Source organism: Rhinolophus sinicus, chromosome 14 (assembly GCF_057876585.1).
Source record: "Rhinolophus sinicus isolate RSI-liver-muscle chromosome 14, RSI-T2T, whole genome shotgun sequence".
NCBI lineage: Eukaryota > Metazoa > Chordata > Mammalia > Chiroptera > Rhinolophidae > Rhinolophus > Rhinolophus sinicus.
This window is the reverse complement of record NC_142514.1, coordinates 124,217,493-124,339,388: the sequence shown is the minus strand read 5'-3', so window position 1 is coordinate 124,339,388 and position 121,896 is coordinate 124,217,493. Positions and strand designations below refer to the sequence as shown.

The following is a 121,896-nucleotide window of genomic DNA, read 5'->3' as shown; positions in this document are numbered from 1 at the left end:
ACTGAGCCAATAATACAGCTGTAGGTAGACGTATTTCAAGGCGGAGGGGCTTGCAAAAGGAGTTCGTAATGGACTTTGTTAACTTATTCCAATCCAAACAAGTTCATGCCTTGGGAGTTAGGCCTAATCCCAAAAGGCTTAATATGCTTTCTGAAAAAGCTGAGGTGATCAGCCTGTGTCCAGCTGTGCCTTATTTCAATTGGAAAAAGAATACTCACAGGTTGGAGACAAGTTTCCATCCTAGGAGGGTTCAAAGACAACCTTCACATGACGATGGGGAAGAATGACAAAGGAAGCACAGCGATCCTTCACCACAGTATTACTGAGCATCCAAATGCTGCTCTGGTCTACATTCCTTAAGTCATTACCCAATTGCTCAAGGGATTAAAAGCATTTTGTAAAGACCGGCTCCTTTCCACAGAACTGGCAGGCGGGCAGATAACACAGATGACCCAACAGAAATACACTCAAGTCAGAGACATATACCTTGTACAGTAATGAGAAAATACTGAAAATAGAGGACAAACTGGCTCCTGAACTACAAAAAGATCCATAACAAAAAATTAGGCCTGATAAAAGAGTGGGTGAGGCAAAACTCAAGTGCACAACTGTTCCTCCTTGGCCTTGGAAGCATGGGGGAGAGTAGGGCCGGAATGCAGAGGATGTGCAAACGCTTATCGATTCTAGTACAGATGTTCTGGAAGGATTATGAGGAAGCCACTCATATATTTCCCTGATTCAAAGATTCTGTACCTCATTTTTAATGCTTAAGCAAGTCTGTGGCAAATGGTATAGAGAACAGTATTAGACATGATCCCAGAAAAACAAATGTCATTCAATTGCAGACATCTTCAGGTGACAGATCATGTAGGACATTTTCAATACAGAGCTATAAAGGCTGGGTATATATGTGTACATACACATACAAATACATATGTATACATATGATGGTAGACTTTTACAAAGAAATCTAAGCCATAATTTCAAGAGATTTCCTTCTTTTTCTACCGGTAGCAAGTAAATAATGGTGTGAGATCCTTTGGGGGAAAAGGAAAGGACCATTAGCTCTTTAATCTTCCTAACAACCCTAAGGCAAGTGTTACCATCTCCAATTTATAGATGAGTCTGGCTGTAGGTTTCCTTCCCATCGCCTCATGAAAGATGCAGGAAGGATGGGAGTGTGTGACTCTGTTCTTGAACTGATTAGAAGGAATTAAAGCGCGTGGCTTAAGAACCAGCAGATATACAAACACATCTTGGCACCATACTTTTTTAAAACACATCAAAGGACACCTTTTAAATCAATGACAATGGCTCCTATTCCTGTTTCTAATGTGATGGATTCCACTTTTGGAATTTGCTCTTTACCAAATATCAGGCTTGGTAATGAGGACTCTGAAAGCCAAGAGCCCCAGATCCTACTGCAAAACCCCAGCATGACTTTCTGTGAACTGCCAATAAATTGTTCAGTTTTGCCTTGAAGCCACTGAATAACTGATAATTTAGAAGCTGGTGTCTCAAAAAAAAATTTACTTAGTGCGCCCACATGGGAATACTATTTACCCTGAGAATTGTTAAACTCCACCCAGCGAGTCCACAGGAAATTGGCATTTTGTCCCTCCCTGCCAGGAGGTAGCTCACATCAAAGTTGGGTTAACTTTTTCAAGTCCATTTTCAGCCTGCTTTCACCAAGCCCGTCTGGTAATTGCCTTCTCCTGAAAATCCAGTTCAAATCTACTAGGCCTCCTGACGGACAACAGAGAGGGAAACAGTAGGTGAAAATAAGAGCTAGAAGCACCTAACAGATCTGTTATATGGTATGTGGTGTTGTGTCAGCCTGGCAAGTAAGTCTTGGGAGGCAGGCCTTGATGTATGTCCTGTGGGTGAAGGAAGGGAACGGCCATTTATTGGGCACCTACAATGAACTAGGTATGATGTTATGTCCTTTTCTTTCACGTTATCCTCCCAGCATCCTCTACATAGTCAAATGAACCTTACTTGATAGATGTGGGGCAACTGCAGCTCACGTTATGGGACCTGACTGAGGTTGTTTGGCTAGAAAGAGTCCGAGTTAGAATTCACGTATGTCTTTGCTTCCCAAAGCTCACTCTCCTCACACCATCCCCAAAATGTCCTAAGAAAGAATACCAAACAGGTAGTTCTCCTTGATGGCCATGGGGTGTGGCTCCTCTCCCACCAAGAAACATGTGAGAGACTGAGTGGGGTGTTAAGATACCCAGTGGGTAAAGCTGATGTCACATCCTGTTTATCTAAAAATGGCATCTAAGGTTGTTCACGTGAATTCTCACCAGGTGAGGGCTGTTCACTCACACCTGGGCAGGAAAGGTTTTTTAAGACTGGGAGAGTGAAAAGGAGGAAATTCGTTTGAGGTAATAGATCTTAATGAGGAAGAGCATGAACTCTGGAGCCAGACTGTCTGGGTTTCAATCCCACCTCCCATTTTGCTGCCAAATAATCCAATGTGTGAGTGTGCATGTGAGGGGGTCTGGGTGTGGGGGGCGGGGCAGTAGAGATGACGAGCAGGAGTGGCCATGTTTGGGGTTTGCTGACACTGGCCAAAGGGTACATGACATATACTGTATTCTTCACCTTTCATGTTTGAAATTTCACAGGACAAAAGCAAAAAAAATAAACAAACATGAGCTCCTCCGCTTGTTAGTTGTATGACACTAACAAGCTTCTTGGCCTCAGTTTCTTCATCTGTAAAATTCAGTACTAACAGTACCTACCCTCATAGGATTATATGAGAAATAAATGAGCTAATACATGTAAAATGCTGAGCCATTACTATTTATAGAGTAACTACTAGGTCCCAGGTGCCAGACGTGGCTAAACAAATATATTATTTCAACTGACTCCTCCCAACAATCCTATGATGCAAGATAACCTCCATTTTCACATGATGATGTGGCCTCAGAGGGGTTCCAGGGCAAAATCCACATAAAAACTCACGTTTGCTTTAACAGCTTTGTTTTCTACTAGATATTCCACTTCCCTAAAAGTGACTTTACCAGTTATTTACAGATGGGGAAACTGAGGCTCGGTGGGTTTATGTAATCCAGTTCTGACTGGTAGGCTGCGAACTAAATACAGATCAGGCAATTACACAACATGCCGTCTGGGTTCTTTCTACTGAAGGAAGGACAAGCTGTCCCCTGCACCAGCCTGACGCATCCACTCTCCTGGGCCAGGAGGTGGGGAAAGCTCTGTATTTCAGCCACTGTGAAGAGCAGGGATGGACGCAGAACCTTCTTCCTCTCTCCGCCCTGAATGAGCCCAACAAGCACTGAGGCTCCTAAGAGAACCACATAAGGGGGAAGAAAATCCAAACCTGAGAGGAACGTTACATGAGCAGCCTCTGCATTTGATAAATTTTTTAGTAAATCTCTTTTCAGGGCCAGGGCCACTTGAGTGAGCACAAGATGCATGGTGTCTCCCGCTGAGACCCGCTCTCACGGAGCGGCCCACAGAGCCCTGTCAGCACTGCGAGTCCCAGGATCTCTGAGCATCAGCTGGAGTCTTTCCTCTCAGCAGCTGCTTGTCATCCTGAGAGACTCACTCCAAGAGCCCCCAAGTCCCCAGTCACCGCCTGGCCATCAGTAAGCGAATCATGCAGCCTCCTAGATTAGAAAACCTCTTCTCCCCCCACCAATTTCTCTGTAATCAGCAATGACAGAACAGTTACCACGCATCTGACTTCCAAAAAGGGGCCTCTTCATCAGGACCCAGGACAGGGCTAACAATGCCTTTAGAATACAATGAAGCAACCCTGCCGGCATGGCCAATTTGCATGAAAAACTCAGCTGGACTGCCAACAATTTGCATCCTTTCAGCAGGAACAGAACTGAAGCTGACCTTTACCGCCAGGACCACTTCTGTGTTGCTGTTTGCTAACTGGTTTAAAAAGCACTCACAGATATTCCAATTAAAACTCTTACTTTGCTAAGACAGACCAATGCACACACCCTTTCTTGCCCTCTCAACATTTTCTCAACCTTAAAATGAGCCAGTCAAAAAGCACCATTTTCCTGGAAGTGAGTCACACTAGGCAGTGACGGGGGGGCGGCGGAGAAAGCCTCAGGAAGGAGGGAGTGGAGAGGGAAAGAGGCCAGAGTCCTGAGAGGAAGCCCCAGAGACAGCCGGGGCCTCCCTGCACTTTACAAAGAGCAAAGCCACCTCCTGGCAAAAACAAGATAAACACCCAGTTTAAGGCTATTATCTCCTTTATTCAAAAAATAAATATTTCACTTTTGAGTCGACATATTTCAAATCACATTAAGCAACGAGAAGAAATACAGTCCCTTTGGAAATTGCGAACACATGTAGGAAAAGAGTCATGTTCGAATCAGTGGGGATGGGATGAGTGCGGATTCCAACTGAGTCACGATCCAGAGGTTCTTCCTCTCACCAGGTGGAGGTACAAATAGATTTTAGGAGAGAAAAAGAAACACAGACACACGGCTTGGAAGTCTGAAAGGCACATGAAGTGGCCCATAAGGTATATGGCACGTTCACTGATAAAATGTTCCCTATTCCCTCCCAAGAAAAGTGGAAAAACTTTAATCAAGTCAAAGACCAGAGAAGACAGGGCGCTCCTGCTCAGAGCTCAGCTTCGGGGAAATCTCTGACTAGGAAAGCCATTTTGCTTTGGCCTTCCCCGTCCCCTGGCGCTCATTCAGTGACAGTGGGGCGCGTGGCCACATACACAAACACGACGATCAGCAGCACGACCACGGCCAGCGTGGGCAGCACCACCGTGGTGATCTGCTGCCGGGCCTCCTGCATGGCCTGCTTCCGCTCCTTCTTGTCCCGGGACGTCTCCTTCTTGGGCTTCCCTTTGAGCTGCCGCATCTTCCCTCGGGGAGACTAGGAGGGCGTGTCCAGAGAGGGTTCTGAAGGAAGGGTCACACTCCTCCGGTTAGGGTGCAGAACGAGCTGTAGAGAGAACTGTGATCAGGAACCAACAGAGGGAAAGGAAAAACAAATCGTCAAGTGAAAGGCAAATGCTAAACCAGGAAAAGTATCTGCAGCTAATAAGACAAGGGGTTAAGCACAGCAGAGGTCATACAGCAGAGGTCAGCCCCTCTAAGTGGTGGGCAGTGGGGACCAGCTGGGTATCCACCCCAGGGTTCCACCGCCACCAGTGTGTCCCAGCTGGCAGGCATGGCTGTGTTGTGAACGGGTCACCGGCGTGCTGAGGTAGCACCTCAGCTACACGGGCAGCTGGACAAGGCCCTGGGTTGCATATAAACATAGTCACCTTCTGTGCACGCCATGACATCAATGGACTGGAAAGCGCTCACTTCACTGCCTCCACTAGGAGGAGAGGGGAGCACATTTCTCCCTTCCAAGGCTCCACCTACTCACTCGGCTGTTCTAAATTACACAATCTGCCGAGCCAATCTCCAGGGTCCGAACTATAGGCAACCTGCAGATTCCAGGCGCGGTGGCTCTCCTCCTTCCTGAGCCTGGGGGCGGCCTCACTGGGACTGAAGAGAGCCCAGACGGCACCAACTCCTCTCGTCCTCCATTGGTTTCTTTACCCATCCATCCCAACCTTTCTGAGCACCCACTGTGTGCCGGGCTCTACTCAAGGAGTTGAGGAAGAGATGGAAGACTTGGGTCTGTCTTCACAAGCCCAGGGGCACAATGGGTTGCAGGCAAAGTGGACTCTGGATCAGACAATGAATGGAGACAGGCTGAGCCTGCGATCCTGCCACCCACTCAACCTAGGAATCTCGTAAGTTCTGTGGCCCGTAGAGGGTGCTCAGTGGTGAAGCAGTGCTGTCAGGAGCCTGGGGCTAAATAAAACCTGTGGATAACTACAGTGCAACAGCTCCAAACACGTCTGACTCTTAGCTTCAAGCAACAGAAACAGACTTTGGTTATTTCAATTGAGAAGGAGTTTACTCAAAAGCCTCTGGCATCTCACGGGATCCCCAGAAAAGCCAGAGGACCAGACTCAGGAAATGAGCAGGACAGAGGAGCTGTGTAGCCATCACCGGAGCCCCAACTCATACCACAGGACACGAGGATGTCACAGGTTGTATCACCTGGACATTGCTACTGGAGCAGGAGACCCTGAGGCCACGGCCCCTAGAAACTAGACAAAGCTGCTGTCACTTCCTCCAGGATGAATTCTCCAGCATCCGCCCTGGCTTTTCTGTGTCACCAGCTCCCACACATGCATCTGACTAGCCACTCTGAGGCCCAGTGTGCCCGCAGCCCAGTCTTCCAAGACCCATAATAGGTGAAGTATTTTCTAAACTTAGGATTGGATATGGAGCAGGGAAATTAAAAAAAAAACAAACAAAAAAAAACGTCCATCATAATATCCTGGCAGACTAGCATGGATCCAGATGCTTTTGGAGGCAGAAGAGGCTTTTGTAATGATATTGTGTTTCCAGTTTTGTCCCAGGGCAGTGGGTGGTTTGTCACCAACTAATGAGGAAGAGGACATTTACACCTAAGTGACCATGTTAAGTGGCAGAATGTGAAATGTGAATTGCGCTGGGAAAGGTCTTGTATGGTATCCTCCTGTGGGCAGAAAGATTCTCATATCTTTCTACGCCTTTCATCCCATATGGGCTCCCAGAACTTTTTTTTGTATTAGCCACATCAGGCAAAGTTTCTTTTGAGGCAAGATGTCTAATATTATTGCACTGGGATGACATAATGCCAGCCAAAAGCAACTATTAAAATTCAGGGAAACCCCATTTGGGCAAATGTCCACTTGGCTTTTAAAAAATACCCACTGTCACTTTCTTAAGACCTGACAGGTATAGGAACACCTGGATTTACCAATTTTCCCTTTTCAAATCTTTCAAAGAACTTCAGACAGACCCGGGTTCAAACCGAATCCAAGAAATTTTCACTTACTGGCTGAATGGCTTGGGGCAAGTCACCTAACCTCACCAGGTCTCCACGTCATCATCAGAACAATGAGCACAACTTCTCTCTTCAAGGGTGACCGTGAGGATTCGAAAACACACAGGTATGTGGCGTTCCGCCCGCCCGCAGGGAAGCGGTCCACGTTGGCTGAGCCAGACAGAGGCCGCTTCCTCCCACCCCCTCTGCAACCCTGGGAAGAGCCGTGAGCTTCTCTAAGCCTCACCTACCACTGGGGAAGAGGTAACAATGGCAGCGGCCCCCCTTGCAGGACCGTGGTGAGGAGAGACAAGGATCTGGGGAGCAAAGGACTTGGTGTAGAGAAGGCACTCAATTCATGGTAGCTGCCACTACTGGAACTTACCCCCGCAGCCTGTGCGTCAGACAGAGCAGGCTAACTACCCCTACTTTAGAGATGAGGGAACTAAGGAGCAAGAGGAAAAATGTCACCAGTCACCCAGCCTGTAAATACTCTCAGTGGCTTCTAACAGAGCAACAGACAGCATCTCTCGTCCAAAGCTATGAGCCACGGTCCATTTTCTCTCTGACACATTCTCACAAAACGGTTTTAAAAGAGACAAGCCATTAGCAGCACTCTAATTTGCAGCCATTTTCCCGTGGAGTAAATGGCCTGTCGGACCTGTGGAAAAAAAGAGGGCCCCGCAGTGGCCCCTCGCAGGACTGGCCACAGGCAGGAAGCAGCAGGGACCCAGGGTTAAGAGGCGCCCCAGCCACTCTGGCTAACGGCACAGGCCCTGACTTTCATCCTGCTGCTTTAGCTGCTGTCTGCATCTTGTCACATATGTGCAGTTGACATTCAGAGGCACCAGCCTCCGTGATGGACCAGCTCTTGACATTTGTGAGATATACTCAGAAGTTCCTGGAGGCTCAGAAGAAAAGCTTCACATTGCGGGCAACAGTACAGGTTTGGTCAGGATTGAAGGGACAAACACACTGCTCTGAATTCTGGGTTCTCTGTTAGGCTAAGGGGCAGCCTCCCTGCTTTCACTTACCTGCAGCGCAGGCCTCAATCCACAGCCCAGCACTCTCCCTGGGCCCAAAGAGTCAGGGAAAGCTCTCTGAGATGACAACTGAGGAGAGGAAAAGGGACCAGCTGGGACAAAAGTGGGGCAGCCCAGCAGGCAGCGGGAGTGGAAGGAACCATGAGGAGAGCGACAGGATGAACCTGGCAGAGGTCAGGTCGTCCAGGGGTTCACAGACCATGATAAAAAGTCAGGTTTTATTCTAAGAGCATCATGAGGCACTGAAGGGCTTCACCATGGAGGCAAATGTTTTAAAAAGCTCCCTCAGGCTAGACAAGTCCAGTCCGTGGAGAGTGGGCCACAGGGAGTGAAAGGGAGGCTCTTAGAGCCGGCCAAGGAGGGAGGGGGTGGCTCAGAGGGGGAAGGTCAGTGTGGATGGAGAGGAGGATACGGTCGGGTTACATCTGGGGTACAACTGACAGGACCTACTGACAGATTAGACATGGCACATGAGGGAAAGGGCGGAATGACAGGTGGACCTGAGGTTCGCAGCTTGAGCAACTGGCTGGGGAGTGATTCTGCCTCATGAGATGTGGGAGAATGGGGTGTGGGGGGTGGGGAGGTGGATTTGAGAAAGAACATTCAGTGATCTGTTCACACCTATCCATGTGTGAGGATGCTTATTAGACATCGCCATGGAGATATCAAGGAGGCGGATGAAGAAATGAGTCAGGAGCTCCGTCTGGGCTGAAGATCTATATTATATTTGGAAGTCGTCAGCTACTGGATGAGGCGAGCTCACGAAGGGCCAGGTAGGTGGAGAAAAGGGTCCAGAGAGAGCCTGGCGGCACCTGACAGAGGACAGGTGGAGGAAAGCAAGCAAAGGAGCCTGGGGAGAAGAGGCAAGGGAAGAAGAGAATGTGAAGTCCTGGGGACCAAGAGAGTCAAGAAGGGCACTGCTTCGCAACGCCCTTGAGAGACAAAGTGAAGGTAAAGAAGCATTGACCGGATTTTGGCAATGTGGAGACGTGACCGAAGTAACTTCAGTGGAGTGAGAGTTCAGATCAGGGCGACTACAACTGTGACTAGTCTGAGAGAGAAGCTCGTGCCAGAATGTAAATGAACACACTGCTTTCTCCATTGAGAAACTTTTGCCATGAAAATAAAAAATGTCAACTGAACTAAATTATGCGTAGTACACAGCTGATTCACATTCTGGAGTAAACGCCTTATGACAACTTGTGATAAATGGTTCACACGCCAACACTTTGCCTAGCACTCGGAGAGACAACTGAAGTTCTCCTGGAAGAGCACGTGGGGCCGAGAGAGAAACTAGAGGATGTGTGAAACGTCCAGCAGAATGAGAGAAAACCCTAATGTTGAAAAAAAATAGGGGACAGCTGTAGGAGCAAGGTAAGGGCACAAAAGGACAGCTGCACCTTTCAGAGAAGCAAAGGCCCAACTCTGAATCCAACGGGAGGGGAAGCAAGGTGGGGAAGATGGGTGCAGGACGAGGCAGGTCTGCCCGGACTGTGCGGTGGGATCAAGGAGTTTGTTTTCTCAGCAAACAATAAAGGGCTTCTGCTTCAAGTCTGGGGAGTCGGGAAGCAGCCTTGAGTAAAAACGAAGGCCTGAAATAACCATCTCGGAGGCTGGCAAAGCAAGCTTAGCATGGAAACACCAGCCCGTATGGTTGAGGTTCTTAAATGCTTACCATCCAGGCCCCGCCTCCTCCTGGGCGGGCTGAGGACCACCTGCCACATGGTCTGGGCTCAGCCCAATGGACCAGGTGGCCTGCTGGGCCAGGGCTGGCTCATCCAGACTGCCAGAACCTTTAAAACAGGTGCTGTGCCTTGAAAAGATAAGCTGGGCCAATGAGCCTCTATTTCAGAAATCTAAACTAAGAAACACAAAGGGACACTAAAGTTGGACAATCACACAGATCTAGGCACCATGGAAGCCATCCGCAGAAGACAATAGAGGAAGCCAGCTGGGGGAGAAAAGATGGAAGCAGAGAGGATGACGGACCATTGAGACTCGGAGAGAGGGGACTCTGCTCCTGTCTTTCTAGTGTAGTCCTTGCGAGGCCCAGCTCTACAAGGGCTCCTGTGTTACGCTGCCGTGTTTCTGTATCTTATGACAGACACCTCTTTTAACTTGAACTGGCTCTAGTGAGTCTCTGTATCTTCCACCGAAAAGAGCCCCGGTTAAAGTGATTACTCCGGTTTTGCGAAGGGGATATCCAAAGCCTTGCCACTGTCACACAATTAGGGAGTGGCAGAGTCAAAGGTCAAACTCACATCTGCCTAACCCCAAAGACGAAACAGTCCCATCCTTCTGTGCCTGCCCCACATATCGTCCCAGCCCTGTACCCACTTTGGAGCCATCTCTTTGCTCAGGAGGCCCTGGCAGAGAGGAACTCAAAGACGAAGCTCACACGGCGGCCCCGGCGGGACGGAGAAGCCACTAGCCAAGCTCCAGCGCTACGACTGCAGCTGCCACCTGGGCACCCCACTGCCTCTAGCTCCCCTAACCAGGGCAACAGAAGACTTCACAAACACTTGAGTTCCATCTGCTCTGCCCCCTCCCCCACCAACACCGATGGCAACTGGTCAGCACTGGACAATCCAACTGGTCCCCAGTGTGTGGGGGCAGGGGGCAGAGGCAGAGAGAAAGAGGGGAACATTCTTTCTGACAGAATTGTTTTAAGTTGACAATTTTTCTCTGATTATATACCTTGCCCGTTTTTCTATATATGTGCACACATTAAATTGTTGATGTATATTTTGTTTTCCAATTTAGAGGTCATAATGTATATACAGTGTTGGACCCTATTAGGGCAACAGCAGGAACAGAGGTTAAGTACAAGGGTTTCAATGCAGGTTTGAGCATCAGCTCTGCCAGGTCTAGTTATATGACCTTGGGCAAGGTACTGAATCTCTTATGTCCTGACTTTCCTCCCCTGTGAAATGGGATAAGAAAACCTGCTTTGAGAGTTACTGAAAATTTGAGGGGGGAAAAATGCATGACCTGAAGTATCTAGTACATCTGTGGAACAGGCTGTACCAGATGCTCCATAAATGGCACACAGATGGCATCGGATGGGTGGGTACTGGACTTATCAGGGGGATCACTTCGTAAGGTATATAAATGTCTCATCGCTATGTTGTACACCTGAAACTAATAGCATATTGTTTGTCAACTCTAATTGAAAAATAAATAAACAAACAAACAGCACATAGTAACTTGCTATCCGGGGAGGTTTGTCCAGTGAAGATACACAATATAACCCATAAATGATAAAATCTTCCCAGGTTTTTCCCTTGTTCTTGCTAAAAACTACAGAGTTATCCATCTGCTGCTGGGCAGGTTTGTTCAGAGGTTTGATGGCAGAAGAAAGTTGGTTCAAGCTGTTGAGGGAAGGTTCAGGATTACACAGCTCAGTCCCAACTCCCACATCCCAAACCTGCTAAACCAGTGCTGCCCAATAGCGTAGCCACGAGCCATAAGCCACACGGGGCTACTCGCATTCAAAATGTGGCTATGGTCTAAGTGAGCTGTACAGCGGTAAAAATACACACCGGATTTTGAAGACTTACTCCCAAAAGAGAGAATGTCAAATACCTCCTTCATTTTTTTATACTGATTACATGTTGAAATCATATTTTGGATATACGAGTACTAGATAAAATATATTATCAAAATTAATCTCATCTATATTCTTTTTACTGTTTTCTTTTTTAAACTTTTCCCCACTTTATGCAGAGAGAAACTAAGCAACAATAAAGTCTAACTTTCCAAAGTCACCAGGCTAGCAAATAATGGAGCTGAGATGAAAATCTGAAAAAAAAAATCTCTTTCCAAACCTGGTCACTTTTTTTAATGGGTAAATAAATGTGTCGTGGAGGCTCTGCTTTCAACCAGAAGTAAAATTGCTGGATCACTAGGTAATTCTTTTTTTTAATTCCCATCCTCCCACCTCCTCCCCTCTGACAACCATCAGTTTGCGCTCTGTACCTATGGGTCTGTTTCTGTTTTGTTTTCTTTATACATTTATTTTGCTTTTTACATTCCACATATAAATGAGATCATACAGTATTTGTCTTTCTCTGTCTGACCTATTTCACTTAGCATAATATCCCCTAGGTCAATCTATATTGTCGCAAATGGCAAGACTTCATTCTTGTTTATTGCTGAATAATATTCCATTGTACTCGTATGCATGCATCACATCTCCTTTATTCATTCATCTATTGATGGACATCTAGGTTGCTACCATATCTTGGCTATTACTAGTAATGCTGCAATGAACGTAGGAGTGCATATATCTTTTCAAATTCGTGTTTTTGTTTTCTTCATCTACCCAGAAGTGGAATCGCTGGACTGTATATGGCAAAGCTATTTTTAATTTTTTGAAGCACTTCCACACTGTTTTCCATAGTGGCTGCACTAATTTACAATCCCACCAACAGTGTACGAAGGTTCCTTTTCTCCACATCCTCAGCAGCACTTGTTATTTGTTGACTTACTGATGACAGCCATTCTGACAGGTGTGTGGTGATATCTTTTTACTCTTCTAATGTGGCTACTAGAAAATTTTAAATTCCATGAGCAGCTCACATTACACTTTTACTGGACAGTGCTATGCTTGCCTCACGCAAGAAGAAGCAACGTGTTCTGCCCTCTTATAAGTTTTACACATCACAGCCTCAGTGCTCAATGGCAGGACTTCCGAGCCTTTACAACCCAGCTCGAGTAGATCTCTCCAGCCTCATCACACCCCACGTGACCCACAGCTACCAACACACCTGAGCTCCCACCCTGCTCGCTCATACCTCTGCTGAAATGCCCTTCTCCCCTTGTACCGTCATCATCCGGTTTCAGTCTCTCATCCTTGGTCAACCCCGGTGCATGGCCCTCAGCTTCAGCCTCCCCAGGCAGAAGCAATGGCTCCCTCCAAGATGCTGTCTCAGCGCTCAGTTTACACTTTTAATGCCACACTGACCCCTGGCTACTGCGTAGCTGGCTGGGTCTCTGATGTCTCCCACTGGATTATGTGCTTCTCGGGGATGGCAAATGTGTCTTGCTAGTAATAATAGTCTACTGGGCAGGCATGATGCCTCTCACGTAACAGGTGCTCAACTAATACCTGCTGGATTGAATGTCAAAGCTGGAAGAGTTTAAGACAAGCAACTCATCTTACATACCCACCATAGTTACAGTATAGCTATTCTAGAGTAGAAAAAGTTATAGCAGAAAATAATAAATGAGCTAGCTACCACTTATCAATGCTAATTTTACTGTCAACACAGTCCTGCAAGATAGGTAATTTTCCTCGTATTTTACAAAAGAAATTGAGAGTCAGAAAAGTATGGTGACTTGCCCAAGATCAAAGACTATTAAAAAACCAGTACAGTCTCAAGCCCAGTGTTAAAAGCCGTAATAAGCACTCATTAAGTACGTAATGAATGAACAGAGTGAGGATTTAAACTCAGAGCTGATTCCCAAGCCCAGTAGTCCTTTCTGAGTGACCCCACAGGGCCTCCCAGTCACCCCACAATTAAGAACAGTCGACATCCCTTCCTGAAGGTTCACTATCTAGCAGGCTACCGCACAAAAGCCCTCTACAAACACACAAACCTGACCGTGGCCTTGATCCCATTTTGCAGACAAGGGGACTGAGGCTTAGGGAAGGCCCCAGGGAGCAAGTCAGCAGTGCAGCTGGGATTCAAACCTAGCGCAGAAACTGTGCCCCTCCCACCCCACACAGCTGCCTCCAGGTGGCCAGGCTCATGGGATGATGGGATACAGAATCAAGGGTCCACGCCTGGTTCCTGACCATCAGCTCCGGAGGCTGAGGACACAGGAAGCGTGTGTGAGACGGAGTCCAGGCCCTCCTGTTCTCACTCGGCAGCCGATGAAGCCTGCTCCTTACAGCCAGCGCTGCCGGATTCCTGGAAGGTACCTCTGCCTGCCCTCCCCAGGCTGGACAGTCATCCTGGGTTTAAAGATGCCCACATCCTGCTTGAATTCACAGGTGGGCCAGGCTGCTCCAAAGGCCCCAGGATGTTCCAGGCTGTTGGAGCAGGGCGGCTGAGCACAGCGTGACCTGGCCTGGCAACAATATTAAGTGGCTGCAAACTGTGCCAACTGCATCCCCACCTCCCCGCACAATCAATGTGAACACAGATACCAGGCCCAGGCGGCAGCTCCTCCTGGAAGATCCCGCCCAGGCATGGAGGCCAAAGACCCCGCTGCCTCGCAACGCCATCCGCCTTTCCTCAAGTGCCACAACTCCAGTCTTCAGAACAAGCAGTTACGGTGCTCGCTAAGAAAATGGCTGTATTTTTCTCCTACTTCATAATCAGAAATGCAAATGAATGAACAACACACAAGAAAGGTGTATGTGGGGGGATCTCCACCATCTCTCCTCATAGCTGCGTTATTATCGTACCATGAGCATTAGAAGGGCTGACCTGCTCCTCGCTCTCTGCCATGACCCTGGGAAGCTGCCCTGGGTTCAGGGAAACATAAACTGAGAGAGAGCAGCAGCTCTGCGGTTCAGCAAGTAGGCTTGCTTCATTTTATGTCCCTGGTATTTAGCCATAATGGGCCTGTGATCACTTCACTCCAGTCTGTTGCAGAGTGGGGGCAGGGGCGGGCAGGCTGCCAGGAGAACTGTGCAAGATGGGACTCCTGACACCGCTAAGCACCTGCTGATCACATGAGCGCCTTCCCCGGGAACACAGACATGCACAAACAATGACAGCCCCACACGCACACGCACACACACACGCACACACACACACACATGCCAGCTCCAGCACCTCCCACTGCTGAACAGCCACAGAGGTCGGGGGAGCTCTCCACGTGACCACCTGGCGGCCAGTGGGGGAATCAGAGCTACAGACAGACAGACAAGCCGACAGACACAAACACATAAGCACTTACCTCTCTCATCAAACGCAGAAGGAAGAAGAAAACAGGTAATTTGGTGGCGGCGGTATCAGCTATTCCTAAGTAAAACCCTGAGAACATGAAAGAACCTTTGGGTGGGTCACTGAATAACACTGACATTAAAAGCTAGCGTTCTCAATAAATTAGATCAGTAACATTCCTTCGGCACAATACAGTTTACAAAGTGCTTTCCTGGGCATCACTCACTTTACCTGCAAAATAACTCTGAATGTTGTGTATTACTGTTCTTCTTTAACAGGAGAAAGGAGAATACAGAGCAATGAAGCTCATGTCAGGGTTTCAATCCCTCTCCTGGCACTTCCAGGGTGTGTGGTCCTGAGCAACTAACCTCTCAGACCTTCAATTACTCTGTACAACAGGGATAAAAATACCTGTGCTTCAAATACTTTTCGAGCATCTGCTATACGTCAGGGGACATTTTGGAGTTACAGCAGTAAGACAGGCAAAATGTTGCCACATGTAATTTACAGGGAATGTGCAGAGACAGCTAACAAACGAACAGAATATGTGTCAGATGATGCTATGTGTTGTAGAGAAAAATAAAGGGGGGGGGGGTGGCGTACAGAGGCTGCACATTTAGAGTAACCAATCCCAGAAGGCTTCATGAGAAAGTGACACTAGACCAGAGACTCAAAGGAAGTGAGAAGTGACCCATGCAGATTCCTGGGAAGACCTTCTGGGCAGGGCGGGGCACGTGCAAAGGCCCTGAGGTAGCCCCCCCACCCCCACTCCCAGCATGTCTGAGAAGCAGCACAGTGGCCAGCGTGGCCGAAGAGGGCAGCAGGGAGCACTGAGGGGTGAGGTCAGAGTGGGAGGGAGCAGGTAGAGGGCGGGAAGGTGGCCATCAGAGGGCTCTGCCTGTATTAGTTATTTATTTATTCCCTTTTTTATTATTATTATTATTAGTTTCATGTGTACAAAACAATGTAATAGACATTTACACCCAAGGGGGTTGTCACTTTGTGAGGGCTCTGCTTGTACTTAAAATGAGTACTGAGGGACAACTGACTGCAGAGGGTAAGGGCTGAGGCAGGACATCCCCAAAGATGCTACTGAATTATTCAGGTCAGCCACAGCGGCTGGGTCCCGGGCAGAGCAGATGTGGTAAAAAGCGGTCAGCTCCTGAGGGCACTGAGAAGGTAGAGTCAACATGATTTACCAGCAGACTAGAACTGGTGTGTGAAAAAAGAAAATGGACTAAGGCTGTGTGGCCTGAGCAAGTGGAAGCATGGAGGTGCCACTTAGGGAGGCAGGGAAGGTGCAGGGGGCCTGGGGTGGGTGTGTGGGAGGCTTGGACGGGTCAAACGTGAGATCCTAGCGGACGTTCCTAGTGGAGCAGCCTGCACGGAGCAGGGCGTTGGAGGCATGAGTCTGGTTTAGGGCGAGAGCTGGGCTGGAATAGGAAGGTCGGGGCCGTCGGCACAGAAAGCCTGGCGGCTGGTCACTGAGCACACACAGAGACGGCGCTGAGGACCGAGCCCCCCCTCTAATGTTTAGGTCTCGGGGAGCTGAAGAGCAGCTAGTAAAAGAGACTAAAAAGGTGTGAAAGGAAGACAAGCAGGAGGAGTGTGGTGTCTTGGAAGGCAAGTGCAGGAAGTGTCCTGAGGAAGAAGACCAGCGTCTTCATTTGATTTGGTCACGTTTAGGCAATCGGTGACTTGAGAGAACGGTTTTGGTGGAGAGGTGGGGAGGGGCAACGATCTGAGGAGGTCCCAGAGCGGAACGGAGCAGAGAGGCTGGAGGCCACAGGCAGGCAACGCCTCTGCAAACAGGACTGAGAGGCCAAGCGCCTGCGCTGAAACGCCCGTTCTGCCACCTATCAGCCCTGTGACCTCAGGCAAGTGACTTAATCTGTCTGTGCCTCAGATTTCTCAGCTGAAAAATGGGGGATAATAACCTGATGAATTCATGTATGAGAATAATGCTTGGAACATACTAAAAACTACGTAAGTATTAGGTAGCGTCATCATTCATCTTCATCATCATTAGTTATGCGTCAGTTAATGATGGGAATATGTTCTGAGAAACATGTCATTAGGCGATTTCGTTGTGCAAATAGCACAGAGTGCACTTACACAGCCCTAGATAGCATAGCCCACGACACACCTCGGCTGTATGACCGAGCCCACTGCTCCTAGGCTACAAGCCTGGACGCAGGTTACTGTACTGAATACTCTACAACATTACAATGCCTGACAACATCACTAGGCAACAGAAAATTGTCAGCTCCATTATCATCTTATGGGACCACCAAAGTATATGCAGTCCATTGTTGACGGAAATGCTATTAGGTCATACATGACTGTATTAGAAAAACAGGGTCAGAATTAGAAGAGTGCATGAGGATGTGTTTTGTTTTGTTTGTTTGTTGATGCAGTTACAGAACGTGTGCACTACGGGGGGGAAATGGACCAAGAGGAGGCAGGAAAAGGAACTGATGGAGCCAGTTCTGGAGTACCAGCTGGGGTTCACCCCAGACAGGGGCCCGATGTGGCAGTGGGAGTCTGTGCAAGTTCTCACCGGTTCTCCGTGAAGTGGAAAGAAGGTTATCAGCATAGGAGGCAGGAAGATGGAGACATTGGAAGTCTGAAAAGAGAGAAGCTCTACACTAGCCGTCCAGGAGGGGAGAACAAATGCATCAGAGGGCTGCCATGTACCCACCACCAGCACAGGGCCCTCCTGTGGTCAGAGGTCACAGATCTTACAGCAAGGAGAGTCAGGGTGGCACCAACTGCGCAGGTGCAGGTACAGGGGGGTGGGTGATGTCAGATTTAACCAGAGCAGGGGTTTTGTCAGGCCAGTGTTACCAAGGGAGAGAAAGACAATGTGAGGATTCTGTGAGATTACAAAAGCACTTGGCACAGGGCCTGGCATCTGAAGCGCTGCTGTTATTCAAAGAGCTTTAGTGGCCTGTCCGAGAAACACCCCTCTCCCATACCCCACACCCCACTCCCAACACACACACAGACTTCAGGATCTGAAAATTCAGCTGGAGTCTCAGTTGGGCTCTTTCCTCTAAGCCATGCCTCTCCCCTTTCAGTTCCAGTTGCTGTCACATTTCTCAGGCCAAGATGTGACAAGATGACACCTCTCCTGCTCATATCAGAGAACAAACAAGCCCATGTGAGTGCAAGCGGGTCCTCACATGCTCCTTCCAAGAATCAGAAGCAAAGGAGGCTCTTCCCATCTTGAGGAAATCCTGGCTTTCCAGGACCTGCCCCAGGATTACACAAAGTTCTGCAGGTTCTCAACTACCAACTACCAACGCTTCTCCCTGAAGACCTGTGAGGACACAGCTGGAAGCAGGGCCTTTGGTGGATCTTTGATTTGGTCTCGGAGTACCAGTTATTTAACCCTGGACCGCCCACGGACCTTCTTTACAGAGGAGCTTTAAAGTCAAATTAATAGTGATCCAGCCTCCAGCACCACACGTTTGCATTAACCAGCTGACCTGGAGCAAAGTGAACCGTGGAAAGGACAAAGACGACAGCTAAACAGAAAAGAAGGAACCTGAAATTCCTGTAAGAGGGCCCAAAACAATGGCGTATGAGAAGGTATAATGCACAGAACTAGAGTTAGGAGCAGTGCACACCACACAAACGGAAACCAAAGTTTTACAAGGTAATACATAAGCTTACTAGGTACAACACAAAATGATAATTTCTTTTTTTTTTATTTCATTAGAAAAAAAATGCCAGTTACAATCCACTAAGAAAGATTTCACAGTCAGTTAATGGGCTATGGTATGACCTGCAGTTGATAAACACTGGATTAAGAACATCTCCCACCAGTGAGGGCGACTCCATGGTGAAATCATGCTCCCGGGAGAACCTGTGGAAACACTAAGTCAAGAGGTCTGTACACCAAAAAGAGCATGAGCTCCGTGTTGGAGAAGTGCTAGGAATAGCTGTGCCCTTCAAGACAGAACCTGAACCAGTGGGTAGAAGTTACAGGGAGCGACTGGACTGCTCTGGGCGCAGGGAGCTCTCTATCTCTGGAGAAACCAAAAGGCTAACGGGATGCTGCAAACGGGATTCGGGAATTAGATGAAAGAGATGCACCCAAGAGTTACTGGAGCTTCTCTCCACCCCGCAGCCTTCTCTACCTTGATGAATAACAGGCGGCTGTTATGAGAATGCAATGGAAATAACGTGTGAAAGCCCTCAGAAAAGTTACAAGCTCTTCTAAGGACTCTCCGTCCTTAAATGGCAATTCTTAATCCAAACCGGTACATTTCCTCAACTTCATCTGCTATTCAATTAAGTACTTGAAGACAACAGATACTAAAAAAGTAAGCATCCTTAATTTATCACATTGTGAACGCCAGCTCAGCTCTGTGACAGCTCGAGATTAAGGCACGGTTGGGGAACTTTTTGTAGAAACATGCAGACCAGCCAACTGTACGCGATGGGTTTTTTACGGCAGTGCTTTGTTAACTTTTCCATTTCAAATTGGCAGAGGTGAGTGAACCCTCATCCCTGGAGGCCAGGTCTGGGGCAGATTCGCTGCAAGAATAAAATCTCATTTGTCTCCTCTTTTGTCTTAAAATGTCAGGCAATCATATATAACATTAGCCCTTGTTTACTTACGATGCAATTGGCATTGTGATGAAGCCTCTGTGACTCTCACTCACTGCTGACAACATCCGCTGCCGCAGGCTCTCCTGCGTCACATCTTAGGCATGAAATGAGGTTTGGAGAGGTTGTGTAAGTTGCCCAGGACCACACAGCAAGCCAGTGGTGAATAGACAGAAACCCCGACAGTCTGGTTCTGGAGCCTTGCTCTTCACCACTAAGCTATGTGGAGTTTTCCTCCAACCAACATCCGTATTTGCTTTAATATTCTTTAAGTGTTATTTCCTCCAAATCTTTGGGTAAAACATGACTGTAGAGGAAGCTGCAGACACTCAGCCCGAGCGCAGCCCTCACTCTGTGGTGCACCCTGAGAGGAGAGAACCACAGCTCTGCCAGGAGTCATCAGCCTGTCCTCGCGCGTCTGTGGCCCGGCAGGGGCTAACAGCCCCTTGTCTCCCTCGACGTGTGACAGTTCTCATGTTCTGTTAGGCCTGAACTTCATTAACAACCAAGATATCACAAGCGCCAGTTGTTTATGGCATGTTTAAAATGAAAAATTCATCTCTATGCTACATTGCAGCAAGTTAATGACAGAGCCCAGCTGATTGCAGACATACTGAGAAAGAGCGAGGTATTGACTGAATTAGCAAATACACACAAGCCACACGCGCACCCAACACCATGCATCTGGGCCTTCCCAAATCAGGAAGCTGGGGGCTCAGTCCATCCAGAGGGTCAGCCTCCGCTAGACGGGGACAAGCTCGCTCAACCATTCGTTTGTTCAGCAAACACTTGCTGAGCACCTCAGTGCTCAGGACTAGCCAATTGCACAGCCGTTCACTCGCCAATTCATTCGTTCAGTCACTCACTGGGTGCCTATTACATGCCAGGCCCAGTGAACTGTTGTGAATATGCCGGGTGATTAACTGACTGCTGCATCCGACCAGTCACTGATTCACCACACACAGGACAACCTGAGGTGCTGCTAGGCACTGTCCTGGCAGTGGGGATGGAATAATGAACAAGACAAAATTCTCCATCTGACGGAACACACACCCTAATAAAGCAGGAGACAGACAGAGATGAGTCAGTCCGTAATATGTCAAGGAGTGAAGCGCTACGAAGAAAGACAAAGCAGCATAAGGTGACAGGGAGGAGGGGGTGTGCTGTCATACAGAGAGTGTAACAAGGGACCACATCTCTGATTAGAGAGCAGAGGCCTGAAGGAAAAGCAAGAACAGGCCTAGAGCAGAATTAGGAGGAGAAGGGACCCCAGCAGGGAACGGGGAGGGCGGAGCCCCTGAGGAAGAGCCAGGCCTGAAAGGTTTTCAGGAACCACAGCCGACTAGGGCACGCAGCTAAGGTCCAGTGAGAGAGAAGAGCAGAAGCCAGAAGATCAACCAAAAAGGACTCTACAAACCCCCTGGCAAAGGTCTCTAAGCCTATCGTTTGTGCTGCACCGTAGGCTTTGATTGCTACCAAAATTCAAATATTCTCCGAAAGGCAGGCAGTAAACTGTGTTGCTATCAAATATTTACACAGCACTGTGTCAATATCCTCGGGAGTCTCCGCAGGGTGGGTTTTGGGGTGGGGGAAGGAGAATGACTCCATCAGACAATGAACGTGCCTGTTGAAATTGCATCTATCACTAAGTGATACACCTTTAATCTTTAACCTAAAGGCCACCTTTTTTGCTGAACTGTACACTGGTTTACCAAACAGACCAGTTGATGAGGATGGTTTGGGCAAAGCGCCCGAAACAAGGCTTTCAAGGTTTGCTGATTTTGCCAGTGGCCTCTCTGCAGAGTGCCCCAGGCCAGCAATGAGCTCAGTCCCCACAGACCATGGCGGGTCACTGTTAACTAAGGCAAACCCAGTCACCTAAGTGAGGGAGGGGTCTCCACACCACCTTCAAACGCCTTCCCTCACCAGCCCCACCCCCATCTTGTTTCACTGCTTACTTAGGAGCAGATTATTCTCCTTCTGCACTGACTTTCGATTCTATATCCATCCCATATCCAAATGAAATGAACACGGCACAGACACAGGTACACACCCCAAACTCTGAGCCTGCATGCTCTCCCTGGTGACACTGAGGTCCTCATGTCTCTCTCTCACGCACATGCCCTCCTGCCTCCAACCTTCTGATTCCTCAACCTCCAGACAGAATGATTTCACTTAAGCCAAGGTCTGATATTAGTTCCCTAACTAAAAAGCCTTCAGTGACCACCAGTGCCACCAAATGCAGTGCACACTTGGCCTGGCCTTCCAGGTCCTGGGTGCCAAGCCCAAGCCCGCCCCCTCCATCATGTCAAGCAGTCATACCTCTCTCTGTCCCTCTGCAGCAGCGGCAGGACAAGCCAGCATATGCCTACACCCAAGTCTCCTCATCTTGGCCAGCTTTACATACCCACCACGGAGACAACTTCCCTGATTCCCTTACTCAAAACTAATTACCTTTTTACCTACTCTTATGCCTTGAAAAGAGCCCTTCTTCTGTTCTGCCTTTTTAAAGAGCTAATCATTTTTGTATGCCTTGCCCACCAGGGGTTCAGTAAGTCTTTGCTGAATGATACAAGCCTGTTCTTCCTACTAATGTTGCCCAAGCCAGAAGTTTGGGGGTTTTACTGGATGCCTCCCTCTCCCCCATTCCCTACCTCACACTGTTTCCCAAGTCCTCCCAGTCCCTTATCCTAACCATCTCCGAAACATCTCCCCCCTTCCCCACCCCCACTACCGCTAGGTCAGACCCTCATCTTCGTTCACAGGATGCTGCACCAGCCTCCTAACCTGCGCTTCCCTGCCGTACCGTACCTTACCACTCTCTTGAGCCCCAAATAGTATAAACACTTCTAACTCCTTCTAAAATCAGTGCCCATAAATGCAGGGCAAAGGACGCTACAACTCACCCATCCCACACGTTCCCCTCACCAGCACAACATAACGTGGTAACGACTGCAAAGAATCACTATAGAAGCAGATGTGAGAGGCATACATACATCTTTAGCAAAGGGGTAGCAATGATTCATGTAAACCTCACATGTTGAAGGACTAGTTGTTGGACACTCTTAAGCCAAAACACATCCCTGATGTACACATGCATCACTTCACACTTCAAGGTTATTACCAACCAACCAATCACACTAAACTAGTCACGAGAAAGCCAAGCTAACAGTAACTGAGAATTAACATCTCCATTCCTAGCAATAAAAAATTGTCACAGATTCAAGATGGCACTGACACTGTGCTGTTAGAGGGTCATTTCCAAGATCTACAGGAAGTCCAATGGCCTGTGCAAGCCCACGCTCCACAGAAGCCTGAAACGCACCACTGCTGAGCCTGGCAAGGCAGCGGACTCCCAGTGAAATATGAAACAGTCATCCACAAACTCCAGCAAGGGCAGTGATTTAATACCAATCACATTTCAGGAACCTTCCATAATGTCTTTGTGATTACTGGTAGGTAGCCCGTAGTTGTACCTTAAAACTTGGAAGTCTGATAAAAGAACTTGTGTGTTAGACTCGAATCACCATTCTCTTGCCATTCGGAGACACATTAGAAGTAGAGACTGAGCCTACCGAATCCCTGCGTTAAAAGACAAAGCTGGGGGTGGCTGGATGGCTTAGTTGGTTAGAGTGTGAACTCTGAACAACAGGGTTGCTGGTTCAATTCCCACATGGGCCAGAGAGCTGAGCCCTCCACAACTAGACTGAAGGACAACAACTTGGAGCTGATGGGCCCTAGAGAAACACTCTGTCCCCCAATATTCCCCAATAAAATTAAAAAAAAAAAAAGACAAATCTGGGGCCGGCCCGGTGGCTCAGGCAGTTAGAGTTCCATGCTCCTAACTCCGAAGGCTGCCGGTTCGATTCCCACATGGGCCAGTGGGCTCTCAACCACAAGGTTGCCAGTTCAATTCCTCGAGTCCCGCAAGGGATGGTGGGCAGCGCCCCCTGCAACTATGATTGAACATGGCACCTTGAGCTGATCTGCTGCTGAGCTCCCGGATGGCTCAGTTGGTTGGAGCGCATCCTCTCAACCACAAGGTTGCCGGTTCAACTCCCACAAGGGATGGTGGGCTGTGCCCCCTGCAACTAGAAACGGCAACTGGACCTGGAGCTGAGCTGTACCCTCCACAACTAAGACTGAAAGGAGAACAACTTGAAGCTGAACGGCACCCTCCACAACTAAGATTGAAAGGACAACAACTTGACTTGGAAAAAAGGCCTGGAAGTACATACTGTTCCCCAATAAAGTCCTGTTGCCCTTCCCCAATAAAAAAAAAAATCTTAAAAAAAAAAAGACAAATCTGATCCAGTTACTCCCCAGTGTGAGGCTGCCCAGGAGTGTTCCACTGCCCGCCTTTCAGCCCCACTCTCCCGCCCGAGGCCTTCAGTCCTCGTGCAGACCCACGGGCACGCCATGGTCTTGCTGGCCTCCCAGACCTCCGTCCACATCTCAATTGCCGACTTCCACCTCTTTTCTCCCAGTCACTCCTTCCACTTGGCAAACTCCTCTTTCAAGACCCATCTCAAAGGTCACATACTGTTGAAAGCATTTCAGCCCCCAGAGTGAGTGAGAGCCCATCTCTGTGCCCCATGACTCCTGGTCATTGATTCCACCACAGTGTGCGTCACACTGTATGAAGGTCCCTCAGTTGTCTGGTGTTCCCATTACATCCTTTGCTTGGAACTCATCAGATTGACCCACCAAACTGGTACCATAAAAAAACCTCGAATTCAAGATCATAGAAAAGTTGTCTTCATTTGAGGTTAGAGTACACCGAAGATAAAGTTAGAATTCCGGAATTCCCATTCACTGCCTAGAATGGGAGGCCTGAGGAGAATGGAGAGGCTCACTCAACTAGGACAGAATTCCCATTTCAGGCGTGTGTTTGTATGTGTACATGGTTTCACAAACATACACACAAAAGTAAAGCTCAAGGGTAAGGGGAAAAAAGCACGTTCCTTGTGAACATATTTCCTTCTAAAATGTGTTTTAAAAGGAAAGCTGGGTACTAATACTCAGTGTGTTTCTTTTTTCCCCTGTAGAAAGTCAGTCTTTTCTTCTACAATCTGGAATCAAGTTTCATTTGTTATTTCCTGAGCTAAAATGTTGTATACATTTTTTTATATCAAAATATTTGGTGAGGGGGCTACTTGGAAAGGAGCCTGGGCATTCGAATTTTAGTTGATTACATATTGGTTATTTACTTATTAAGGTTTCAAATGAAATCGTGGTCCACCCCTGTGTTGTAAGAGTTGATATTCTGGAGTTTGGAGGAACAAATCACTCCCTGTACCATCTTCCAGAACACGACATCCATTTTAAGCACATCTTTGTGAGTCTGACAGTTATTTTACTGCCCTTGGAAAATCAAAGCCATTGCAATCTGCCAAGGAAGTCAACAGCGAAAGGGAGAAGTGTCTTACAAGCCGCTGCAATGTGATAACATTGCTGTGGGACCTTGAGCCAGGTTTGGGGCCCTGGTGACATAGCCTCTGCATGGACCACGCTGGGAGTATGGAATTCATTCAAGTGCGGGCGGAGGTCATTACAGGTTTAAGCAAGGGAGTGAACTGTATGACCAGTACTTACAAAGCTCACTCTGGGTCCAAAGTGATGAACAGAACGGAGGGGAAGTGGAAGCAGGGCAGCCAGTTCAAAGGCCTTTGCAGTAACAGAGGCAAATGACATTGTCATTGGACTTGGAGGTGGATGTGGTAGGTGGCAAGTGAATTCAAGATCTACTTTAGGAGAAGCATCGCTAGGACTTGGCGATTTGGAGGAAGAGAAAGGTGAGTGACTCCCCAGTTTCTGGCTTGAAAAAGCGAGTTAACAGCTGTGCACCTTAATGAGATGGGGGAAGGGAGGTCTGGAAAGGGGATGTGGTAGGAGACCAAGAGTGAATATTTGGACCCATTAAGATTGAGGTGCCCATGAGCTAATACCCAAGTTCACTAACTGCTATAAAAGGGATAAAAAGTGCTACAAAGTACAGAGTCATTCACACTGGTGACCCTTCATGCCCTCCTCTTAGGGTGTTCCGATGTCCACCTCTGTGCCAGCCAAGGTGAGTGCACCACGTGAGGAGCCTAGGGGGCCAAACTCAGCCAAGACACATACAGGCTGCCTCTGTGATGACCCTCAGTAGTAACATAGATACCACACTGGGGTTAAGAAAACAGTAACTTTTAACAGTAAAATGGTATTTGCATCACACCACCATGGCAAGTAAAGTATGTAGCCTATTTTCTTCGATTACAAGTGTCACATAATAGGTTTGCTGATTTCTTGATACTGGAGTTTTCCCGAAGTGCCAGTAGAAGGCTCTTCGTATCTAGTCTTGTGCCCTGATGGTATACCGTCAGTACCACCCTGTTTAGGGGGTTCCAAGTCAGAGTCTCCCCTAGGAAAATGTGGGTCTCAGGTGGCATCAGATGCAGAGGAAGGTCTCTCAACAAAAAGACCAGAGGAGATGGCCTATTTTAGAAAAACAATGACTCACTGAAATCACATCCTGTTCTTAAGTTAACATGTCTCCTGACCAAAACCTGGTTTCCTATCGCGATGAGTATATTTTCCAATTCCCCCATCAAAGGACAAATCAAAATGTCATCAACAATCTGCTTTCTAATTAAAAGTTGAGCCATTTAAAAAAAATCACATTTAACTAAACAATTCCACATGGTAATAAAGCACTGTGCTCTGCCTCCTTGATTGATAGAACCATTTGCAATTATTTAAAGGAGAAGGGAGGGAGAGAACATTATTAGATACAGCTAGATTAAGCTGAACAAACCCTTGTTAGTGTCCTCCAGTTTACTCACAGAGTAAGACAGTGCAGCATTAATGTAAACTAATTAAATTTCCTGCATTTAAATAAGCCCCCCCCACCAAAAAAAAAACAAACTTACAAGACTAACTGGAAGGTCTCAGGAAGATATCTACAGATCCCTATTTTTTCAAGAACTTGGCCTGGCAGTGGGTGGGGGGAAACACCAGGGTCAGAATGCGTCTCTCAACAGAAGGTCAAGGCTCCCCTCCCTGAAAGGAGCACTCGGGTGGGTAAGAGACAGGGGAGAGACAGAGCCCCCGGGTTTTTGTGATGGCAGCACTGGCTTCCAAGGGGAAGGACCGAGATGGTGCAGAGGAGAAAACGCCATTCACACTGGCAATGTGACGCCATGTGAAATATCTAACTGCTAAGTCTGTTTCCTGACTGAAAAGGAAATGTGACCATGGGCCCCTGCCTGTGTGCTAGAATTGGTGGGAGACGGAAATCTGGCGACATGTATAGAAGCACCGTGTAGAAGGGGAAGAAGTCTGCACCTGGAAGAGAAGGCTGCTGGTTACCGTTAGGGAGGAAAAGCTGGGGCAAGTCCTCTAAGAGGGAGGTGACCAACAAAACTGAATTAGTAAGGAACGTCTTGCACACTTAGCAGGTGCAACAAACAGTCTGAAACAAGGAACCTGCTGACTCACTCACTTAAAGCTAAAAGATCTGAAGTAGGGAGGTGGGTTAAGTTGCAACTGTCCTTTGACAAAGCAGCTTGGAAGATCACCCAGACGGATGCCACCTGGCGAAAAGGAGGGACCACAACCACGTCATGACCCAACCCCAACCTCATGCATCCCCTATTCAACACCAGCCACAGGGAGGCAGAGGCAGGCTGGGAGCTATGCTCCCATGTCACCAGTTTCCTGACCCACCTGTCACCTCCCTTCCCTTCCAGCTTCTGGATTACTGCTCTTTACATAGTCCCAAATTGCCCATGAAAAAGAAAAATCAGAAACAAAAGCTTTGCTATTAGCTTCATTTCACCGAAAGCCAAGATGCAAAGGAGAACCAGAGATGAGCGATTTCTGATGAATGCTCAAGGAACAGAATTGATTTGAGAATGATTTACGGTACAGGCCCTAGAAGGATGGAGTGGTGGAGGTAGAAACGGAACCAACACAGGAACTGACGGTCTAGTGGGGGAGGCTGACTCACTGTTTATTCAATAAACGTTGATGGAGCATCGACTGTGTCCCAGGCACAATTCAGATACACCCTTGAGGAGCTTACTGGGAAAACACACAATCAAGCAACGAGGATCAAGTGTGGAAATGCTCAGATGGGGAGACCCCGGAGAAGGAGCCCCCACACTCAGTACAGCCACGGGAGAGGATCAGTCAGAGGAGCACGAGATCAGTCAGTAAAGCCCATAGGACACAGGCCAGCAAGACGCAGACAGTATCGTAGGGGTTCAAAGGCAGGAGAAGTCACCGCCAGAGGGAGGGAATCCCAAAGGCTTCATTCCCAAGGAGGCAGCATTTGAGAAAGGCCTTGAAAGAGGAAGAGGAACATGGCCAGGCAGAGAGGAGGGGTAAAATAATACACGCAGACCCAGGCACGTCTGTGGCAACTCAGGGACGGTAATCCCTCCCCAAAAATGGGTTCCCTCATTAGACAACTTTAGTAGACACAAATTGACTCCTACTTACCTTTTCTTCAACTTCAGGAACTGCTGTTTCTATAGTTTCAAGCAAACGGATTTCCAGTAGAGGTGACTTGAGTTTTTTCTGTTGAGAAATCAGAAGAAGAGGTAAATAGGTTTGGGGGAGCTACTTCTCCACACACCCCTTTTTGGGACAAACCCCCCCACCAGTCCATGCTGAGAAGGCTGTCACATGGCTCTCCTCCCCCAACTGACTGACTGGCGATGGACATTTGTCACTGTCAGACACACTGTCTCCCTCCATCCCTGCTTCACTCATTTGAGAATAAAGACATGCAAACCGGGCAGGAAGTGGTGAGCCCCAAACCAGAAAACAGAGACACACACACACACAGATAGATAGGAGGTGAGCAGGGCCACGCAGCCCAAGTTAGAGGGGCCTTCCTGCTTCAGTTCCCAGCAGGCGGGTCAGGCTTTGCTCCCTGCGATTCCTGAGATTCCTACAACAAACCCCATACTAACGTACGATAGCTTGAGAGCATTTCTGTTCCTTGCAACCAAAAATCACTGATTTAAGAATAAGAGATCCAAAAAAATGAGAAGAAGAAGATGAGATCCAGGGTTGGGACGAAAAAAGGAAACAAAAGTAGAGGGTGAAGAAAGAGGCTTCGGAAACAAAGCCTTGGAAAAAAATAGAAGAAGATGAGAGAAAGTGATCTTGGCCTCTGCACTCCTGTCCCACATGTGAGAAGAAAGGAAGACAGAGATGTGTGTGAGGCCCAGAGAATAGATCCAATAAATAATTCATAAAACCCCAGCGCTATTAAATATTAAGATGGAAGCCCAGATACTGGACAAAAAGGACTCCTAATATGAGCATTATCCATAACAAAACAAAATAAATAAGAATTACACTGAAAATAGAAAGGTGAGAAGTACTGAAAAGTACCCACAGCAAGCAAGGAATAACTGAGTAACTATACAATGCCCATCGTTGCTAAAATAAGAAGTGTAATAACTCAAAGATAAGTCTTGATTTATCATGCTGCCTTTTTGTGTGTCTTAAACAATAAATATTTTATTTGCTCATGGTTTAGTGCATCAGCAATGAGTGCTGGGCTCAGCTGGGAGGTTTTTCTTCTGGTCTTGCCCGGTTTGCTTATGTGGCGGCTCAGCTGGGCTGGATGGTAGAGCAGATGACACAGCTCACAGGCCAGTGACTCGTACTAGCTGTGTGTACTGCCTTGATAGTCTATTTTAGTGAACATGAACGTCTCTTTCCTGAGATCTTCAAAGATGTGTGCCCTCTATCCCCTTGCCACATTTTTCCATTGGTTCTTGAGTTGATCCCCCATGAACTCACCTCCTGTAGGGCTTCAAGAGTCTAACCTCTTCAAAGTCCTCTCTACCAGGGAAGGATGACTTTGGTAAAGTTCCAAGGTTAAGGTGTGTGAAAGGGAGGGGTGGGAGGCAGGGCAGGAAAGGAGAACTTCTTCACGGGCCCCTGAACACCAAGGTAAGTGGGCTGGACATTGTCCAAGCAGCATAAGAGTCAAGATGACTGTAGTCTAATTCCATATTCTCTAAGCGATAATTATTCACCAAATGAAGAAAGGTAAAATTGGGCTACAGAGGGAAAATATGACCCAAACCACAAGGACTGAAGCACTGGGCTGGAAATTCAGTCGACAGCAATTAAGTTGACCTTTTCCCCTTGACAGGATCCTTTGCCTGCTGCTGTTGGCTCATTAGCTGCAGCAAAGGTTTTACAAGTTTCCTCTGGCTTCTGGGCCTTCTAGGCAGCTCCGTGCCCCAGGGGCTCACTGGAGCATCAGCTTTCACGCAGGGTACAGAATAGCAACAGGGACACCTGCTGGCCTGCAGAACAGGCTAGAAGGCAGTTCTCCTGTCTGCTCATCCCAGACCCAGCCCCCAGGAGGCTGGTGCCACAGCCATCTATTCATTCCAAGCAGCAGAGGCACCTATGCTCCAATACCAGCCCTACCATTTCCTCTCTGAGCCTCAGTGCCCTCATCTATAACACAAGGGAGGAAGACCACACCGATGGCATTCAAAGGGTGGTCTGCAAACTGGTGCCATCCACCAACTCTGCTTCTGTTCACAAGATAAGTGCAGAGATTAAGAGAACCTAAGACGCATTTGAACATATGCTATTGCTGCATAGCCAAGCACATGATCAGTGGAACTGACTTATTAAACAGAGCGCTGACAGGTACCTGAGTTCTCTGCAGCTGCCATAATAAATGACCACAAACTGGGTGGCATAAAACAACAGAAATGTATTCTTTCACATTCTGGGGGCCAGACGCCTGAAATCAAAGTGTGGGCAGCATCACACTCCCTCCAGAGGTTCTATGGGAGAATCTGTTCCTTGCCTTTTACGGTTTCTGGTGGCTGCTGGCATTCCTTGGTTTGTGGCCACATCACTCTTCTACTTCACGGCCGTGTGTGTGTGTGTGTGTGTGTGTGTGTGTGTGTGTAATCTCCCTCTTCGTCTCTCTCCTAAGGCCACTTGTGATGCCATTAGGGGTCCACCTCGATAATCCAAGTTGATCTCATCTCAAAATCCTTATCTTAATTACATCTAAAAAGACCCTTTTGCCAAATAAGGCAACAGTATTTGGACACATCTTTGGAGCTACCATTTAGTCCACTGCAACTGCTTTGGATATTGTTGAATTCATGTGTGACCAGTTGTACAGGGGGCACACACCGTACACTCAGATCAGTTCACCAGTGAGGAAAAAAAAAAATCACCACCACCCTGTTTCTCATTCAGCTAGGACCCTGATCTTCCTCCACAGCCCAGAGGCTGGGGCTGGGCAGGACCAGACTGCAATGGGCAGGAAAGGAGGCTCCCAGGCGGCAGGGGTGCAAACAGCAGGTACAGACGCTTCCCTCAGCCCTTCCCCAGGCTGGTATCCATCTGGCAGGCAGTGCAGGAGCTGCCTCCCCACCCCCAACCCCAGATTCCTGTCTCTCAGATGGCTTTAGTTGTAAAGTGATTAAATTGATCTGTTTTCTGTTCAAGTGTCCCTCCCTCGTCCCATAAAATGTTCAGAGTTTTCAACGTCCAAGTTTGAGAACAGACACAAAACTTTTTAATTAAAATCCTTGTGTACCTAGCACTGCCCTACTATTAACATATTCTCTCCCCCAACACCCCTCCCCGTACCCTCAAGAACAATCAGGAAGTTTCCTAGCTTCATAACAGAATGGACAAAACACTTGGAGACTTGACAAAGCAAGGATTTCATTTCTCGTTAGAAGTTTTCTCGCCTTGCACGAATACTCCGTGCTGAAGGAACCACTATGTTGAGTCCCTCTGCTGTGTTACATTTCAGCCTTAAAAGCAAACCATGTCAAAACGCCGGAGAATATTTAAAAAGATAACACGCAATGCAGGTATGGCCACTCTTATTGTTCAACTACTGGTAGGAGTATAAGAGGCACACTCTTTCTGGAAAGCAATGTGGCAACCTCTTATTAAGGGGTTTAAACTGTACACCCTCAATATAAATTGGTACAGACCCTGAAAATAGTATGGAGGGTCCTCAAAAAATTAAGCATAGAATGACCATACAACCCAGCAATCCCTCTTCTGGGTATCTTCCCAAAAAATCTAAAAACAGTTATCCATAAAGATATATGTATACTGATATCCATTGCAGCATTATTCACGGTGGCCAAGACATGGAAATAAGCAAAGTGTCCTTTGATAGACGAATGGATAAAGAAAATGTGATACATATACACAATGGAATACTACTCGGCTCTAAGAAAAGATGAAATACTGCCATTTGCCACAACATGGATGGATCTTGAGATTCTCATGCTAAGTGAAATAAATCAGAAAAAAATCAAGAAACATATGACTTCACTCATATGTGGGATATAAAGCTGCAAGCAACAAACAAGACAAACAAAACTTCAAAGACAAAGACAACAGTTTAGTGGTTACCAGAGGGTAACCGGGGGAGACGGGTGGTAGAGGAGGGTAAGTGATCAAATATACGGTAATGGAAGAACTGACTCTGGGTGGTGAACACACAGTGCAATATATAGCTGATGTATAATAGATTGTACACTTGAAACCTATGTAATTTTACTAACCAATGTCACCCCAATAAATTTAATTTAAAAATTTAATTAAATGAAAAAAATTGTACATCCCCTTTGATGTGTTTCCACCTTCAGAACTGTTCCCTAGGGAATAATCTGAAATGGGGACAAAACTGAATGCTCAAAGGCATCTATGGTAGTGTTACACGTAAGACAAAAAATTGGAAATAAACTTAACAGCCAAGAAAAGGAAATGATTAGATAAATTATGGTAGATTCATCAAGTTTTGTGCAGCCATTACAATGACATTTTACAAAGAATTTTTAATAAAAATAACAACTCCAATAATAACAGCCAATCCTTACATGGGCCAGGCATTATCCTAAGTTATTAGGTGCTTCACATCTATTAATCCTCCTGATCAGTATATCAACTCAGTGAGGTAGGTGTTGTTATTCTTCTCATGTTACAGATCACAAAACGGAGGCACCAAGAATTAAGACACTTGCCCAATGTCATTCTGCTGATAAGAGATAGCACCAGGGTTTGAGCCCACCCAGTCTGGCTCCAAAGTCCATGCACTTCAGACCTACAGCAGGCTGAATAATAGCCAGAGATACTAGGTGCTAACGCTAGAACTTGCAAATGTCACTTTATATAGAAAAGAGGTCTCTGCAGATGTGATTAAGATAAGAATCTTAAGTTTGAAGAGATAGCCTTGATTATCTGTGTAGGCCCTAGATGCCATCACCAGTGTTCTCAGAAGAGAAGCAGAGGAAGATTTCACACACACACACGCATGCACACGGACACAAAAGGTGTGTGAAAACAGAGGCAGATATTGGAGAGATGGGGTACATGCCAAGGAATGCCAGGAGCCACCAGAAATTGGGAGGGCAAAGAAAGTGATTCTCCCCTAGAGCCTCCAGGGGGCGCACAGTCCTGCCTCTCCCTTGATTCAGATTTCTGGCCTCCAGAACTGTTGGACAATACATTTCTGTTGTTTTAAGCCATCTACTTTGTGGAAATTTATTACAGCAGCCAGAGGAAACTAATACAAGTTCCTATGCTGTACTGCTCACAATGCAAGAGAAAATATTCATATTTGTTAAATGGGAAAAGTAGAAATCAAAATTTATAGGCAGTGATCTTAATTATGCATATAAAATGCATGCAAATACAACAAAATGTTTTGTAAGTGATTATCTCTGAAACTAGAATTATGGGTAATTTTCAGCATTATGCCTTTTGATATTTTTCCAAATTTCTACACTGTGAATTACTTTTACAAAGAAAAAAAATTTTTTTTAATTAGCAACTCGTGATATTTCTGCAACTCTAACTCAAACACAAAAATTGGAAATCAAGAGGACCAAAAAAGCTCCCTAAGAATCTTAATTCAGTCTCACAGCAACACCTGAAAAATCAGCAACCCAGATGCACGCTATTCTCTAAGTGACTCCACTCAACCCTCTCTAACGCCTGTCAGTATTTAGACTCTGGCAGGAACATGACGTGGCTGAAGATGTCTCAGGCTTTGAAACAAGAGGATAATCTGAGCTGGTAAATGTTTTCCTGTCCGTCCACCCACATGTAGTGATGGGAGATTTTTATGCATTCCCAGAGCTCACCCGGCCCAAAGTGAGAGCTGTGGGCCACGCGCCAAGAACCAAAAGCACTGGTTTATGTAAATGTTTGCTTTCTCTATAGGTGACTTCACAGAATGAAACATCAAATTAAACACTGGCTTAATCTTCTTACTGAAGTCCTGACTCCCAAACCCTCCTATTATCATCTGTCCAGTTTGTCAGAAGACTAAAGGCCAATGTTACTATATAACCACATCACATCCTTTGATTAAATATATTCACAAAAAGAGTATATTAACATTCCCCACCAGTGGATAGGCAGTACAGGATCAAAATAGAAATAGGGTGTGTTTTGTGTTTTGTTTTCCATGGAGGAGAAGGGAAGAGTCACTGGTTCCCTCCAAAACGGGCCAGGTCAGAGCAACGGAGCACGCCAAGCCCGTTATGTGGTGTTATTCAGCCCCCCTGGGCAGCACAGTGAGGATGGGTACTGGGGTGATGAGACCATGGTGTGGGGTTTGTCCTTTAGTCTAGTTTTCTGAGCATGTTTATTCATTCTTCGTTCAACCAATCAACATATACAAGCACCTACTATGTGCCAGGCACTAAGAGGAGGTTGGCTCACATTTTAAAGATCCTGTCTCTAACATGCGATCCTCTCGGATGATATGGTTGAGCCAATGGCCCACATCTTTATTATCTCCACTGACATAATACTTGTAATTTTGGGTGATGAGCTGATGAAAACTTCAATCTCTCTCCCACTTAACCACATACTCTATACAAATAGTACATTAACTCCAAGTCTTTTTTTTTGGGGGGGGAGGAAAGGGGGTGGTTTTGTTTTTTGCTTGCCATTGTATACTTAATTCTACCAAAGTCTAACCCTGAGAGGTACTCATTAAATATCTGAGGTATAAATTAATGCACAAATGAACACAGGTAATCAATTTCATCATCTGCTAAAATGGAAAAGCCAGGCCCCGTGACTATTTCCCAAAGAAAATTCCGAGGAACCTATGCGATATGCCAAAAAAAAAGAAGAAAAAAAAGGTTCACATGTTATTCAATTTGGGAAATACTACATTCTGTAGCCTCCCAACCTCCTTAAAAAGACTCACGGTGCATATTATACAATAAAGGATCAGGGAAATCCTTTGATTAAAAACCTGTCTGAACATTCTCAACTCTAGTTTACCAGGGATACACTTAATACTTACCGACATCACACAGAACCAATGTTCTAAGGAGACCCAGGGAAACACTAACCCAAACTCTTCATCAGTTCAAAGAACATTTATTAAGTCCTTGCAATAATGATACAATGGTGATAGGGACAGCCAACATTTAACAAGTTACCGTTGAACGGGCACAGTACTTGGTGCTACCTACTAACACCAAGACATGTGAAACCCGGCTCACAGTCTAGTCTTATGGGAAAGACCCAGGTGATTAACTAATGGGAGAGACCCATTAACTGCAGTGACAGACACAGAGGCACACAGATATATGCAGATGTGCACAGATACATACATATGTATCTATGTGTATATACTATGCACACTCACACACAAGAATGAGAGATGGTGAAGAGGAGTGTTCCAGGCAGATGGGAAGCAAGAGAGTCTAGTGCGTGCAGATGAATGAAGACAGTTTGCTCTTGTGCTGTGGTTTTCGAAGTATGGTCCAAGACCCTCTCCGGGGGTGCTACAAGGTCAACACTATCCTCAAGTGTGGGGAGGTTTGCACTGACGGTGCAATGGCAGTGGTGGTGCCTTAGCAAGAAGCAAGGCAGTGGCATCTGACGGTCACTGTATTCCCCACCGCCACACATTCACGGTTTAAAAAAAGGACCTAAGAATGTCCTTGAAGAGGCAGGAAAAATTATTAATTTTATTAAATATCGACCCTTGAGTACACATCTTTTTAATGTCCCATGTGACAGAATGGGAAGCACTCATAAAGCACTTCTGCTGCAAGCCCAAGTATGACAGTTGTCAGGAAGAAAAAGCACTCGTGTGACTGAGCTGCGAGCTGAATTAGCCACTCTGCTTCCTGGAACACCATTTTTACTTGAAAGATGACAGACCGAAAAACTATGGTTATTCAGATTGGGATATTCATAGACATGTTCTCAAAAATGAATAACATGAGCTTATTATTTCAAGGAAAATGGATGGCATTTGTTGCTCAGGAAAGAAATTGAGCTTGTAAGCAAAACTTAAAATTTTGAAAAACTTACATTGGCCACTGTGAGCTTTAGAGCATCCCAATACTTAAAGACTTCAGATGAGCTTGGTAATAACATTATCAAATGTGGTATTTTCCAAATGACTAATTCATGTTACTAAATGCACAAAAGAGCCTTTCAAAGTGCAAGATAGAACAACAGATTTTAATGTAAGACAGTATGAAAAGTTCATTGATATGATTTCAGATTCTATGCTACAACAAACCTTTAAGAAACCACCACTTGTCAAGTTTCAAAGACTATCTGCAATTAACTGAAAAGGTTATTAAAACACTCCCCCACCTTTTCCAATTACGTATCTGTGTAAGGCTGCATTTTCTTCCTATAGTTCAATCAACACAGCAAACTGCAACAGAATGAATGCAAAAGTATTTAGAAGAATCCAGGTGTCTTCCATTAAGGCAGACATTAAAGAGATCTGGAAAAAAGTAAAGCATTGTCACTCTTCTCATTAAATGTTTATGTTTTGGAAATAGTTCTTTTCATTAAAAATATTATTTATGTTATCATGTAATGGGTTTATGATGGCTGTATTCAGTATATCGTTTTAAAACTTTCAATCTCAACTTCTAACAGAATAAATCTTGTCAGATATCATCCACATAATAGAAAGTTCTTTGGGGATCTCACTAATTTTTAAGAATTTTTAAAGGGGTCTTGACATGACAAGTTTAAGGACTGCCTGTCTAGCGTAGGGGGAGCAGGGAGTCGTGGCAGGTGAGGTGAGGGTGATGAGGCGGCAGGGAAAGGGACCCCGCAGTCAACCCACACGGTGATGAGGGGTTCAGGACCGATCTTACAAGAGCGGACGGACGAAGGGTGTGGAACACCAAAGCGATACAGACTTGCCTTTTAGAAAGAGCAAGGACATAGAAAGGCACCCTGTGCTCCATAAACAAGTCAACCTGTAGGACACCGAAGGTCCATTATTACAATCCATAAAATAAAATATAAATTTATATGAAAGAGCAGGCACAGAAAAATGTTAAAATTTAATGATGGAAGGGAAAGAAGCAGGGTCTTGCAAATAGACTTGCCACCAAGTGGAATTCGGCGAAATGTGGGAAATCAACAGTAACAAAGTGCAGGGCTTTAAACATCTAAAGATGTCAAAATCAAGATGCATTTCAGGCCAAGTCCAGAAAATAAAAATAAAGGAGCCAGCAAAGACCAATAAGCTGCAGTAGTAAAGAGGGAAAACACATGCAGCCAGAGAAGACAAACAGGAGCATTTAGAAGTAAAAAGTAGTGAAGAGAGGAAATCAGCTCCTACTTCCAGTGTGTGTACTCCATCCAATCAGCATGCACCCCACCACTGTGGGAGGGAACAGATGGGGCAGGAAGCATTTCTAGAGACCCCAACAGAGTCCAGCATGGTATCTCTTGGCCTGGACAACCACATCTCCTGAGCAGGTATCTCACCCAGGAAAAGTTGGATTACCGCAATCAAGAACACAGACTGTACAGAATGCTTAGATTCTAAGTAAAAAAAAAAATTAGTCGGGTAGTTGTAACTAAAATGTTAAAAGTATCCTACAAAGAATGCCAACTGGTAGACATTGGCAAGTTTTACTGGGCCTCAGTTTCCTCTTCTGCAAAATGTGGAGTCCACCATCTACTTCAGAAAGTCGGTGGGAGGACAGGTAACGCATCACAGACACTCTGAGCACACCTCTGGCATATGGCAGATGCCCCAAAAACAAAAGCTATAATTATTATCACTGTAGTTATGATTTCAGGGCCAAAGTGGAACACTGAGTTGTCATTGTACTAACGTAGGCCAGAAAGTTCCCCAAGGCAAATATCAAGTTTTTAAAAACCAGCAATATGTGAACCTAGACAAGAATTTGCACGGCTTTGGCCCAGGGCTATACTCGTTCAACAGAGGCAAGAACCGCGCTTGACTTTGGTTGGCCTGATACCACTGGGCTTACAGGGCCTCTCTAATCACAACGGATCATTGTCAAGCTCAAGGAGACCCAAGCAAGAAGAGGGAAAAAACCAAACCACCACCTTCCTGAACAGCCCACACCACTATGGCATGCACCTTTCACATACAATTGATGTCCTCCGATTGTCACGATCAGCCCACAGGCATGTGGGTACACTACCATCACTACCATTTCATGGACCAGGAAGCTGTCTCACAGCTGAATTGTAAAGAAGTGGTGTAGGTAGAGCCTCTGTCTCTGGAGTCCAGGACTCTCACTAAACCACAGTGCCCACCCCCACAGGGATTTGAGGGCCCGCCAAGTAGGTGTGGGACAGCAGCTCTCCACCCAGTTAGAACCGTACACTGGGAATCCACTGGATTACACACACACACACACACACAGAGTCCCTCACACTCTGAGAGGCAGGCTACCAGCCTGGGCTGGCGGGCTGGAACCCTGGCATTCTGTGACCTTGGGCCAGTTTCCCAATTGCCCTGAACCTCAGTCTCCTCATCTGTAAAACAGGGATACTATTAATGACACCTACTGCATAGGTTGTTGTGGGGGCTAAATAAGTCAATATATGTAAAGACCTTAGTAACATTAACCTTTTTCTGTAAAATTATTATATACAAACACAAGTTTTACAAAATCAAACTTAACCTTACTACATGCACTTCACCCTAATGTCTTCCATTCTACTTCTTTTTCTTTTTTTTTTAAGGCTGGTAACGACCCTCTACATTACTTTCAGAACCCAGTAACCTGGGTCATGACCTACAGCTGGAGATGACAGCTTGAACTTGGGAGATGGTAATGAGAAGTACAAGGAGACAGAACTGACAGGACTTAGTGAATAATTAGACACAGGGTGAGAGGAGGGAGGTGTCCAAGGTACTCTCTGGTCTCTGGGCCTACGTTGGCGGGAGGAGAAGAACAGATCAAACTCCTAGATCTAGACTTTCCGTCTAGACTTTCTGCCTGGAGGATTTGGGTGGGGGTGACAAAAGGAACGTCAGCATTTTACCAAGCAGGGAACCATGTACAGAGATTTCACATCAGAACTGTATGTAGCTACTGATAAAGAACATATGTCTCCAGACTGTGCTCAAGGAGGTGGGCAGCCTTCGTGACCCGAGCCCGGCACAAGTGGCTGCCGGAGGACTCCTACCAAATGCCTTTCCTTATAGGACCAAAATAAAGCACTAATCACATTCAATTAGAGTCCGTCTGCCCATTTGTTTCCTCTACTAAGCGAGCAGCTTCAGGGCAGGGACCACCTCCCTCGCCAATCTTTCTGCTGCCCATGCCTCCTGCGCCCACTGCCCTGCCTGCTGCCTGTAGTAGGTTCTCAACAAACATCTGCTTAATTGACAGCCAAGATTCAACGTGATGCAACTCTGAAAAGTCCACTTACAGCACAGGAAACTAAAATAAGGCAGAGCAAAATGGAGGGGGAAGGCAAAATATGCTAGGAGTATTCTGATGATTTAAGGGTGTCAGCCAACAAAAAGCCAACTGTTCACACAGAAAACGAGTCTGAAAAAAAAAAGGTAAACTCTGGAATGTATAATGGTTATGGGTCTTCATCAGAATGATCAGAAACACTAAGCACATCTGGGATGGAATCCGGAAATCAAAGGAAAAACAAAACCGGAAAGTGAGGCGTAACGTGTACCTATCATTTAGACTGTTCCAAAAACCATCCTAAACGTGTCATTCTCTGCATCGCTTCCCTTGCTGCATTTTTCCATCAGGTGTAGACCTTCTCTGGGATGCCTCTCCCTTTCCAATACACTGCCGTCCCCCAAAGCCCAGCTCCTTGTATATTACCTGTTTTGTCTATATGCACATGACTTGTTCCCCCAGTAGGCAGGAATGATGTTACACAACGTCTTACCAACTCCACGCCATCTCTTACACAGACGAGATACCAAATAGTAGTTGATTAAGTGATTTTTATACTGATTGATTGATTTTGCCATAAAACACCAAATTCAGATTCATATTTTCTACTCTTACCTCCTTAGTTGCAACTGCTACTAAAGCTACCATTTTTAATAGTAACAGCTGTATTTATTTAGCACCTACCACATTCGAGACACAGCTAAGGACCTGAAATACCTCATCTCCTTAATCCTCAATCTGCAGGGTTGGAGCTATTGTTCCCATGTAACAGACACAAGATTGTGGCTCAAAGACAACAGAGTTTATTTAGTAAGTGACAACACCCGGCTACTCAAACACAAGGCTAGTTAACTCCAAAGCCAAATACATGTGCAATAACTCTAAAATTTTAGCATGATTTGCCGTGGCATGGAGGCATGGAGTACAGCCCTTCTGATATGAAATCTGTACTCAATGCTCACCAAAACATAATTAGAGCTCAACTCAGAGAAAGCCTTTTCTAGGCTTGAAAAGGCCACAATTTATCAAGACCCATTTATTCATTTCCTACAAATACATAGGTCAAGTCAGGCTTATTTTAATTCTTTTAAAAAAATGGGAAGTGCTAATAGCATCATTTGTTTCTGTAAGAATGTTTAACTTCAACTAAGAAACCAACAACGTCCAGAACAATCAAATCATTAGTGTCAGGTAGTTGGTAAAATAATTGCAGGATTATTTTACCGTCATCTCCTATGTTACAGTGCCCCAAAGCTTCCACACACATTATTTCATCTGGACATCTCAGTAACTATGAGGCAATTATTGTTACCCCATTGTACACGAGAAAAACAGAAAAAGACAAAGAAGTTCAGGGACAGCTGAAGGTCCCGACATCTATTACTTAGGACCCTTGGTTGTACAGAACACAGCCCTTCCAATTAGCCCAGGCAAAGAGAAACTTCACCACCAGGAAGGGAGCTGGGCAGCGGAGGATTCGTGATGCACAAATCCCCTCTCTGCTTCTCTCTGAGGAGCCTGAGGCCTCCTCCTACCCCACGGCAGCCCAGCTTTCTTTTCCAGACAGAAAACCAGGGCCACCGGAGTTCCAGGTCTCTATTAAGCCAGCTTTACTACCTCAGAGGAAAAGGCTCTTGGGCTTCAAGTTCAAAACTTCACGGAGATGGGCTTGAAATGATGCCTCTCTAATCTCTATGCCTCTCTAATCTCTCCCCAGCCCTGTGTTAAGTGATAGAATGGTCGGAGCAATGGGACAGGCAGAAGGCAGCTTCTCCAAAGACATCTCTCCAATAAATCCTCACCTCTCTCCACAGTGGCTGAGAGGTCCAAAAGTGGTAACAGCAGCTCTAGGCTTTTCCTTTGTAATTTCCACAAAGGCGGCTGACTCACCTTCACTTTGGTATATACAGGATATACCTATAATGGCAGCTCTGTAGAAACAGAAGCCGGAAAAAAGCCCGTTTAACATCCTATAACATGGCTGCAATTACTGCTTTGGAGTCGCTGAGACACCTGGGGCCTCATAATAAATTCTTCCCTTTCACACACACACACAAAAAAAAAAAAAAAAAAAAAAATTCAGGAAGAGCCCCAACTAGACCAGTCAGGTCACGGGTTCACCTTTGGCACAGAGGACCAATCAGGAACCACACCTGGGAGGCCCCAAGAGTGGACAGAGGAGAAGCAATTCCCCAGAAGAAGGGGATCCCAGTTTCAAAAGAAGGAAGAGGGCCAGACAGATTAAATAATAAAAATAAGTAGAAATTCTGTACGCACAACTGCTAACTCCCTGCTCTTCAGATGCCAAGCCCAATGATCTTTCTTCCTTCTACACCACAACTGACATTATTTGGGCACAAATTGTAAAGTATCAACAGTAAAAATAAACAAAAAACAGCCAGTACGTACATAATAAGGTGCTAATTGTGCAGTAAAGATATCTAGTGCAACCAGAATGAGAAGAGAGATCATTTTCCCCATTTACATATAAGTAATACCCTCAAATCAGAGCTCTCCACACCACCATTCTGCGCTAAGGAAAAATGCAAACTGTACTTCTTCATCAATGAAAGTCAGACTAGCCTTCCCAGCCTCTGGCCGCCCTCTGCCCCTTGCAGCTGAGTCACCTGAGTGACAGGAGTCTCCCATCTTCTTAGTCCTCTACTCTGCCAGAGGGGTCATCCAGACCCCAGCGATGACTAAAGACCCTTCTTCTGAAGAGGAAAACAGAAATCAGAAAACAAAAAACCAATCTACAAAAATAAAGCCAGTAGCTCAATTCCCTGCAAAGATTGGAGGACAAAAAATACAGACACAACTCAGGGTACCCTTGGTGGTCCGAGAGAGCCAGCCCACCCAAGTATGAGGAAGCAGAGGGCAAGGAAGGCAAGTGGACGGGGCGCCTACCCATCACTGCCTTGTTAAGACTGCTACAACTCACTTGGGTTGGTTTTCTTCACTCTTCTTTAATCAAACACTTCTACTGCCCTCATGACCTGCTGGGCACTGTTCTAAGTGCTTTACAAATACTGTTTGCTTTAGCTGGTAGAAGTTAGCTTTCACTAGCTTCACTGGCTGCATATGGTTATGGGGACTTCTAAATGGAATTCATGAAACAGGATTATTTTATCCTTTTCTCAAAGCTCTCACCTAAACCTAGATGGCTGAAATCAATCCCCATTTCTCTACTTCCAGGATTTTGCTTCTCTCCCTGAGTCCACTTCACTCTCTCCTTCCACAGACCAGAGATAAAGGTTAATAGTCATTAAGCACTTACAGTGTGTCAAGCACTTTTTATCTGTGATTTCACCTGTAAGGTAAGGCCTCTTCACAGAAGAGGGAACAGGCTAAGGGAGAAGAGGCAACTCTCCAGGCCAACTTTCCCGCTGTCAACTGGCAAGGACAGATCCCGGCCACAGGAAGGGAGACTGCACACCCGCCATTTGTAGCCACACTTAAGTACGTCTCTGGAGAACAACTCTTTTTTTTTTTTTAATAAATTTTATTGGGGAATATTGGGGGACAGTGTGTTTCTCCAGGGCTTGTCAGCTCCAAGTTGCTGCCCTTCAATCTAGTTGTGGAGGGCGCAGCTCAGCTCCAAGTCCAGTCACCATTTTCAATCTTTAGTTGTAGGGGGCAAAGCCCACCATCTCATGTGGGAATTGAACCGGCAACTTTGTTGTTGAGAGCTGGCGCTCTAACCACTGAGCCATCTGGTCACCCCTCTGGAGAACAACTCCTGTATGGTGTCACTGGAAGGGCCACCCTTGGCAAGACACATATGGGCTGGCCCTTCAAAAAATTTTCATAATTGCAGTGAAATTCCCTAACAAATATAACCAACGTAAAGTGCTCAATTCAGTGGCATTTCAGACAACCACCCATTTGCTTTCTGTCTCTATGGATTTACTTACTCTGGTTATTCCATATAAATGGAATCACACAATAGGTGGCCTCTGTGTTTGGCTTCTTTCACCTATAGTATAATGTTTTCTAGGTTTATGCAGGTTATAGCATACGAGGTGTGATCAAAACATATGGTGAATGCTGCTGCCGAGTGCCATCCAACGGAAAGGCAGGGATCTTCAATATGGGAAGCGGTGCATCAAACCTTAGTAACAGTGTGCGACAAGTTTCAACTTGTTCAGTGCAGTCAGTCAGGTGTGATCCATGGTTGAGAGAAGGTGTGTTTTAAAGTGTGCCGTAAATCATCCATCATGACAATGCTCTGTGTAACACATCACTTGGTACATGGCAATTTCTGTCAAATAAAAACATTACGGTGTGTCCTCATCCACCGTATTCACCGGATCTGGCACTGTGTGACTTCTGGCTCTTCCCCAAAGTCAAAATGATTCAGAACATCAAGGCAGCCACAACAGCGCAACTAAAGACACTCACAAAAGAGCACTTCCAGAACTGCTTCAGAAAGTGGCAAGAAGGATGGGATAAGTGTGTTCGAAGCGAGGAGGAGTATTTTGAGGGGGGTTAATGGCAAAGTGTGCTTTACTGTAATAATTTTTTTTTATTTAAATATTCACCATATTGTTTGATCACACCTCATATATCTGTACTTCATTCCTTTTTACAGCAGAATAGTATTCCATTGTATGGATACACCTTTTGTTTATCCATTCATCTACTGATGGACATGTGGGTTGTTTCAATTCGGGTACTGTGTACAGGGCCGCTACAAACATCTATATACAAAGATTTGTGTCCCTGTTTTAAATTCTTTCACGTATATACCTATATCTAGGGTGGAACTGCTAGGTCCTATGATAATTCTACATTTAATTTTTTGATGAACCCTTTAAAATATTTTAAAATATGAAACTCTACAAAGAAAATCCAAAAGGAAACTGAAAGCAAAATGCAAAACCAACGGTGAGCTCAAGGAAGTTAAAAAAATGTTTCTCTAATCTCAACCAATTTGGAATAAGTTCAAATCTGGGCAGAAGGAACCCAAACACTACAGTTTTGTTTTGTTTTTTTAAAGGCCAAGAACACTAAGAAGAGAAAATTAAGAGATGCAATTCTACCAAATAATTAACAAGAGTTGCTGTGTCTCCACAATGTTTTTAAAAACAAAATCACACCCAAGCCAAGTTCCCTAAAAACCATATGGTTGGCTGTGAGACTTTTGAACCAAAGAGAACAGCTGAGAAGGCCCCAACCAGGACAGCTTTCTGTCACCTGAGAAGACTGGATTCTCTGCTCTGGCCCTGATTTGTAGTAAAACCATTTTCCTCTTTGGAAAGACATAAGCTCCCCCTAGCATTATATGTCATCAGAAAAAAGTGAATTAAAACAACAATGAGATACTATTATACACCTATGAGAACGGCCAAAATCTGGAACACTGACAATAACAAATACTGGTGAGGGTATGGAACAACAGGTATTCTCATTCATTGCTGGTGGGAAAATAAAATAGTTTGGCATTGGAAGACAGAAGACAGGAGTTTCTTACAAAACTACTCTTAGGTGTTCAGTTAGGCAAGAAATGGGGCTCTTAGCATATGATCCAACAATTGTGCTCCTCGGTATTTATCCAGAAGATCTGAAAATGTATGTCCACACAAAAACCTGTACACGAATGTTTACAGCAGCTTTGTTCATAATTGCCACAGCTTGGATGCAACCAAGATGTCCTTCCGGAGGGGAATGGATTAATGCACTGTGCTCCATCCAGACAATGGAATATTATTTAGCACTAAAAGGAAATGAGCTATCGAGCCATGAAAAAATATGGAGGCACCTTAACTGTATATTACTAAGTGGAAGAAGCCAATCTAAGAAGGCCACATACTGTATGATTCCGACTCTGTGACATTCTGGACAAGTCAAAACTATGGAGACAGTAAAAATATCAGCAGCAGCCAGGGGTTGGGCGAGAGAAGAATGAATAGACAGAGCACAGAGGATTTTCAGGGCAGTGAAAATACTGATACCATAATGGTGGATACATGTCATCACACATTTGACCAAACCCATAGGATGGACAACCCCAAGAGTGAACCCTAATATAAACTATGAACTCTGGGGGACAATGATATGTCAGTGTAGGTTCATGAAATGTAACAACTGTACCCCTGGAATGGGGAACGTTGATAATGGGGGAGAGGCAGGGGGTATATGCAAAATCTCTGCACCTTCTCCTCAATATGACTGTGAACCTAAAACTGTTCTAAAAAAGTAAAATCTTAATTTAAAAAATCTTATGTCCCACCCCTTAAAATAATATTTCTGATCAGCTCTAAACGGTGAGCGCTACTTTAAGAACGACTTGCTAGAGAAACCTGGTCTGGGCCCAAGGGAGAGCGAGGAGAACAGGAGACCCAAGCCAGGGTGCACACATGCCCTCTCTCTGCATCTGGTTCCAGCAGCTTTTAGGAGACACAATCACCAACGCTGCTGTTCTCTGGGAGGACAGGGACGAGATGGGAATGCGGAGAGACTGTACTGAAAGAGGACACATCGGCACCTTGAAATGAAGTGAAGAACACAGTTCTCTGAAGGACATAGTAAGTTAACTGCAAATGACAAAACTGACTCTCCTGACATAAGCAAGGCAGTGACATGACAAGGACGGCTGGCAAATTAGGTCACACACAGGTGTGTTGGCAGGATTCACTGGGCAGGTGTTCAGTTAGGCAAGAAATGGGGCTGAAAACAATTCAATTCATTGTGTGTGCCTGTCCCAGAGAACAAGAAGATAACCCTGAAATACCGTCAGCAGGCCAGACATTAACTCACAGCTGACTTTTTGCAAAAGTGGTGACAAATAAAGATGCACATACAAAATATGAAATTACACCGAGATTAGCTCTGGTAAGCCCTTAAAGTTCAAACTAAAACCAAAACCAAAGGCCAGGAAGGAAACAAAATGAGACGGCAGCTTATTATAAATCACAAAAGTCATCGCCCTATGTGCAACGCTAGGCAAGCTGAGACTTAACTCCAGCCCACCAGGCTCCGAATACACTAAAAAAGAAAAAATAACACATAGAAGCACGAGGAACCATTTGGTAGAGGCTTGGGAAAGGAAGATACACTAAGAATATAAAATCAAGGAAAGAAAAACAAAGGTTATCAGGACCAACATCTGGTAGAAGGCTACAGGTTCTTGACAGAAAGTGGGATCTCACCCTTCTGGCAGCCAGCATCACGTCCCTTGGCCCTGAGAAGAAACAGAACACTTGGCACGCAAAGCAGAGCCTTTGAGCAAGGAGGAAGCTGAGCATCTGGGCCACTCTCTTTTTTAAAGGTAATAGTCCTAAGGTTCAGAGGTTCAGCGACATATCCAGGACCAATTGTTACCAAGGGCAAAACTAGGTCAATAATCCTAGTCTCTCGGGCCTTCCACTGACATGGACGATGATGATGATGACGGCTCCTATGTGCTGAAGAGCTTAGGAGCAGATATTACAATGAGGGTTTGACATATGTTATCCCATTTAATCCTCAACAAACTATAAGGTAGTAACTAGTACCCTTATGAGCCCATCTCACAGATGGGGTGCAGAGAGGTTAAGCTACTTGCCCAGAGTCACACAGCTTATTAGAAGCACAGGTAGATCTGCAACTACACGGAGGGCGTTATGCTAAGCGAAATAAGCCAGACACAGAAAAACAAATATGGTATAATCTCACTTATACGTGGAATCTAAAAAAGTCAAACTCATAGAAGCAGAGAATAGACAGAATGGTGGTTGCCAGGGGCTGGCGGTGGGTGGGTAGCTGGGGAGGATGGCAAGACGATGGTCAAGCAGCACAAACTTTTAGTTATACAATGAACAATTTCTGGGGACGTAATGCACAATGCGATGACTATAGTTAATAATACTGTGCTGTACACTTGGAATTTGCTAAGAGAGTAGATCTTAAGCGCTTTCACCACACACACAAAAAGTGGTGACTATGTGAGATGACGCACGTATTAATTAATTGATAGTGGTAATCACTTCACAATGTATACATATATCACATCAGCACACTGTATTCTTTAAATAAGTACCATTTTTATTTGATATTATACCTCAATAAATCTGGGGGGGAAAAAATAAAAGGGGAAAAAATGCAGTACAAGCAGGATGGAAACCAAGAGACAGCTAAAGTCTATGCTCTTAACCGTTATACTTGACGGCTTCCAAACAAGGGAGAAAGTCACAGTTTCAATAATGTATAAACCAGAAACTTTCTTTCATGGGATAATTTTCAGTGTCGACCACCTTCCCCTCCCAAGATACAAAAACAATCAGCACTAAAGGATATAAATAACAACAAAAAATTGTTAACTGGGGAGAAATAAGGCTCAAGACTCTCCAGCCCAGGCAACAGAACTGCACAGACTCAGACTTGAAAAATGAGATGCTAATGCCAAAACCAAGTCCCTCTGGGATTTTGTCCAGTGTCTAGTGTCCAGGGTCTTGCACCTCCAACACGTCACATACTTATTTTCATGTAGTTCATTTTGATTGGACAGCAGTGCTACTAGGCCCAGGTGGTGATTTCAGAAATCAGTATTTACCAGATATTGGAGCTTCCACTAAAAACATTACTGTGCTAGACCCAAAATCATCCGTTTCATCATACACATGGCTATGCTCAGTTTCAGGAAAGTGTGCTTTTCTTTTTCAATTGTGGTTAAAAAAAAAAAAAGCAAAAAACAAAAAACCACATTAAACTGAAACTGTTGCTTTTTGATTCAATAAAAAGCACCTGGCTTTTCTAAGCACTGCCATTCACATCCTCAGATTCCACAAGGATAGTCCTCTGTCGTTGGAAGCGGAAGATGCTTTGTTTTCTCTCACCTACGAAGCCAGAACATCTCTGCAGGCACAAACACCTGCTCCACTGCAACATCCACTTCCTCGCACCACAGAACCAAACCACAGGTTCGAGCTTCTGGTGCAGTTCAACATCTACAACCATCACAGAACAGGAGCTCTAGAAGGTGCCTCCCACAGTGGACCCCGCATGAGTCACTTAATCTCTCTTACTATTAACCATAAAAACAGCAGCGGCAGACAATGCTTCCTGACCCCTTATCAGATGCCAAGCACTGTGCTAAAGGCACTTAACTCGAGTTATCGCTTCTAATCCTCACAGCACCCTGAGGTAGGTGCCCTTTTTAACCCAGCTTAAAGATGCAGAAAGTGAAGCTTAGTAGGTAGGGCTAAGGAAGTTACCCAAAGCCCCACACGGATGCTGCACGCACGGAATTCAAACCCAGGTACCTCAGACTTCAGAGCTCAAGCTCACAACTATCACATCTGTTGTCTCTCTGCTGTCTCTGCTGTCCTCACATACAAAGCATGGGAAGGGCCACCACTGTCATGGCTTCGTGAGGACAGTGCAGGGTATGTTCTGACTTCTTCCAGTCTAAGGTTCTCCCAGACAGACCCACAGGCCCACTATGTACTCAGCACTAGGTTAAGGGCAGAGGGAACATAAAAAGGAAAACAGACCCCTGCCCCCCAAAGGACTTGACAATCTAGACCATTGATCTAAACCATAATCCCTATCTCTCTAGGACATCTGCGACCAAGACACAGGGTCAGAAATGTATTTCCATCATGATCTGGGACACACACACACACACTAAGCCTTACCACGTGTGATGCACTAATATTTTTTATTATGTTTTTTTCTTTTCTTTTTATAAATGTGTCAACCTACTAAATTGATTCTGTATGACTATGGGTTGTGGATGACAGCTTGAAGAGCCCTGCTCTAGAATACCCCATTTTAGCTCTAATTAAAACAAGAAATATACGTATGTCAGGAAGTTCATCCTTAGATCTAATTTAAGTGTCTTGGGCTGTCAGGTTAGTTAAATTTGTATAGCCAGATATGTCCTGAGGGCAGAGGTGGCAGTGTATCAGATTAGTTAAGGGCTTGGAACCTGGAATCGGCAGACGTGTGTTCAAATGTTGACTGACTAACCTGCATGTTAGGTGGGTGACTTCTCTAGATCTTGGCTTATAAAATAGGAGATAATACCATTCACCCCTTGAGCTTGTTACAAAGCACCTACCTGATACCTGGTTCTGTTTTCACCAAAAGAGGTGCTAGGGGCCTGGGATGGGTAAGGGAGACAAGCCTGGTTTGTGGGATAGGCCTGCAGCAGAGGACTTTCAGCCTCCCTAGCCCCATACAGCTCCCAACGCTCCCTGGTAGGTAAACACCTCCTCCAATGTTTTTTATGAAACTTTCAGAGGAAGCTATGAGGTACGCTACCTAAAAGTCTCAGGGATGTGACATCCCTTAAGAATCCCCACCTGCAAAATGGGGGTTACAATGGTTCACTGGGAGTACTGGGTGAGGCAATGTCTGTGCAAAGCACCTGAGAACTCTGACACACTAGCAAACAGAAAGTACTGTGAGCAGCAGCATTACGGCCAATACTCTGTAAAGAGCTTAGGGGGAGAAACTGCAGACAAAGCCAACGCCCACCCAAAAGCTTATGTTTACTCCTCAAAAATGTAGGGCAAGCACAGTGTACTGAATATGGAGGAATATTCAGGTCAACAGCCGGTGCACACAGAGGTGGTGGTTAAAATAATTCCATCGCCACCTACGTTATCTCACTGCACTGCACTCACCCAAGGTCTTAGGCAAGAACACCTACAGAAAAGAAGCGAAATGAGAAAATCCAACGAAGAGTGAAAAATGAGAATTCCGTGGTCCAATTACCTCAGAGTGAGAGCCTAAAACACAACTCCAATTCCACACAGACGCCAGCCCCTGTGAGTCGGGGGTCTGCACCCCCAACACCACAGCAGGCCTCCTCGGAGAGGAAGGTCACACCGCGCCTCAGAACGTACTCAGGAGCTGCCACCATGCTCCCCATTCCCAGTCGGGGACGTCTTCCATTCCAGGGCTCCAAAGACCAGTGTGATGTGGTACAAAAGGCAGAGTCCAGTCAGGAGGGCCTGAGTTCAAACTGCTGCCCCTGCTACTTACACACTCGCTCTATGGGCAAATTACTGCACCACTTTGACTGTTTCTTTACCTATAAAACGGACACAGTACCCATTTCCAAGGTTGTGAGGCTCAAATGAGAAATGTACAGAAAAGGCTCAACACACTGTAAATCAGCAACTGGCAGCTATCCCTTAACACAAGCAGAAGCCTACTGCCTCTGGGTAAAACTTAAATTTGATTCCTTAAAAAAGAAACAGGTTTCATGAAGTTAGTGAGGATCAACAATTTTCAGAAAATTCAAGGAAGCAGAGTGGAAAAACTACACTCCCGCGCTTCCCGGAGATTTCTGAAACCTCTCCACCACTGGCTGTCCTACAGGAATAGAGGAGTGTCTTGTTACCGCCACACTCTTCACACTTTATAAATATACCACACAACCAATCAGAGAGTGCTTGCTGCCAACCTCCTGGGCAAACAAGTCCAACAGGATTTGATCCGGAAATTAAATGGCCATGCAGCCCAGCCACACTCAGTTCAAAATAGATATCCATGACCTACTTAGTCTTCGAGTACCGTTCTCAAAGCCAAAAACAAGCGGATGGTGAGGCAGGGCCGCTGACTCCAGCAGGACCCTGCACAGACCCCCTGGCCTTCTTTGTCAGATGAAACGTGCCCTGAAACAGCGATGACTCAAAAATTATCTTAGGAGTAGCTAGACAGAAATCCTAGCTTTTAAACAGCTGGTTCCAACGGTTTTTAAAAAGCAAAGCGTCACAGAACTCACACTAACAATTCAATTACCTCTGACTAGCCCCCAATGATTCATTTTCATTCATTGAGACTAAAGGCTACACCTCTCATGACAGTCACTTTCCAGGTTACCTATCCTTGGCCCTCCAAATTGTTCCCGAGTACATGTATCTTCCCCACGTAACAGTGGGTTCTTTTGAGAGTGGAGACTCTGTCTTCTTAATCTCGACATTCCACACAGCGTCTAGCACAGCACAGAGTCTTGCACAGTGCTGCGTCTTGTGCAGTATACAGTGTCTTGCACACACAGCGTCTTGCACAGCAGTGTCTTGCATGCACATTGTCTTGCACAGCAGTGTCTTGCACAGCAGTGTCTTGCATGCACAGTGTCTTGCACGAAGTGTCTTGCACAGCAGTGTCTTGCACACAGTGTCTTGCACGCACATTGTCTTGCACGCAGTGTCTTGCACGCACATTGTCTTGCACGCAGTGTCTTGCATGCACATTGTCTTGCACAGCAGTGTCGTGCACGCACAGTCTTGCATAGCAGTGTCTTGCATGCACATTGTCTTGCACAGCAGTGTCTTGCACAGTGTCTTGCGCGCATTGTCTTGCACGCAGTGTCTTGCACGCACAGTGTCATGCACGCACATTGTCTTGCACAGCTGTATCTTGCACGCATTGTCTTGCACAGCAGTGTCTTGCATGCACAGTGTCTTGCACAGCAGTGTCTTGCACAGCACACAGTGTCTCGGTGCAAAGAGAAGCAAGCACTGTGTCTACCACTCAAGAAGGTGAGCTCCTGCCCTCACCAGCGAGTCCCCCAGGGCCCAGCCCACTCGCATACCTGGCTGCTCAAGATCGGACAATAGAAACAGATAGACTGATACTTGCTGTAAAGACAAGGAAGAGAGAGACAAGACCAGGGAAAGCCGCTGCACACTTTCACCTACCACCCTGCTACACAATGGTTTCCTACATTACAATTCATTTCCCCAGGGAGACAAGAGTCTCAGGGATGGTGAATCCAAAGACCGTGGCCGAGACACATTCCAGTAAATCCCAGAGCATCCCAACATACAGGACTAAGTGGGCAATGGAACGGAGTACTTCACCAGCTAGGAAGCAAGCCGAAGGCCAAAATGAAAGAAAACAAAGCAAATCTGCTCCTCTTCACATCCAAGTGCATTCTCCTCAAGTCTCTAAGGTCAGCCTCGGGCGCTCACCCCTCAACCCCTGCACCCCCCGTACACTCAACATTCCCATCACAGACATATACTTGACAGCCCTTTAGTTTACTTAGCACTTTTCTCCTACATCATGGCATGTAATCATCTACAACCGTTTGTATCACCCACTTAGAAATGAGGAAACTGAGGCCAAAGCACGTCTACCACATGGTACAATCAGGACTAAAGCACAACCTTCTCACTCCAAGCTCCTACATACCCTTCCTCCAAAATCACCCCGCAGGGCGGGCACACACAGATGCGACGAAGCCAAGTACCTGCTGAGTCCACTGCATCCCACTGCTGAGTCCCTTGAGAGAGAGTTCTAACACACAACGCTTCCCAACGCAGCAGCCCACACACTTCCACCCTCCTAATAAAGACAAACAAGAGCACACAAATCATCAACCCTGGTGCCCATCAACAGGCAGCACCCATTGTCAGCCACATGTGCCCTTAGCCAGGCCATTCCCCGCCCCCCTGACAAATACACAAAGCCCGAGCCTAGACTTTTCAAAGGACAGACAGACACTAGTGACCGCCCTTCTGCAATCAAGTGGTGAGCACAGGGCAGTGTGTACTCATGACTCCAACCACCACAAACCAGAGAACCCTGCTCTCTGAGCCTCCGTGTCCTGGGTTCAAATCCTGTCTCCGGAACTACTTCACTCTCTGTGGCCTCAGGCAAGCAACTTTGTTTTTCTAAGTCTCAACTTCCTCACTTATAGAACAAGGAGTTAAAAAAAACCAAAAAGCAATCTCACAGTGAATTTACTTAATGCACAGAACTATATAGAATGGTTAAAAAGGTGAATTTTGTTATACATATTTTACTATAATTATAAGTTAACATTCGTATTTTAAAAAAGGATCTCACAGATTCATAGCGAGGGTTAAATAAGATATCATAATGGCAAGTTCTCACAATATCTAGCACATGTTAAATTCTAATAAATATTTATTATTTATAGTACTTTTAATAATTTCTATTATAAAGACAATACGTGATCAATATAGAAAATGCTGAAAATATAAAGTTAAAACCTCCTGTGATATCGAAACCCAGAGATAATCACTGAAATTAAATGCTTTATAGTATTTTCCCCATGCATAGGCAGTGCTTACATTTGGAATGTAATAGACATACCATTTTGTAATCGTGATCCATTCCTTTCTGCCTTACCGGTAATTGCAAAAACAATTCTCACAGCAACATCCAGAAAGAAAAGGACTTGGTTCCAGGCAAGGATAAAAAGTTGCATGAAACTTGAAACAGGGACAAGAAGCTCCCGTTGAACAACTGGAGACACCTGCCTCCAGAGCCAGGGTGCAGATTTATGCCGAATGCCCACCACCTGCTGTTGCTCCTTTCCTCATCAAAGTTCACGCAGAAAGTAGGCATAGGCACTCTGCGGGGTGGGCTGGGGTGGGGGTGTCTGCCCACGGAGGACAAAGGCCACCGGGAAGCTCTGTGGAACCTCTGCATGTGTCAGGCTCCACAGCACAGAGACCTCATAGTCCCACTGCCCTCAAGGCGCTCCTGCTATGAGCAGGGGAGCGGGGGTGGGGTGGGGGGAACCAGCTCATCCAACCCCCAGGTGAAAGACGAGGCGAGGTCACCGAGGCCCACGGAGGCCAAGGACCTCCCCCAGGCCACAGCGGTGAGACTGGCCCCAACGTGGGGCCAGAAGACTGAGCTCTCATGGTTCTGAGCTAACACACAACACGCCGCCTGCTCCGGAGCCCAGCAAAAAGCTGCGGGGCCCTCATCCAGTAGATCCTGCCCATCAACAAGTATTTATTTACTAAGTGCTCGGGCATGTGAGCACAGAGCCCAGGGCCACCCTGAGCACAGGAGTGGAGGCCGTCGTATGGAACACTTGGCACCGTCTGGATCCCACCCTTGGGCAAGGCCTCTCTGCCTCTCCCAAGATCAGACTGCAGACTCCTGGGGGGGCTCCCCCAGTCAGAGCTTCCTTATCTGCGGGCAGAGAAGGCTGCGCAGTTTCAAAGGCAGCTCCTCTCAGGAAGCGCTTTTGATGTGCAGAGGGAAGCACCCCCACAAACACATTTCGGATGCTCACTTTCTAGCTAGGAATAGTCTTCACAACTTTCACTTTGCACGGGTGTGCGTTTTGTGTGGGGAGGGTGGGGGAATAAGCGAGTGGCATCCAACGCAACTCCTGAAATCCCACAGAAGAGCAGCTGCTCCTGGCGCTGGGGAATTTGATTGCCATCTCCACTTACACATAATTTATCTTCTGAAGCGGTGCTCCCCAGAGGATGACAGTGCCAGTGTCCTCCCAGATAACCGCCCTCAGTGGGCTGCTCCTGGCACTGCCATAGGAGGTGGAGGTAGGGAAGACGGCCTGAAAGCAAGCCCACCCACGGCCCACTTCTCTAGCGCTCTAATCACTAGCATGCCAGGCCCTTTCCTTTCCAGGCCCAAAGAGGAAATTAAATGTCAGCCGGATAAGGAGAGTTCCCTTCAGCCCCGACATGCCAAGGAATCTGAAGTTACAATTCCCACAGCAACCACGCCAACCAAAGCAGCACAGGCCTCTCAGACCATGAGCCCTGCCATGCTGAGGACAAGCCACCGTCTGGAGTCCCTTCTTTTCAATGACTGATACTCAGATCGCAGGCCGAAGTGTTTTTATGGCAAAAGAGGGCAACACTGCATAGAACTCTGCAGGCCAGTTACCAAATGGGCAGCAGAGAGGGTCCCGGGCCTGTGCACAGGGACCCCCACAATAGCTCAGTCTCTGCACAGGTACTTCTGGACAGCCCTCCCTGCCCTGGATTTTCAAGGCCAAATGGAGCCCGTGGCCCAAGGGAGCTGACTCGAATCTTCACGGCACAGTGACTTTATCCACAGAAGGACCCAGGGAGCTGAGCACACTGAGCTCCCACACTGACCTCAGCATTTTCTAAATCAGGCGGGGTGACAAACTCCTTAACCATAGGCGCAGCCTGCGTTCACCAGGCAGGCCCATGGCTAGAGGAGTATAGCTGAGTATCCGGGCAGTTCCAGCCACCCCGGCTTGTCTGTCTGCTTTCTCTTTTTCACACTTGCGGTTTAAGTGTGGCGAGGTGGATGGGTGAAAAGGCATCTAGAGGAGAGAACAGAGCAGAGGGCAGTGGATGGAGGGTCAACAAAGAACTGATGTTTGAAAAAGAAAATGCAGAGAAGCAGTTGCTACGAAGTATCTAGGCTCACAGCTCTGCAATGGCCATCCAAACTTGGATCAGAATCCTGAATGGGGTAGTCCATGCCAGTCCTGCTTTCATTCATGCTCACAGCCACACAGCGGCTCCCATCTCCCTGGAGCAAAAGGCCCAAGTCCGCATGGACTGGCAAGGACATAGTTGATGCTTGATCTCCTCACAGACTCGGGCCTCACGTCCTCCTAATCTCATTCTCGCTCTCTCGCGCTCTCTCTCTCTCTCTCTCTCTCTCACACACACACATACACACACACACACACACACAGTTTAACCACGATGCCCTGTCACTATTCCAGCACGTGCACATGCCAGCCTCAGGGCCTCTGCACTTGCGGTTCCCTCTGCCTCAAGTCCTCTCCCTCCCCACATTAGCTCCTTCACCACTCCCCTCCTCCAGATGGAAGCTCAAACACTAGTCCTCAGCAAGGCCTGCCCCGGTCACCTTGCAACACCTCCCAAATCCACCTCTGTCCCTGGCACTCCCCCTGCTTTGCAGCCGTCATCACCACCTCACATACTGTCCTGGGTTGAACAGTGTCCCCCAAAAATCTATGTCTACCTGGAACCTAAGAATGTGACCTCATTTGGAAACAGGGTCGTTAGAGATGTAATTAGTTAAGATGAGGACACACTGGAGTCAAGTGAGCCCTAATCCAAGGCCTCGTGTCCTTATAAGGGAGACAGACACAGGGAGAAGGCCGTGTGATGACAGGCAGAGGGCAGAGCTAGGCTGGCATAAGCTAAGAACCCCAGAAGCTAGGAAAGGAGCATGGAACAGATTCCCTCAGAACCTCCAGAACTGTGAGAATAAACTTCAGTTTATGGCCCTTGGAAACAAATACACATACCATGAATGATAGTCATTTATTGTCTGTCACCCCTCAGGAGAAAATAAACCCCAGAAGAAACAGGATTTTAGCTTCTTTTGCTCAGTGCGAAATGCCCACACACAGAAGTGTCTGGTACCAAGTAGGCACTCAATGAATAGATGCTGAATGAATTCTGAGTGAATGAAGATGAGCTGAGGACAGAGGCAGGGGTGCTACACCCATCCTACAGAGGGCAAAACTGAGATGTCCTAACTTTGCTCAGAGGCAAAAGAGCCAAGACCAGAACTGAACTGGGACTTTGTTCATTTGATAAACATTACAATATTGAGTTCCTCTAGGTGCAAAGTGCCACATCAGCCCTCAGGAAAAGCTGTTACTCACTAACCATAGGTGTACGGGGGAGGCACAGGAAGGGCAGTCTCTAGCCTCAGCTCTCCCTCAATGAGGGCCATGACCTTGAACAAGGGAGCTCACCTCTGGGTCTCAGGGTCCTCATCTGTGAAGTGAAGGCTGGATGAGAAGCCAAGTCTACCTGCTCTCGATTGTGTTAATGTGTGCTGCTTCTAAGCAGCCTGCTAAGACCTCTGGAGGCAAGGTGGAGTCTCCGTTCCACTGACTTACATTTAGGGCAGTGCAGTTGGCACTTTCCACACACGACTTTGCAATCTTTCTCATACCACAGGCCACTATTATCACATTTGCATGGCTAATTTTCACACACATTATCTGGACTCATGTTACAGGCCTCTGCAAGCCATACAGGCTGCCCAGGTCCCGCCTGCGTCCTCGCTGAGTGGCTCTGCTCCTCCCAGGCCTGCAGACAACAGGCTCACACACCAAGCTCAGCTCCCAAGAGCAAGGTTTCCTTCTCCCCATCTGGACCTCGGGGACCTGGGATGCTTTAGAGGTCGTGGGGACAGCCTTCCCCACACGCAACCTGCAGGTCTTAGCCCTCCAGTTTGGGTAAATCACCAGCAAATTAGGGACTTCAAATGAACTGGGTGTCATCCACGAACACGCAAGCACACGCACACATGTGTGGGCCTTGCTCTCTGAGCGGTGCAATTACAAATGAGCGGGTGTATGAAATCAGCACAGACATCAACCCCGGGGCCAGCACTGATAGGAACATAACCAGTTAGAAGGTACAAACGTGAGCTTTGGAGATGGGCAGGCCTGAGTCTGAATCCCAGCCCTTGGGCTACACCTGACTTACATCTCTGCACCTCTGTGACCTCATCTCACAAAGGCCTCAGGACAGACCTTAGCAAAATGCCTAACACCCTGCAGCCCTCTTGTCTAGTATCTGGAAGTGGGCAGCACACGGCAATGTGGAGAAGAGGGAAAGTAATCGCAGCCCCAGAATGAGGAGATCTGGACCTCATCTCTGCTCTGTGACAGCTGGTCATGTGGCAGTGGAAGCACTTCACCCTGTAGGGCCTCACTCAGCCTCCACAAAAACAAAAGGGAGAGGGTGTACTAAGGACCCCCAGCAGTCAGTCTATCTAAAAAGCAGGGAAAGTCCTCTGCATTTGGGGGGTGGGGGGGCGTTTCACAGCAGGAGGACTGGTGTGAGGAGAGCACATCACATCACACCTGCTCTCCTCCCTGCAGGAGGCTCCCCACCAGGTTCCCCGCCTTCACCCCTTCTTCACTCCCATAACCTCAGCAAATCCGAATCTGCCTCAAGACACCTCTTTATCTCCTGGCCTCCCCACTTAACTTTACTAGATTATGTGCATTTTTATATTTAGCAAATGTAATGTGCATTCATGCGTTTAAAAACATTTATTAAGGAAAAGGGGACACAAATGATAGTAGTTACTTACAATTACTGAGTCCTTACTAGGTAATGTGCTGAGAGCTTCACAAACATTACTCTCTGAGTCTTCACAACAGCCTGTGAGGTAGGTACTAATATGATTCCTGGTTTACAGATGAGGAAACAGGCCCAGGGAGATACCGTGTTTCCCCAAAAATAAGCCCCAGTTAAGATCGTCAGCCAGACGGATGCATTCAGTACGTTACGACGATGTTCCAGAAGATGACATGACTGTATTTGAATGAATGTAGATTGCTGTACATGAAAAAAATAAGACATCCCCTGAAAATAAGCCCTCATGGAGCAAAAATTAATATAAGACCCGATCTCATTTTCGGGGAAACACGGTAAAATAACTTTGCTTAAGTCCCAAGTCATAAGGGGCCGAGTGCGAGATGGAACCCTGCTTGACCTGACCCTAGAGTCTCTTCACCACCCAATGCTGCCGGCCTCCTGTCACTCTTCTCCCTGGTCTCCCCTGAACAGCGCATAAAGGACACTGTCATCCAATAAGCCAGAGCTTCCCCAAACCCACTGGGCAGCTCAGCCTGCAGGGCCGGCCCAGGTGAGCCGTTCTGTGAGGGCCTCCAGATGCCTCCTCTACCATGTCAGGCCCCTGTGATATCTTCTCAGAAACCGTGGCTTCTCGCCAAAGCACCCAGGCTAAGGGACAAACCATCACACCCTTCCCACAAGCCAGGTGAGAGGGGAAACCAAACACCACACCGCTACAGGAAAGGCCCGCCACACGCAGAATCTTGTTTCATTCACCACATTCCCAGTGGCTATTCCAGAAGCAGGAGTGTCTGACTTTCCGGCAGGAAATCTTTCACTGTTCTCCCAGCTCAGCTCTCCCCAGTCTTGAATCCCTGCCTCGGCAGAGCAGAGCAGCCTGGTGTCAATGTGCTGGTTACACACGCTTGCTTCCTCGGGGGAGATGTTGGCAGAAATACTCTGGCAGGTCACCCCAAAATTAAAGTGCTCTATTGCAGTACCTCGCCTTTGGGAGAAGTGGAGAGAATGAGAAAGCAGGACACTTGCTCCCAGTGCCATGGTGCCACCCCTGGCGACAGGACGCTCACAGCTTGGTCCTGGAGGGCTCGGCTCCCTCATCCTCCATGGTTACTGCGGACCCGCCCACTAAGACCCAGAAGTCAAACGAGGAGTTTCACAGCCTCACTAGTAATCGATGAAATGCCTACTAAACGCTCTCCATGTCTTTCACCTAGAAGAACGTCAGCCCATGGGGAAATGGGCAGCCTCATACAGTCCCGTTAGTTAAACCACCACAACCCTTGAGAGCAGTGTGGGTATTGCTGTAACAGCTTAGAACCTTTGACGCACCAAGTCCACTCCTGAGAAACACGTGCAGATGTGCAGAACAATATGTATGTAGGAAGATATAACAGTGAATCAGTTCACATGTCTATCAATGGGGGCAGCCTCATAAATCATGATCTATCTACACTATAAAATATTTTGTGGACAAATTAAGAGAAAAGAGGTACAGGCATGAAAAGATCTACAAGATACATTGTGTGCAAAGAGAAAACAAAATAACGAAACAATATACATGATGCGACCAGCTTGATGCTTACAAGGGAAACAAAACTGTATGTACCATGTTTCCCCGAAAATAAGACCTAACCGGAAAATAAGCCCTAGCATGATTTTTCAGGATGCCATCCCCTGAACATAAGCCCCAATGAATCTTTTGGAGCAAAAATTAATATAAGACCCGGTCTTATTTTTGGGGAAACACGGTATTTGTGTCAACACAGGCTGATGAACAATTTTAGGACAGGCATCCAACTGGTAAAACTGGTTACCTCTGAGGCCCCCGCAGGGAGGTGCTGCATGGGGCAGGGGTCCTGGGTAAAAGAGGACTTCACATTTTCTGCTATGTACTACGATGTACTATGTAAATGGAAGGGTGGGTGCAAGAACACGTATTACCTACGTCATTTAAGAAAAAAGCAATTGAACTGATTAAAAACTGCCACCACCATCACCAAAACAGGGTGCTTATTCTGGTGGGAAATCGCTGCACCAGTTTCGAACAAGTTTTGGTGCCACACTCGCAGGGCTTCCCAAGAGTGACTGATCAAGTGCAAGTCCAATTCCTAAGCCAATGATGACAGAAGGGGTTGGGATTAACGGGGATGAAGGCAAATGTGGGATGTGAGGAAAACTTCTGGAAAAAAACATCTGTGGAAGTTACAAACCTGTCCTACCCTGAACCTGCCCAGTTCTAAACCTATTCTGGGACTTTCTACCTTCTCACCCCCATAGGATGCGAAAAAAGCAAAAACCAGGATTAAGAGAGAATTCCCTTTCCCACAGCAGAGGGAAAGCCACCTGCTGTCACCAACAGAGCTGCTCCCAGGGGAAGCCAAGGAAAAGGCCTGGCCAAATTCCACCTTCCCGACAAAGGCGCATGTGCCAGGCTCCTCAGATTGTGGGGACAGCAAAGTCTGGCAGCCCCGAAGCCCACTCATTTGAGTCCCGCCACTTTGGCAAACAGCCCAGGCATCTTTTCACACTCACTACTGAAATCCAAACTGAACCAGTACACAAATCAGATGGTTCTGCCAACAAAACAGCAACATGTGGAAAAAGGAGAGATAAATTCATGGTTGAATATATATACATATATATACACACACACACACACACACACATACATATATATTCTTTCTGCTTGCCAGCAGTAACATTTCTGTAGACTTTTTTGCTTCCCAGTAATAATTAAAATACACACACATATGCGCACACACACGCAGCTAAACATGAGGCAAAAAGAAAAAAGGAAAAAAAAAGGGGGGGGCTTTGCTTAGGATGTAATGTTCAAGAGGTAGGCATGACAGCTAACATCCCCAGGCAAAAATTCTCTCCATTAAAACAGGTATCCTGTTAGTGCCAGACACACTCACTGGGCACTTGAACAGCCTGCAAGCTAGGGGGCTGCCAAGAAGTGCCCTTAGGTCAAGAAAAAGAGGTGACATCTTGCAGGGAAAGAGGTACCATCAAGCAGGAAGTAGGGGAGCTGAGTCTTCTGCAGTGACGCAGCGCGGAGATGGCTTTCGAGCAAGCCAGGGAGCAGGCATTCCAACAAAGGTAACCCTCATAGTAAAGGTAAACCCTCCTTGCAATGAGGACGCGGCCCAAATAAAGCCAGAACCTGATCATCTGGCCTGACCCACGCAAAAACACACTATCTGAAGGGCATGGGTATTATGCCATCTGGAAAACAAAAACCCTAGCAAGTTTATTACAGAGTCTGGCACTAACTAGGGGAGCGGGCATGAGACAAGCATATTATTGACATGGCAACAGTATATCCTATGACAGGGACACGCGGACACTAGCCACCAGGACCAGTCATCTCCCTTTGCTCTGAACGCAGTTCACCCAAGTACGAACTGGCTACCTACTGAGACTGTACCTTTCAGGGGAAGGTGGTCCCTCCTCCTGGAAGGCCTGGCCACTGCTGTGAAGGGCCACCACCCCTCCCACTTCCCAGCCAGACCCTCTGTTTGGTGAGTACAAGTCACCCACACCTAGAGGTGGATCAATTTTGGGGGAACAGTCAGAACGGAGGCCCATACCCCCTGGGTCCACCAGGAAACAGCGGGGTATAGACTACACCCAAGGGAAGCTTCCTTCTCTGGGGAAGGAAGTTTCCACTTTGAATGCTCAAACCAGCATTTCCCTAAATGGGGTCTGAGGAACCTGAATTCCATCCTCTTAGATGCTCCTGGAAAGATGGAAATGATGAGGCCACGGGGTGGGCAAAGTGAGGGGAAGGCACTTTCAGGTTTTACCTTCTCTACCTGTCAGAAGAGACCAAAGGAAACAATTTTGCTTTCTGCAAAGACTGCTTTCAATCTACAGTTTGCATCTGCAATACGGGGATGGGGGGGCAGACACTTACCATTACCTATCCTGACACATCTGCTTTCTCCGTCACCACTGCCACTATCTCAATGTCAAGTTCAAGCCTTCATCATCTCTCGTGTCAATTACTCTAATGGACTCATTTCTCTCCTCTTAATTTCACCCTCCACACAGCCCACGGAGCTAACTTTCTAAACCCTCTCTCCCTTAATGAAAACTCCCAGCCCAGAGGACAGAGTCCAACCCTGGCAGGGAGTGTGAGGCCTCTGCCTGCACAGGTTTTGGAGTCGCACAGATCTTGGCCGACACTCAGACTCACCACTTGCTGGCTATGTGGGCACACATGTTTCTGCGCCCACTTCCTCCTCTGTGCACTGGGAATCACACCATCAACCTCCAGAGCTGCTGTGAAGATTAAATCTAAGTTGTAGAGAGTCCAGCTCTCAGATCACCTCGCTACCTATCCCCATCCTGGCTCGGGCGGCTGTGCTGCACTACCACTTCATGTGGAATGAATGCAAAGTAACTCAAGAGAAAAGAAAGCACATTCAAGATCTAAAAATGAAGGGTCATAAACATAAAAATCAGGCTTCCAAAATGTGAAAGACACCAAAATCAATTCATTAGGAAAATAATACAAAAGGAGGGAGGGAAGGGAAGGAGAAGGAAAACATTACTTTGGGAGGAAATGCTTTTAAAATATATAGCTCCATGATTTTTTAGACTTCATTTGTTCCAAAGATTTAGAAAGATTACATTTCAAAAGCTCATAAAGGATACACTTCCATTTTTTAAATCTATTTAATTAATATCTTCAGAAAACTAAGTGGTACTTTTATAGACTGAATCTTAAAATTCTCAGAGAAATTCTGGCACCAGTCACAACAAACACCCTCTTGGAATTTAATTTCCTTTTCAGCATACTACTATGGAAACTCATTTATAATGCCACCACAACCAGTCAAAATCTGCCCGGAGCAAAGAAAGTTCAAAGCCCCACCAGAGAACCTTATAGGACTTGATGGAAATTGGCCCCATACTTAGCCAAATACTATATCTAACAGATTTCTCCCACACCAAATTTTCCAGCTTTTACTGTCAGATTCAACTCTTCCATCTTCTTCCCAAACCATGGCTGGCCTGTCCTCCCTCCTTGCATTATAACTTTTCCCAATTCCTCCTTCCAGCTAGAAACCCCCTAAATTCAGTATCTTTTCCTTGTCCACAAGATGAATAAAAAAAGGGCAAAAATGGGCAAAGGGAAACGAGCTACCTCCTCCATCTTCACCTTCCTATCAGAGACCTGTCCTTTCTAGCTTCTAGTTTCGTTCAATTCCAGACTTTTCATTAGGTTGGTGCAAAAGTAATTGCGGTTTTAAAGGGTAAAAAATAACTGCAAAAACTGCAACTAATTTTGCACCAACCTAATAGATGCTGGCAGGGCCTGGAATACTCACGCTGGGTGTTGGGAGCTGGAGTGGGAAGGCAAAAGCAGGAAGAATTATTCCTAAGTACAAAAGGGTATTTTAAAAACATTCTCCCCTTGAGGACAATTCCTATTGGAAAACTTAATCAATGCCATTATTCCAAGTGCCTGTGGGCAAAAGGAGAGAAAGGGGTGGATGCCAACCTTCACTGAGTACCCACTGCAATTCACAAATAATATAAGGCCGATAATATTCTGATCTTACATACGCAGAAGCCAGGCTCAGAGGGGTCAGGCAATGGGCTCAGGATGTCCACCCTGGCCCACTAGACACCAAGACCCATGGACTCATAAGCGTCAACTGCTTATGTTAAAACTGTCCTAGACTGGAGGGCACTTTACAGTGTACATGTTCCTTTCCATTACTTTACCTCATTTAACATCACAACCCTGTAGAATAGCTACGAATTCCTTTTTCACTATTATAGAAGGCTGTCTGCTTTCAGAAATCATCAGTAACTTGTGCAAGCCAGCTGTAACACAGAGTTGTGCCCTTTCTGAACTCTGTTTTCTCACCTCACAATGCCTGATAAATGGTAGGGGTTCAGATGATTAACTATTATTAGCATCATGACTTTTATTGAGTAGCCCTTAAAGTAAAATTTAAACACACACACACACACACACACACACACTACAGATATATTAAAGATTCAACCTAATTAGTCATGCTTTTACTTGTCAGAGAGGATATAATTTTACCACTACCTCAAACTCAGAGATAACCACTAACAGCAGCTTCCAAAAAACTGACCAAAAACAGATTACTGAAAATTATGTGGTTGAACCCAATATGGATTTTGAAAGCTACTAATGGAAGAAAACAGGACAGGAGCAGTTAAATACAAAAAAAATCGTCCTCTCCTTCCAGCATCATGGCTTGATCATTAATGTGCGATTTGACCTGACCGTGTCATCTCGACTCTGTGATAATCCTTAGTATCCAAAACGAGACAGCCATCAGGTGACCTGGAAGTTCAAGTAAGAGGCTGCCCAGGAGGTCAGGGGAAAAGGCGTGAGTGGACAGTTATTACCTTGAGCTATTTTTAATGTGCTGCGACTCATGCATTGTTTGTCTATTAATTACACTCACTGGAAAAAAAAACCTGGGAAGTTTAGAAATGTCATATGCAACAGGAATCAGTTCACCACTTAGGCCAGAATGAAACGATGACAGAAGTGTGGTGGTAGAAGGATCCCAACATCAGTCAGACAGAAGGAAATTACAATACTATGGCAATGAGAGATGCTGGGGATATTCTTCAAGCAAGGCCACACCAAGACCCATCCAACTGAGCATCCACTCCAAGCTTGAAGGTTAAAAGAAAAAAATTCAGGTCCACAGGTGAGATAAATGTAATTTTTTAAGCACAGTTAACTTTATAGTAAAACTAGCTGGATAGCCATGTACACTAATTGCCTGCATGAAAATAGTATTCATACTCTAAGTCTAGTACCAATTATTAGTTTTTGGTTTTCTGTTGCCTTTTGCAATCATTCTTGCTTCTCATGTTTTCCTTTAAGTCCATCCTAATTTCTTTATAAGAATAGGCTGAGGTTGATTTTGTGTGGCTGATCCAATCTCACAAGGAAAAAGATCTGTTTCTCTCAGAAACCTACTCCTGCCTCTATCAGATCGTCTAGCTCTCTCTTTGTATCCCATTTCACAGATAAGGAAACTGAGTCCAGAGAGGGCAAGTGATTCATCCACGGTCATACTCCTTGCTAATATATTTAAAACTAGAACTATGGCTCAAAGAGGCCCACAGTGTAGGTCTCCAGCTTAACACTGTTGCACATGACGTGACATACTTGTGTCTTGAATACAAAGTTTATTGGGGAGCGGGGGGGAGCCAATATGAGTCATCTCCATTGTCAAGTGGCACCCTACAGGTTGTTCGAATAATGCAGTCAGCATCTCCAGAACCACTTGTTTCAGAAATAACCAACCTCAGCCAGAGAATAAAAGGCCATGTTTTATACCCCCTTCAGGATAACCAAGATCCTATAAGCAAAGGTGCCGCTGAGCTTCAGGGACCGGCTAGTCCAACCCAGGGAAGCGGACACTGCCAGTACTGGAGAGGGAATGGCGTGGGTGTAGGTGGTCCGAGAGTTGTGTTTTCAGACATTTCCAGGCGACGGTTATGATTTCATGCAGCCCATTCCTACTCACCTTGGTACCCTTAAATATCTCATTCACTGAGGGGTCCCTCCTCAACTTCCGCAGGACAAAAGCATGCAGTCTGGGAGGTGAATGTGGTAGATGGGGGGGGGGGCGATATTCGACCCGAGCAGCAGAGGAAGCAGCGATTGAATCTCTCCCCCCACCTCTTACAGGAACTCCCAATTGGGTCTTCAGACACCAGAGGTGTCCCCAACTCTGAGCCTGGCCCCTCTCAGGGTCTACCCCGAAAGAGGCGGGAGGAGGCAAAACCCCAGTGCTCTATCCAGCAGCCGGCTGGTCTCCGGCCCCCAGGCTCGTCCCTCGTGGGCCCTCCTTTCCTCCCTCCCTTCTCACCCGCAGAGCCCCCGGCTGGACACTTGTCCACTCCTGCCCTAGATCCTGCGTGCACCCCTTCCTTCCCGCCCGCAGAGGACCCATGCCTGCCACCTTCCCAAATAGGGCCCTCCCGCCGCCCTGCCTCCGGCCGGGGACCCCCTCTCACCGCGTCCTTCCGACCTCCGAATCCGCCCGGCACCCGCACTTCCCGCCCTCCACACGCAGGCTCCCGGTCCGCCCCAACTTTTCCCGGCCGCGGCCCGGGCCCCGCAGCAGCGGGGATTCCGTGTCCCGAGCCGCGACGGGCGGGCGGGCGGGATCGCATTCCCTCTGCCCCTGCCCGCCGAGCCGGCACGAGTTGCGCTTGGGACCTGGTCGGCGCTCGGGCCTCAGCGGTCAGCCCGGCGCGGAGGCGGAGGCGGAGCCGGCGTGGCGGGAACCGCGCTGTCCCAGCGCCCGCACTCCCGCCGGGTGCCGGTCTCCGAGCCCGCCCGCTCGCTCCGCCGCCGCGCCGCTCCCTGCCCACCTGCCCGCAGGCGCCGGCGCCGCTCACCTCCTCCCGCGCCGCCGCCGCCACTGCCGGGAATACGTGGCAGTGGCCGCCGCCGCTCGCGCTCCTCGCCTCGCCTTGCCTCTCCTCCCGGCGCCCGTGCTGGCGGCTCCGCCACGCCGGACCGCAGCGCCAGGCGCCCTCTGCCGCCAGGAAGTCGAATCCTCTCGCCCTAACCCTAACTCGGCGGCCGCCCCCGCCCCGGCCTCCGCCGCCCCTGCTCCTACCAGCCCCGCCCCTGGCTCGGTTCCAATTCGCTTCCAAACGTGGGCCGCGGAGCCTGGAGACTCGTCCTGCGAGCCCGGCCCCGGGCCCGCCGCCGCCTCCGGGGAGTCTGCCCTGACCACCCAGCCACTCAATGCGCTTCCTCCCGCTCCAGTGCAGCCCGGGCAGAAGTCATCCCCCGGGTTGATAACGTTTCCTGTTTCTCTGCTTCGCCCACAAAATAGTAAGATCAGGAGGGGGGGGTGGTTAGGGGAGCAAACGTATCTCTCATGCTCACCATTCTCTCTCCTAGGGCGGCTAGAGTAGCGCCCGCCTGGAATCCTGAGGTGCGCAATAAATACTTCTTGAGGGAGCGAAAGAGTGAATGAATGAGGAGAGATTTTTGCCTCTCTCCACCCAAATAGGCTTTTAAGCCTCAAGATATCCTGACGTGGATTTGTGTTATTGTAAATCACACACACACACACCACACACACGCGCGCGCGCGCACCCGCAGCTTTGCATGAATAAATGGAATTCACAATTCCCCATCTCACACTAGCCCCAAAGCCGCAAGAGACCCACAGCTAAATATTACAGGATTTTAGTCAAATAGACTTCGGTTTTACATCTACCACTTAAAAGCTGGGAAAGCTGATCTCCCTGGGCACAGTTACCTCATCTGTAAATTAAGAATAGGAAAATCTACTTTTGTTGGGAGCCTTAATTGAGATCATGCATTGTATGTAAAGCACTTTACACACACACACACACACACACACCCATGCATATACTGTTGTATATAAATCGTAGCTATTGTTGGTACATTACTGACCTAGGAGATAATAAAAACTATAGACAAAATGTAAAATAATGGCCACCTACCTTTTCAAAACCTGAGGACAACCATAATACCTTCGTATATGCGGTATTGTCACCTATCCAACAGGGCCAGCCCTGGGAGCAAGACCTCTTCAGTCCCTCCTCTCCCCACCCCCAAGAATGAACTGGTCTTGATTTTAGTAAGAGCTGTAGAACTGGCTCTCCTGCAGGTTTTCCACCGGGGTTCAGTGGCCAATCTCTCAATTAACAAGTGTTTATTTTATTGCAAGGCAGTGAACAGGTTTGGGGCCCCTGCAGGCCTCGTACTGTTTCCTTCTTGCCCCTCTCTCTAGGCCATCTTTTCAGTTCTGACAGTCTGCTTCCGGCTCCACGTAAAGCAGCAGTGAAGTGGCATCAGGTGGTACTGGGCTGGAATTTCAGCCCATCCACCTCGGGCTTTCTGTACCTCAGTCCCCTCAATTGTAAACTGTGGAGAATAACATTTATCTGTGGTATTGAGAGGGAATTGGTGATCCAGTCTGTGAGTGAAGTCCCTGGACTATATATGTGTTTAATACAAGGAAGCTATTGATTAGTTTATTTAACAAGCATTCGGGGCACATCTCCTGAGTGTTGTAGGTGCTGTGAAAGTAAGGGAAATAAACCTGGATGAGGTAAGATTTCTATCCTCAAAAGTTTGAGGTGTAGCAGATGAGATAGGCATGTACCTGTTAGAGCAGAGGAATTGGGGGTGCATGGATGCTGCTAAATATGAAATTAGCAAGCCTCAAGTTCCAAATTGGGACAGAACTGCAGTGTGAATTACTTTAATTCATTATAATTATAAATGCCTTTTTCCTCTAAATATTATGTACGTAACTTCCCAAGGCCACTACTAAAAATTAATGAATAATTTTATGAGGCAAGCAGAGCCATTTAATGTAGGATTCAGTCCTTTAATAAGGTGACTTCAAATGCTTCCTTATATTAATAATAATGTGTATGTTGTACCTTTGTGAAAGCACTATCATTTATATAAGTTAAAGTTGTATATCTTGCAATCCATGTCTAAGAGGGAAAGTTCACATATTGTTACACTAATGGCCTCAAATGAATCACATGTCGGTACCCACGCCCTTAGGGTAGCCCCCTCCCATATTGACTCTGTTCTTGGCCATGTAACATGCATTGGCCACTGGGACATCAGAACATAGCAAAAGCAGGGATGTTTGATGAGCACTTGTGCAGTACTCCTTCCTGTCTTGGAACGCAGTATATAAAGTAAAATGTGATCTAACTTCCTTGAAGATGAAAGACCCAGGCAGAGAGAGGCTTGCCATCCCTGCTGCGGGAGTCCCCAGCCAATCCACCAGCTGAATGCAGCCACATGAGTGAGCCCAGCCAACCCAAGAAGTGTGAAAAATAAAATGGTTGTTGTTTTAAGCCATGAAGTATTGGGTGGTTTGTCATACAGAAATAGATGACTGATACACACATCACACGGAGGCATTTTGGAAGTTGCAAGGACTTGGTGAAATTCACTCAAGAGTCAATACTCTCATTAGTGTTTTCTGTCAAGAAGCATCCACTGGAAGTTACTATGTCTCAGCTTAGGGAAGTATCACACATTATGGAATGCCTTCTTTCAAAATTCTTCCTTGAATTGGTTGCTGAACCAAGTACTGTTTGGCAGCCAACATGACAATGAGCTGGCGATATTGGCTTCTAAGCCTCTTTAACTTTTATAAATCCTTGAAATACAACAATTGTTGTACGGATTGGGTGTGTATATCTCTCCCATTTTTTTCATGAACTTCTTGTGATGGACACCTTGTCCAGTTTGACAAGGTTTCACCATAGATATGAATCATCACATAAAGCAGGGAAGTTAGAGGTCAGCTAATCCACTGCCTCATTTTATAGGTGAGGAAACTGAGCTAAGAGAGATTAGAAGACCCTGACAAATGCCTACGTTCCTGGAGCCTGCTCAGAGTAGAACTGAGGTGGACAATTCAAAGCACTTCATGCTGTTCATTGGATTGTTCTGCTTTTCCTTTGTGACATTTGTTGCTACTAAAAATATTCTCCCAAGCTCAAAGTATCTTTACAACCTCCCTTTACATTTAAGACAAAATCCAAACTCAGTCTGGCCCCACGAGGTCTGGTGCAGCGTGGTTCTACTCTAACCCTCCCTCAGCACATTGCCCACTATGGTATTTTCTTTTTTTGTGTAACTCTACTCAAGATTCCAAGCCCTGAAATAAAGTCAGCGTGACCTAGCTTGGTCACATGCCCAACCCGAGCCAGAGAAGAATGGGACTCCTTGAATGTAAGCCCCCAAAGATAATCATCGGGGCACTGTAACCAGAAGAGAAAGTGGATCTAAGGTGACAAAACCAATGAATGTCACTCCATTACCCCTCAGGCCTTAGCTTTCTCCGGAAACCTTTTCTTAACCATTCCTTCTGTTATGCTTTGTCATGACACTCCTAGTTTTTTACTGTTCTTATCACATTTTGTAATTACATATTTATTTGTTTGTTTCTCTCATGTTCTCCCTGCATGAGAGATGGGACACTGTTTGTTTGTCCATCACTGTATCCTTGTCACCTGCTATAGAGACTGAGACATAATCGGCTCTCAATAAATATTTATTGAATGAATGAATGATATAGGCTTTGTCATTCTTCTGACTCATCCATTTGACATTAGCTTTGTAGAAACAGGCGAGAAAAGACAAAGAATATGACAAGTATAGGTTTGTGGAAGACACGCCATGCTGGGTCCCTGTGTGATGCTGTGAGGAGAACAAGGGCTCACACACAGGATAAATGAGGAAACACTACCTTGTACTTCAGAGATGTGCCACGTTGTGCTATGCTGCGCTGGGCTGGTCTTGAGGGATAAATTATTTAGTCAGTGATGCAAGGGGGGGTGGGGTCAGGGGACGGAGGAATCTAGAATAGGGAAGGCTGAGTGCCTCAGAGCATTTGCTGAAGTAGGAACCCTCAAAACTGAAATTGGGTTTGTAGCTTGGCTGCAGCTGTCAGAAGAAAAGATCGTGGCGTATGTCCATAAGCCCGCTCCCCGGCCAGCCTGTGCCTGGCTGTGTAGCCTCTACAGCAGAGGTCTCAGGCTCGTTGCCCTGGGGCCACAGGTCCTTGGAGGGGTTTCTGCCAGTCAGGTCCAAAACAAGAGCTTATTAGAGCAATGGAAAGCAAATGGATTCCATTTTTGTACCAGTGAATATTATATTTGTGATCAATTATATTGTAATTGATCAGTTTTTTGGTTTTTTGTTCTTTGGGTTTTTTTTGGTGAAATAAAAAATTTGCTACCTCAGTTTCTCCCCTAAATGGTTTTGTGATGTTACTGGTCCATGCAATCTGAAGGCCTCAAGAATTGCCACTTTACAATCTCATAGACCTGGGCAATCCCTACTAGGGTGCCTCAGACTCATTCGCCAGCCCTCAACCCACTGTTGTTCTTACAATTGTTTCAGTCACATCCACCCAGACTCTGTTTCCTTTTCTGCCTCATGCCTTCTTGGCAGTCACTTTAGCTCCACTGACTAGAACGTGGAGCTAAAGAAATTTCACTCAGGACTGCATTATGGTTGTGGGTCAGGACAGAGCTGGCCATGGCTCTAGACATGTCCTGTGGGAAATGAAGCCATGGGCTTGACCAAGTATGTGTGTGTATGTTTGCGTTGTGATCAAACAATATGGTGAATGTTTAAATTTTTTAAAATTTACTACAGTAAAACACACATTGCCATTAATCCCCTTCAAAATACTCCTCCTTGCTTTGAACACACTTATCCCATCATTCTTACCACTTTCTGAAGCAGTTCTGGAAGTCCTCTTTCATGAGTGTCTTTAGTTGTGCTGTTGTGGCTACGTCGATGTCCTGAATCATTTTGACTTTGGGGAAGAGCCAGAAGTCACACAGGGCCAGACTCAGTGAATAAAGTGGGTGAGGACACACTGTGATATTTTCGTTTGACAGAAATTGCCATATACCAGAAGCAATGTGTGACACGGAGCATTGTCATGATGGAGGATTATTTACGGCACACGTTAAAACACACCTTCTCTCAACCATAGCTCATACCCGACTAACTGCACCGAACAAGTTGAAACTTCTCACACACTGTTACTAAGGTTCCACATGCTGCTTTCCATATTTAAGATCCCTGCTTTTCCTTTGGACAGCACTCGGCAGCAGCATATACCATATTTGTTGATCAACAAAAAGGCTCCATGTCACACATCACTTCTGATATGACAATTTCTGTCAAATGAAAATATTATGGTGTGTCCTCAACCACCTTATTCACTGGATCTGGCACCATGCGACTTCTGGATCTTCCACATTGTCTAAGGGACCATGAAAGGTAAACATTTTTAAACAATTCATGACATCTAGGCAGCCATGACAGCGCAGCTAAAGACACTCATGAAAGAGGACTTCCAGAAGTGCTTCAGACAGTGAATAAGTGTGTTTGAAGTGAGGGGAAGTACTTTGAGGGGGATTAATGGCAATGTGTCTTTTACTGTAATAAACTTTTTTATTTAAACATTCACTGTATTTTGTTACCACACCTCGTATGTACACACATATGTGTGCATGTGCATGTTCTTATGGCAAGGTGAATCCTTATTAGGTCACCCACACTGTTCCACCACAGGGAGCTACTTAACCTTAAAAGGAGATATTGTTTTTAAGCCCTGATTCACAATGGGGAAACTGAGACCTACAACATTTAAGCAATTCACCCAACGCCTAGCTGAATACACAGGTCAAACAAGTCCTTTGACAATGCTTCCCTCAACAGGTGCTCAGTTGGTGTTAGTTGAAGTTAAATCTGATATAAATTCCAGGTCAACATTATGGAATGATTCTTCTTGAACTAGGAAAAAGATGAAATTTACCTTCCCTAAGCTGAGTGTGGAAAATATTCAATTTCTTATGTTTAAGAAGTAGTATAGCATTAAGTCCCATTCATTTACATTTCCACCAGAAGCTTGCCTACCCATTTCATACACTTAACTAGAATTTGAATTCCTCAGAGAAAACTACTGCATAAGCATCACATATTATAACAAAAATATCTTTTTCTCACTGGTACTAATATCATATCTATCTCTATATATATATTTCTATATATATATATATTTTATACAAAGACTTTGAACAAAATTATACCTACTCAACATTACAGTAAAGGTAGCCTTGCCATTTTCGTAAAGCCATAAAGTTCCATGACAGAAATATTTTAAGATTTCTGCTTTCATTTGCACAATAGCACTAGAGCAATAACAAAAAGTTCAACCAAGATCTTCATGCTCGCTGCCTCTGTTTTGTGAAAGTAAAGTCTTCAGCTAAAGGATGGGAAGAAAGGCCTACTCCACCCCTGCTGCCAGCACCCAAAAGCAAACTCTCAAGCCAAGACCCCAGTGGATTCTTTCAATTTAATTTCTTTACTTCTTACTCCCTGCTGATAAATGTTAAGTTTCTATTTCAGGAGAAATAAGAGCTTCATTAACTTGCCTGTCTTTATGCTCGTTTAACTCCTTTCAGGGTTTTGGGGGGTGTTTTTTGTTGTTGGTTTTTTTTTCTGTGTTTTTTTTTTCATTTGTTTGTTTGTTTTGCTTGAGAAAATAAGACCACAGTCAGACCACCAAAACTCCCTTGAGTCCCATTAAGGCAGACCAGTCAGCATGGATGGAGCAGAGCTGGGGAGCTTCACCTTTATTCTGTAGGTTGTAAATAGGCCTCTACAGGTTTTAAATTCCAAAGTGAAAAGCAACACTCCTTAATTATCTTATCTCGCAGATCCATAACTCCTAAGATCTTCGTCAGTGACTCATATACCAGCTAGCTGTCCCTTTTGGTCTGGCACATTTTTAACATTAGAAGGTGTTTCCTATCAACTGTGTCCTTGTCCCCAGCTGAGATTCATCATTATCAGAAAGCACTGATATGGTGTCTAGCTTCAACTTAACTCTTCAATCACTCCACACATATTATTTACTGAGCACCGTGTATGTGCAGGCAATGTATTCAATTTTGTGGATACGGAGGCAAACAAAACAGACAGTTGTTTCTCTCCCTAAAGAAGCTCACAGACCAGTGGAGAGGAAAATAATTGCAAATTATGTTAAGTGTTTTGAAGGAAAATAAAGCAAGGTACTATTAGAAAGTTTAATAAGAGGACCCAGTTCTAAATTGGAAAGTCTGGGAAGACCTTTCTGGAAGTGATCTTAAAGTGGAGACTTGAATGGGTGTTGACCCAGTGAGGAGCCCATTAGGCAGGTGGTCCTCCTCACTCAAGGCTTCCGTATCTTTTGAATAATGACCAGGACAGGACTGTAACTTCTCAGTGCCTCATTACTTTCAGGGAGGGGACCTCGAAGCCCTGTTTCCCCACAGGTACAGACACAGGACAGGGACACCCCAGGTTCTTTCCTCACCACTCAACTCACATTCTGCTCTTTGAACTCCTAACTCCCTTGGTTGTAGCACTTATTAGCACTCTAGGTAAGTATTTTACGTGGTTCCTGCATGAGTGCAGTCTCTACAACTAAGATGTAAGCTCTGGGAAAGTAGCTGGCTCTGTCTTATTCTCCTTTTGTAAGGCTGTCAGTGCCTAGAAGAGAGTTTGACTACTAGCTACTGTTCAATGAACACCTGTTCAATGGCATTGAATTTCATCTCTGAATTAAGTACTGTGTCAAACATCTGATGTGAAATAAGAGCCAAATTAGTCAAAATAAGTAGGCTTCAGAAGTTCAGGGATTAAAAGAAAATGCCAAGGATCCGGTGAAGATGAAAGAGTAGGTAAATGTGTGCTTACCTCCTTTCATGACCATATCATAATTACAACTAAACTACAGAACAACCAACATAGAGAATCACCTCAAGTCTAGCTAAACCAAAACCCTACAACTAAGGACATACAGAAGATGCCATCTCAAGACTAGTAGGACAGGCAGAGACGTGGAACAGGTTAGTCTCATACCCGTGTGTGACCATTAAAAACTGGGAGGGATATCTTGGCTGCAGAGTCCCCCAGAAAAGCGAGGAGTCTCAGCCCCACATCAGGCTCCTCAGCCCAAGGTTTCAGTGCCAAAGAGAGAAGTCTCTATAACTTCTGGCTGTGAAAACAAGTAGAGATTGTGGCTGAGTGAGACGAGGTGGCTGCAGTCCCAGGTACTCCTCTTAAAGGGCCCATGCATGGACTTCCTAACTGATGGACTCACTTGCTCTGAGCTCCAGTGCTGGGGCAGCAGCTCGAAAGGCACCCGGGACATATAGGGAGGAACTGAATTGTTTAGCTTTAAGCCATGGCTGGAGGGGCAGCTTTCTCCCTAACAGAGGAGTTGGTGGGAGCCATTGTTTCTTTCTTGAGCCCTCCCCACTCCCAGTGCGCAGACACATGAGGTGGTCATATCTGAGTCTCCACCAACCTGCCTAACACCATTTGTTCACCCTGATTCCCTGAGACCCCATCCCACTCAACTTTTGGGCCCACCCAAGCCACTTTCAGTGGTTTTTCTGTATAAATGGCCTGTCTTGGCTCATGCTGTAGACTTTCCTAAAATCTCTCAAAGATTCACAAAACCCAAACAAGCAGCATCTGGCTTTGGCATGCCCTGTACTTCTGGCTGAGCAGCCCTAGGCCTGGCACTAGTGAAAGCTGGCTTCAGTTCTCACCTTGGCCTCCTGAGGCACCTCCAAGCCAAGGGTGGGTGTCGGCCATCTGCAGATTGCTTTCTGGCTCATGCTGGGTAGCCCTGGGCAGGGCACAGACTGTGGCTGAATTTGGTCTGCAGTGGGTCCTCTCCCAGGAGGCCCCAGGGCTGGCACACAGCTTTGGACCCAGCTGGAGCATCACCCAGCCACCTCTGGGACAGCACTCCAAAGAACAGACTGGGCAGGACGAGATCGCTGCTAAAGCGAATCCTGCTCCATAGGGTCAGCCCCTACACAATAGCTCCTCCACAGTAGTCAGGGCTACTACTCACAACAAATTTTCCTGAGGATCAATCCCTCCCATTGATGTGCAAACAGCAACCAAGGCTCAACTACAACAGAGGGCACACACAACCCACACAAGGGACACCCCTGGAGCACCAGGCTCAGGTGACCAGGGAGACTGTGTCACTGGGTCTCACAGGACACCTACTACATAAGGCCACTCTACTAAGAACAGGAGACATAGCAGCCCTACCTGATACATAGATACAAACACAGGGAGGCAGCCAAATGGGGAGACAAAAAAACATGTCCCAAATGAAAGAACAGAACGAAGCTCCAGAAAAAGAACTAAACCAAATGGAACAAGCAATCTACCAGATGCAGCATTCAAAACACTGATTATAAGATGCTCAATGATCTCAGAGAGGACTTCAACAAAGAGCTAGGAAACATAAAAAAGAACCAGTCAGAAATAAAAACTACAATAACTGAATTGAAGAATACATTAGAGGAAATCAACAGTAGATTAGATGAAACAGAAGATTGAATCAGCGATTTAGAAGATAAGAGAACAGCAAAAAGAAAAAATAGTCCAAAAAAAGAGGATAGTTTAAGGGGCCTGTGGGACAACATCAAGCATGCCAACATTCACATTATAGGGGTACCAGAAGGAGAAGAAAGAGAGCAAGGAATTGAAAATATATTTGAAGAAATAATGACAGAAAACTTCCTTACCCTGGCAAAGGAAATAGACATGCAAACCCAGAAAGTATAGAGTCCCAAACAAAATGAACTCACCAAAACACATTATAATTAAAATGCCAAAGGTTAAAGACAAAGAAAAAAATCTTAAAAGCAGCAAGAGAAAAGCAGTTAGTTATCTACAAGGGAGTTCCCATAAGAATGTCAGCTGATTTCTCAACAGAAACTTCGCAGACCACAAGGGATTGGCACAAAATATTCAAAGTGATGAAGAGCAAGGACCTAATTCCAAGATTACTCTACCCAACAAAACTATCATTTAGAATCAAAGGATAGATAAAGAGCTTCCCAAGCAAGAAAAAGCTAAAGGAATTATAAGGATTATAAGGAATTATAAGGAAACCAGGATTATAAGGAATCTTAGAGAGACTTCTTTACAATGAAAAAAAAAAGAAAGAAAAGATAAAAAATATAAATAATAAAATATTATGACTACATATCTATCAATAATTACTTTCAATGTAAATGGATTAAATACTCCAATCAAAAAGTAAGGTGGCTGAATGGATAAGAAAACAAGACCTTTACATGTGCTGCTTATAAGAGACTCATTTCAGATCAGAAGACACACACAGACTGAAAGTAAAGGGATGGGAAAAAGATATTTCCTGAAAATGGAAACAAACAAACAAAAAAATCTTCGGTAGCAATACCTATACCAGACAAAACAGATTTTAAAACAAAGGCTATAACAAGAGAGACAAAGGAGGATTCAGTCATCCCACTTCTGGGTATTTATCCAAAGAAACCCAAAATGCTACTTTGAGAGAACATGTACATTCATATTTTTATTGCAGCATTGTTTACAATAGCCAAGATATGGATGCAGCCTGGGTGTCCATCAGTGGATGAGTGGATAAAGAGTAAGTAGTACCTATATACAATGAAATGTTGCTTAGCCAAGGAAGGGAATGGGTTCTTGCCATTTGCGGTGGCATGGATGGACCTGGAGGGCATTGTGCTGAGTGAAGTATGTCAGACAGAGAAAGACAGATGCAATGAGATTTCACTTATAATATATGGAATCTAAAAAACAAAATAAACAAACAAAACTGAAACAAACTCAGATACAGAGAACATTTTGATGGTTACCAGATGGAAGAGGGGTTGGAGGGTGGATGAAAAAGGGGAAAGGAGTAAGAAGTACAAATTGATCTGAAAATGGAACTACCTTATGACCCAGCAATTCTACTCCTAGGTATCTATCCGGAGAAATTCAAAACTCTAATTTGAAAAAATTTATGCACCTCTATGCATGTTTATGCATGTTTATTGCAGCACTATACACAATAGCCAAGACATGGAAACAACTGAAATGCCCATTGGTAGATGACTGGATTAAGAAACTATGGTACATTTATACAATGGAGTATTACGCAGCCATAAAGAAGAATGAAATCTTACCATTTACAACAATATGTATGGACCTAGAGAACATTATGTTAAGTGAAATAAGTCAGACAGAGAAAGACAAATACCATATGATCTCACTTATATGTGGAATCTAAAGAAAATAATAAATAAATGAACTAATCGGAAACAGTCTCAGAGACATAGAGGAAAAACTGAGGGTTGCTAGATGGGAGGGGAGGTGGGGATAAAGGGGAAGGTGAGGGGATTAGAAAGCACAATTGGTAATCACAAGATTGCCACGGGGATACAAAAGTCAATTTGGGGAATGTAATCATCAATAATGTTGTAAAGATTTTGTAGGGTATCCAATGGACACTTGTCTCATTAGGGAGACCACCTCAGGGATGATGTAGATGCCTGATCACTGCACTGTACACTTGAAGCTGAAGCTGAACAATAATGAATGCCAACTACAATTTTATATATATACATATATATGTATATATATACATATATATATATGTATATATATATATATATGTATATATATATATATATATATATATATATATATATATATATATATTTACAAGAAGTGGAGTACAGCATTAGGAATAGAGGCAGTGGAAATGTAATGGCTGTATGCGATGTCACAGGGGTAGTGCATGGGAGGAGGGTAGTTATCACTGCGTGAAAGATATAATGATAAATGTTTAACTATTACATTGTTTTGTATACCTGAAACTAATTTAAAAAATGTTAAAAAAAAAAAAAAAGAAGAAGTACAAATTGGTTGTTTAACAGTAGTCATGAGGATGTAGGATATAGCATAAGGATTAAAGTAATAACTATATACGGTGTCAGATGGGTACTAGATTTATTGGAGTGATAGATGGGAGGGGGGTTGAGGGGCAGAGTGAAAAGGTAAAGGTATTAAGAAGTACAAATTGGTAGTTACAAAATAGTCACGGGGTTGCAAAGTAAAACACAGAGGATATCGTCAATAATATGGTAATAACTATGTCTAGTGCCAGGTAAGTACTAGACTAGTCAGGGGATCACTTCCTAAATTATATAATGTCTCTCCATTATGCTATACACCTGAAATTAATATAAAATAATATTCAATGTCATCTGTAATTGAAAATTTTAGAAAGGGGGAAAAAGTGGAGGAGAATAAAAGGTTTAAATTTGCAGGTGTGAAAGAGTAAGTCAGGGGATGTAATGTACAGTATGGGGAATATAGTCAATAATACTGTGATAGCATCATACAGTGTCAGATGGTTGCTGGACTTATGGTGATCACTTCTTTAGGTATATAAATATTGAATAACTATGGAGTACACCTGAAACTACCATAATGTTGCATGTTAGTTATATTTTAATAAAAATCTTAAAAAAGAAAAAAGAAAAGAAAATGTCACGAAAAGCATACATGTGGAAGCACTTCCCAAAGCTTCAAGGAGTCTGGCCTGTATGGCTTTGACTGATCCTGTAAGGCCACATTTCCTCAGGTTCTAAGACTGCTCAACTTGGAGGATGCAATGCTGATTTAACAACAGTTTACTTTTTTGGGAGAGGAGAGGGTGGAGGGCTGCTTTTAGCACATGTATTAAGAGCCATATCCTGATTTTAGAAATATTTAAATGTTCCCTGAGAGTACATCTTCTAATAAAAAAAAAACAAGTCAGTATTCATCAGTACTTTTCATGGGACCTAAAATAAACTTTATTTTTTCCTTTGCCTGCATCATGTTTATACCATTTTTTTCCTTTTTCTTTCTTTTCTTTTCTTTCTTTCTTTTTTTTTTTTTTTTTTTTTTGGAATAGCACCTCAAATTCTTTCTGAGTAATTGTTCTCCCTCATTAGATACAGGTGTATGCTGAGGTATTTCATGAAGGTTTCCATTTTCCCCTAGTGAGGAAATGGGCACTTGACCCAACCTAGGCCACTCAGATATTTGAATGATGAGGATAAAAATCCTAGCCATGGATGGAGCTTCCTTGTTCCAGAAACAGATAAGACTCTTCAGAGTTTCTGAACTGTGGGATATAGATAAGACTGTTCAGAAGTTTCCACTACAAAGACCTTCTAAAACTGGTCCCAGAGTTCGTTTCTGTTATTTACAGCCAAAGAATGCTAAATGGTATAGCGCCCTTGACTGTTGGTACATCTAGAACTGGAGTTCTTAACCTGAGGTCCATGGACTTATAAATGGTCCATGGATGAGTATCAGGGGTTCCACAAACATGATATAATTTTTGTATTTATAGATAAATGCTTTTTTGGTTTGGGGTTTTGTTGTTGTTGTTTGGTTGGTTGGTTGGTTTTTTTTTTTTTTTTTTTTTTTTTGGTGAGATGGTCTACAGACAGCTTTTGTTAGATTCTCAAAGGGATCTGTGGCTAAAAATAGTTTAGAAACCATCGATCCTAGAACAAGGGTTCTTAATCAAGGTCTGTAGATGAACTTGGATGAGGGAAAATTATATCTTTGTTTTAACTAACTTCCGTTCATGTTCCTTTCCATTATTAATGTAATCACCAAACCACAATACTATTAGCCATCCCTGTGCCTTTGCCATCAATAGAAATCAGGTATTTTCATATCACATTAGTGTTACAGACATCTCAAAATACAGCTTACACCTCTCACTATTTTAAAATTATACTGTTATTAGACTCACAGCTAGATCTTATTATTCAATGTATTGACAGATGTATATATTATTTTATTACCAAATAATTTAATATTTTACGATTGCATCTCAATGTAATTAGTTTCCTTTGTAATCCTGTATGCTTCATTTTATTCAAATTATTATTCTGAGAAGAGGTCCAAGACTTTCACCAAACTTCCAAAGGATGAATAATGCAAAATGGTTAATAGCCCCATTAGATAAACTTGGTGGGATTGTCTCCCAGGCTTACCTGTACTGGTTCTGCAAAGCTAGTTCCCTTCCTTTCAACAACTTGACTTGACATATTGGCTCCCAGCATTGCAATTTCTGAATTCTTCCAAAGCAGCAGGTGTTGCCTGTGGTCCAGAGAAACACACAGCTTCTCTAAGTTACAGGAAAGAAACAACAGCAAAACAATAAATAAATTTTTAAAATAAAGTGAGAGACTGAGATCCAGAATAGGTAAATCCATGGAGTCAGAAAGCAGATTAGTGGTTACGAGGCACTGGAGGGAGGTGAGATGAGGAGTGCTTTGTGGTGGGGACGACGGCTTAATGGGTCAGGGTTTCCTTTTTGGGTGATAGAAACGTTTTGGAACTAGACGTAGGGGATTGATGCACAGCACTGTCGAGGAACTAAATGCTACTGAATTATACACTGTAAACAGGTTAATTTTACATTATGTGAATTCTCTCTCAATAAAACATAACAAAAAATAACGAGTAGGAAAAAATTTCATTGTAAATTCACCTGGGAATTTAAAGCCCTACTTAGAGGAATAAAGAAAAACGATCCAGAGGTTTTATGATATTTTGATTCCCTCTGTCCCCTCCTTTGATTCCCTTCTTCCCCTCAAGTTGCTCGTGTATATCGTGATTTTAGGTCACTTATGAAATTGCTAATGTGTACTTTAACCTACACATTAAATTCTGGTTTGTACTTATGCATATTAAAACACAGCACTAAATACTCATCTGACAAGCTATATTTTAAACCTCAAACTAGATTTTATTGTGCCTGGATGTGTTTTAATATATCCACTAAATTTTAGCTGGAGCGAGAAATGGCTGGCAATGATGATTGATAGAGCAGGGTAAAGTTTCTCACATTCTATCCCACACATTCTGCTTCCGCCTGGGGGACTAGCAATTGGCAGCCCCTACTGCCCTAGAGAGCTTTCGGGAAAAGATTTCAAACATGATCTGATTGCCTCAAGCAGGGTCTGAGAGATCACTGAAAGGCGTCTTATTCCAGTAACTTGCCCAGCACCCGGGACCTCGGTGTATCCCATTAGAGCTTTTGGCCCATGCCAGACTCCGTCAGAGCAGGCTTGGATTAACCTCCCACTAGCGCATTTCACAATCTTCATAATTCCCTCCCTGTCACAGTTTTGAAAGTCCTCTCCTGCTCATCAACCCTTGTGGCTCCACACAGCCTGCAGCATCATGCCCAAGCAGCTCATCCCAGAAAAGCAGAAGCAAAACCGACATTTTGGCAGGAAGAAGGGGTTCAATGGCATTAAGCACCCACAGGAGAGGACAGGAGCCTTGGGATGGGGGACATGGATGGAAGGCATAGCTTCCTGCATTATGTGATTTCAAAGGTGCTGTAAGACCCCAAGTGTCCCCGAACATATTCCTTTGAATTTGTAATGGTTTCTTCTTCTTTCCTCCTGTGTTCAAAATTCCTATCATTTTTTGAGGCTCGAAGAGTGCTGAGGACAGGGTTAAGCCTTCACATCAAGCATCTCCCTGAATTTCAGCACTACAAGCTGTTATTATGGCCATTTGGGGGGTTGAGAAAAGTAGGTGCAAGGTCATACAAAGTCACACAAGTAGTCAAGTCTTCACCACATTTCCCTGCCTCTTTCCTCTCCAACATTTTCTCTGCCATTTCTATACTCTGCTTCAGGCTCCTCCACTCACCGTCCCCCCGACTTGTCACAAGGGGCCTCCCCTTAGAATGCCTCAGTCTTTCACATTCCAAATTTCACCCATTCCTTCAGGTGTGGCTTTTCCAAGAGGCCTTCTCAGATCCTAGGGCTCCCCCTGTTCCGAGTCCCCATTTATTACACCACTGCTCATCGAATGTTTGCACATGCCTCCTGCCTCCCCTGTCAAGCAAATCCTCCCTGAGGGCAGCTACTCTGTCTTGTTTTTCTTTGTGTTTGCTGCAGGACCTGGTAGGACTGAGACGTGATTGGATCTAGACGGTGATGGTTGCACAGCACTGTGAATATACTAAATGCCACTGCATTATAAGGTTCATCCATGTCGTAGACAGATGGAAAACGCTTGATTCTCTCAATAAGCAGGAGACTGACATTTTTCAGGACGAAGCATTGAGCCTATTTCCCAGCTTCTGTGCTTCTCATCCCCCTCCCCCACCCTGCCCTGGGCAGTCCAATGGGCTCCGACTCATTCTGTCCAGCCTGCCCTGCACGGGTGAGCCCGGCCTCACTCAGGGCTTCTCCCCTGTTACACCATCTGTCCTAGAGGCAGCCTGCTTCCCTCGTAGCTGGAAGAGGAAAAGGGCTCTGTTTTCCTTTTACACATCTAATGACAATATGCTTTTCAGACAGGGACTTTGGGAAATGTCAAGGCAAATGAAATCTGGCTGCGTATTCAAGAAATGAGCAGGTTGTACCCTGTCTCCAGGTATCTGAAGACTACTGACGGGGTGGTATGTGGATGGTGTTGGCAGGAAGAAGGGGTTCAATGGCATTAAGCACCCACAGGAGAGGACAGGAGCCTTGGGATGGGGGACATGGATGGAAGGCATAGCTTCCTGCATTATGTGATTTCAAAGGTGCTGTAAGACCCCAAGTGTCCCCGAACATATTCCTTTGAATTTGTAATGGTTTCTTCTTCTTTCCTCCTGTGTTCAAAATTCCTATCATTTCAGTTCTTCTCTGTTTTAGATTATATGGTTTCTTCCCTGCTACACCATTTCTCCTAGATGCACAGGTTGGTAAGGTGGGTAATGTCCACATATTTTCTGGGAAGGTGGACCCAGTTGGGGAAGGGCAAGGAAGGCTAGAATGACTAGCTTTCACTCAATATCTGCAGAGGACTAATTGTCACTTTGGGGATACTTTGACAGGTACAGGGAGTCAAGAAATTAGGACAGGTAAGTCAGGAGTAGGGTAGGAGAGTAAAGAAATGCCTACGGGAGAAAGAACTGAATGTGAGTGGGGAAGAGGATGCTGACAGCACTTGACACCGGTCAGCCTGACCAGCTCCCTGAGATGGGACAACCCAAAGCTGGCCCAGCACCAGGCCATGAAAATCCAGCCCCTACAATGACAGACTGAAGATGAGAGTTTAGACAAGCAGCTGATATCGGGTGGAGCCACAGAGAGATAAAGGAACAGCCAGCCAATAGCCATAAGCAAGCAGAAATTGGAATGAGTAACATCATAGCTTCTCACCGTCAGTCAAAAATCCAACACAGCCTCTGAGAAGGAAGAGAAATGAAACGGTGGCTTTAAAAAACAAGCATTCCCTGCAACAGGGGGACTGCGGGACCAAGCAGTTTCCCCACAGAGAGATCCAGTTACAAGATAGGGACTGAGAATCAGGAACGAGGTAAAAGCACATCCTATTGTAGGAGAAAAACAACGTCTTCAAAGGCAGATGCATCAGGTTGTTTGGCTTTAATTGTGGCAAAATACACATAACATAAAATTTATCATTTTAACCAGTTTAAAGTGTTACAATCCAGTAGCATGAAGTACATTCACAGGGCTGTGCCTCCATCGCTGCTGTCTAGTTGCACCACCTCAAACGGAAACGCCATACTGTTAAGCAGTCACTCCATGCTCTCCTCCCCATCAGTCCCTGGCAACCACTAATCTGCTTTCTGTTTCTATGGATTTGCTTATTCTGGACATTTCATATAAAGGGAATCATGCAAAATGTAACCTTTTGTATCTGGCTTCTTTCACTTAGCATACTGTTTTTGAGGTTCATCCATGGTGTAGCACATAATGGTTAATTTTATGTGTCAACTGCGCTGGGCCACATGGTGCCCAGTTATCTGGATAAACATTATTTCTGGGTGTGTCTGTGACGGTAATTCTGGATGAGATTAAAATTTGAACTGATGGATTGAATAAAGCTGATTGCCTTCCCCAGTATGGGTGGGCCTCATCTAATTATTGAAGGGCTAAGTAGAACAAAAAACTGAGTAAGGGAGACTTTTATCTCTGTCTGCCTGTTTTCAAGCTGGGACATCAGTCTTTCCCTGCCTTTGGACTCAGACTTGGACTGAAACTTACACTATTGGCTCTCCTGAGTTGCCAGCTTGCAGACTGTAGGTCTTGGGATTTCTCAGCTTCCATAATTGTGTGAGCTAATTCCTTATTTCATATATGAGGTCAGGCAATTAAGTTCGCAAATTCATCCTAGAAAAAGTACTACATACCTCATTGCTGAATATCACTACTATCACTTTCAAAGTACTCCCCTTGGGAAGCTATGCACCAACACCAGTGCCTAGTACACCCTTCAAAGCAATTTTGGAACTCTCTTTCTGGAATGGCCACAAGAACTGTCATCATATTACCTTTGATGTCCTGAATGTCATCAAAGTGTCTTCAGTTCAATATTTCTTTTATCTTTAGGTAAAGAAAGAAGTCATTGGGGGTCAGATCAGGTGAGTCGGGAGGGTGTTCCAATACAGTTATTTGGTTACTGGCTAAAAACTCCCTCATGGACAGTGCCGTGTGAGCTGGTGCATTGTCGTGATGCAACAGCCATGGATTGTTGGTGAAAAGTTCAGGTCGTCTAACTTTTTCATGCAGCCTTTTCAGCACTTCCAAATAGTAAACTTGGTTAATTGTTTGTCCAGTTGGTACAAATTCATAATGAATAATCCCTCTGATAGCCAAAAAGGTTAGCAACATCATTGTCACAAATTCATGAACTTAATTGTCAGACCTTGTATGTAATATTTAAATATGAATATACTATATATTAATACATGTTATGTATTAATGCATATCTATCCCCTATTGGTTCGGTTTCTCTGGAGAATCCTGACTAATACAGTACATGTATCATTCATTACTTTGTTCCTTTTTATGGCCGAATAATATTCCACTGTATGGATCGACCACCTTTTATTTACCCAGTCACCAGTTGATGGGCACTTGAATTTTCACCATGAACCAGGTTTTGAATCTGGTTAAGTCAAGTCACTTAACCTCTCTGGTCATCTGTTTCATCACATGTGAAATTCCTATGATGATTAAATGAGATAAAGCATGTAAGAGCCTCACATGGAGAGGGCAATCAACAAGTTGGTTCCTTTAACTGGCACTGGGACCCAGATCCGTGTGGACCCAACAGCAGAGCTAACTTGCAATGGATGTGGGCTCTTTAAATTCCCCCTCAAATTACAACTGAGCCCAAATTCAGGGTGTGGTCGACACGTGCAAGTAGACGACAAAAGGCATTAGTTCAAAGGAAATTGGACCCTACCTTGCCCTCCTGCCTCTCTGTAGCACGCACACTTGGGGAATTGAGGTTCTAAGTCAGAGCTCCAAAACATGGGTATGCCTCTGTTTCATCATGCCTTAGGCCAATAAATATTGTGAGAAAATAGCTCACATTTAAGCTCCTAGAAATGCCACACATTTTGCAAAAGTTGGAAAGATAAGGCATACACTGCCATCATGCCCCATCTTCGACATAAATACTCGTCAGGTTTATTTACAACTTTTGTTCACATTATTCCATAGCATGCACTCACATTATATAAAACTTGTGAAAAAATAACACCTATCATTCCCTAAATCACAGTAATTTCAGAAGTTTACACTTACATTCATTTTTTTTAATGTTCTGTACCTGGAAATGTCACTCTTATAGATGTCATAAAAGACAACCTAACAGTGAGTTTAAATGCACCGAGTGTTCCTTATAAAGGCACACAGACAGAATAGCTTACTCCACAATGGCCGAGCAATTCAATGGCCAACCTAAGAGCGCTGAACTGGGGCTCACAAGGCCCTGGGTGCATGTTCCAATGGGGCCATGGACATGTCCCTTAACTGTGCTGAGCCTCTGTTTCCTCATCTGTGCAATCCATTCACTCAGCAGCACTCTGAGGACCAGAGTGGGCCAGGCACTGGGCCAGGCTCTGGGATTACAGAAAGGAAAAGGACCTACACCCTTTACCCTCAGAAATCCACAGTGGAGCAGGAAAATAGCTAACACACATAATGCCTTACTACATGCCAGAGATTGTCTCCACATTTCACATGTAACAGCTCATCAGATCCTTCCAACAACCTGGTGAGATGGATAGTATTTTCAGAAATACTATTAAATCTTCATTTTCCAGATGAGAAAACTAAAACCCAAAGCGGTTCAGTAACTTACGTGACCAGTCAAGAGCAAACCCAGGCAGTCTGGCTTTAGAATCTGCCTGGGTTTATCAGCACAAGATTGTGCCCCAATATATATTTATATAATAGACTTCAATGCAAATGATACAGAAATACAGAACAGAGCAATTGATTTTATCTGACCCAAGTTAAGGAAGGCATCAGAAATGACTATGTATCTTGGCCATAAGCACAACAGGCTCCAATAAGGCCTCGTCAGCAAGAACTTCTCAGCAGGAAAAGATATCAGATTGGAGGGAGATGCTTAGATTGGTCAAGGACAGCCTCTCCAACGAGGTGATGTTTGCACTGACGCCTGACAGGTGCACATGAGGAAGAGTATCCTGGGCCCAGGGAACAGAAACTGCAAAGGTGCACAGGTGGTAAAGGGCTCTGTGAGTATGTGGAACAGAAAAGAGAAGAGTGTGGCTACTGTGTAAATGAGAAAGCAGGAGAGCTGGGGCTGTCATGATGATTAAATGAGAAAGGGTTTCAAGTCTTAGTGGATGCTCCATACATCAATGATTCAAGCAGGACTAGAGTAGAAGCAGGAAGATGAGTTAGGAGGCCATTATAATAATCTGGACAGAAACTTAAAAACATAAAATAAACTCCCATGTCTTATTTTGACCTTAATACAATTTATAAAAATGAAATTTTATGCACTTTTGAGCCTGCTACACATTTAGTCAGATGTTCATGTTTTCTGAGGTCCATGTTTAATGATGGACAAATTTGTGCTGCTCTCTCAAGAAGGCCACTGAGGTGTTTTCCAAAACCAGTAATCAATTCTCCGATTCTCTAGTCACCAACTCGATATCCTACAGTTCAATTCAATTCTGACACTAACTATGTGGAGTTAGCATCAAATCCCACAAGTTAAAGGGCTCAGTGCCAGAAAACTGCCCTCGCTTCAAATGCCAATCACAAATCCCAAGGCACGTGTACTTCTGACAGACCAGCTGTAAATCGGGAGTTCCCACAACCCCCTGCCCAGGTTTAATAATTTGCTAAAATGACTCACAGAACTCAAGAAGACACTTTACTTACTATTACTGTTTTATTATAAAGGATAAAACTCAGCAACAGCCATATGGAAAAGGTGCATAGAACAAAGCGGAAGCTCTCCCCAAAACCTGTTATTTAGGGGTTTTTGTGGAGGTTTCATCATATAAGCATGATTGATTATTAACTTGAATCTCCAGCACCTCTCCCCTCCCTGGAGGTGGTAGAGGAGGTGGGGGTGGGGGGTAAAGTTCCAGGCTTCTAATCAACATTTGGTCTTTCTGCCAACATGCCCCATCCTGAAGCCATCTGGGGGCTCCCCTGGAGTACCTCATTAGAACAAAAAACATTCCTAGCACTCCTATCACTCAGGAAATTCCAAGGGATTTAGGAGTTGTGTCAGGAACTGAGGACAAAGACAAAACATGTATTTCTGATCATGCCACACCCACCATTGGGCTAATTTAAGTATTTTATCTGAGAATAGCACTAGCGTTCATTGCATCTAAAATAAAATATGTTAATAATCTATTAATAACTGCTAAGATCTGCTGGAAAAGCATATGTCGTGCCAGCTAGATTTGGTTATTTTGTAATGACTCATGGACTTCCCTGGATATTATCCTCACAGGACTTTAGCTCCCAAAGAACAAGCCTGATGATTTTTTTGTCTTTGTCCTGGCAGATGCTTAGCACAGTCCCTAGCACATAATATGTGCTCAGAAAATGCTTCCCAAAGGCATGGATGAATACTATATGTTATATACTGAATGTTTGTGTCCCCTCCCCAATTTGTATGTAGGAATCCTAACCCCAAATGTGATGACGGTATTAGGAGGTGGGGCTTTTGGAAGATGATTAAGTCATGAGGATGGAGCACTCCTGGGTGCAATTAATAGTGTCCTTATAAGAAGAGGAAGCGATTTCTCTCTGTATGCACCCACAAAGGGAGGCCGTGCAAGTACATAAGAGGACCCTCACCCAGAACCCGACCAGGCTGGCCCCTGATCTTGGACTTCCAGCTTCCAGATCCATGAGAAATAAATGCCTGTTGTTTGACCCACTCAGTCTGTGGTATTTGTTGTAGCAGCCTGAGCTGACTGAGACACTCTGGAAACGCCTGGTCCCTCCCTTCAAGGAGCTTGTAATCCATTTGGGAAGAAAACAGAGACATTATCATTGAAATAATAATTCTTTTCACAGCCTTCATGGGAGAGAGGTACCGCTTTGTGGCTAAAACTCTTAGACCTTGGAATTAACCTGCGCTCTAAGCACTCTCACTGTGTGGCCTCTTGCTGAGTTGCTTCACCTCTCTGTGCTTGCCTGTCATGTCTGAGAAGGGTGGTTGTGAGAAGGAGAAAATCTACCTACCGTGCTTAGAGCAAGGCCTGGAACACAGAAAACGCTATCACTTTGAACCACAAAGAGACTCTCATTTTGTGCTGAGTGGCACTGGAGTCAAGGCTAAAGTGTTTGTTTGGGTTAATAAGAAACAAGATTAATAATGAGATGATGGAAAGCCTGTGTGTTTTGACATCCTGTGAACCGTGGAGACTTAACCTCAACAACCTGGCAGAGAGGTCTCCAGTCTTCAACAGAGCAACTTGAGTTGGCAGCCCCTTCCATGACACCGGGAACTTCATGGGTCCTCCACTGGTCCCCGCTGTGGAGAGACAGCTTGGGAACAATCCAGGGCATGACTGTGGCTGAACCATCTCCAAGAAGCGAGTTACTCTGCTTTTGGCTAGAGGGAGGTTTGAGTGGCCACTACTGCCAATTTCTGCTGGGCGCTGGCCACGTGTTGGCAGTGAGGCTCTGGGAAAATGTGACCTTTTGTTTCATTATATTCTGCCCAGGCCCATGTCCAGAGCTGGCTTTTGGCCCCTGCCATGGAGCTGGGGCAGAGCAATAAAGCAATGGCTGCTTCACGGAGACATAGATTCATTAACCGGGGTTCCATGCAGGTGATTTAGTAGCAAGCGGGCTACCTCGTCTGCCTGGCCTCTCGTCTCTACTCCAGCTGGAATAGTGCCCTCCCAGCACTTTTCCCTTGCTGCCTTGGCAACACCATGGATTGAAAACAAGACTCAGAACCAAAACTCAGACTCTTCTCTCTTACTCTTTCCAACCATCACTATCAAAGATATGTCACACTTCAGAAAACCCAACTGGAGAAGCCCAGCAGAAAAATAAAGGTGATGTGCCAAGCCTTTGACACATCGAATTCCTTAGCTGCACTTAAAATCGTATCTGACGCATTTCTAGAGCATGACACTTCTACGTAAAACTGGATATGACTGTGGGACTGTGTGCCCATCTTCTAATGCTTCTCTTTGCTGCCGCATGTCTAGTTCGATGACACAGTCTGTTGCTCTTCCTCTCAATTATCTTGTACTTCTTTCTATTTATACCATATCTTCATTTACATTGGAATTTATTATATGCTTTATCTTTATTGTTGGGAGGCAGAAGATCATGGTGATGGAGTCTGACTGCCTGGGTTGGAATTCAAGCCTCACCACTTACTAATGGGTGACCTGTGACAGATTCCATTACCTCTCCGTGCCTCAGTTGCCTTATCTATAAAAATGGGGATTTTTAGAAAGCACAAATGAGGTCATACATGTAAAATACTTAGAGGAACACCTGAAATGTAGGAAGCCCTCAGTGAATGTTTGCCAATAATATTCTTATTCCAAAGCCTTTGGTTAGTTACTTGTATCATTACCTTTTTTTACTTATTTAGTTCCACTGATTATAAACACAGGCATTTAGTTCATTCATTCATCAAATTTTCTGATGGAAATAGGTATTTTAATTTATGATGATGACAAAAATAATATTAAGGAGCAGCAGTTAATATTTAGTGTTTCCTGTGCGTCGGGGTCTAAGCTCAGCTATTTACACACATCATCTCATTTAATCCTCCTAATTAATAGTTTTCAAAGGCTGGACATCGCCTAGTTCTGGGGACAAGATGAAAGTTTTCACCAGTCTAAAATAAAGACATTGGAAAGCATTTTTTAAAAAGATTTAAAATCATTTAAAGAAATTAATCCTTCCTACTTTTTGGGTGTTAAAATACTCTTTCTGTTGTGATGGTAGATGACAATTTCTATTTTGGCACATTCCTACTTGGAAAAATAAGATTGGCACCTCTGTATTAGTCACTAGACTTTGTTTATTTTTGGTCCATTAACTCCAACAGTCTAAAATCTGTTCCTCACCACAATTCTGATGAATAGATCTTATTATTCCATTTACAAATGAGAAGCCAAGGCTCAAAGAGGTTACAGGACTTGCCCAAGGTCACACAGCTAGCAAAAGGCAGAGCCCAGCATCCCAGGTCTTAAGTCCTTTATAATATGATTATTGAGTACTTACTGCATGTGGGCCACACATCTCATTTCATTCTCACAGCTGATCTGTGAGGAGGTGTGATTCCTCATTTTACAGAATAATGGGACCCGTGGGGGTTAGGTATTTGCCAAAGTCCAAGAATCTGAAAATATGAGAGTAGGATTGGAGCACAGAGCTCTCTGATTCCAATTCCTGTTCTCTCTGCACCCACCATGTGCCAGGCACCCTGATGGAAGCTGAGCCTGTCACAAATAGCTAAGAGATGCACTCCAGCCTCCAGGGGCTCACAATCTCAGCAAAGAGATGATTAAATAATGTATAATGATGCCCTGATAAGCACTACGCTGAGGTGTGCCTAAGACACATCGAGAGAGCACTAAGGTAGGAGAAGTTAATTCGAAGGGCTTTGCAAACATTTCTGACAACATTGTAATATCTTGTTATATTGTATTTTAAGGAAACCCATATGAAACTTAGGGTTTCATGTGACAACTTTTTATGAACACTTGGTAGAACATCTTTTCTGTTAATTGCATATTTCTTGTATTAAAGTATGATGCTCTGATTACTCATTTGGTGAGGATTTTCTGGAATCCTATAGGCTAATATGTTTACATAAAAGGTTGAAAAAAATTTTAATTTTTATTAAATTTATTGACATGACATTGGTTAGTAAAATGATATAGGTTTCAAGTGTACATTTCTATAATACATCATCTATATATTGCGTTCTGTGTTCAATACCCTGAGTCAATTCTCCCTCCATCACCATGTAATTGACCCCCTTTATCCTCTTTACCACCACCTTTCCCTTACCCTCTGGTAATCACTAAGCTGTTGTCTGTCTCTATCAGTTTTTGTTTGTTTGTTTGTCTTGTTCGTTTGCTGCTTTCAGTTTTATATCCCATCTATGAGTGAAATCATATGGTTCTCGGCTTTTTCTGTCTGACTTATTTTGCTTAGCATGATCTCAAGATCCATCCATGTTGTTGCAAATGGCAGTATTTCATCTTTCCTTATAACCGAGTAATATCCATTGTGTATATGAACAACATCGTCTTCATCCAATCATCTATCAAAGGAAATTTTGCTTGCTTCCATGTCTTGGCCACCGTGAATAATGCTGCAGTAAACATAGGAATACATAATGTTTACGGAGAAGTGTTTTCAGATTTTTTGGGTAGATACCCAGGAGAGGGATTGCTGGGTCGTATGGTAATTCTATTCTTAATTTTTTGAGGAAACTCGATACTGTTTTCCACAGTGGCTGTACCAATTTACATTCCCACCAGCAGTGTACGAGGGTTCCTTTTTCTTCACAACCTCTCCACCACTTATTAGCTGTCTCATTGTTAGTAGCCATTCTAACAGATGTGAGGTGGTATCTAATTGCAGTTTTGATTTGCATTTCCCTAATAGCTACTGAAGTTGAGCATTTGTTCATATATCTGCTGGCCATTTGTTTGTGTTTTTGGGAGAAGTGTCTGTCCAGGTGTTTTCCCATTTTTTAATTGGATTGTTTGGTTTTTTGTTGTTGAGTTGTATGAATTCTTCGTATATTTTGGATATAACCCCCTTACCAGAGGTATTGTTTGCAAATATCTTCTCCCATTTGGTGGGTTGCCTCTTCGTTTTGTTGATGGTTTCTTTTGCTGTGCAGAAGCTTTTAGGTTTGGTATAGTCCCATTCATTTATTTTTGCATTTACTTTCCTTGCCTTTGATGTCAAATTCACAAAATTTCTAAACCCAAGGTCCATAAATTTAGTATGTTGCTTCTATGCAACTTATTTCAGGTCCTATATTTAGGTCTTTAATCCATTTTGAGTTAATTTTTGTATATGATGACAGATAGAAGTCTAGTTTCATTCTTTTGCCCATGACTTCCAATTTTCCCAACACCATTTATTGAAAAGGCTTTTTTTTTCTCCATTGTATGTTTTCAGCTCCTTTGTCAAAAATTATCTGCCCATATATCTGTGGGTTTCTTTCTGGGTTCTCAATTCTATTTCATTGGTCTGTGTGTCTGTTTTTCTGCAAAAATCATGCAGTTTTGATTATTGTCACTTTGTAGTATAAATTGAAGTCAGGGAGTGTGATACCTCCAGCCTTGTTCTTTTTTCTTAGGATTGCGTTGGCTATTCGGGGTCTTTCGTGGTTCCATACAAATCTAATGATTTTTTTGTTCTATTTCTTGAAAAAATGCCATTGGGATTTTGATGGGGATTGCATCAAATCTGTATATTGCTCTGGATATTATGGCCATTTTAACTATGTTGATCCTTCCAGTCCATGAACACAGACTATCTTTTCATTTCTTTGTGTGTTCAATTTCTTTTAGTAACGTCTTATAGTTTTCATTGTATAGGTCCTTCACATCCTTTGTTAAATTTATTCTTTTTGTTGCATTTTGTTCTTTTTATTGCAATTGCAAAAGGAATTGTTTTTGTTTGATTTTTTTCATTTCTTTTTCTGAAATTTTATTATTAGTATATAGGAATGCAATGGATTTTTGTACATTGATTCTGTATATGTTTATTTTTTCTAATATTTTTTGACAGAGTCTTTAGGGTTTTCTGTATAAAGAGTCATGTCATCTGCAAAAAGTGACCATTTAACTCCTTCATTGTCAATTTGGATGCCTTTTATTTCTTTCTCTTGCCTGACTGCTCTGGCGAGGACTTCCAATAAATACTATGTTGAATAACAGTGGTGAGAGGGGGCATCCCTGTCTTGTTCCTGATTTTAGAAGAAAAGCTTTCAGTTTTTCATCATTCAGTATGCTGAGAATTTGTTGTATGTGTCCTTTTATTATTATGAGGTAGTTTCCTTCTATATCCATTTTATTAAGTGTTTTAATCATAAATGAATGTTGTAACTGTCAAATGCTTTGTCTGTATCTATTGATATAATAATATGATTTTTATCCTTTGTTTTATTTATATGGTGTATCACATTGATCAATATGTATATGTTGAACCATCCTTGTGCCCCTGGAATGAACCCCACTTGATCGTGATGTATCTTTTTTAACATATTGTTTTATTTGATTTGCTAGTATTTTGTTTAGGATTTTTGCATCTGTATTCATCAGAGATACTCGTCTGTAATTTTCTTTTTTGTGTTACCATTCCCAGGTTTTGATATCAGCATAATTTTGGCCTCATAAAATGAGGAAGTATTGCTTCTTCTTCAGTTTTTTGGAAGAGTTTGAGGAGGACAGGTATTAAATCATCTTTGAATGTTTGGTAGAATTCACTAGTGAAGCCATCCAGTCCTGGACTTTTACTTTTGGGGAAGTTTTGGATGACTGTTTCGATTTCCTTACTGTTGATTGATATATTTAGATTTTCCAGTTCTTTGTGATTCAATCTAAGAGGTTATATACAGATGGTACCAAAAAAATGCATATACATTTTAGAAAAGGAAAAAACTGTATTAAAATTGTAAGACTCAATATATACCAATAACAAAAGATGAATAGCAGTCATGTGGATACATTTTTTTTGGCACCCCCAGTATTTCTAAGAACTTGTCCATTTCTTCTAAGTTAATGAATTTGGTGGCATATAGTCCTTCACAGTATTCCTGTATGATTCTTTGTACTTCTGTGGTATCCATAGTAACTACTTCTCTTCTTTCATTTCTGCTTTTATTGATGTGTGTATTTTCTCTCTCTCTTTTTCTTTTCTTTTTTTTTTTTTTTTTTTAGTGAGACTATCCAGGGGTTAGTTCATCAATTTTAAGAATCTTTTCAAAGAACCAGCTCTTTCTGCATTAAATTTTTCTATTGTCTTTTTGTTCTTTACTTTATTTAATTCTGCTCTAATTTGTTATTTCCTTCTTTCTGCTGACTATGGGTTTCATTTTTTCTTCTTTTTCTAGTTCTTTAAGTTGTAATGTTAGGTTGTTTATTTGGAATTTTTCTTGTTTTTGTCTTCTTTGTTTCTTGTTCTGTAATGATATAAATTTCCCTCTTACTATTGCTGTCGCCACATTATCAATAATTTTGATATGATGTATTTTCATTCTCATTTGTTTCTATGTATTTTTTGATCTTTTATTTCTTCTTTGACCTAGTCGTTCTTTAGTAGCATGTTGTTTAATCTCCATATGTGTGTGTTTTTCCTACTTTCCTTTTTGTTTTCAATCTTCTTAAATTTGCTGAGGCTAGTTTTGTGTCCCAACATATTGTCTATCCTTGAGAATGTTCCATGTGCACTAGCAAAGAATGCATAATCTGGTGTCTAGGATGAAAGGCTTTGTAAATGTCACTTATGTCCGTTTGGTCTAAGGTGTCATTTAAGGTTGGTATTTCCTTATTGGTTTTCTGTTTGGATGATCTATCCATAGCTGGCAATGGTGTATTTAGGTCCCCTACTGTAATTCTGTTTTTGTCAGTTTCTCCCTTTAGTTCTATTGGTAGTAGCTTTATATATTTTGATGCTTCCTATAATGCAGGCCTTGTGGTGGAAAATTCCCTGAACTTCTACATATCTGGAAAGGTCTTTATTCCTCCTTCATATCTAAAGGATAACTTTGCAGGATATATTATTCTTGGCTGGTAATTTCTCTCTTTCAATAGTTTGAATATTTTATTTCAGCCCCTCCTGGCTTGTAGAGTTTCTGTTAAAAAGTCTCATGATAGTCTAATGGGCTTTCCTTTATTGGTTACTGCCTTCTTTTCCCTGGCTGCCTTGAGAACTCTTCCTTGGTCATTAATTTTTGACAGCTTCAATATAATGTGCCTTAGAGAAGGCCTGCTAGGATTGAGGTAATTAGGTGCTCTGTTTGCTTCTTGGATTCGAGGATCCAGTTCTTTCCATAGGTTTGGGAAGTTCTGAATATTTGTTTGAATAGGCTTTCTGTGCCTTTCTCCCTGTTTTCTCCTTCTGGTATGCCCATTATTCTTATATTGCTCTTACTGATGGAGTCAGAAAGTTCTTGTATAGTTCTTTCATTTCTTTTGACTCTCAAGTCTCTCTTTTATTCAATCTGCATCGTTTTCTGATTTCTATCTTCGATATCACTAATTCTTTATTGCATCTGGTCAGCTCTATTTCCTAAGCTGGCTATTTCATTCTTATTCTGTTTTATGGAGTTCTTTAGCTCCAGAATTTCTATTTGGTTCTTTTTAAAAATTTTCAATCTCTTCAGTAAAACATTCATTTTGTTCACTGATTTTATTTCTGAGTTCCTTAAACTGGCTATCTTAGTTTTCTTGCATCTTGTTGACTTTTTTCAGAACTGAAATCTTGAATTCTCTGTCATTTAAGTCACATATTTCCATGTCATTAACTTTATTTTCTGGAGATTATTTTCTTTTTCGGCTGCCTTCTTACCTTGATTATTCATGGCAATTAATGAATTATTTCTCTTCCTGGGCACCTACAGGAGTGAATTATGCAGCAGGTTGATATGAAAAGGCCTTTCTTTCATTTTCTAGAATGTAGCACTGGAGTGTTTTATTTTCTCTTGCCCTGTTCCAGCTTCTCACAGTGGAAGGTTTCCCGGTAAGGTGGGTAACCAGGTCACCTCAATCAGGACACCCGCCACCATGGGAGGTTGTGGTGGGTTATGGGGTTCTGAGCTTCAGAAATCCGTGTTGCCCCTACAACCAGATGCAGAGCTGTGCACCTCAGCAGCCCTGGATGCTCCCTCTGGGATCAGCTGAGAAAGGTGGAGATGATGTGTGCTGAGAGAGGTGGCCGATCTGTTTGTGTCTTTGTTGTGCTCCAAGTGATGGCAATGGCCAGACAACCTATATTTACCTCACTCCTTTAGCTCCTCCCTTGTCACTGGAATTAGCTGCAGTGCGCATCTGCTGCTCAGCAACTGTCTCTCCAGTTCTCAGGGCTGTAGATATTCTGCTCTTTAATCCAACACTGCTACCATTTTTTTCTGGGGCCCGCTGGTAGAACTATGAGGGTGTGAGGGAGACAAGCTCTGGGGGGGGGGGGGGTAGGTGGCTGTGCTCTGTGGCTTTGTTTTCTGCCTGGCAGTGGGTGCTATTAGACTACATTTGTAGCACTTCTGTATTTGGTCTTTGCCCCGAGGTCTCTGCTCCAATAGCTGGGTTCAGTTGTATTATATGCTGAGCAGACAGGCAGGATTGCTGGGGCCACAGAGAGTGCAACTGCAGTATCAAGTCTCTCCTCTTCCAGGATGACAGTGAGCTCCAGGATGCATCCCACTGTCCCACGGCCCCTGTCTCTTCACTTCTCCCTTCCCTACTCTCCTGTTCACACTGATTTGCCCACCTTCAGATGTGTGGTTGCAAGAATCCTTCAGATATGTTTGTGTGTTGTATAAGGAATCCTTTGTTGAATTATAGCTGTTCAAGTTGTTGTAGCTTCAAGGAGAGAGATCAAGGGAGACCCCTCATGCAGCCATGTTTCTGATGTCACGCTCAGCATAAAATATTTTAAATTCTGCAGCCTCTATTGTATCCTAAAGTGACAAAATATTTCTCCTTGTGTCTTTATGCCACTTTGGAACTTTGTCGAAAGACTAAAAAGTACTTGATTTGGCTCTCCTCCCCCAATCCCAGCTCCACACTCAGATTTTTATTTAATAGTTTGTAAATAATAGGAAGAAATACAAATGAAACAGCAATGAAGGTTAAATTACATCAGGGCCCAAAAAAAAAAAAAAAAAAAAAAAAAACAAGTATAAAGGTTAAATTTCACTTTAAGCCCCAAAAAAGGTGTAATGTCTTCAGGCCAAATCCTTCTCTCCAAATTGCACTATGAAGGCTGAGTCAGACACGCTGAGCACAAGAAACTCCCACTGACATCAGTGCACATTTGGAGAACGGGCTATTAAAGCTGCAGTCAGGCAGAGAGCCCTGACAGCAAAGTCGTGTCCTTGGACTTTGTCTTTGAGGGTTAATATATCACCGTGTTTTCAAAAGTGTGGGCAGCCAGCTGGCTTTCTGCATAGGATTCAGGAATTGCCAAGTCCTAACCTTTGGGGAAGGATATGTTTCCTGGCCTAACAGGACATATACCTCTGCAATTTATGGTGTCTTTGAATCTTGTTTGTTCAAAGAAACTATTTCTCTGACCCAAGACTTAAAGGCACTTGCATCATCCTACAGATCTATTTCTTTAATCCATTTCCCAGGGGTCCATTCACTCTTTAACAAATATTTATTGAACAATTTGCTATGAGCAAGGTCCAGATACATGGAAAAGCAAACACAGACATACCTGCTCCAGGCCTGCAAGAAGTTAGAGTCTAGCCAAAAACTAGATATTAATCAATCAAATCAATCACACAAGTGAATACATGATACTAAATATAGGCCAATAGACTCAGGAGAAAAATTAAGATTTTTTTAAGAGTGGATAATAAGGGAAACTGACCTAGATTGAGGAGTACAGAGTAAGGAGTGAGGAGGGTGACAAAGAGATCTCCATGCAAAGGCTGGGATGCAGGAGGGACTGAGAGACTGGAGAGCAGAGGCAGTTTGGTGAGAGGGGAGCTGAGAGCTGGGCAAAGCCAGACCAGAGAGGGCTTTCAGGGTCTAGTTAAGTATTTGATCCTTCTCTTAAGAATAATAGGTGCCTTCAAGAGTTCTAAGATCAGGTTCATATCTGGTGTGATCAAATATACCCTTTGGAAAGATAACCTAACAGCTGTGTAGAGAAGGAGTGAAGGAGGTTGTCAGACAGTATTTAGGAAGACCAATTAGGAGACTATTGTAGTGGTCTAGCCAAGACCTGATAGTACTTCTTTTCTTGAAGTGATATATAACCTTTTCCTTCAACTAGTCTCACTACTTTTTTCTTAACAAGCTCCACATTCAGAAATTGAAGACTCTTTTCCAGGTATAGTCCAAGCAGCCTGGGGAGTGCATTTCATCACCAAACTTCCTCTTTCCAGACTCCATCTCAGTGGTTCTCTACTGGAGCTTCCTTTCACACCCTTGCTTACTTGCCAACAAAACCACCCCATTTCCTATTCATGTTCTTCTTTGAAGCCATGTCTCCTCATCCTATATTTGTACCATTGAATTTTTTTTTATCAAAATGCAGTACCTTATATTTGTTCTTGTTAAATTTCAAATTTGTAGATTTAGTCCATCTCTATAGCTTATGAAAGATGTTTTCCAGTCCTGATTCTTAATGTATTGTCTCTTCAGGAATATCTGTACTGTGTTGTGGCATAGCCTCCTATATGATAGCCAAAGAAGGAAACCTAATTATGGAATGTCATATAATGTGGCAGGGAAATTATAAGAATCCTAGTTGTGCAATATAACATCTTATCTGCTTACACAGAGTTGGACTACACCTACTTGAACATTTATGAAGGTACATATTCTTTAACTCACTCATTTAAAGTAGAGTTACATGTAACAACATGGATAAATCTAAAAATACAATGCTTACCAAAACAAAAACCAACTTGCAGAAAAATATCTGCAATATTATAAAGTTTTAAAATATGTAAAACAGTACTATGAATTGTTTATGAATTCATACATATATGGTTTTAAAATATGTAAATACATTTCTGATCAAGATGGCGGAGTGGGTAAACACTGTGTTTGCCTCCTCTCACGACCACATCAAAATTACAACTAAATGACAGAACAACCGTCATTGAGAATCACCTGAAATCTAGCAGACCTAAAGTCCTATAACTAAGAATATATAGAAGAAGCCACATCCAGACTGTTAGGAGAGGCAGAGACATGGAATGGGCTGATCCCACACCCGCATGTGGCAATTAAAAATTGGGAGGCATATCTCAGCTACAGGGTCCCTCTGGAGGAGCGAGGGGTCCCATCCCCATACCAGGCTCCCTGGCCCAGGGTTCCAGTGCTGGGAAGAGAAGTCTCCATAGCTTTTTGCTGTGAAAACCAGTGGAGATTATGGCTGAGTGAGAGAGATGTGGATAGAGTCCCAGGAGTTCCGCTTAAAGGGCCCGCACACAAACTTACTCGCTGACAGACTCACTCACTCTGAGCTTCAGTGCTTGGGTAGCAACTCAAAAGGTGCCAGGGATACGTAGGGAGGAACTGAATTATCTGGCTTCAGGGTGAGGTCTGGAGGGACAGCTTTCTCCCAGAGAGAAGTGCTGGCAGAAGCCATTGTTTCTTTGTTGAGCCCTCCTCACTCCCAGCATGCAAACCCTGTATGAGTTTCCATCAACCTGGCTAACATGGATCATCCCACCATGATGATTCCTTGAGACCCTGTCTCATCCAAATAGAGGATCAACCCAAGCCACTTCCAGTGGTTTTTCCATACAAACAGCCTATCTTGGCTCATGCTGTGGACTTTCCTAAAATCTCTCAAAGATTCACAAAACCCAAAGAAGCAGCATCTGATCTTGGTGGGACCCCTACCTCTTGCTGAGCAGCCCAAGTCCAACATCGGTGGCAAATAGCCTCAGTTTGTGGGTTGGTCTCTTTAAGCACCTCCAAGCTTAGTGCAGGTGGCTGCCATCTACAGATTGCTTTGTGGCTCATGCCAGGTGGTCCCAGGCAGAGCACGGGCTACGGCAGTGGTGCCCCTCCCAGGAGGCCCTGAGACCAGCACATCCAGTGGTCCACTTTGGATCAGACCAAGCTGGAGCACCACCCAGCTGCCTCCATAGACAACACACCAAAAAGACACAGTGGGCAGGCACCAGAAACCTGCTAAAGTGAATCCTGCTCTGTAGGGTCAGCCCCTGCACAACAGTGCCCCCAGTGTAGTCATGGCCAGTCCTATAAACCAATCAATCTCCTATTGATGTGCAAACAGCAACCAAGGCTCAACTATAAGAGGAGGGCACACACAACACACACAAGGGACACACCTGGAGCACTTGGCTCAGGTGACTAGGGAGACTGCACCACTGGGCCCCACAGGACACCTACTACATAAGGCCACTCTACTAAGACAAGGAGGCAAAGCAGCCCTACCTAATACACAGAAACAAACACAGGGAGGCAGCCAAATAGGGAGACAAAGAAACATGTCCCAAGTGAAAGAACAGAACAAAGCTCCAGAAAAAGAACTAAACAAAATGGAGACAAGCAATCTACCAGATGCAGAGTTCAAAACACTGGTTATAATGATGCTAAATGATCTCAGGGAGAACTTCACAAAGAGATACGAAACATAAAAGTGGAGATTGAAAACATAAAAAGTACCAACCAGAATTAAAGAATGTAAGAACTGAAATAAAAAGTACATTACAGGGAATCAACAGCAGATTAGATGAAGAAGAGGATAGAATCAGTGATTTAGAAGTAAGGTATCAGAAAACACCCAATTACAACAACAAAAAGAAAAAAGAATCTAAAAAATTCAGAAGAGTTTAAGGGGCCTGTGGGACAATATCAAGAGTACCAACATTTACATCATCGGGGTACCAGAAGCAGAAGAGAGAAAGCAAGGGATTGAAAATCTATTTGAATAAATAATGACTGAAAACGTCCCTAATTTGGCAAAGGAAATAGACATATAAGCCCAGGAAGCACAGAGAGTCCCAAACAAAATGAACCTAAAGAGGCCCACACCAAGACACACCATAATTAAAATGCCAAAGGTTAAAAACAAAGAGAGAATCTTAGAAGCAGCAAGAGAAAAGTAGTAACCTACAAGGGAGCTTGCATAAGACTGTCGGCTGATTTCTCAACACAAACTTTGCAGGCCAGAAGAGATTGGCACAAAATATTCAACGTGATGAAAAGTAAGTACCTACAACCAAGATTACTCTACTCAGCAAAGCTATTATTTAGAATGAAAGAACAGACAAAGCACTTCCCAGATGAGAAAAAGGTAACGTTCATCACCACCAAACTAGTACTACAATAAATGTTAGAGAAAGAAGAAGGAGATAGAGGAGGAGGAAGAGGAGGAGAAGGGGGGAATAAAGATAAAAAACATGAATAATAAAATGGCAATAACTATTTATCTATCAACAATTACTTTCAATACAAAATGGATTAAATGCTCAAAAAAAATGGTGGCTGAATGGGTAAGAAAAAAGAACCCTTACCTATGCTGCCTACAAGAGACTCACTTCATATATAAAGACACATAGACTGAAAGTAAAAAGATAGGGAAAAGTTATTTAAGGAAAATGGAAATAATAACAAAAAGGAAAAAAAAACTGGGATAGCAATACTTATACCAGACAAAATAGACTTTAAAACAAAGGCTATAACAAGAGAAAAAGAAGGACCTAGTAATCCTACTTCTGGGTATTTATTTGAAGAAACCCAGAATACCGCTTTGAAGAGACATGTGCATCCATATGTTCATTGCAGCATTATTTACTGTATTCAAGATAGGGAGGCAACCTGGGTGTCTCTGAAAGGATGAATGGATAAAGAATAGGTGGTATATATATATACAATGGAATATTATTCAGCCATAGAAAAGAATGAAACATGGGTGGACCTAGATGGTATTTTGCTGAATGCAGTAAGTCAGACAGAGAAAGACAAATGCCATATGAATTCACTTATATGTGGAATCTAAAGAACAAGATAAACAAAGCAGAAACAAACTCATAAATACAGAGAACATTTTGATGGTTGCCAGAGAGGAGGGGTTTGGGGAAAGTGGCTGAAAAAGGGGAAGGTATTAAGAAGTACAGTTGGTAGTTATAAAATAGTCATGGGTATATAAAGCATAGCATGAGGAATATAATCAATAATATTGTAATAACTATGTATGGTGTCAGATGAGTACTAAATTTATTGTGTGATCACTTTCTAAGTTATATAAATGTCTAATTACTATGTTGTACACCTGAAACGAATATAATATTGTATGTCAACTGTAGTTTTTTTGAGAACTTTAAAAAGTATGTATTTATTAATTCATTTAAATATAACAATAATAAAGCCATTATATATTAACATGAATAAGATAACAAAAGAAAAAACAAAAAAATTACTAAGAAGTGTGGCATTGGTTTTCTTGCTCTGGATTTTTTTTTTAATTGAAATTTATTGGGGTGACAATGGTCAACAAAACTACATAGGTTTCAAGTTTACAATTCTATAATACATCATCTATATATTGCATTATGTGTTCACCACCCAGGGTCAGTTCTTCTTCCATCACCATTACTCTTTACCCTCTTCTACCACCACACCCTCCCCCCTTACCCTCTGATAACCACTAACCTGTTGTCTGTGTCTATGAGTTTTTGTTTCTTTGTTTGTCTTGTTCCTTTGTTACCTTCAGTTTTATATCCCACATTTGAGTGAAGTCATATGGTTCTCGACTTTTTCTGTCTGTTTTATTTCACTTAGCATAATAATCTCAAGATCCACCCATGTTGTCCCAAATGGCAGTATTTCATCTTTTCTTATGGCCGAGTAATATTCCATTGTGCATATATACCACATCTTTTTTTTTTTTTTCACCCAGAGAAGGGGCTATAACTTTATTTGCTATTCAGCCAGGGATTCCATCCCTGCGAGAGCTCAGAAGATCTTCACCGACTTCAGATGCAGGTCCCCGCCCCATGTCTTCTTTATCCAATCATCAATCAAAGGACACTGGTTGTTTCCATGTCTTGACCACCATAAATAAAGCTGCAATGAACATTGGAGCACACATGTCTTTATGGACAAATGTTTTCAGATTTTTTGGATACCCAGGAGAGGGATTGCTGGGTCATATCGTACTTCTATTCTTAATTTTTTGAGGAACCTCCACACTGCCTTCCATAGCGGCTTCACCAATCTGCATTCCCACCAACAGTGTATGAGGGTTCCTTTTTCTCCACAGCCTCTCCTATACTTGTTATTGTTTGCCTTGCTGATGATAGCCATTCTAACAGGTTTGAATTGATATCTCATCATGGTTTTGATTTGCATTTCCCTAATAGCTAGTGAAATTGAACATTTAAACAATTTTAATATGCAAATAAACACCAAATTTAAGAGAATTATTGCCTTTGAAATGGAGGAAATGGAATGGCATTTGGAAGGGGTACTTGGGAGCTTTCAACTGTATCTATAAATGTTATATTTATTTTTTAAAACATCTGAAGCAAATAGAGCAAAAATGCTAAAATTTGACAAGAATGGCAGTTTATTTTTTTGTTCTCTATATTTTTGCAAGTTCTTAAAGTATTTCAAAAATATTTTAAAGTTTACAGTCTAGTGGGGGAAAAGTAAGTGATATGAGACATTGATAAAAGATTTTAGGAGGATAGGAGAGGAAAAAATTCTAGCAGGAGAATTTTTAAATTAATTTTTGTTAACTTCATCATAAACAGAAATGTGGACAATGTATGTGTCTGTTTCTTTGAATTCAGTAAACATTTATTAAGCCCCATCACGTTAGTTGTTCAAGGTACATGTATGACTGTGGCGGAGTCTGTAACATTAGATCATACACAGTTTAGAAAGGGGAACAGACTTCATAGACACAATGAAGTGATAACCGGTCAATACTAGTTAGGCTTAAATAAAAGGTTTTGAGACACACTGTGTCTTCCTGGGTACGTGGGGAAAAGCTTCACAGAGGAGAAAATCTCTAAGAAATAGATATAAATAGGAAGACAGAGAGGCAAGGGCAAACCAAGTGACAGATACAAAGTGTATAAAGGTTTAGAGTTGTGAAAGTTCAAAGTGACTAAAATGAGCCTTGAGAGCAACCAATTTATGAATGGCTTTGCATGTGAGCTAAATGCCTACCTCTTCTCAAGAAATATTTGCGAGAGGAAAGAAGGAAGGAAGGAAGGAAGGAAGGAAGGAAGGAAGGAAGGAAGGAAGGAAGGAAGGGAGAGAGAGAGAGGGGGAAAGAAGGGGGAGGGAGAGAGGGAGAGAGGAATCTGTATCTCAACCTATACTAGGCAAAAGGCAGCCAATGGAAGTAGTTCATCAAGAGAGTGACAGGTTATGATTAAGAGTGGTGAGAAGGAAAACATTGGCTGGAGTTCAGGGGAGTGAGAGTGGGGAGAGACAGGAGGCTCTCACATGGGTACAGGGGAGAGATATTGAGGACCTGAACTAACACCGGGCAACAGAGAGCAAGAGAGGACAGACTCACTTGAGAAACGTGTTTGAAGTTGAGTCAAGAGAATTGAATAAGTGATTAGTTGTAGGAGGTGATAGAAAGAGAAGGAAGAGGATGAACACATTTTAAAATTCCAATTAGCTAAATTAAGATGAATTTACATAAAATAAAAATGCATCTATTTTAAGTATTCAGTTTAATAAGTTTTGACAAACAGATACACCCATGTAACTACAACCGAGACACAGAATACTGCTGTCATTCAAAAAGTTCTCTTATGTCCCCTACAGTTAGTCAATAACTCCTCCACAGCCCTCAACCCAGATAACCACTGATAGGCTTTCTATGAATTAGTTTTCCATTTTCTAAAACGTATAAATAGAGGCATATAGTATGCACTATTTTTTGTCTGGCTTGTTTCACTCAGCATAATGTTTTTGAAATACATCCAGATTGCGTCTATATCAGTAATTGGTACATTCATTTTGTTGAGTAGCATTCTATTGTGTGGATATATCACATTTTGTTTATTCAGTCATCTGTTGATGAATGTGAAGAACAGAGGAACAATTTCTCCTGTGCAGAAAACTTCTGTTGGTCTCCCTCTTTGGCATAAATTTATATGCAGCTCTGAAGACGTCTTAAGGAGCTGTGTTATCTGCTGAGCAGTCCTCAGGACCAACCCAGGACACTCTCTCTGTTAGAAGAACCCCGAAATAGTGAGGTAGGCACAACTGAGTACTTCCTGCCCTCATTCGTTGTGGAGCACATATTGTTGCTGTTCCTAAGGGAGAGAGGAATAATTGGACAGATAATTAATAATAATCCCCCATGACTGCCGTTCTGGCGCGTCCTTGGCTATAGCCCCAGGAGCTTGGAAGCTAAATAACTCTGTATTGTAAACTGATTTTTCAGTGAATGGGACTATTGGAATTAATAATTAGAGTCAATTTACTATTATGTACACTATTGAGTGGTGCAACAGTGTATATAATTTGGAACAAGAGACGATTTTTAAAAATGCTTTGCATGGTGTTACAGGTATTTGACTTTCCTTCAATATATTTACTTTCTTGATGATGCCTGACTTGGGATAATTTGAAAATCATTTTTTCATTCCCAGGGGTGGGCCATGCAGGTATCCTCTCATGGCTTCTTTATTTTGCCAAACATGCTTGACATTCCCCATTCTAAGACATTTTGGTCTTAGACTAAATATCAGATTTTTTAAATTTTAGAAATACAATTATTAAGAACGAGGTAGTTTAGAATGATCACAGCAGAATTAGTGAGTCCCAGTCTAGACTGCCATAAAACATTTGTCAATATCTACTAGTTAATAATATTTAAATCTCCTCGTTAGTCATTCATTCTGTAAACAATTTTTGAGGGCCGTGCAGCAGGTGCAAGAGATGCAGAAATAAATAACACGTGATCACTGTTCTCAAGGAACCACCCGTAGAGGGAACAGATATAGAAACAAATACTTGCTCTCAAATGTAATAAATATAAGGAAAAAGCAATAGACTCAGCCTGGGTTCGAGGACCTCAATGAAGATATACATGAGAGCTATCTATAAATATTGCCTTCTATAACCTTAAGACAGGACCTAGTTTTCTTGTGCGTAGATCCAACCCAGAGATTATAATTTGCCTGTTACCTCAGTCTGTGTTTAAACTATTATTGATATTTTAATTTTTCCATTATAACATGAGTTTCATTGCATTAGTATTATTGCTTTTATTGACACATTCCGGCATCTTTCCATCCACCTGAAAGAATTATATAATTTGAAAAACTGAACTGCTTACATTGCGCTAGCAAATGTCTCAGGCCCAAAGTTTATAAATGAGAATTTTTGGCCACTGCAAGAAGCTTGATAATCACACCCAGACTCCAGTTGTGGGCCCACGCAGACTCCAGTTGTGGGCCCACGCAGACACGGCTGCAGGACTTTAGCCCTCATGGGTGGTGTGTGACATTTGTTCTCGGCTGATTAGCTGCCTCCCTTGTCCCTGACCTATCTCTGGGTAGTACAGTTCAGGCTGTCTTGGTCCAGGACAGTATTAAGACATTGGCAGGATGACAAGTGAGCATAATTTTCCCCTCCCCCAGGCCTCTAGGTAGATATCATTGTGGTTCAGTATTCCACATGTTTTATGTATTTTCTCTGGCTGGGAAGAAATCTCTTAAACACTATCCCAGTTGAAGAATAAAGAAGGAAAAAGTGATTGAATTCTACAGTTGGAATGGTCCTTTGAGGTCATCTCATCTCCCTTGTTCAGTCATTTATTCATGCGTCAATATTTAGTGAGTGCCTACTATGTGCAAGGCACTGTGTGTGGTGCTGGGAACAAAATATACTATACAGGTTGGCTCTGCAGTCTAGCAGGGGAGAAAGCTAGGAAATAAGGAAACAAATAAATAAGGCCATAACAGACGGGAAATCAATGTAAGAGGGGGAAGAAGGGTGGCAGGTGCCATAACTAGTGTGGTAATACCAGTTAGTGCAAGGAGATTAAGGCCAGATGTCATCAGATTAGGGTTGGTAACTTTGGCTGGAGAAGTGTAGAAACTATAAAAATAGGAGGTTAGCAATCTCACATTGGTTCTAGAAGAAGTCTCAAAATGGAGGCTGAGCCTGCAAAGAGGTATGATCTAGCTTTTATTGGTCATAGAATTTTACAGATTACCTGGCTTTTAGGGGCTGAATTTTGAATCTACCAAAATTCATACGTTGACGCCCTAACCCCCAGTATCTCAGAATGTGACTGTATTTAGAGAAAAGGCCTTTAAGTAAGTGACTAAGTTAAAATGAGGTCATTAGGGTGGGCCTTAATCCAATCTCACTGGTGTCCTTCTAAGAAAAGGAGACTAGGACACAGGAGAGACACCAGGGATGTGACCACAGAAGAAAGGCCTGTGAGAGCACAGCGAGAAGGCAGCCATCTGCAAGCCCGGGAGAGAGGTCTCAGGAGAAACCCAACCTGCCAACACCTTGATCTTGGACTTCTAACCTGCAGAACTGTGAGAAAATAAGTCTGTTGTTTAAGCCACCCCGTCTCTGTTATTTTGTTATGGCGGCCCAAGCAAATAAAAACACTAGCCCGGGATCACTCATATCAGATACTTACTAATAAACACAATCTTGGGTCCTGTTCCCCACTCCAGACTAAATAAGAATTTCTGTGGGGAAGGAGGGAGAAATCTGGACTTTCAACAAGCACCTTCTACCACCCCTCCAAAAAAAATCCAATAATAGTAAAGATTCTCATCTACACTGAAGATTGAGAGCCACTGGCATTAAGACTAACTTGCTCCTTTTACAGATGAGAAAACTGAGGTCCAAAGAAGGAAAACAACATGTGGAGTGGGACCTGCCAGCCAGGTCTCCTAATAGCAAGTCTGTTGCTTTGTCCACTGCCCTGGTGGGGGCCTGGGAAATATGTTGTTGGGAGTCAAATCTAGACTCAGCAGAGACTGTCCAGCAATGCTGACAGAGGTAGTTCCAATAATCTGTCTTGCTGGAACTGAGATTGAGTGTGTGTGGGTGTGTGGTGGGTAATGGAGATCAACAGAAAGCAGGGTGTTCATTTTCATTTTCCTTACCTTGTAGCCATGCGTAGGCCGTGCCCTTTGTTAATACAGCCTAGTCACATGGATTCTTAATAATTCTATAATGAGGTGTCATTATAGCCTCTTGCTATAGGTGAAACCTATTTTTCTTATTTTTTTTACCTGGCAAGTAAAAATAATTGACCACTATTCTTTACAATAACTACTCATATAATTAAAGGTATGGACTGATAAATTTCTCATTTTTTTCCTTGAGCAAACAACCAACTTTCTTTAGCCTTTTAGCAAAGCCCATTTATTTACCCTTGTTTCAATTTGTTTTATAGTTTTCCAAATGTTTCTCATGTTATGGTACCCAAACTAACCATAATAAACATTTAATACACGATTATTGAATAATTATATGAATAAAAGAAGGAATGAATATCCTTTTGTTCCCTCTTTTCTTTTGGGCTAGGAGTTTCTGTGGTTTAAAAACAAAACTCTATAGGAACCAGAAAAATACTCTTGCATTTTCTCACAGAAAATCCCACATATAAAATGTTAACGTAAAAGAAATTCAGAGATGTTGCATCGTCTTAGCACATAATTACCAGTTTGTACTGACCTGGTCTCTCACGGCCTTATTTGGCACTTTAGATGTCATGTTCATTTTCTACCTTCTTATCATCTTGTCTTTTACCTCAATCTGGTTTTCATCACCTTTCATTATATAGAATTTTTTTTCCTTATAAATAATGAGAAGTCATCATGGAAAACCTCAGCTCTGCTATTTACTTAGCTGTAGCTGGGGTTTCTCAGACAGGGAGTAAGGGATCCTCAGGGACAGGAGTAGATACCGGCACATTAGACTAGCTGTGTAAATAAGGCCTGAGTGAGATCAGGCTGGACCTATAGTTAATCATTTGCCAAAGCATAACTAGATCCTGTCACTCTCTGACTCAAACATGTGTGTATGTATGCATGTGTATACATGTATGTGTATATACACACATACACGTGTAGTTTAATGTGGATCTTGGCGCAGATAAGTATTAAATGAATACTTATTTAATTTTAATTGGTAGCAATTAATTTTGAGGAGGAGGAGAAGGAGGAGGTGAAAGAGCAAGAGGTGGAGGCAGAAGGGAGCATCCAGAGTGTGCTTGCAAGGATAATGGAAGAATTTGTCAATGGACATATCTGTAAGGGTGAAAAATGCTTGATTAGGAGTATTTTCATGGGTCCTGAGCTCTATGAGACTTGAGATAGCATTCATCTAAATGCCTGACCCTTAGAATCAGGAAAGCTGGTAGCTAATATAATCAAACAGTCCATCTAACACCAGTTCTGTTCCCAAAGAGCTGCCTGGCTGGATCTGTCATCAGCATTGCCATCACCGGAACTTGGTCATAGAATCTCAGAATGGGAAGGGGCTCGAGAAATCACTGCATCCTATATTCCACCCAGATGCAGTAATAGTACTACACCCTCAGATTATTAAGAGAATTACTGGCTTCATATTTGCAAAGCACTTGGAATAGCACATAAGGCCTTTATGAGTGTCGCTTAAATAAATAAACATCATTTGTTGAGTGTCTTCTAAATGTGGGCACCAATCAAGGTCCTGTACTTAGGTTGTATCCTTTAACCCTCTACCCAGCCCTCACTCCATTTCATACATGAGGAAACGCAGCAAGAAGTGACTCGCCCAATGCACACTGTTAGTATGGTGTTGAAGGGATTCAAACTCTGTTTGATTTCAAAGTCCATGTTGCTCTTACCTCTAAGGATGACACGTCATTGCCCTTGACAAGGAGTCCTCCTTGGGCCTGAATAATTCCATGGACAGAGAACTCATCCTTCTGAGTTTTCTAGCTGGAAACAAGCTTTATTGTTTAATTTAAAAGGTATTCCTTCTAATGAGCCAAAATTTGCCTCTAGTGGTTTCTTTTCATTGCAATACACCGAGGAAGTTTCTTTCCACTCCACGGGCCTTCAAATACTTGAGAACAGCTATTAGGAGCTAACAAACCTAGAGCCTGGAAATCACTCTTCAAACCAGTTTCACTGCCTGTAAGTGACTACTCTGTGGGTTGGGTCAGAACTGGAAGAGAAGGGTCTGAATGCCAGACCACTGCACAGTTTAGATTTTGCTTTCCAGACCTGGGGGCCTTTCTGCAGATAGTTAGTCTGAGAGCAGGGACTGGAAATTGTTATTCTGGTGCAATGGGGCAGAGAGAGGGGGCACCCCTGAGGAGGTGGTTCTTGCCAGGTTTCATCTACCAGAGCCACAAGCTTCAAAGCGAGCCCTCAGCTCTCAAAAGGGAATACCGGTGCTGTCATGTTAGTGTCCAGTAGGGGTCGGCAGAGAGGACAACTATGAGAAAGGCAGCAGCCAGTAGGCAAGCATTAGGGAACTCTCAAAGAGAGACAAGAAACCTGCGCTGGCTGCCAATTGGACAGCAGTTATAAACCAGAGCTCCGGAAACTGACAGATTGGATCCCACACCCAGCTCTAGCACCTAAATAACCACTGACCTCAAGCATCTCTGCCTTCTCTTCTCCCCCCTTTCCATCTCTATAAAAGGAGGATAATAATAAGGGTTTCTACTTGATGTTGGTTTTAATGATTTACTGAGATAAATATATGTCAGGTATTTAGAAAAGTGCCTGGCATTCTACTAGTGCTCAAAAGTATTCGTTATTATTTGAAAGTTTCACATACATAGTCTCACAGAGACATTTGGAGCAGATGTTACTAGCGAGCCCCACTTTATAGCTGAAGAAATGGAGGTTTAGGAAATTAAGTCACTTGTCCAAGGTCATTGAGTTATAGACTAAGGAGTGCAGAGTCAATGATTCTGAGGCCTTCTTTTCACCTATACCAGTCAGTAATCAAGAAAGCTCACAGCCCAGGGAAATCCGCTCCATCAGGTCAGAGGGCTGGGTATGGAGAAGACGGGAGATGAAAAGGGAAGAGCATAACACTGGATGGAACCGGGGAGTTCAATGAATAGAAGCTCAAATTAAAGCCTGTTATCAAAAGAAGTCAAGTTCACTGGCCTACATGAAACCATTACAAAAGTTTACCTAGAGGGTGTGCCATGACCAGTAACTTGTTCCAGGAAGAAAGCCCTCCAAAAGGGATCATTTTAATAGACTGCATAGATTCAATAGGCCTGACATATAAGGCTCAGTAAATGCCTGATAAATTCGCTGCACAGAACTGAAAGTATACGTGGAACTGAACTTCAAAAGAGAGTTTTCAAGCAAAACGGAACTTTGCCCTAAGACATAGTTCGGGCTGGTCTGCGCCTCTTGGGTTGGCGCATTATTTTGGTGCACTTGAAGAGTTTATTTCATCCTGAGCTGAGAAGTACCTTGATAAGTACTTGCATTGCGCTGAGTGGTAGCCTCATTCTCTTGTTTTAGTCTGTTTTCTTCCTTTTCTTTCTTTTTTTTTGTGTCTCCCCTATTATTTTTCCCTTTTATTCTTTTGAATATATAACATTGCTTCAATGTTTTTATCTCTCTTGACATACACAAGATCTATACTAATGACAAGGAGCATTCATTCAGTCACAATCTTTTCTCCAAGGAACTGCCTTGGGTTGTGGTTCAGTTCTCATTAACACTCTAAAATTTTTCATTTCCTTTTCATCAGAGAAACATTTCCCCAGTATTTGGATCCTGAGTTTTTCAGGACCTGTATAAGTAACTTCAGATCAATTGTAAATCAGGACATCTGAAATGATAGTATTTCCTTATTGTCTTCATGTAGTAACACTTTGGCCACATCAAATTTTGTTGGATGGATAAAAACAATGAACAAGTAAATGATTGAGGAAAAGAATAAATGAAATAAAAGAAAAAGAAAACAACTTTTTCTGGCTTCGCCACATATGAAATATCCCTTATCAATAAAATTTAAATGTACAGAAAATCTACTCCAAAATATTTTAATATTTCAGATATTTTTCTCACCTTAACATGAGTCCATGGGACATAAATTAATCTTTGCTTGACTACTCAGAGTCGTGTTTTTCTATGCAGTAATACAGAAATACTGGGGGTGCCAAAAAAATGTATACACATGACTTGTATTCATCTTTTGTTATCGGTATATATTGGGTATTACAATTTTAATACAGTTTTTTCCTTTCTTAAAATGTATATACACTTTTTGCCATCCTCTGTATACTTGGGAATTATTGAAGCACTTTATCCTCTATATCAGAGACTCTGGAATGGCAGTCATTGAGTTTGATGTCTGCTAGACTTGGTAGACTATATCTCCTCCTTCTCTTAGCAATTACAGCTGCCACTACCAGCACCCTAATAGAACAGATTGCTTCTAATCTCCAGCTGGCTAAGAAACCAGTCATTTAAGCCTGTTAAAATTGTGCCCAATATAAGAGTAAATCGATTCTGAGTGAAGAGTCCTGAAGCTGTATTATAAGAAAAGTGCATAACTTTAAGTTGGCTGATTTTAGGCCATCTGTTTTACTTGCTCAGTATTTGATTTTTCCTTCGGAGATTTTTGTTGTTGTTTTTAGTTTGAAAGAGGCAGATTTTATTTATTTATTTTTGGCTTTATTCTAGGTCATCTACTTTGTTTCAGCTAGTTTAGTCTGCTCCCTAAGTGACCGCAATTACTCTTCTATCCCAATGGCAAGTCCCAAGCCACTTTGTGTCTTTTGTGGGAGCATATTTTGGTATTTCAAGAGTTAGGTGACTAGAAAATTAGAATACAAGAATTTCTGGACTGAGATTTAGAAATTCTGGTTTCTAATACAAAAATCATTTAATTCAATTTCTGCCACATGGTATACATTAAAAATATATCAATTCACTTCCCTTGAAATGATGCCCTTATTGCCATCCTCAAAACTTACATGACATTGTGGCCTATAACTTGGTGTTTTCTTTTTCTCCTTCCTTGGTTACAAATAAAATGGCTTAACACATACACATACACACACACACACACACACACACACACACACACAATTCCTTCATTGAGGTCCCACTAACTTTGAATTCATAACACAGGGACATGACTGAAGTTTATTTCTGAAAGTTTACTTATTAGGATAAACCAAGTTGCAAGGAGAACATCAAAGATTGAAAAAAAATGTGCTTAAGGGCAGCACTTTTCAAAGCATCAATTTACTGCACACATAGTCACTATGCTAATTACAAATCATTGTCAGCTCTAGTCATGAAACTGGCCCTCCCAGAATACCCACCTGGCCAAATTCCTACCTGGTTTGCGTTACTATTTGTATTTAGGAGTATTAAAATTGCATTTCTTTGTAAACATTCCATAAATCAGACTTTTCTTCTCCCCAGTTAGTCTCAATAAGCAAGGTTTGCCAGAGCAACTCAGAGAAAAGAATTGAACCAGAGCAATAGTGTGTATGCACTGTATTCATTTTTCCCTTTCATCTTACAAAAGGAGAGGAAATCTAATCTTTTGATTTGCCTGATGTGTTTTGGCAGCATGTACTCCTAGCTGCTCTTACAAAGATGCTGAGTCCCAGGACAGTCCTCCGTTGGAGCCATTAGTCATTTCCCCCGACTTCTGAGCACGGCATCCTCCACAGATAATTATCTTGATAGAGATAAGGCAGGCTATATTTTAAGAATTTCTTATGCAGTTCAATCAACATAATGGGTATACTACAAGGAAGATGCATTTTAAAGTATTATCACCAGGAGAGTATTTCCCAAATCCCTAAGTCATAAGGATAGAGAGCAATTTAGGAAGAGTAGAGCAGAAAGTCTTTATATGTGCATTTCATAAAATGGATTGTACTTCATGAATTTCAATGTGGCAGGATATTCACTCTGCTGTCCTGCCATTACCAAACAAGATGCTTGTTATAAAAAAGAAATATGTAGGACTGTTGAGGATGTTACGTTATTAATGACTTTGTTCTACATGCTGTAAAATATTTCATTGGAATGTTGTCACCTGTGTGAGAGATATGCACAAACTTTCTTACCTAAATTATCTTGCGGAAGACATTCAGAATATGCTAACTCCACATATCCTCAAATAAAAAGCCAGTTTAACAAGCCTTCATGTCCTTAAATTTAACGTTGGAATAAAACAGCAAAACCCTGCCATCCATGGATGATCCTTCTCTAGTGAGCTGCAAGATATTTCTCTTCATTAATTGTTCCATGCAGTTAGTTTTGATGAGCAAAAGCTATGTAAAAAGTGAAGTGACTTACATTTTTAGTTTGTGAATATATGATTGGCTTATGTGGTATTGTTAGTAGTAAAAGTGCATGGTGCTAATCAGTCTAAGGAAAATGTATAGGACCTCTATAGCAGGAGCCAGGATTTCCTCTGCCTGGGGCAGGGGATGGGTGTGTATTTGTGAAAAGAATACGTGTCTTCTTTCTAACACTAACCACTCCTTCCCCTGAGCTCTTGATTCCACCTCTTCCAGGATCTTTGAGGAATTTCGTTCTTTTTATTATTTTATTGTCAGTCTCTACTTTTCTCACTGGCTCCTCCTTCTCGATGTATAATTCTGCTCAAATCTGTCTTCTCTTGAAAATCATTCACTTGTTCTTGATGCTGGTCAAACTCCTCCGCTGGCTTACCTACATTTCTTTTAAACTGCCACTCATTTCTTAATGCGCACAGATCTGTTTTCACCTCTACCTCTTACTGGAAATTACGCTACACAAAAACACAAATGACCTGCTAATTTTGAATCTAATGGAAACTGTGGTGTGTCCTCCATCTTGGCCTCTCTGGATCGTTGATATTCTGGGTGATTTCTTCCCTAAAGCTCTACTTCCTCCTTTGGCTTGAGAAGTCCCTGATGGCCTTGCCGAACCTTCTTAGCACTGCACTGATCCACCCAACCTTCCTTTCTTCCCTCTCTCCTTCACCCAGGATCAGACCTGCATTATCATGGTCTGATGGCTCTTTCAGCCACCCTCCTACCCTGGCTCTCTTTCCATTTTTCTTCACAGATGTTTCCCTTAAAAAGTCTCTTGCAAAGTTAATTCCATTTTGGCTTCTACTTCCCAGAGGGCCTAGAATAACACAAAGAATTTGTGCAAGTTTTGCAAGGTGGAATGAATTAGCAGCATTAGTCTCTGAAGGTCATTGAGATTAGAAGTAGTAACAGACAGATGCAGAGGTGTAGATGCGTTCTTTCTTATCTCAGACATCTTTGCTCTCCCCTATTGGATCTTTAGCTCTTCTTTCCGATGTTGACCCTGATGACTCACACTAGATGTCTGACTGCAGACCTACAGAAACAGTAGCTACACAGAGGTGACAAATTTCCATAATTTTTTCTACCCTCTCCTTTGTAATCCCACCTTGAAAGCTGCACATACCTATCCTATGTAGATTTCCCTACATCTCCAACTTTTCTACCTGTGCTGTTGCTTCAGGAGGTCTAATTAATGAATTTTCTCGGACCTTCCAACTCCCCTTTCTGGACCCTTACTTCCATAGCTTCTCTCACAACAATAAGGGTCTATTCCTGCAATAAATCCATATTCCATTGTACTCGTAGTGGGTCTGCTTCTCTGACTGAATCGTGACTGATCCATCAGCCCTACCAGTGCCTTTATCATCAATACTCAAACCATGGCAGTAATTGCCTAACACTCTTTCTCTCTCTCCCTCCGCCCCCTGTCCCCCTCACACATCAATGCATCCTGACCATTGCTGCTAGACTCATCTTTACAATACACTCAAACGATAAAGAGTAGCTCTCCATTGTCTACAAAATAAAATCTGAAGCATGGTCAGGATGTTAGCAATCCACAAGCTAACTTTCTAGTTTTATGTTCCTCATTCTTCCTACATGAATCTTTCTCTTCTGCCAAATTGATCTATTCACTTCCCCCTGATATTTCTTATTCTTACCCACTCTGCCTGTTCATTGACACTGTGTCCATCTTTTTTTCCCCCTGATCTACTTCTGATCCATTTATTGAAATCCAAAACATCCTAGAGAGAAGACAGTTCAAAGCTCACTTCCTCTACAAAGGCTTTTCTATCTCAGCTGAAAACGATAGCTATTTTTACTGAGAAACTTCCTAAAGTAATTAGAGCCTTCTCTTGACGTTTCTATCATATGTGCCAGAATGCTGATTCTGGGGCCAGCCCAGTGGCTCAGGCGGTTAGAGCTCCATGCTCCTAACTCCGAAGGCTGCCGGTTCGATTCCCACATGGGCCAGTGGGCTCGCAACCACAAGGTTGCCGGTTCAACAAATCGAGTCCCACAAAGATGGTGGGCTCCGCCCCCTGCAACTAAGATTGAACATGGCACCTTGAGCTGAGCTGTCACTGGGCTCCCGGATGGCTCAGTTGGTTGGAGCGCATCCTCTCAACCACAAGGTTGCCAGTTCGATTCCTCAACTCCCGCAAGGGATGGTGGGCAGCGCCCCCTGCAACTAGCAACGGCAACTGGACCTGGAGCTGAGCTGTGCCCTCCACAACTAAGACTGAAAGGACAACAACTTGAAGCTGAATGGCACTCTCCATAACTAAGATTTAAAGGACAATAACTTGACTTGGAAAAAAGGCCTGGAAGTGTACACACTGTTCCCCAATAAAGTCCTGTTCCCCTTCCCCAATAAAATCTTTAAAAAAAAAGAAAAAAGAATGCTGATTCTGAAAACTCTTTCTCCATTTGACTCAAGATGAAACTATACTATAGAATTTCATGTTTAATAGACCTTGGTCACCAGTAAAAAAGAAATAAGCCTCATACTCTGTTGAAATGTACATTCAAACCAAATAAAAGTTACTACTTATATGAAGTTTTACAGCCCCCTATCTTATCAAATGAATTGGAGTCCCCTTTCTCTTGTTCAGTTCTGGGGATTCAGCTAACTTAGCCTGTGACATCAGCAGTATCAGCGTGGCTGGGCTGGTGTGGTTGTGGATGAAGAGACATCCTGCCTGGTCTGGAGATTGCTTACATATGGAGGGATGGAGAAAATAAGTACATATATTGATGATTATGAGAGAGGGGAAGACAAGAATAAACCCATGATGATTGATTGGAATTGGAAGTATAGATGCAAACTTATATATTTATATAGAAATGTGTGTGTGAGTGTGTGAGTGTGTGTGTGTGTGTGTGTGTGTGTGTGTGTATAGGTTGCAGATTGGGTTCCCTGGAAGCAAACACTAAAATGAAGTTTGGCATATAGAATAATTAATAGGGATCAAAACATGTGGAAGAAAACAGGTTGGACAAAAGGAGATACCGAACTGCAATGCAGGCCCAAGAAAAATTTTGGCCAGCTCTACTCTGGAGCACATGTGGCCTGTCAGGGTTGTTCCTTGATGCGCCAAAATGACCAGTCTTTATACATTGTTCTCAATCAGTCATTAGATGTGGGCTGGCTGCCCCAGGAAAGGTATGATATTGGGCAAGGCAGTTCTCTGCAACAAGTCCTTCCTTGAAGGGATATCTGAGTGGTGCATTATCACATTCCACCACAATGCATGTGTGTATGTGTGTGCATGAACATACATGTTTCCTAGGTCTGAGAAGGCCAAGAAGCAATGAAACCCCAGTGGACTGAGCATATGTACTACCTAGATCTTGGTTGCTAAATACCATTGTCAAAAGAACCAGAAAATTCCAGGGCTGATGCAGGAAAAGTTAAAGATGCACTTGTAACATTTTGTGCCCTAAAGTAAGGAATTGATCCAAGAATAAAAAGACTCTGTCAAAAAAACATAAACACCATCTTGAAGAGGCTCAACCTGGCCAACTCTGCAATGTTTTGGCATGATAAATAATGATAGTAACAAACTATAACCCACTGAATAAAACAGTGAGTCCATACTCATATAAACAAAGAAATTGGGGGAAACGGAAGGATCTATCTTATATTAGAATGAGAACTAATAACTATAAAGGGTTGATGGAATTAAACAATCATTATTTGGCAATCATAACAGTAATAACTAATTCAAGCAAGGATCATTAATGGACGCTACACCTGGAAGGTAAAAGTTTAAGAAGGAATTGGATATTTAAGAAGTTTCAAAGTATTTTCCCATAAGATGCTTGTTTTTACTTATTACATGAGGTATAAAATACAATTTATCTTTACAGCGAAGAAAATTGGTTAGATACTATCTTAACACATGATAAAAGAATAGGGCATCTCTTTTATAATCTCTAGTAATGGGGAAAATCAGTATCATGAGCCTCCTAATATGAGAAGAACACAGCATCATTTCTGGGGCATTCCTGCCATAAAGTGGATACCCTGAATCTAAATGAGGAAGTATGAGACAACCCAAAATGAGACAGATCCAAAATGAAGTACATCCTACAGACTAACTGGTCTATACTCTTAAGACAAAAATCATATTGCAGCCATGAAAAGCAAGAAAAGACAGAGGAAGTCAATGGTACATTGGAGCCAGCTGGGAATGGCTCACCCACTCTAGAAAATCAGTTGCATTCATCTCTTCCTAACTCTGCAATTCACTGATAGTGATATCAATCAAGTTGGTAACTTGAAATTAGCCAGAATGGGAATATTTACACCATAAAAACTGGCAATCAACAGGAAAATGAAAGTCAGTTTGGGGAATATAATTAATAATGTTGTAAAGATTTTGTAGGGTATCCGATAGACACTTGTCTTATTAGGGAAACCATTTCAGGGATAGTGTAGATGCCTGATCACTGCGCTGTACACCTGAAGCTGAAACTGAATAATAATGAATGTCAACTATAATTTCATATATATATATATATATATATATATATATATATATATATATATATATATACACATATATATATTCACAAGAAGTGGAGTACAGCATTAGGAATAAAGACAGTGGAAATGTAACCGCTGTATGCAATGTCAGAGGGGTAATAGATTGGGGGAGGCAGTTATCACTTTGTGAGGGGTACAAATGTTAAATGTCTAACTATTACATTGTTTTTGTACACCTGAAACTAATAAAAATAAAATAAAATAAAAAGATAATAAAAATTAAAAAAAACAAACAAAAAACTGCCAATCACTACAAATTAGGGCGTGTTGTTTTTGTTTTTTTTTTCTCCTAGTGAGCCAGTTTAGCAGCACACCACTGGAACTGTTCCCAATTGAAGGAGACGTGACAACTAAAGGCAACAAGTGATCCTGGGTTTGATGCTGGAACTATAAAGGACATTATTAGGAAAAGTAGAGAAATTTGAATGGGCTTTAAGGACTATGTAGCAGTATTGTATTAGTGTTCATTTCTTGGTTTTGATGACCGTCTGTGGTTATATGACAATGTCCTTCCTTTTAGGATATATACACTGAAGGTATTAGGGAGTAATGAGGTATCATACCTGCAACTTTTTCTCAAAGAGTCAAAAAACCTGTATGTGTAAATATATATGGAAAGAGAGAGAATAGTAAGGCAATTGTGTTAAACGGTTAATATTGCCAGCAGACCCAGATGAAAAGGAGGGGAGTGACAGACTGACTTAAAAGCAGTTGTTTAAAATATAATTCCTTAATACATTTTTTGAAATAATTTCACATTTACATAAAAACGGCAAGAGTAGTACAAAGGACTTTCATATAGCCTTCACACCATTCCCTAATCACTAATTCCTTAATGCAGTACCTTTCACATTCAACAGAGTTAGAGGGAAATAGTAAAGGAGGAAATAGTGAATGTACAGTATTCCCCTTACCCATGGGGAGTATATTCCAAGACCCCTCCCAGTGGATGCCTGAAACTGATGTATCCTAAGAAATAAAAACAAAGCTGGAGGTATCACATTACCTGATATCAAATTATACTACAAGGCTATAGTAATCAAAACAGCATGGTATTGACGTAAACACAGGCACACAGAACAATGGAAGATAGCAGAGAGACCAGAAATAAATCCATGCTTATGGTCATTTAATCTATGACAAAGGAAGCAAGAATATACATTGAGGTAAAGACAGTCTATTCAATAAATGGTGCTGGGAAAACTGGACAGATAATGCAAAAAAATGAAACTGGACCACATTCTTACAGAATAAACTCAAAATGGAGTAAAAACTTAAATGTAAGATCCATAAAACTCCTAGAAGAAAATGTAGAAATTAAACTCTCAGACATTACCCATAGTAATATTTTTACTGATATATCTCCTCGGACAAGGGAAACAGAAGAAAAAATAAACAAATGGAACTACATTAAACTGGAAAGTTTTTGTACAGCCAAGGAAACAATCCACAAAACAAAAAGACATTCTCCTGAATGGGCGAGTTTTGCCAATGATACATCTGATAAGGGGTTAATATCTAAAATTTATCAAAAAACTCATACAACGCAACGGCAAAAAAAAAAATAAGCAATCCAATTAAAAAAATGGGCAGAGGACCTGAACACACATTTCTTCAAACAGGACATATAGATATATGAAAGATGTTGAACATCACTAATCATCAGAGAGATGCAAATAAAAATCACAATGAGATAACATCTCACTCCTGACAAAATGGCTATCATCAATAAATAAACAAGTGTTGGCGAGGATGTGGAGAAAAGGGAACAGTTGTGCACAGCTGGTAGGATTGCAAATCGATTGGTGCAGTCTCTATGGAAAACAGTATAGAGGTTCCTCAAAACATTAAAAAATAGAACTACCTTGTGACCCAGCAATTCCACTCCTGGGTATTTATCCAAAAAAATTCAAAATACTAATTCAAAAAAAATATGTGCACCCCTATGTTTATTGTAGCACTATTCACAATAGCTGAGATATGGAAACAACTGAATGCACATCAATAGATGATTGGATAAAGAAATTGTGGTAGTAACAAGCAAAAAAAAAAAAAAAAATGAAAGAAAAGAAATTGTGGTACATTTATACAATTGAGTATTACTCTCCCATAAAAAAGAATGAAATCTTACCATTTGCAACATGGATGGACCTAGAGGATATTATGCTAAGAGAAACAAGTCAAACTGAGAAAGACAAATACTATATGATCTCACTTATATATGAAATCTAAAGAACAGAATAAACGAACAATAAAACATAAATAGGGCCGGCCCGGTGGCTCAAGCGGTTTGAGCTCCATGCTCCTAACTCCGAAGGCTGCCGGTTCGATTCCCACGTGGGCCAGTGGGCTCTCAACCACAAGGTTGCCGGTTCAACTCCTTGACTCTGGCAAGGGATGGTGGGCTCCGCCCCAGGCAACTAACGGTACCTTGAGCTGAGCTGCCACTGAGCTCCCAGATGGCTCAGTTGGTTGGAATGCGTCCTGTCCTCTCAACCACAAGGTTGCCAGTTCCACTCCTGCAAGGGATGGTGGGCTGCGCCCCTGAAACTAGCAACAGCAACTGGACCTGGAGCTGAGCTGCGCCCTCCACAACTAAGACTGAAAGGACAACAACTTGAC

General features: G+C 43.7%; 1 protein-coding gene across 7 annotated transcripts; it reads right to left on the bottom strand.

The window, feature by feature from the left end:
* Positions 1–4,226: 4,226 nt before the first annotated feature.
* Positions 4,227–66,567, bottom strand: SMCO4 (single-pass membrane protein with coiled-coil domains 4). Of its 7 annotated transcripts, none has more exons than XM_088791516.1 (4): positions 66,381–66,567; positions 27,935–28,012; positions 14,844–14,920; positions 4,227–4,956 (listed from the first exon to the last, which is right to left on the bottom strand). In XM_088791516.1, the coding sequence occupies exon 4, from the start codon at positions 4,870–4,872 to the stop codon at positions 4,693–4,695; it is 180 nt and encodes a 59-aa protein (XP_088647642.1). In that variant the 5' UTR covers positions 4,873–4,956; positions 14,844–14,920; positions 27,935–28,012; positions 66,381–66,567; the 3' UTR covers positions 4,227–4,692. The 7 variants fall into 7 exon arrangements, 6 of the variants coding, with proteins under 6 accessions (XP_088647642.1, XP_088647641.1, XP_088647639.1 ...); XM_088791515.1 differs by having other exon boundaries at positions 4,227–4,968; positions 66,354–66,562; XM_088791513.1 differs by having other exon boundaries at positions 4,227–4,968; positions 66,381–66,562.
* Positions 66,568–121,896: the final 55,329 nt, after the last annotated feature.

Excerpts from the sequence above, each read along its gene's own strand:
- SMCO4 (XM_088791516.1), bottom strand. The coding sequence starts at position 4,872 with ATGCGGCAGCTCAAAGGGAAGCCCAAGAAGGAGACGTCCCGGGACAAG.